This window comes from Taudactylus pleione, unplaced genomic scaffold (genome assembly GCF_031769625.1).
Source record: "Taudactylus pleione unplaced genomic scaffold, aTauple2 ptg000086l, whole genome shotgun sequence".
Lineage (NCBI taxonomy): Eukaryota > Metazoa > Chordata > Amphibia > Anura > Myobatrachidae > Taudactylus > Taudactylus pleione.
In genome coordinates this window covers 22,971,285-23,115,463 of record NW_028284488.1, presented here as the reverse complement: position 1 = coordinate 23,115,463, position 144,179 = coordinate 22,971,285, and the positions used below count along the sequence as shown (strand labels likewise).

The following is a 144,179-nucleotide window of genomic DNA, read 5'->3' as shown; positions in this document are numbered from 1 at the left end:
CTCTCATAGGTGGAGATTTCTATTATAGGAATGGGCATTGCGTGTACAGAATTTGACAGAAAATAAGCAAGTTTCATTTACTAATACTGTAGTACAGAGGTTCCCAAACACGGTCCTCAAGGCTCCCCAACAGTCCAGGTTTTAGAGATAACCAGGGTTGAGCACAGGTGGTTAAATCAAATTGACTGAGGTACTAATTAAGTCACCTGTGCTAAACCATGGATATCTCTAAAACCAAACTGTTGGGCAGCCTTGAGGACCGCGTTTGGGAACCTCTGCTGTAGTCATATTGAAATGTAATACACCACAATAGCAATATGGTTTTTATTGAATTATATACTAGAGAATACTCAATGGAGGGGCGGGAGATTTAATGGGCACCCGACAGAGCAATTCAATTGTTGCTCCAATAAGAGCGAGTGCTGTGGATGTCACATTCCTGTTCTCAGCCTTGCAATGTGGAGAGCACAAATGTGCAAAAAGTCAGTGGTTTGGGTGCCCTAATCAGGACTTTAGACGAGCTTAGCCACTTTACGCAGCTCAATAATGGGCCCACAAAAACAATTGAATTACCCCATCGGGTGACCCATTAATTATCACCACCCAAAAAACACTTCAATCATCCCCAATGGTCTCAGCGGGAGTACTTGCTAATATTGACATATTCCTTTCCTTGTTTAAGAGATTGGTGGAGGAATGTATTATACAAATTTCAATATATGTTCTTACGTTTTGTTTTCTCCCATCATACAGATGTGTTCTTGGTCATCTAGCCTCAAAACACCATGCAACGTGATATGCCTGGTATGAGTGGGCCACCAGGTCCCATACAACTGTGCTAACATTGGGAGTCTTTTTTTGGCAAAAATGCATTTAAGTCGAAATGCGACAAGGATGCACCAGGAGACTCTCACACACATATACAAGTGTTACATATCAAATTAACCTGCAGAGTCTCCTGGTGCGTCCAAGTCGCATTGCATCTTATGACATTTTGAGCAAGAAAAAAAAAAAAAAAGATGCCTGGCATGCCAAGAGGGGCTGTTTGGTGTGACTTCAGCAAAGACGAATGAGGACACATCTGTATGCCCTGCAAGTATGGAACAGACGGAAGCTACTATTAGGCAATCATTTTAAACTGTTAAGCAACTGAAACTTTATGTTCTTGGAACGGTGTACTCTGTCTGACCGAGATATTATATACCTTTTTTATTTTATGATCACAGAGATATTCCACTTCATAATTATTTAGATTTCTCCTGGTTATTCCAATACATCTGCAGATAAGGGACTCTTTCCGACACAATTCCTGAAGAGTCTCATTAGAAGCAAGGCATGGCACACACCAAGCTGTGGGGATAAAGTTTATTGTTAGCACTCTGTTTTCTATACAATGCCAACATTTTAAAATCAAGATCAAATTGCATAGGACAAGAGAAACAGCCATATTAGACACCATGTACTTGCACAATTCATTTGTAGCACAGAATGGGACCTTTTTTCCAAAATGGCAGGAATATGCAGAAAAAAAAAAAAAAGCTGTCAAGACATTTAATTTGTTAACCCAGGGAGTACATGTAAAGTGTGTGTGTGTGTGTGTGTGTGTGTGTGCGCGCGCATGTATGTTATATACTGTATAGCATTCTCACTAGGCTGTACCATACCCTGCTAGCTTTTTACGGTATGCAGTCGGGAAACAGGCTGCCTTAATACCGGCAGCCGGGTTCCCGGCTGCTTTATCCCGGTGTGGGGGGAGGGTTAGGTTTAGGACACCTGGGGCTTGGGGGGGGGGGGGGGGGGGGGGGAGGGGGGACTTAGGGTTAGGCACCCCTCCGGGAGGGTTAGGGTGTTAGGTTAGTTTATACTTACCTTAGGGACGATCGGGATTTCCAGCGCTGTCGGGCTTCCGCTGCCGGGCTCTGCTGATCTGTCGGGCCGCCGGGATTCGTACTGCCGGCCATGCGGCAGCCGGGATTCCATACAGATTCCTTTTTTACATGTTGAAATGCACCCTGCCCATTTTTAAACTGTTTTGTGCCCTGTGGAGGAACTTCCCTGGAGCAAACTGATACACACTAGTATGGGAGCAAGCGGAGCCCCAAGGAGGCGGGCTGTACACCATTAAAAAAAAAAAAAAAATGAGGACTTTGATAATCCCGCTCAATGTCACTGGTGACAGCCCGCCACCCCTCACGAGCCAGCAGCCTGTACACGGGGCTTTTCACTTACCATCATTTACATTGTTCACCGAACAAGTCACGCTGCAGACACACGCCAATCAAAACCAACTGTGAGTGTGTCTGATGCTGCCTAGCTATTATTCCGGGAAGCAGACTGCCTATATACCGGCAGCCGGCTTCCCGACTGTCTTATCCCGGCAAGGGTGAAATGCCGGGCGTGTAGATGTAGACGCCCGCATTTCCCTGACCAGCGCCCGGCATCCCGATCGTAGTGATGCCGGGCGCCGCGAGCTGACAGCCGCAGGGGTGGGGGGGGGTGGGGGAGGCTTAGGTTTAGAGCTCCCGGGGGGGACTTAGGGTTAGGCACCCCCCGGGGGACTTAGGTTTAGGCAGCAGGGAAGGGGGTGGTTAGGCACTTGGGGGGGGGAAGTTAGGGTTAGGCACCCCTAAGAAGGGTTAGGGTGGTTAGGTTAGTGGATACTTACCTATCCACGATCTGGATTTCTAGTGCTGTCGGGCTTCCGCTGTGTCGCACTCTGCTCCTGTCGGGCTGCCGCTGTCGGGAATCAAACCATGCGGCCGGCGGTATTTCATACCCATTCCATTATTCCAGTGTGCAGCCTCATATTGCTCTCTAAATTGGAACTGCCAAGCTCACTGCTCCCTGATATAGCTGGGAGCCTTTGACTGTCAGAGCACAGAGCCAACTACACAAAGCTGGCAGGAGCTAGCAGGTTCCTTGGGTGGTCCCCCTCCTCAACCACTACCTGCAGGATCATTCCATCAATAGGCGGACAGAGACCCCAGAACCCTACACCGATACCACCTAAAACAAACTGGCAGGAGGTAAACAGCTGATTAAGTGGCCTTTCACTGCAGAAGGACTTTTATACAACTACAGGAGATTGCCATGTAGGATCCTATTACTACATAATAGGATACTATGGCATACTATGAATTGGGGGCCCTGCTCTGCGGCTTACTATGAAGTGGGGGTCCTATAGTGCGGCTCACCTTGAATTGGCGGCCCTGCTGTGTGTGGCCAAGATATTGTTGTGGGGAAGGTGAGCAGTAACATCACTGCAGCCTCTGGCTCCAGGCCTGCTGTCACTGTGCGACTCTGGACCGTCATACTCCACAGCCCCCCTCACCTGAATGCAGGCATGACTCCTGTTCACTGCACAGGTGAGGAGGTGGTGGTGTTAGCGGCATGTGGGAAGTAGCCGCACTGAGCTGATAATAAATCAGCATAGTAGTAAATGGGAGATTAATTCTGTACATTATTAATTTCCATCCAAGAGTTTGTTTCATGTTTTCTCCTTGTGTGTATTTAGTATGTGAGATCACACTGGGCCAACATTATGCTGTGGCTTTGGCGTTTATGGTTCAAGTTTTTATTAATTCAACCAGTATCTGTCTCACACATATGAGGGTGAGAGGAGTGCCAGCCACGAGGCTGTTTGCCGGCTTAGCTTAAAATCTTTAAGCTGTTAGAGCTGTACCATACCTATAAATTAAACTGTGCACCTTGCCTTAATGACTGAAGGTGCATGTTTTTTAAATAGTAATCTGCTCCAGTTAGCTCTAAAACAAACAGTTAAGTTTACGGGGTTTTTTGGGTTGTTTTTTTTAGATGAAGAACTAATTTGGGTTACTTTTAATTTCAGCAGCTCGGAATTCCGCAGAGATGTTTTGCATCCAGAAATACTGCATGCATTTTATTGAACTCTAAGGCGCTGTGACTGTACTGTATGCAATCCCCATCAGTGTTCTCCCCAGGCTGTTTTAGGCGGGCGCATCGCCCGGCAGAAACAGCCTACCGCCCGGCACTTTCCCCCGCCGCATTCCCGGTCACCCTCGCTGACCCCTGCTGTGGAACGCTGGCCTATGGAGTGACCGGAGGCTAAAGAAGCCTCCGATCGCTTCAGAGGCAAGCATTCCCAGTGATGCACTGCGCGGGTGACGTCATGACGTCACCCACGACGTGAGGACCCTGCCCTGCAGGCCTGCTGGATCTATTAGATCCAGTCAGAGCGAGGCAGCGGGAGTGGGAGCGCGAGCGCCGAGCATGTTAAGGTAAGTTCTTGGCTGGGGCCGGGACCAGTCTGGGGACACTGCATAAGAAGCACTATTTAAGCCTGGGGGCACTGCATAGGGGCACTACTTCAGCCTGGGGGCACTGCATAGGGGCAAGGCAAAACTACCTTGGGCACTGCATAATGGGCACTTTTGACTGAGGGCCAGTGGGGGAGCAGCCTGAGACCTGTCGGGCTGGAATGGTAAGGGTGATACCCCTTTTCCCGGCACGCGCATAATTGCGAAGGCCCCCACCCGGCTGCTTCTTGATGCCACCCGGCTAGAAAAAATTTCTGGGGAGAACACTGCCCATTTTGTCCTAGGCTATCCATGACACCCAGGAGTGTCTGGGCCTTATTTCAAATGCAGAATGAAAAAAGGAATATAGTAATATAGGAATCAGTATGAATGGTCAGCGGTTCAAATCCCGACGCCAGAATACCGGCAGGAGTGAAGATCCCGACAGGTAATTTAGGCAAGTACAACTAACCCTGTCCCCCCCTAACCCTCCCTTAGGGGTGTCTAACCCTAAACCCCCCATCCCTGCAGCCTAAACCTAAAGGTGCATACACACTAGACGATATGCTCCCTGAGCGATATCATCTAGTGTGTCCCCGTCAGGCTGTGCTCAATGTCGTTCATGACATTGAGCACAGCCGCTGAACGATATCATTAGCGATATCGTTCAGCGCCGGGCTCTCTCACCCATTCCCTGACATGCAGCAACCTGACGTCGTCAGGTTGGCCTGCATGTCAGCGCGATGAACGATGATGACGAACGACCCGCGGGAACGCGCGTCGTCGTCATCGTTCATCTTTTTTGTGTTAAAAATGGACGATAAAGTGGACGACTGAACGATAACGATATAGTTATCGTTCAGTCGTCCACTTTAATCGCCCAGTGTGTACGCACCATAAGTCCCCCGGGGTGGGGGGGAGATACCTAACCTTAACCCCCCTTTCCCCTAACCTAACCCTCCCCCGCATCCCATAATAAGGCACTCTCCTTCCTTAGACAGTAGAAATATGATCATTAAAAAGTTAGTTTTTCACCAAATTAAAGCCTCTAGATTATTTTTGCGGTACAGAAATATAAAATTGTTTATAAGCAAGCTTCAAAAATATTAGAAGAAAAAAAAACAAAAAAACACACTTTTCTAATATTCAGCGAATTAAAAAAAAAAGAAAGAAAATTACCAGCAATCCAACACCACAAAATACATGTCCCACATAATTAAACCCATTTTTTAGATTTTTAACAAAAATCAGTTTGAAAAATTACGCATTTCTTGGCCAAATTTTATGATTTAACCCCATCACAGGGCTAGTTGCATGCACAACTGAATATCTCAAGGTCACTCTAAACGGGAGTGATAATTAAATGTCTTTAAATGAGAACCACAGACCAGATTCAGTACTTTTGAAAGCAAACCCAACATAATACAACATTTTTATGTATATGAAACAAAGAATAAAATCTGCAAGATTACAAATTTCATACTTTATTTAAGATACACACCTTGCAATGTAAAATACCTATGCAAAATGTAGAAGCAAAACCTGTAGATACACTGATATATCCAGGCTGGAAGCAAAGACTTTTTTTTTTTTTTTCAAAAACAAGAGATATGGTAAGAACTTACCTTTGTTATCGCCGTTTCTATGAAGTCCATAGGGTCCACAGGGTTGACCTTGGGGTATAGGTTGGGAACCAAATCCGGGCACCACGCAGTTATAAAGCTTTCAGCTCCCAGGATGAACTGGGTCCACTCTCCCTATAACCCCGCCCCCAAGCCAGAGGCACCTCACTTTGTAAGTAGCCAAAAGGAGGAAAGAAAGAGAGAGAAGGCTGGAACACTCAAGAACCATACTCACAGAGAAGGAGACAGGAAACCGGTCACCAGTAACACAGCCCATATGAAGCCAGGAGCGTCACGGCGGGCCCCCTGTGCACCCAATGGACTTCGTAGAAACAAAGATAACAAAAAGGTAAGTTCTTACCATATCTCTTGTTTTCTACTTCAGGGTCCATAGGGTTGACCTTGGAGATGTCCCAAAGCAGTCCTTAAAAGGGTGGGGACGCTCCTGTGCTGAGAGGAGAATCCGTCGCCCAAAGGAAGCATCCTGAGAGGCAAAGGAAACCAATGCATAGAACCTTAGAAAGGTCAGGACAGAAGACCACGTGGCCACCTTGCAAGGCAGAACAGCCGAGGTGCCACAGTGAGCCGCCCACGAGGGGCCCACAGCCCGAGTAGATTAAGCATCAACAGAAATAGAAAGGTCTTACTATGTGTAGGCCTCTGAGATAGGCATACGAAGCCATCCAGCCAATATCTGTTTATTGGCCGGCCATCCTTTCCTGTGAAATCCAGAGATCACAAATAAGGAGTCCGATTTCCTGAAGGAACTTGAACGGACCACGTAAATCCTGAGAGGCCGGACCACAGTCAGTCAATGAGGCCACCCCAGCAGATAGGACTGGAGACTGAAATGTCGGTACAATGAGTTCCTGAATAAATGGAACTCAAAAACCACTTTAGGAAGAAACACACAGCAAGTTCGACTCACAACCCTGTCTTGGTGAAATATCCAGAAGAGGGAGCCCCATGAGAACGCTCCCAATTCCGACACTCTCCTGGCAGATGCAAACGCCATAAGAAAGAGAGTAAACCATAAATCACATAAGGGCTATCAAAACTAGTGGTTCACTTGAAGGCCCCAGGAGGGCACGAAGAAACATTGCCAAATCCCAAGGAGCCCGTAGGGGGGATAAAGGGAGGTAGAAAAGGAGGATCTGGATACCAGAGAGTGGAGCAATTCCACATCCAAACCATCCTGAGAGTGCAGAGACCCGCACTTTCAGGGAGGCCAGGCTGAGGGCTAGACTCAAGCCAGCTGGAAGGAATGCCAGAACTTCTGGAAATCCTACACACCTGAGGATCGTAGCTACAGGTACGAAACCATAACAATTATGTATGCCACATTCTGTGGTAGATCCCAGCAAAAGCTGGCCTACATGCTCTAAACATCCCGATGATGACAGAGCCAGAGAAGCCTTAGGTCCGCAGTAGGGATGCAGTCAAAGACAAAGGACCCAGGTCCAGGGAAAGACAAGGACCCTGAGACAACAGGTCCGGATATTGAGGCAGCAGGAATGGATTATCGATGGAGAGACTCCGAAAATCCAAGTACCAGAGACGTCTGGGTCAATCTGGAGCCACCAGCAGGACAGTACCTTCGTCTTGATTGAACTTCCAAAGAACTCGAGGAAGAAGGGAAACCGGAGGAAACAGGTACACAAATTTGAAGGACCCCTTCACCGACAATGCGCCACCGAAGGTTGCTTCAGTACCTCTAGTTCTGCACCCTAACATTGGCAGTGTGTGATAGTCAGGCGGCCATGAGGACCACCTCTGGGAGGCCCCCTCTGCTCAATAGGAGTTGAAACCTCTCGGAGAAAAGACTAGTTCCTGGAATGCACGTCGTGACGGCTGAGGAAGTCCGCTTCCCAATGGAAAACTCCCGGAATGAACACTGCAGAGATGGCCGGGAGGAGACCCTTGGTCTGTGTCAGAATGTGTGACACTTCCGTCATTGCTGCCCAACTACGAGTGTCTCCAAGATGTAAGCCACTGTTGTGACACTGTCGGACTTACCGTGAAGCATGTGTTAGGCCAGAGCGAAGGCCCAAGACAGCTTGAAGTTCCAATAAGTTGATTGGCAGGGCGGAATCGACAGACGTCCAACTGCCCCGAAAGAAGTGCGGACCGGTCACTGCGCCCCAGAGACTGGCTTCCGTAGTAGAGATTACCCTAGTTGAGATGGCCATAGCCACCCAGATAGAGACAGACGCACCTCCCGAGAGAGCATCATCGTCTGAACAGTAATCCGATGGAGAAACCGGTTTCATCTGGAGAGGATCAGTTTTTTCAAAGGCCTGGAATGGAACTGAGCAAATTTCACCATTCCGAAGGTAGACACCCTAGATTCCAGAACCCGCATTACAGAGTGAAATGACACTTATCGACTGTGGAGACATCCGCTCACTTGTAGTTGAAGAGTGGAGATCTTGTCTGACGTCAGAAGGATTCTCTGATTCTGAGAATCCAGCAGAGCTTCCAGATGAATCATACCCTGTGAGGGATTCAGGGAGGACTTTTTCCCAGTTGATTAACCATTCGTGCTTGTGAAGGAAAGCAATGGTTAACTGGAAATGGCCTTAAAGTACATTGGTGATCCTGCTAAGAGCAAGAGGTCGTCCGGATACAGGAGAAGTCGGATACCCTGAACAGGTGGGCTGTCATATAAAAAGCCATAAATCTGGTAAACCCTGGTGGGGCTGTGGACAGTCCAAAGGGCAGATCCTGAAAATTGTTGCTGTGGCACAGAAAACCTGAGCTAACACTGATGAAAGGGCTCTATAGGTATGCGTCCTGAATATCCAGCGATACCATAAAGTCCCCAGGTTCCATAGCTCGGATGATAGAGCGTAGGGGGTTCCCTCCTGAACCTAGGCACCTTTAGGAATTGGTTCAGGGATTTGAGATAGAGGAAAGGCCAATGAGGACCATTCGGCCTCTGCCCCAGAAACAAAGTAGAATAACCGGTAACTAGCTGAGATAGCGGGGCTGGCATAATTACCCCTGCTTACCGCAAGGACTGTATAGCATTCTGGATTTGCAAGACCTTGTTCGGGTCCGAAGAAGGGCCTGTGTAGCAAAACATGTGGAGTGGCCGTCTGTGCAATGAGAGGGCGTACCCGTGAGAGACTTCAACTCTTACCCAAGCATCCGTGGTGACTGGACACCAGCACTGGGTGAAATGAAAGTGTCGGTATCTCACTCTGGGATCCCCCAGATGAAGACCTGTCCTGTCAGGCTGAAGGTTTATCCTAGGTTTATAAGCAGGGCGTCTGGATGTCTAGGCCTGCTCGGTACCGGGTATGGCGGTCCTTGTGGAGGCCGACAGCTTAGGAAAATACTGGCCTTTAGGCTGTCCCTGAGGACAAAAAGACTCAACAGATTTAGTCCAAGGCCTTGTAGTGGGAGTAGCTGAAGGCGGAAATTTGCCGAGTGATACTGCCAACGTTGCTACAATCTTCTCAAGGTCAGGACCAAACAAGATCTCCCCAAAATAGGGTATCCATTTTAAGGCCTATCTTGGAGTCCACCTCTGTCTTCCCTGAGCGCAGCCATAGGGTGTGGCGGTGGATACAGTCGCAGCCGAAACCCTGAAGGCTAGGAAACGCCAACATATGAAACTGCATTTTAAATGTGAGCAACAAAAGGCATCTGATCCCCAGATGAGGGAAAAAGCTCTACAAATGCAGCAGCCCAGCACTCAATAGCATTAGCCACCCATGCGATAGCGATGGTTGGACGGGCAACAACCCCTGAATGCGAGTATATTGATTTCAGGCAAAGTTACCACCTACAGATCCGTAGAATCAGTCCGGGCAAGGATGGGAGGCGTAGTATCGCTCTTAATCAGACTAGTAACATGAGAATCCACCCCAGGAGGGGATTCCTATTACTTGCAATGACCCTCAGGGAATGGGAAACATGAGGTAAAACGCTGTTGTGATACTTCTTATCTGGCAATTGTCAGACCCCCACCATGTGATCCACCCGCTGGTCATAGAGGGGGAAAAACAGCCGAAGACACTTTAATGATTAAACTGCAGGTGATTTGATTTAGGTGCAGGTTCAACATCCTCTATAACTATGGTGGACATGACCGCCAGCACCAAAGCAGGGATAAAAATACTTGATTTAGGCTCCCCCTCATGTGAAGGAGTCCGATACATCATCCAGTGCACCCTTGGCTGACTAACTGTGTTTGACAGCAGTGCTGACTGGGAAGTAACCACAGGGCGTTTATTACGCCATTTTAGGTTTCGTAGAAATGACATCCACCCAGGGTGACTGTTGTGGTAATCCCTGCAAGGGAAATGACAGACTATTGCAGTGTTGGCTAACCTTGACACTCCAGCTGTTATGAAACTACATAACCCAGCATGCACTGCTACAGTTTTGCTATTAGGGCATGCTGGGATATATAGTTCCACAACAGCTGGAGTGTCAAGCTTAGCCAACACTGGACTATTGTGATACCTGAGGGAATTTGAAAAACCCCACTAGGGAGCAGTAGTCTGCGTCACAGGGGTAAACCGCAAGAACTGCGAGATACCCTGACAGCTAAGGGTAGCATGTTGAAGCAACCCCACGTGGGTCACAACTATGGGGGCCGCCAGGCGATCCGCAATGGAGGCCCAGTGTCTTTAGAAACAAACAACCCAAGGGGGATCCTGTAAGGGGCCCGGGCGCCCCATACATAACCCTTACCGAGTCAAATCCTCCATACTCACACCTGCAGCACATGGCTGGCAGGATAGCAAAAATGGGTGCAGTATCGTGCTCTATTTCCTGGTTAGACATATCTGACTAACCACCATCGTGGAAATATCAAGCAGTGCTATACTGGTCCTGACTAACGCTAAGATTAGCTGCAGGGACCCATTATCAGCGTATGCAACACACAGTTCCATCTAAAATATGGCAACGTGCAGCATGCAACAGTATGTGACAAATCTCACAAATATTGACAAGTATATACATGTGAGGTCTCAGAACCACCCTAAGTACACCTGTATTAGCTCATATTGTAAAGAAAAGGGATAGATATACACTGACAGGTGAGAGAATAAAGCAGACAGTCAGCACTACCATAAGTCACATACAATGCAGAAATATATATACATAAACATTACATATAATTTACTGCAAATGTCACTACATTCAACTGCCCAGATTCAGTGTCTGGGAAGGCTATAGCGCTGTGTACACGGATCTAAATGGTGAGGTACGCAGGAGGACTGGACTCACTGTCATCCTAGGAGTTCTCTGCCGTACCATAGAGAAAATGGCCACCTGGAGACCTCAGAGGAAGCGTGGCCCACGGAGGAAGCAGCTCAGGGACGCCAGACTATGCCCTGGAAAGGCGCGCTGAGCTGTGGAGCCGCTAGACAGGGAAGGCTGCCTCCCCTGGCTACCACTTAACCCCTGGGACGCTGGTTCCCACTGCCGGCATAACTCCCCGGGGCCTTGCGGTCACACGGGGTATGCATCCGCAGAGTGGGAGCCCGCCGCTGCTAGCGCCTCCGGTCTGTCCCCAGAGACCGGAGGCAGGAGACCCGCGATCTTACTTGTCCCCGTCAATCCGGCTGCAGCCTTGGGATACCACCAGAGCCCGGCTAGTACATTCTGGGATCCTGTCGCAATCCCCAGAGCTGTACTGACGTTGCGGCGCCGGCGGGGTGTAGGAAGGGCAGCTTGGACGTCCAATGGACAGTCTGATGCTGCCGCTCTGAAGAGTTCCAAAATAAAAGTTTATCAAACTCAAATAAAAGCTTAGGGGCTGTTAGTCAGCCCCCCTGCACATAAAGGTGACTCGATTGCGGCGGGCCCCAACTAAAAACTAAGGTGCCTCTGGCTTGGGGGCAGAGTTATAGGGAGAGTGGACCCAGTGCATCCTGGGAGCTGAAAGCTTTAAACTGCATGTTGCCCAGATTTGGTTCCCAAACCTATACCCCAAGGTCAACCCTGAAGTAGAAATACTTATTAGAAGGATCGCAATAAATAACAGACCATAATAATAAAAGTCTCACTTATACAAAATATATAAAAAAAGAAAAAAGGTCTGTTCCTAGGAAAAAAAAAAAAAAAAAAAGATTGTGATCCAGTTTAACACAGATAACCTCACTTCCCACAATTTCTTTAATAATTGACGGCACAACTATCTAATCCAGAAGTGCACCATGTTGGTGTTATCCTGGACTCCTCCCTCTCCTTCAAACCACACATTCAGCACCTCTGACAGTCCTGCCGTTTCCATCTCAAAAATATTTCCAAGATTCTCACCCAGGATGCTACTAAAACCCTTATCCACTCACTAGTTATCTCCAGTATGGACTATTGTAACCTAACTGGCCTCCCTGACTCCCACCTCTCCACTCCAATCTGTCCTCAATGCTGCTGCCCAGCTGTGCATATACCAGCCAGTTAGAGTAGCAAATACATTGCAGTTTTTCCTGCATACCTCTATATGGATTGGGTACGAGATCCCGATGGGCAGAATGCAGACGCCGGCATTCCGACGGCTGTAGGTTAAGTATCCTAACCCTGCCGTCCCTGGTGCCTAAACCTTCCCCCCCCACCCATTCTTACCGCCAAAATACCAGCTGTCGGGATATTGAGCGTATCTACTCTATACCATTAGTGCAACAAGGAGGTAGCTTCACAACACTTTAAAATTATACTTCAGTCCCATTTACTCTCATACATTAGCAAACAGTTGGGTTTTTTTTAAATTAGATTGGAAGGGAATATCGCTTTACCAATTAAATTGTGTTATTGTGTATTTCTGTGGCACACTTAAAATGTTTTGATGGTTAAGTATTAATAATGTTGCTGAAAGAATAGCCCTCAAAAACCACCATTGTATTTTACTTAGTACTTCTGTACACTGTAAGCATCAAAACGAAAGCAAAGCGATTACTTTTCATAACGTGATTTGGTCCATTTATGCAGCAGCAAATCAAAACTAAACCTGCCTGATATGGGCAACAAAATTAGAACACATTGAGCAAAGATCAATGCAGTATTACCAGTACGCCGTCAGTCTGTAGTTTTTAAAATGAAAGCAAATATCTGCTGGTAGCCATAGGTTACACGGTAGATACAGGTTACTGAACCTTCTTATAAATCAGTTTTCACAGTTGTCCAGCACAGATTAGTCACACAAACAGGTCCAGTAACACTGACTGCAGTGACAACAGTACTGTCCTCACATGGGATGACCTAAAGCCACTGCACCAGGACTATACACCGCGCAGTACCTGCATAACAAGCAAGCTGTGGACTTCCAGCTACTAAACCATGCTGGGTGTTGCAGTTCCACAACAGCTGGAGTCACAGGTTGCGTGTGACCCATGTTGTGCAATGGCTACCAGCAGCTCCCAACATGTATAAGCGGCTTCTACTTCCGCTTTTCCAGGCACTTTTGTATTTTTAACAGCCGCAAACTTTAAACACCGGGCGGTGGATAAACGTGCAACGATAGTCAGCCACACAAGTGTAGCCACCCTGCAGCAGGCACGGCGCACAGGAGCCGCGGGCGGCCCGGCCACACGCACCTAGCGACTACGGCGAGGGGGAAGCAGCCGCCGCAGCATTTTGTATCCCGCGCGCCAGTGTCATCATCAGCAGCGCGAGACTCACCTCCACGCGCCGCAGCCATCTTGTGCCCCCGCCAATCAAATCTCCTTCTCGTGACGTCACGACCCCGCTCTCTTCTCTACCTCGGCCAATCTCCGAGCTCTATAACCGTCCGCAGCCGGAGCACGCCCTAACGTCACCCGGGGCGGGCGTTGTCGGCTTTGGGGCGGCTGTCTCACACAGTCAGCACTGAGCAGGGGCTTTTGCCGCCAACACGTCCAGTTTTAGTACAGAACTGTAGCGATGCTGCTTATAGTCGGTGTTACGTGGTCGAACCAAGACCAGTTCTAGTCCTAACTGGTCTCACAATTTACAAACACATGCAGTGGCTTATAGAGAGATACAATTGCTGCTATAAATACATCTAAATGTACGCTACATAACCACACAAGTGGTGTATGAGGAATTGGTTTTAATAATTTTTTTGTTGCTGCAGAAACAGTAATTATACATACTGAATAATAAAATGCAGCCTCCAAATTATATACATATCATTTATTTATATGGCACCACAAGTGTTCCGCAGCGCCTTACAATGTACATAAACAAATTGTTGACCAGTGACTTACAGAACAATACAGGACCAGGACATGGATAATATACATTGCTACATTAGTGACCATAACACCCAGATAAGCAACAGAGCATAAGCAACCAAGTGTTAAGTGCCCTAGTGGGGAGTAAGAAGTAGATGAAACTAAAGTACAAAGAAGCACAAAAAGGTAGAGGGCCCTGCTCGTAAGAGCTTACATTCTAGAAGGGAGGGGTAGACAAACGGGTGATACAGGTGGGGAGGAAGGAGCATGTAGCAGCGAGTTAGGATGATAGCTGGAAGGCTTTGATGAAGTAGTGGGTCTTGAGAGCCCATTTGAAGGATTGCAAAGAAGTGGAGAGTCTGATGGGGAGTGGGAGAGAGTTCCAATAGTGGGGAGCAGAGCAGGCAAATCTTGGAGGTGGGAGTGTATTATATACTAGCGACCCGCCCCAGTTTCACATGAGAGCAATTTTGAATTTACAGCAATAGCTTTTTTTTTTTTAACCAAGGTCTTATAAGATTGCCTTGTAGAAGACATTAGTTGTTTTTCCTCCTGACATCAACATGAAAAGTTTTAGTTTTGATGTGACACGCAAAAGGACCACGCAGGGACGGTTCTAGGGGCAGGCTAACAGGGCTGTCGTCCGGAGCGCCAGCCCCTAGAGGGCACCGCTGAGTCACTATAGAAAAAAAAAAAAAAAGACTCTCTAAAAGACATCTGTATCACAGTTTTGGCTGCAACAGAGGCGAATTGAGACGCTGGGCCGTTCCCTTTATTCTTTTTAATGGCCAGCAAATGCCATTTACACACCCCTCTGTTACGCCGGCTTCCACGATCATGTCAGTGTTACAGCCTCTGCACATGAGCAGCCAGAAGCTTACCGAGGCTATAGAAAAAAATGGCTGACGGGGGAGCTGTGGAGCCCATCAGTCACCACTGACGGCTCTGCCTCTAGACTGTCCACCCCTGCCTCCAAGACCTCCAACCATCTCCGTCTGCTCTGCAGTACACTGTGACTGCATTACACTCTGCAACAAGGTAGGAAACTAGAATATACTGGGATGTATATATACAAATACCACCAGTGCGGTAGATTGTTTTCATAAGGGTGTTTATGCCACAGACATACAAAAAAACCTGAGTATCACAATTTCCTCCAGTACTGAAGAGTTGAACATCTTTCCTGCTCTCTACCCCTACCCCTCACAGCTCCAAACACTTCCCACACCCTATCTACGGTCCGACCACGGCTCACCAACACATGCCCTCTTTCCTGCTCTATCATTACAGCTCCAAACACTTCCAAGGCACTCCCACCAAAGAGGTCCCATTTCCAGCTCTCTCCTCACAGCTCCAAACACCCCCTCCACCACACAGGTCCCCTTTCCTCTCACAGCTCCTAACAGTCCCCCCTATATTATTATCAGGGCCGGCTTCTGACACGTTCTGTCAGTGCGGCTGCACAGGGGTGCCGGGTCCGGCCGGAGATAATCCCCTCCCTCCACCTATCTATCTATCGCAGGTATTATTATAAGGGGAGGGGGCGGACACATGGAAGGAGCAGGCGGAGGGGAAACACGGAATAGCTAGCATTGGGCACAAATACAACTAGCACCAGCATTTATATACACGTGTGTGTGTGTATGTATATATATATATATATATATATATATATATATATATGAGACATACAGGGGGAGATGTATGAAGACCAGAAGCAGTATCAGCACACGTTATGAGCGCTGATACCGCTTCTCCCCGATGCATGATCGGGGATCTGGGCGGTAAATGACAAGGGCGCCATGCGCCCGTCATTATCGGCGCTGCTATCTAAAAGATTTCAGCGCCGATAGCCTGGGCCATGTACGTACGGTCATATCGTCTGACTGTTCAGCCCGCTGTAGCTGTCGGTATCGACAGCTACAGCCTGGCGCCAGCCTATCCCCACAGCAGGGACAGCACTGTCCCCTGCTGTGGTGGCTGCCGGCTCCAGGCGTCACGCAGGGATCTCGCGATATCTGCGAGATCCCGTGCATGCTCAGTGGAGCCAGCCGGGACAGAGACACATGGCATAATCACTAGGCTGATGCGCTGCGGTCTCTAGCGGGTAGCGCCGGAGGAGGGAGTTAACACTCCCCCCTCTCCGGCCGATGAGATGTTCTTACATCTCATCAGTAGTGCTTCCTGCTTCGCCTCGGTAAAGAGGCGAAGCATGAAGTGTTATGGCGGCACGTTAAGTGTCATTATCATACATCTACCCCACAAACTCTTCAACATGACCCGCACTGCCTGGTACAATCATATATTAGGTGGGAAGTCCAAGAGCAGAGCAATTTGTACTGAGTGGACTGGGTCATGTTGGAGGGTAGGGAATCTAGGGATATATATTATTGTATACCTCCCTCCCCTCAACAGACCCAAACCCATTAGGGCTACTACCAGAAATTTTCCAGGCTGATTTTCCATCCCAATCCACCCCTGCTTGATATAGACTGCCTGTCACTGATACTCAGTGACAGGCAGCCTATACCGAGCAGTGTGTGACAGTGAGAGCTCCGCTGTGATACCAATGCAGCACTCATCCCCTGCTCTCGCCTACCCTCCTCTAGGAGCCAGTTGCCTGGCTGCCAGTTTACAATGTGAGTGTGGTTTGTACAGTACAGTTATGCAATTGTAGCTATATAAGAATATATATGTACCTATGGATAATATGAGTGTATATGTGCATATAGGGCATTACAGTGAGCCATAATGTGTAAGGAGCATTACAGTGTGGCATAATGTATAAGGGGCATTACTGTGTGTGGCATAATGTATTATAAAGAGCATTACTATGTGTGGCATAATGTATTATAAAGAGCATTACTATGTGTGGCATAATGTGTTATAAAAGGCATTATTGCGTGTGGCATAATGTGTTATAAAGGGCATTACTGCGTGTGGCATAATGTGTTATAAAGGGCATTACTGCGTGTGGCATAATGTGTTATACAGGGCATTACTACATGTGGCATAATATGTTATACAGGGCATTACTGCGCACAGCAATTATTCACCGTGAGGGGAGAGCTTGTGGGAAGCCCAGCACCTCCGTGAGTGCTGGGCATGCCCCCAAAGTGTGATGAATGGCGGTGTTCTGCAAGGACACTTTGAGGAGTGGGGGGCGCAACTGGGAACTTTCAGCCCTGAACACCACAATGTCTAGAACTGACCCTGGAACCACGTAAACTGGCCCATGATCAAAACAGTCTCCACGTAGGTCAACTCCGGCCACGTTAGGAGTCTGTCCCTGTGCCTTATTTATTGTCATGCCGAAGCAGACGGGAATTGGACTAGTTTGAAACAAAAGAATTGTTTTTCACAAAAAATCAAATAGTAACAGCAAAAACAAAAGGGAAAAAATTACCTTTTGTATCAGTAAACAAAGCTCACATCAATTTTTCTCCTTCATCCACTAGGGGACACTGGAGCTTCATGACAGTGGGGTATAGACGGTGGGTTGAGTTGAGCCTGGCACTTTAAAAATCTACAAGTGTGACTGGCTCCTCCCCCTCTATGCCCCATCAACCCCAGTTTTTAGAATGTGCCCGAGTAGAGCCGGTGCACAGGGGCTGTCTCCAGCCCTTATATTAATTTTAAATAGAATCAAAATCACAAGAGGACAGGCAGACTGTTAGCTGTGACAGTCTGCCTGCATCGTGGGAGCCGCCAGAGAGGGGACCACACGGCTACTGCAGCCTGTGTCCGGTCACCCTATGGAGGGGAGGCTGCTTTAGGCAGTTAGGAGTCATCAGACTCAGCGGGGCCCGCCACAGCTACCACGGGCTTGTGTCCGGGTCCCCGCTCTCCCCTCACTGCCCAGCGCTCTGGCCGCAGCAACCCGGTGAGTAACACACCTCTCCTGACTAGCAGGAGAGGTGAAAATAACTGCTGGGTCTGAAAACAGCGCGCGGCTGTCAGCCCCCGCTGTCAGTTGCCACGCTGGTGTTGTGATAGAACACCGGCGCTGGCTGTTAGGTAGGCGCGCTCACAGCGGTCCTGCCTCTGCGTGCCGGTGCTTGTGTAAAAGGCACCGGCACGGTTATCACTGGCGGCGGTCGTGCCGCTTGCCCCCGCTGTTAGTGCGGGGACAGAACATCCCACTGTATAAGTGTATGCCGCGCGCATACAAAGCGGCGGCCATTAGGGGAGGAGCTTATGGGTCCCTCCTCCTCTTCCTCCTTCACTGCCTGGGCTAGTTTGGCGCGCTCTGAACGGGAGTGGCGCCTCAGACTGCAGGCACTGAGCGGAGGGGGAGAGGAGCAGATGAGAGCATCTACAGGGGGTCTGTAAATACAGAGGGTGGTTTTAACTACTTTCTGGTCCTATTGATTGCTCCTCCCTTATATGCCTGTCTGCCCCTGTTACTGAGTTGCATTTTCTTGAAATTCTGCTCCTCTTATACTGCTCTGCATGCAATTTGAGTAGCATTATTATTGAAATTCTGCTCCTCCCTTATTGCTCTGTCTGCTCCCATACTTGAGTAGCATTATTATTGTAATTCTGCTTCTCCCTATACTTCTTCTGCATTCCTGAATTGTATGTGGTGCTTGTCTGTGAGTACATGATGACATTCAGGACAGAAAAAACTGCATCACAAAAGCTGTTTGCCTGCACTAAGTGCAGGAAGAAGTTTACCCATGCTCGCTCCGAAGGGTCTTCCCTGTGCGAGACATGTGAAGCAGACAGTGCTAACACGCAGTCTGTCACTCCCTCCTTCATAAATAGTTTGGCCGGGGTCATGGCGGACCTTTCTTCTGAATTAGCCGCTTCCCGTAGGGAACGGGAGTCTGCCAGAGATCTACCTGGCACATCTCACCCTTCTTTTCTAGCAGAACCAGCGTGAGCTCAGAATTTAGTCCGCTCGGTGAATAGCCTTGCTCAAGTGATGGGCTCTGCGTCTAAAGCTCCTGAAGCTACGGTAAGTCGCTCATCTAAAAAGAGGGCTCTTCCGGCGGTTCTCCAGTCGGATGAGGATTCGGCAGCGGATCACTCGTCTCAGGAGGAAGGGGAGATGCTGGACGAATCAGACGTAGAGACTTGCTCACAAGAACCTGAGGCATTGCAAGGTATTGACGCACTCATTCTAGCGGTAAGGGAAGTTCTTAAGATTTCTGGCCAGGAAGCTCCAGAATCGTTAGAAGACTCCTTATTTGCCAGGTCACAGAAGATGGCCGTCACATTCCCTGTTTCTCTCCAGTTGGATGAACAGATGACGGCAGCCTGGCAGAATCCGGACCGTAAATTCCAGATTCCTAAGCGTTTCTTCTCTCTTTACCCATTTCCTGCGGAAAATAGGAAGAGGTGGGAGACCCCGCCACCTGTGGATTCTTCGGTTTCTCGGTTGTCAAAGAAGACCACGTTACCTGTTCCAGGAGCTACTACATTGAAGGAAACCTCAGAGCGGAGATTAGAAACCACTTTGAAATCCATTTATACGGCCGCAGGTGCACTTCTCCGCCCGGCCTTGGTAGGATCTTGGGTCAACAAGGCTGTGGAAAAGTGGGCGGAACAATTGACTGAGGGTCTTAGATCCAGCACTCCGCGAGCAGATCTGATTACCTTGGCAGAACATATTCAGTAGTCTGCTGTATACTTAGGAGACGCCTCCAGAGATATCGGCCAGGTAGGCGCTAGGATTTCTGCTTCGGCGGTCTCTGCTCGCCGGGCACTTTGGCTTCGTGCCTGGCAAGCGGATGCGGAGTCAAAAAGAGCAGTGGAAGCTCTTCCTTTCACAGGCGATATTTTATTTGGTCCAGAGCTGGACAAATGGATTTCGCTGGCCACTGGAGGTAAGAGTACTTTTCTACCTTCATCAGCACCTCCTCCGCGTCGCTCGTTTAGGGGACCTTCCTTTCGTTCCTTTCGAGCATCGGCAAGATTTCAGGGACGATCGCGAGGTTCGTCTTCAGCGAGGCGAGGAGGCCGTACTAGAGGACGTCAAGCAAATATTGGCCGCCGTCCAGATCCCAAGCCAGCAGACAAGCCTGTGGCATGACGGGCTCCCATCCCATCTCGGAAATCCGAAGGTGGGGGCACGCCTCCAGCGTTTCTCGGAGGTTTGGAGACGGACTTCTCCAGACACTTGGGTTCGAAATCTGGTATCTCAGGGGTACAAGATCGAGTTCACTTTCACTCCTCCTCGGCGTTATTTTACAACAGGTTTGCCCGTCGATCCCTTGAAGCAACTAATTTTGCGTCAAGCGATCGAGAAACTTTTGCTGGCCGAGGTCCTTGTGGCGGTTCCCACTGCACAAAGGCAACAAGGGTTTTACTCAAACCTTTTTGTGGTTCCGAAACCAGATGGGTCAGTCAGACCCATTCTGAATCTGAAATCATTGAACCAGTATCTTTCATTTCACAGGTTCAAGATGGAATCTCTCCATTCTGTCATTGCAGGACTAGAGGCAGAAGAGTTTCTGGTGTCGATAGATATCAAGGACGCCTATCTGCATGTCCCAATTTGGGTTCCTCACCAGGCTTTCCTCAGATTTGCCATCAGGGAAGCTCATTTCCAGTTTCAGGCCCTGCCATTCGGTCTCTCGTCAGCTCCCAGGGTATTCACCAAAGTGATGGCCGTCATGGTGTCTCACTTGCGCTCTCGGGGGGTGACGATAGTTCCGTACCTAGACGATTTACTCATCAAGGCTCCGACGGCAGAAGTCCTTTTACACCAAGTGTCCCTTACACATCAGATTCTCATTCAACATGGATGGATTGTGAACTTCCAGAAGTCTCAGTTGATGCCGTCCCAGAGACTTCAGTTCCTAGGAATGATTCTAGACACTGTTCTGCTTCGTATATTCTTGCCAAGGGACAAGGCCATAGCCATACAGGAGCTGGTTCGTCTAGTGCTCAGACCCAGGAAAGTATCTGTGCATCTTTGCATCCGTCTCCTGGGGAAAATGGTGGCTTCCTTCGAGGCCATCCAATTCGGCAGATTTCACTCCAGAATATTGCAACTGGATCTTCTGTCTCAGTGGTCCGGGTCCCACCTACAGATGCATCGGCTGGTGCGTCTGTCTCCCCGGACCCGCATATCCTTGCTCTGGTGGCTTCGGACGGAGCATCTGTTAGCGGGTCGCCGCTTCGGAATTTGGAATTGGACCTTGGTCACCACGGACGCCAGCCTCCGCGGATGAGGAGCGGTGGTTCTGGACAATCACTTCCAGGGGCTTTGGTCGCAGCAGGAGTCCCTCTTACCAATGTTCTCGAACTGCGGGCAGTCTACAGAGCTTTGATACAGGCTGCTCCTCTGTTACGAGGACTTCCGGTTCGGATACAATCAGACAACGCCACGGCAGTGGCATACATAAATCGCCAAGGGGGAACCCGCAGTCGGATGGCAATGAGAGAAGCCAGTCGCATCCTTCTGTGGGCAGAAAGACACGTAGAGGTCATTTCAGCAGTGTTTATTCCGGGGGTCGACAACTGGGAAGCGGACTACCTCAGTCGTCAGGATCTTCATCCCGGGGAGTGGTCCCTTCATCCCGAGGTCTTTCATCAACTGGTTTGCAGATGGGGGAAGCCACAGATAGACCTGATGGCATCTCGGATAAATCATCAACTACCCCTTTACTGCTCCAGGACCATGGATCCGGCAGCGGTGGGAGCGGATGCTTTACTGATCCCTTGGCCGTACAGCCTTGTGTACCTGTTCCCACCGTTTCCGCTCCTCCCTCGGATTCTCAAGCGGATCAAACGAGAGTCGTCCACCGTCATCCTAGTGGCTCCGGATTGGCCTCGTCGGGTTTGGTACTCCGATCTTTTATTCCTTCTGGCAGACGAACCTTGGCATCTTCCGCTACGATCGGACCTTCTACAACAGGGTCCATGTGTGTACCCGGATTTACGGCGGCTTCGTTTAACGGCGTGGCTATTGAGACCGCCATCCTAAGAAGCCATGGAGTTCCTAGGTCGGTCATTCCTACCATGCTTAGGGCTAGAAAACCGGTAACATCAGCGCATTATCATCGCATTTGGAGGGCTTATATCTCCTGGTGTGAAGGTCGTGGATCCTCCACTTCCTCTTTTCATTTACCACGTCTTCTTCTTTTTCTTCAAAAAGGCCTCGATGCGGGGTTACGCTTGGGATCGCTTAAAGTGCAGATTTCTGCTCTTTCTATTTTTTTCCAGCGTCGCCTAGCTCTGATTCCGGAGGTTCAGACCTTTTTTCAAGGGGTTCTTAGAATTCAGCCCCCCTTTGTGCCACCCACGGCTCCTTGGGACCTGAATCTTGTTTTATCTTTTCTTCAGTCATCCACCTTTGAGCCTTTGCAGGAGGTGGAATTGAAGTATTTGACTTGGAAGATGATCCTTTTATTGGCCCTGGCTTCGGCCAGACGTGTGTCGGAACTTGGAGCCTTGTCCTGCCGTTCCCCTTACTTGATTTTTCACGAAGATCGGGCGGAACTTCGTACCCGGCCTTCCTTTTTGCCCAAGGTGGTCTCGGGTTTTCATCTGAATCAGCCGATTGTAGTGCCAGCGTTGTCGGACTCTTCTGGGGATTCTCACTCCTTGGATGTGGTTCGGGCACTTCGCATTTATGTGTCCCGTACTGAGGGGCTACGTAAATCAGAGGCTCTATTCGTCCTTTATGATGCTAATCGGCGTGGCTGGCCGGCGTCTAAACAAACTTTGGCCAGGTGGATTCGTCTGACTATTCGTCAGGCATATGTTGCTTCTGCTCGACCACCGCCGGTATCCATTTCTGCGCATTCTACGCGCTCTGTGGGTACTTCTTGGGCGGCACGTAGAGGTGTCTCGGCTTCACAGCTTTGTAGGGCAGCGACGTGGTCTTCGGTTCATACTTTTGTACGTTTCTACAGATTTGACACTTTTGCGGCTTCTGCTTCAAATTTTGGTCGTAGTGTCTTGCAGGGCGTTCAGCACTCTCCCCCCCAGGAGGGTAGCTTTGGGACGTCCCCACTGTCATGAAGCTCCAGTGTCCCCTAGTGGATGAAGGAGAAAACAGGATTTTGGTACTTACCGTTAAATCCATTTCTCCGATTCCACAGGGGACACTGGACGCCCACCCAGTGCTTCTTGCCTGTTCTCAGTTGTTTGTTCTGCTTCAGTTCTGTTGCAGTTTTGTTTGTTTTATTGTGTGACTGTTTATCACTGCAGCCTGCTGTGTTCTTGCAGTGTGTCAGTATGTTGGATGTTTCTTTTCCTGTTCTCCTTCTCTGTTCTTCAGTCTGTTCTCCGTCTCCTCTCGGGCTCAGTTCTTTAAAACTGGGGTTGATGGGGCATAGAGGGGGAGGAGCCAGTCACACTTGTAGATTTTTAAAGTGCCAGGCTCAACTCAACCCACCGTCTATACCCCACTGTCATGAAGCTCCAGTGTCCCCTGTGGAATCGGAGAAATGGATTTAACGGTAAGTACCAAAATCCTGTTTTATAGAGAAACCAGATAATACGTATCAATCTACATGGTATAAAATGAAGTCCATCATTGTGATATATCTTTAATGGTTTAGGCAGGGTAAGCCAAGAAAGTGCTCAGACGTCCGTTTTTTTTTTTTTATTGACTTGCCTCACTAAAGTGGTCACTGCTCGGCTCCCTTTAGTCATACATTACTGTTTCCTACACCTAAACCTTCCTCGACAAATGCTCTACAGAATAGTGAGAACTGCATAAAAATCCATCCAGTGGTTCTCAAGATTAGCCTAAACAAACAGGCAGGTGTCTACCAGGGACTTTATTTTATACTATGTATAGATATATTCATCGGTTCTTCAGTCTTCAAATTTTTTTACTGCACATGTCTAATAATCAGGGCTGCCGACAGCCGGGCCTAGGTGACAGGAGGCGTGGCCACACCCCCCCTTAGGAAAAAAAAAAAAATTGCACTGCCGCACACTGGGGATGGGGGCGCTGTGTGCCCCTAAGCCCGGTGCACAGCCAATGGGGGGGGGGGGGCACGATCAGCGTGATCGCTCCCCCCATGGGCATAGGGGACTGCTCAGGCTGCTGCTTTATGCTGCTGTGTGCTGGGCTACTGTGACGTAAGAACGAGGGGGAGCGGTGCCGGATCCGGGCCCCTCCAGCAAGCCCGAACCCGGGTAATTAGTACCCGCGCCCCCCTCTCGACGCCCCTGGTAATAATACATCAAATGTAGTGCACATGTGCATACTACTAATCCACACTAAAGAAGTCTTTTGCATTTGCAAGACTTCTTATGTAGCCAGGACAGCTGTTTTTTCGCAAGAACTATAACAGCAGGTAAGGGTCCATTAATATGGCAGTGACACATCTCCCACACAAGGTAAAAAAATAAATAAATAAAAAACACTCCCACATTTTCCACACTATGGGGGCCTATGGATCAAGCTGTTTTTTTTTTTTTTTTTACATATTATGCAGAAACTGCAGTTTCTGCATAATACTGAAGTCAATGGTGAGAACCACTCATTGGCTGAGGTGGAAGGCTCGCCTCTTTCAGCCAATGAGCGCTCAGCGACGGGGTTCCCATAGTGAAATCCCGCCGCTAAGCTCTCATTTAAGAAGTAGCGTAAGTAGAGGACGGTACTGTGTCCAGGGGCTCGCGTATTTGCGTTTTTTTCTTTTTACCAAGTCCGAAAATTGCCTAGTTGGAACGAAGAGTACCCGAACTTCGCATAGGAGAAGGTGAATATGGATTTTTATTTATTTATTTTTTTACAGGTAACCTATGGATTTTCTACTGGAGAAGAGGACCGATGGGCTACAGGGGATACATAGGTGAGTGTGTGCACATGTATATTTTAATACAATTTTACTGTCTATGGTGTGTTCTGTGGTTTTTTAATATTGCTTTTGCTGGGGGACTACAGGTACTAGCGAGCCCGTTATTCCCCATATGCTGGTACTTGTGGTTCTCCAGGTACCAGCATGCGGGGGGAGGCTTGCTGGGATCTGTAGTACCACAGCAAAAGACATATTTTTACTTTTATCAAATGCATTACACTACATAACCCGGCACCCACCGACCAGGAATGCCAGGCCTGGGCTGCCCCGGAGAGCGGGACCCCTTTATTGGGGGGGTCCCCAGCTCTCCAGGGATCCCCAGCCTGGGCTGACTAGCAGTCAGAGTTAATACTTTGGCCGGGGGATCGGTGAAAGGGCTCCCCTGGCTGTGCCATTAGCCCCTCACTAGAAAAAGTCTGATGCTGGTTCTGGATAATATAGAGGAACTCTAAGCATTTTTCCCCTGTATTTCCAGGACTGGATCAGAGCCAAGTGCTGGTTGCACAAAATACGGGGGGCCACTACGTCATTTTGTCCCCCGTATTTTGTCAAGCAGGGCTGGTTTTGCTTAAATGCAGGGGACCCCTACGTCATTTGTCCCCTTAGTTTACATACACACGCAACAATGTCATTCAAATCGTGCATGATATGTCGCTGATCTTTCTGCATGCATGAAAGTGCAGCGACCACAATCCGCGGGAGCGCGCATTGGATCGCGATCACCCCCACACACTGCATTTTTTAAACAATTGGTCGTTCCAATCGGTTGGGAACGGCCAAATCGTTTAAAAAATTCTACCATTTGTGGGGGCCTTAACAATTGTAGTTTGGGGAGGGGTTGGCTATTAAAAAAAAAAAAGTGAAAGCGTCCATTAAACGTACATTTTAAAAAGGATTTGATTATATATATATATATATATATATATATATATATATACACACACATACACAGATGATTACCGCATATTTATTTGGTAACAAATACAATATTTTAAGTAGGCTTCAAATTCTGAGTAATAGGTCTAGGTGTGGGTGCACCCCAGAGTAGATCAATAGTTAATGCAAAATGGCCAGAAAAGAGGCAAAGTACTCAAATAAGGGGCACGACAAGGGTGTGAGGGTGTGCCCTTGTGCCCCTTACTAGAGTACTTTGCCTCTTTTCTGGCCATTATTTCAATAATAACTAAAGCTCCTGTCAAATGCAACAGTCATGGCAATTGTGATTATAGACATTATTCTATATGATCCTGACCATGCTGAGATGCTATGTGCCGAATTAATGCATGAGTCATACCTGTGTGGAAGCCCTCGTTTTCAAATATTAGGGTCACTCATTTACCCATGTATTTCCATTTCTTTTCCACTACCTGTATGTACTTTATTCAAATATATTTGGCAAGACAAGGGACAGGAGAAGACATGGGGAAATATGCCATTAAATGAAAACTGCAGCAGTTAAAAGCACTAGAACATCCAGTATATCCAAGTTGCAGACCTTTCAGTTTAAACCATACATTATTTTAAGCTTAAAGACTTTATTAAAAACAATAAAGAATAGTATAGCTATACTTCTGCCTTAAGGTCATATATACAAATATGAGGCTCATGGGACACATTTTAGTTTTAGATTTGTGTTAAATAACTTAAGAAATTATACAGTAACATAGAAATAAAATTAAGAAAATTGGATAAAGCACAGGTTCTCAAACTCGGTCCTCAGGACCCCAAACAGTGCATGTTTTGCAGGTCTCACAGAACCACAAGTGAAATAATTAGCTCCACCTGTGGAACTTTTAAAATGTGTCAGTGAGTAATGCATACACCTGTGCACCTACTGGGTGACCTGGAAATCATGAACTGTGTGGGGTCCTGAGGACCGAGTTTGAGAACCTCTGGGATAAAGGAATATATTGGGAGGGGGGTACCCTTCCAAAATGAACAAACAAGTACACCATATCCTTCTTGGATGCAAACTTAAAGTGGTCGTGGGCTCTCTCAAACTCAGGTGGACACAATTTTGATTTATACCGAAAAGAACGTATCAGGGTTACCTTTGCTTGACAACATGTAAGGTGTGGGATAATGTTGTAGCATTTACAGTACAAAACAAAAAACGACTTAAGATAACAGCAAGCATTATGAGGGATGTCTAAATATTTTAATTGTTTCAGGAATTATAAAGCTTATAACATTGTTGCTAAGACTTTGAAATGACTGAACTTGTCCTTTGTGTTACGTAGATGCAGCATGGTTGATCCTCGCTCAAGAATGCTATGATGCTTCTTCAACTGTGATCATTTCTGACTTCCCAGTGTCTTTGTCTGTGCAAGTTACATGTAATGAGCCATCCCTGGAGAAAACATACATGATTATAAACGGCTTACATCATTACTTCATTTGGGATTCAAGCTTTTAGTTCTAGAAACATTCAAAAACAGACTCAAAACATACCTGTTTACTCCAGCATTTCATGAATGCCCCTCTATTTTTTAAAAATATTTAATGTTCTTTTGTGTAATTTTTTTTAATCTGTAAATGAAAATTACTTTTGAGGCGATTCAAGACAGTAGTGGCTCAATCACATTGTGCCACTAGCAGAAGCGTTAGTTTTTTCCTTGTACCCCATAGGAGAACAGCAAAATGAGCGCTGTTGAGTATACTGTAATAGGCAGATGGCTGCTTATATACGAGCGATTCCAAGTCCGACGCATCTCAATAGTTTCTCTTCGTCCGTCAAATGGGCATTACTGGGCAGCAACTGGGTGTACGCACAAAAGAAAACAGTCTAGTGGGCATGTAGCCAGAGTTGCACCATATTCAGAGTCATGCATATGTACCTAGCATGGGGTAAGGTGTAAGTGCTGATAACAGGCATGACGGCTGCTCTATCAGATGGAGGGCTGAGGGTGGTCCAACTGCAGATATCTGTGTGACTCAGATACATTAGACTTCTGTGTACACAATTTCAACAAAGTTGCATGCAATTCAGAATCAGGCCCTCAAGATGGGTACGCATACAATGTACAGTACGTACCCAGCGATGCACGGTGCGACCAAGCGATTTATCGGGTGGTCTGTACACGCTACAGGATCTGGTGTACGTTCATCATTTATACTATGTCTCAAATAGTGTAGAATAGTTTATTTTAACAAGGTACCGTATATACTCGAGTATAAGCCGAGTTTTTCAGCACATTTTTTGTGCTGAAAAAGTACCCCGTCGGATTATACTTGAAGTGAAGTGTAGCGCTGACCGGACGGAGTTTGGTCAGCGCTACACAGCACAAACACACAGCCGCCGGAGCCGGCAGCTGTGTTTGCTGTAATCAGCAGCCGCTGAGAGTCTGTCAGACTCTCAGCGGCTGCTGCTGCTCCAACTGCGGGAGCCATCTTCCAGCTCCCGCAGTGGGTAATGGGGGAGACGTCATGAGTAATGACGTCTCTCCCATGCAAAGCGGCCGGAGGAGCGGTTAGCGGCGGGACCAGGAGCGGGGGTTTCAGGTAAGTGATTTTTTTATTTTTTATTCTTATTAAGTCTCTCTCTACTGGGGGGGGGGGGGACTACTGGGGGCGATTACTACAGAGGGCACTACCAGGGGGCGATTACTACTGGGGGCACTACCAGGGGGAGATTACTACTGGGGGCACTGAAAAGGGGTATTACCACTGGGGGCACTGAAAAGGGGTATTACCACTGGGGGCACTGCCAGGGGGGGGATTACTACTGGGGGCACAACCAGGGGAATTACTACTGGGGGCACTACCAGCTGCTGCATTTCCCACCCTAGGCTTATACTCGAGTCAATAAGTTTTCCCAGTTTTTTGTGGTAAAAGTAGGTACCTCGGCTTATACTCGAGTATATACGGTATCTTTATTGCTTTGTTCATACATTTCATTACTATTATTTGTCTGCTGAATATAATGTAAGCCTGCGAGTACAGTAAAGGTCATTTTCAGGAGTTAAAAACTGAAGCCAACGCCCATGGAATCTGAATTTCAAAATAGCAGCATCTGCTGCAGTAAAATATTTGATTTGGTTTTTTTAAAACCACCAATCCGTAAGAGCGAGGCAACACACTATAATGTCAATGGGATGCATTTTACATTTCCACATACAGTACATTTATACTGGAAACTTTTGTGGAATCATTATGCCTATTTGAAATATGGATATGGCAGCATTGTCTACTATTTTACCTGTAGGGCATTTTGTTATAAATAGTTTTGGTTTTCTTGTTCTTAATTTATTCTAATAAAAATTTAGGCTATTAGGACTCGATCAATGCTTTCTCTCAGGCTAGTACATATTGGATATATATATATCTCTCTATTACTATAAAAACAAGAGATATGGTAAGAACTTACCTTTGTTATCTCTGTTTCTACGAAGTCCATAGGGTCCACAGGGTGACCTTGGGTTATAGCTGGATCCTGGATCCTCGGGCACCACGGAGTTAAAGCTTTCAGCTGCTCCCAGGATGCACTTGGGTCCAACCTCCCCTATACCCCGCCCCCGAGCCACAGGCACCTCAGTTGGTAAGCAGCCCAGGCCGGAGGAGGAGATGAAACAGAGAGAAGGAAGACTGGAACACACAAGAACCATACTCACAGAAATGGGAGACGGAAAACCGGTGACCAGTCACAGAGCCCATATGAAGCCAGGTGCGTCAGGGCGGGTGCCCTGTGGACCCTATGGACTTCGTAGAAACAGAGATAACAAAGGTAAGTTCTTACCATATCTCTTGTCTTCTACTTCAGGGTCCATAGGGGTCCACAGGGTGACCTTGGGGATGTCCCAAAGCAGTCCAACTAAGGGCGGGGACACTCCTGTGCTGATAGGAGAACCCAGCGCCCAAAGGATGCATCCTGAGAGGCAAAGGTGTCAAACGCATAGAACCTCAAAAAGGTCTCAATGGAAGACCAGGTGGCCGCCTTACAGAGCTGAACAGCAGAGGCGCCACAGCTAGCAGCCCAAGAAGGGCCCACAGACAGAGTGGAATGAGCCTTAACAGAGGCTGGAATAGGTAAACCCTCCTGCATATAAGCCTCAATAATAACAGAACGAAGCCAACGGCTAGAGTCTGTTTGTTGGCAGGCCAACCCCTCTTGTGAAAACCAAAGAGGATAAACAAAGAATCCGACCTCCTCACAGAACTAGTCCGGTCCACATAAACCTGGAGTGCACGGACAACGTCTAAGGAAGCCTCCCCAGCCGAAAGATCAGGCGACTGAAAGGCTGGTACAACAATTTCCTGATTAATGTGGAACCTGGAAACCACCTTAGGCAGGAACTCAGGACGAGTGCGAAGCACCGCTCTGTCCTGATGAAAAACCAGAAAAGAGGGACGACAAGAAAGCGCCCCCAAATCTGAAACCCTCCTGGCAGAAGCAATTGCCAAGAGGAAAACAGTTTTAAAAGTTAGCCACTTGAGTTCCACTGACTCCAAGGGCTCAAAAGGCGGACCCTGTAAGGCCCGAAGAACCACCGCCAAATCCCACGGGGCCACAGGTGGCACAAAGGGAGGCTGGATTCTCAAAACTCCCTGGAAAAAGGTGTGTACGTCCGGCATAGCAGCGATCCTGCGCTGGAACCACACCGACAGAGCAGACACGTGCACCTTCAGCGAAGAAAGACGTAATCCTAAGTCCAAACCCGACTGAAGGAAAGCCAGAATACGCGAAACCCGGAACACCTGGGGATCATAGTTTCTGGCCTCGCACCACTGAAAGAAAGTGTGCCACACTCTGTGATAGATCCTCGCGGAAGCAGGCTTGCGCGCCCTCAGCATGGTGGTAATAACGGAGCTAGAAAAGCCCCGAGACCTCAGGACGGCTGTCTCAAGAGCCACGCCGTCAAAGATAGTCGACCCAGATCCGGGAGAAGACAGGGCCCCTGAGACAACAGGTCCCGCCGTTGAGGTAGGAGGTACGGAGCGTCGATGGACAGGCTCCGCAGATCGGAGTGCCACGCTGGGGCCACCAGGATCAGTGTGCCTCCGTCCTGTTTGAACTTGCGCAGGACCCGAGGCAGCAGAGATATCGGAGGGAACAAGTAAGCCAGATGAAACAGCCATTTCACCGACAGCGCGTCTATCAGACTTGCGCCTGTGTCCCTTGTCCTTGACCCGTACACAGGCAGCTTGTGATTGTGACAGGACGCCATCAGGTCCAGCTCTGGCAGCCCCCACTTGTCCACGAGTAGTTGGAATACCTCTGGATGAAGCGACCATTCCCCGGGATGCACGTCATAACGGCTGAGGAAGTCTGCCTCCCAATTGAGGACTCCTGGGATGAAAACTGCCGAGAGAGCTGGAAGATAGCTCTCCGCCCAAGCCAGGACGCGGGACACCTCCGACATCGCAGCTCGACTGCGAGTCCCTCCCTGGTGATTGATGTACGCCACCGTGGTGGCATTGTCTGACTGCACCTGAACGGCCCTTCCGTGAAGAGCGGTGCCGGACAACTGCAGGGCTCTGTATACTGCCCGCAGTTCCAGGATGTTGATGGGAAGAAGCGCTTCCTCCGCCGACCAACGACCCTGAAGTGACAAGGAGCCTGTCACCGCCCCCCAACCCCGGAGACTGGCATCTGTCGTGAGCAGAACCCATTCCGGGATCCAAAAGGGGCGCCCCTCTAGGAGATGAGCCGTCTGCAGCCACCAGGCTAGGGACAGACGCACCTCCGAGGACAACACCAGCATCTGAGAGCGGATCCTGTGTGGCAATCCGTTCCATTCCGAAAGAATCAGCCCCTGCAGGGGCCTGGAATGGAACTGGGCAAACTCCACCATGTCGAATGCTGACACCATGGACCCCAAAACTCTCATCGCTGAGTGCACCGACACTCTGCCACTGCTCAGACAACTGTGAATCCGCAGCTGTAAGGAGGAGACCTTCTCTGGAGTCAGAAAAATCCGTTGTTGACGAGAGTCCAGCAGGGCCCCCAAATGAACCATCCGCTGTGATGGGATGAGGGAGGACTTCTTCCAGTTGATCAACCAGCCGTGTGCCTGTAGACAAGCGACCGTCAGGTGGAGATGCTGGATCAGTACCTCCGGGGAGCTTGCCAGCAAGAGGAGGTCGTCTAGATACGGTAGCAACTGTATTCCCTGGCTCCGAAGATGAGCCGCCATGACCGCCATCACCTTGGTAAATACCCTTGGTGCCGTGGAGAGACCAAAGGGTAGAGCCCTGAATTGGTAGTGGTTGTGGAGAATAGCAAACCGCAGAAGCCGTTGGTGCGATGTTGCTATAGGCACATGGAGGTAGGCGTCCTGGATATCCAGGGAGACCATATAATCCCCTGGTTCCATCGCCAGAATGATGGAACGCAAAGTTTCCATCCTGAATTTGGGAACCCTGAGAAACCTGTTCAGGGACTTCAAATTGAGGATGGGGCGATGAGAGCCAATGGGTTTCTGCACCAGAAACAGCGTAGAGTAATACCCCATCCCACGTTGAGACTGTGGTACGGGTATAATGACCCCCGCCGTCAGCAAGGCCTCTATGGCTTCCTGAACCTGCAAGGCCTTGGTTTTGTCCTGAGAAGGACTTGTGCAAAAAAACTGGCCAGGCGGCCTGTGCCGAAAAGACAGGGCGTACCCCTGGGAGACCACTTCTCGCACCCAGGCATCCGTGGTGGTATTGTGCCAGCAGTGGGCGAATTGAAGTCGGCCTCCCACTCTGGGGTCCCCCAGAGGGAGGCCCGTCCCATCACGCAGAAGGCTTATCTTCTTGCTTGGAAGAAGGGCGCCTAGCACTCCAGGCTTGCTTCTTTGGCTTTGAGGCGGTCTTGGGTGCGGACTGCCTCGGGAAGGACTGACCCTTTGCCTTGCCCTGAACCCGAAAGGCCGAGCTCCGGACCTTAGCAGGTGTAGTAGCTGAAGGGAGGAAGGCTGACTTGGATTTTGCCAGGGTATGTACTATTTTGTCCAGGTCCGGACCAAATAGTAATTCTCCATTAAAAGGTAAGGCCTCCAAGCCTTTCTTTGAATCCGCGTCTGCTCTCCAAGACCGCAACCACAAGGATCTACGAGCAGACACTGCTGCCGCCGAAACCCTAGAGGTCAACAGGCTAGCATCCAACGATGCTTCTCCAATGTAGGAGGCGGCATCTCTCATCTGTCCTAACAATGCCCTCTGGACGTCCGGAGCTTCATCCGTAAACGTGTCCTCCAAGGCGTTGGCCCTCCCCTCAATGGCCTTGGCCACCCAGGAGATGGCCATGGACGGCCGGGCTACAGCCCCTGAGAGAGAATAAATAGACTTTAGACAAGTCTCCACCTTCCAGTCCGTAGGATCCTTCAGCGAGGATATAGACGGCAATGGCAAAGTAGCACTCCTGATGAGGCGTGTTACATGGGAATCGACTGCAGGCGGAGTTTCCCATTTCTTACAATGCGCTTCCGGGAATGGATAATTGGACGCCAAGCGTTTCTGTGGCAGGAAACGCTTACTGGGTGTCTGCCAGGCCACCGCCATGTGATCAGTCAACTGATCAGACAAGGGGAACGCTGCAGAAGTAACCTTAGCTTTTTTAAAACTAGGATACCTCATCCTCAATCAGAAGAATGGCCCGCACCGCCTTAACCAGAGCCCGCACATTGATGGAAGACTTAGTGTCTACCTCCTGGACTGAGGCATCTGAGGCTGAGTCATCCTGCACCTCACCATCATCCGAGGACCCCTCAGAATCCGAAAGATGAGCAGCCTGCGCCATGACTGAGCGTTTAGACGCCCTGGAGGGCACGTCACTGCGCAACATCGACTGAAAAGCCGAAGATGCTGCCGCCAAATCTTGGACAGTGTGGGAAAGCGCATCCACCCAGGGTGGAGGAGCTGCCACAGGAGCCTGAAACGGCACCACAGCCTGCTGTGCCACAGGGGTGGACTGAATAAACATTGGCAACCCCGCATAGGGACCAACAGGCTGAGACCCCGGGGGAGTCTGCAATAATTGTGGGACACCCGGGGAATGGGGGATGGCAGGCAGGTGCAACGCCCTAGTAGGGGCGGCAGTCGGGACCGACAGACGGTCCGCGATGGACACCAGCACCTGGGAAAACACCGCCCATGGTGGCTCCTGCGACATAGGAGGTTTAGACATACCAGGGAGCGCCTGGCACCGTCCGCACAGGCCGTCCTGTGACAAATCCTCCCTATCCACTCCTGCAGAACAGCGCCTGCAGGAGAACAATACCGGAGCCCCGGAGTGCTCAATCTCCTCCTCAGACATGACTTAGGAAGAAAACGTGCGCACTCACCAGTGTGCTGAACAACAGCCCACAATATGGTACTGTGTAGCACACAACTGTATGTGACGGACCTCACAAATACGTGATCTATATAGGTGAGGTCAGTAGAAACACCATTCCCCCGCACACCTGTAGGGCTTGTAGGAGAAGGAAAGGGATAGGTATAGGCTGACAGTAAGTAGAAAAAAGACACAGACAGGCAGCACTAGCAAAAGTCACATACCATGCAGGAAGATATACTCACTGCACCTTTCCACTACAATCAACCTCCCAGATTCAGTGTCTGGGAGGGCTATAGTGCTGTGTACACTGTGCTTGTCGGGGGAGAGGTACACAGGGGGACCGGTCCGCGTGCTCCCCGAGAGTATCCGCGCTGCCAGTAAGAAAATGGCCGCTGGAGACCTCAGAGGAGGAGTGGCCGAATAACTGCAGCTCAGCGACGCCAGACTCCGTGCTGAAAGGCGCGCTGAGCTGAGGGGAGGAGCCGCTAGACAGGGAAAGCTTCCTCCCCTGGCTAGCATATTTAACCCCCGGGTTGCCGGCATCCCGCTTGCCGCATAATTTACCCTGGTGGTCTAGTGGTCTGGCGGGGTATGCCTCCGCTGGAGGGGGGGCCCGCCGCCACCGCTAGCGCCCCCGGTCTGTCCCCTAGACCGGGGGCATGGGACTGCATTTACAAGGAACCCGCGCACCGCCGCTAATCAGCGGTGCGCGGCTTACCTTAATCTCCCCGGCGTCTTCCGGCAGCAGTCCCGGGGGAAGCCAGAGTCCGGCTAGTACAGACTCTGGCCTCCCCCGCCGCGATCCCCAGTTCAGTGCTGGCGTCGCGGCGCCAGCAGGGAGAAGGAGCGGCAGCGTGGGTGTCTGTACAGACAGCCCATCGCTGCCGCTCTGGAGAAAAAAACTATAGTAAAAAAATTAAACTAAGTTAAAATAAAAAGCTTTAGGGGGCTGCTCCTGCAGCCCCCCCCGCAGGGTGACCCGACTCCGGCCGGGCACCATCTTAAACTGAGGTGCCTGTGGCTCGGGGGCGGGGTATAGGGGAGGTTGGACCCAAGTGCATCCTGGGAGCAGCTGAAAGCTTTAACTTCGTGGTGCCCGAGGATCCAGGATCCAGCTATACCCCAAGGTCACCCTTTGGACCCCTATAGACCCTGAAGTAGAAATACTGGAACATCGATCATTTTAATATATTATGTTTTACTTACGTATTGTTAAACATACAATACAGCATTTTCTCACATTTCATAAAGATATATTTTTAATTAAAACTACAGCGAATGTGAAAATATTTTTACTTCAGTCCTCCATGGCAGTCATTACAATGGGTAGCTTTTATAAATCAGGTAAAGGACAGCTGGTTAAAAAATGCCCCCAGAAGATATATAAAATGCAACGCCTCCTTTCCCTGGCATATTTTTCTTGTCTAGCAATAGGTAGTTAGCTTGCTCTTCAGTCATGTCAACACATCATCTGATGTTGCAAGGTCTGAGCTGGTTACCGAAGGAACACATGTATGCTACCTCCAGGAGCAGATCTGGCTGTATAATTCAAAAGCACACTCTTAGATAGTTGCCAGCGTTCTCCACGTATGCATACTGCATTACTGAAAAGCACCAGACATGTAATAGGTAGCAGGGAAAATATTAGAAACAGCTCTAAAATACTACCTACCCCAAAAGGAACAGTGATATGAATTGCACATGGAGGAAACAGCACCCGATGGCAATAGGAAGCTCAAGTCAGACTTAAATAGACCAAAAGAAATCAGCTTGAGGTAAGCCCTTCATTATGGGTATTTGATATTGTGTGCATCTATACCAGATAGGTTTAGTGACAGTGTATGCTGCTTCAGTACTGTTGCAGAAAAGAAAAAAGAAAGCAAGTAGGTGTATCTTGTGATTAACCCTTCTCTGCTGAATAAGGTATCATTTTGTACAAAGTGCAGTTCTCAGACTAAAAGGAAAGAGTCAGCCTCCAGAACAGATTAAAGTACTTGTATGATAGAAGGTATTGTCACTAAAAATCTCTCTATGCTAAGCAAAACCATGGGTGTGAATGAGGCAATAACATCCTTGACACTGCTAAAATCCATTTTTGAAGAATGCATCTTGGGGAACGAATTGATCCATAAGGACTGGCTGTGGCTGGAAAATGATAAAAGACTAAACCGCATGTATCCATTTAATGATGCAAATTGAAATTCCTCTTTGAGAACCCATAGAAAGGCAGAGAGCTCTTCAAAAAGCTTCAAATTACTCCAGGAACTACCTTGAAATAAAGTATTGCCATAGCCTCAGTAAAGCCCTTAATTATGGGGAGAACCCATCCATATGGATCTCAACAAAAAGGTAAACAGGGGGTTCCTGTTAAGAAGTATGGGAATAATGCAAAAAGGAATAGAATTCCAATGTAAGGACTCTTTAGACACCATTGTTTCTTCAGCAAGGTCTATGGTAACATAGACCTTGCTGAAGACAGTAGAGACTAGAAGGGCCCTCTGCTTATGCCCCATGGCAGCAGAAGTTCAGTCCAAAATAGCCTTGGTAATCTATTTGGAGAAGCATTCTATGTGGACAGAAAATTAGTCTACACATTACAAAAGTCCCCAGAAGTTTGCCACAGGATCAAAAGACTAAGGGGGAGATGTACTAAGCTTTGGAGAGAGATAAAGGGGTCTATTTACTAAGCCTTGGATGGAGATAAAGTGAACGGAGATAAAGTATCAGCCAATCAGCTCCTAACTGCCATGTCATAGGCGGTGTTTGAAAAATGACAATCAGCCAACCAGCTTCTGTCATTTTTCAAACACCGCCTGTGGCATGGCAGTTAGGAGCTGATTGTTTGGTACTTTGGAGTCACTGTGTCTCCATCCAAAGCTTAGTAAATAGACTGCAAAGTACCAACCAATCAGCTCCTAACTGCCATTTTTTTAAAACAGCATGTAACGTGACAGGAGCTGATTGGTTGATACTTTATTGCTCTCCACTTTATCTCTCTCCAGTGCTTAGAATATCTCCCCCTATGTATTTTCATCCTTTATTATGTCAGCAATTCAAAAACAAGCTATAAAGGAATAAAACAAACTGCAGAACATTCCTTTTAACTCTAGACAGTCATTTCAAGATTAAAGATGAAAGGCAAAAATCAGAATCCCACAATGACTATGGTTTGAATCAGTCCCCTCTATTACCAGAAAGGGCAGCATTTCACAATACGCAGACCTGTTGACTCAATCTACCAAAGAACCATGAGTTTGTCAGGCCATAAGTAATAGATATAGAATACAGTTTCATCACTAATCCAAACAGAAATGTCTCTTTATGCTTCAAGACTCCATCAAACTCAGTAGAGGCTTTGCAAAACCGTCTACAAACCTGCAATAACATATTTGCAGAAACATTGCTAAATTATTAACAGAACAGAGAGTCAATTGTCCCCTTATAGCAAATAAAATTCTTGTCTGTCTAAATAAATATCATACTAAACATAGTAACTGTCATATGAAAGGGGATCTCCTTCCATGGCAAAGACTGAGCAAGGTACATAGTCATTGGAGGAGAGGACATTTTTAATAAATCTACTGAAAATTATAGCAATGTGTAGTAAAAAGCAAGTTAATGTTTTCATTAACAGTTACTGGGAAAGCATCTAGGAGTATTTTCAGACAACAGAGAAGTAGTCACCTTACTAAAAATCTCACGAAAAGCTATGATGGCGGTGGCAACAAAATGGTTCTCTCTGGCACAAAGAAACCTAAAGTCACTTTTCAGGTAAGGAGAATGCAGTGGTAGATTATTTTAGCCGCAGGTACACTATTCCAAGGGAATGATCTTTACATCAAGAATTTATTCAATCACAGAAAAATTTGGGCTCCTTAGAGTGGAAATTATGGCAACAAACCAGAAAGCCAGAAGAACCCAGATTCTTCACTTATCACAAAGTTCCAGGGACAGAAGGGGTAGATGCAGTGAAATTCCTACGCAAGTTTCAGATAATTTATGCCTTCCCTCCATTTTCTATAATCTTTCTCAGCATGTGAGAGGGATGAAAGAAAAAACTAGAATTGTTTAAATTTATTATAAAGTTTCCTTTATGGCCATGATATCCATGGTTCCCAGTAGTCTGTCAAATGCTTCAGGAGGAACAATGACCTCTACCTCCTTGACCAGATTTTTTGCTTCAGGGTCCAATCTTTCATCCAGACGTACAACAACTATGTGTAATGGAATAGAATCGCTCATAGAGCAAGGAGGATCAGAATCATTAAGTGACAAAAGGCAAGGAAGACAAAGAACTCTCCAATAGTATATTAGAATTTGTAAGATACTATACCAACCATTCCACATATACATGACTTTCTACAGGTACAAGTATCAGTGCTGAGTGCTTGTTGGAGACCAAATTGGAATCATAAGAATTGACCATTCACTTTTCCAAGAGGTTAAGAGAATTCACCCCCCTATAAGTGCTTTTGTGGTTCTACGGGACTGCATACTAGTGCTTAATGCTCAGACAGCTGCCCTGTTTCAATCAATAATACAGGAAGTCTCTCGGAGATGGATGGTACTGAAGGTAATGTTCCTGGTGCAGTTTCTTCTGCCAAAAGAATCAGTCACTGTGGTGCATGTAACCTTTTTAAAAATCTAAGATTAGAAAGTGTTTCTAAGATCTAATCCAACTGTCATGGGTTGATGATAAAAAAAAAACGACATTGAATTTGTTAGCTCTGAAGAGAGCAATGACTGTAAATTTATCCAGACAGAGGGCCTTAGGAACATAGAACAGAGGTTTGTAATCTTGAAAAGGACACGCTTCTTCTAAGCAAGCCATTTCCACATAGAGCAGATAAGTGAAGGCTTACAAGAAGAGTGTAATGTTACAGAGATATTAAGAGCCCACATAACACAAGCAGTGGCAACTTCTTGGGCAAAAACAGCTAACTGTTTACAGAGCTTTTAAAGCTGTCATTTTCGTGATGACAGCTTTTCGGAAGAGAGATACTTTTTCCTGCCTGCTCCTCCTTTAACACTGCTGTTGTGCATGCAGCACATGCGCTGACTACATTCACAAAAGCGGCACATGCGCAGCATGCATAACAGCAGCGGTAAGTGTTTGAAAAATAAAAAAAACCCTTTAATTTAAATATCAATGTTATCCCCGCCACTGCCTGCTGCTGTAGCGTGAAGCGTCTCTCCTCTGTCTGTTCCCCGGTACTTGTAAGTGCTTCTTCTATTTTATTAATAAACCGTTTAAAGTAAATAATCAGTTAATTAAGCACTTACAAGTGCCACCGGGGACTGGATAGAGGGGAGAGACGCTTCGCGCTGCAGCAGCATGCAGTGGCAGGGCAGGGAGCCAGCCAGGACGGAGAGCAGAAGGGGAAGAGAGGAGCGGAGTCCCGCTGCATTCCCACAGCTTCACAAGCTGCCGTGTAAACGGCAGCTTGTGAAGCCTTACGGGGGCTGTATGCCATCTAAAGATCGCGTACTGTAACACGATCAAATTCCGAAAATACCTAATTTTCAGAATTTGAGGAATGGCATAATTTCTACATCCCTGTACACAAGTATGGGATTGTGGAAATTATCATAGCAGGACTGTAACCAGGAGATATCTCCTGTCTTACTAGTTTAATGAATGGCTTCCTTACTTGAAAATTACAATATGTAGGGAAAGGTTTGTAAAACTAGTTATGTTGAATATGCTCCTTAGTTTCTTCGTACCCGCCTATTCAATTTATTGGGAACATTTTATTACAATAGGAGTCATGGAAGATTGAAGAGAAAAACAAATTATAATTACAGTAACTCTTTGTCCTTGAAATACTCTGCAACGCCCCAAATCTTCCACCCATGTTGTTTTGAGATCATATATATTTTTCCAAGACAGCTTGGGAAGTTACTCAAAAGGAACAGGGAAATAGGAGGAGCCACATTATATACTAACTGGGGATGGTTTATTATCTAACCTGTCTTTACCGAACGTAGAAGGGAACCTACCTTTTGTAATGGCTGCCATGGAGTATTTCAAGGAAAACAAAATTATTGGTAATGAAAATAATAATTAGCTAAAATCTGTTTAGTGTTATAAGATTAATAGTGTCTATACACAGCCCAATATGTCTGCTACGCCTAAGTGCTAAAAGGCTGGAATTCTAATTAGATTTGGCATACAGTTGCCAAATCTGAAAGATATCTATACAGTGCTTAAGGACAAAACTGACAAATGCAATAACTGCACCACCAGATTCCCTAACCGGGTTGGGTATGAAATACCGACCCCGGAAGCCCGACAGCTGAAGATCCAGATGGAGGCTTGTAAGTACCCTATCCCTCCCCTCCTCCGATGGTGCCTAACCCCAACCACCCCTTTCTGCACCATAAACCTAACCTTCTAGGTGAGTGTCTAAATCTAACCCCCCTCCCCACGCAGCCTAACCCTCTAAGGGGGGAGCCTAAACCTAATACACCCCCCCCCCCTGGCTCCAGTGTCTTATGATCGGGATGTCAGCTGTCGGGATTCAGACGCCGGTATCCTGATACGTAAGTGGATAGCGTCGTCTGCATTTTGCCCGGCAGTGGTATATATTGACGGCCAGCATCTCGTCCGCCGGGATATGCACTACATCTCTCTAGCCATCCTCTCTGCAGCTGACAGATCCCAAACACGTGGTATTTTTAGGCTAATACCCATGCAGCCAATTAGGTCTTGAACAGCCTAACTGACCCTCAAAATCAAAGCATGCATGATCACCTTAGGCATGGGAAAAAGGATGTAGAAAGATTACCTCTTCATTGTCAGTACAGTCACTATGTCATGAATTCCATTTTCTTTCTTTTGTAAATCCCTAAGTACAATCTGTAGAGAAACACATAGAAATTAAATTTTGAAGCAAAAAACAGCATGTCATTAGAAGATGCATTTACTATACATGGGAATTCCAGCCAAAATTTGCTATTTTGCCCCTTGGCAAAAAAGGTGTTGAGCAGAAGGTAGAGGGCACATTTAAAATATACACACAGATTTAGAGTGGAGAGGAGGCGTAACCCAGGTCAACTATAGATCAATGTAAGTCCAATATTTGCGTGCAGACAATATTTTCCCTGCATGCAAAAAAAAAAATGGTTTGTCCATGTGCAAATTTGCTCCTAACTGCAGTTCAGACCCATTATGTATTCTATACACATCTAGCCAGACTTACAGCACAACAAAAGTCAATATACAGATGTATCCACATATACATATCCTCATATTGCACCAAATAGCCTCATTTATCTTGCCACAGACTTTGTTAATTTGTCGTGCCAAAACACTAATCCCAAATAGGTTTAATTCAGAGTTGTACACTTTTGTACAGTAGCTGCATACTTGAACACAGCTGCTGTGCAAAACCATGCTGATGCCTGTAGGAGGAGTCTAAAGTAAAAAGATGCCTCCTGCTGGCATCTCAGATCTGATGCCTGCGTCTGAAGATGATAATTAAATGTAAGCTTAAGCTTTCTCAGAATGGCCATCTCCGTACAGGATAGTAAATCTGTGTCAGAAGACGCAGACACTGGCCTCGGCATTCCCAGAAAACGAGGCCGACATGCCCCCGTTTTCTGATAACATTGGCAGCGCTACCTTGTCCTCAAATGATCGCAGCATGTCAATCATGCTGCAGGTTGCTGCACGCTTTTGTTCTTACTTGTGCAGGACTCCAACCATCAGGTTTGCGTACAAGTCTGAATCAGGCCCGTAGTATACTATTTGCAAACTAATACCCCTTTTCCACCAAAATTCCTGGTCAGACCTGGAGTTGGAACAGGGTTCCTATCTGAATCAGGCCCGTAGTATACTATTTGCAAACTAATACCCCTTTTCCACCAAAATTCCTGGTCAGACCTGGAGTTGGAACAGGGTTCCTATCTGAATCAGGCCCGTAGTATACTATTTGCAAACTAATACCCCTTTTCCACCAAAATTCCTGGTCAGACCTGGAGTTGGAACAGGGTTCCTATCTGGATCAGACCCGGAATTTAGCCGGCGCCGACTCGGGATATTCCCGAGTCGGCGCTGCTCACACCGCAGTTGGGTCTGCATAGACCCGGCTGTTCCGGCGTGAAAGTGGACGCTTGGAGATGACGTCATCTCCAAGTGCCACTGAAGCCGGACCAATCGGCCGGCATGCGGCTCACTCCAGGTCACTAAGACCCGGAGTGCGCCGTACACACAGCAGGGTTTCACGGGCGTAGCCCGTGTTAAACCCTGCTATTTACCTGCGTTGGATTGCCGGGTCACACGACCCGGCGATCCAACCCACACCCCTTTTACACCAAGGAGCTGCCCGGGTTAACCCTGCAATAACCCGGGTTTTAGCTTCGGTGTAAAAGGGGTTTTAGATGAAAAATTGAGGAAAAGGACACAAGGCAGGTCTGAGCAACTCTCGCCAAGCATTATTATGCGTAACCTGTGACATACCAATTCCTTTGTGACAAAAACATCTAGTGCACCATTTGTGAACTGATATGCAAGACTGAGGAAAAGTAGCAAGGTTGAGGAAAAAGTACACAAAGCAGATCAGATATGAGTGACCCTCGCCATGCATGATTATGCTTACTCTGCAACTTTATACCAATTCCTTTGTGAAAAAAAACACAGCATGCCATTTGCTAACTACGATGCAAAATTTAGGAAAAAGTAGCACAATAAAAGGAAAAAATAGCTCAAAGAAGTAGCAATGTTGAGGAAAAAAAGTATGCATGCGAATCGTGCTTCTTGTGCCACAGGTGTGGATTGAAAACTCTACAGTAAAAAGGTAGACAATGTTTCCACTCCCTGGGTCTGGCATAGTGGCTGGCTTCATCAACCCCCCCCCTTCTCTTCTTCTCCTCTCAAATATACATCTCTTTGCCCACACCCACCTTGTTTCCAGCCTCTTTGATCTCCCCTCTCTACCCATTTTTCCTGGCTTGTATATTTGCCCATTTCCTTTTTTTATATTACAGCTTCGATTAGTAATTGTTTATGTTTGAATGAATATATATATATATATATATATATATATTTATATTTATATATGCATATATGTTTCTGCTGTTTTATTGACTGACACATTTTTGTTATTTACATGCCATCCTGTGGACAATTGCATACCTCCCAACATGACCCTCTCCAGGAGGGACACAATGCTCTGGTCTTGGACTTCCCTGGTAAGAGGTGGGGCTGCAGCGCAGTCCAAAATTTAAATAGGGGAGTCACACCAACTGTCATTTCACACACTGCCAAACATCACTGGCTGGGACTCACTGGCAGTTGGTGTGACTCACCTATTTTAATTTTGGACTGTACTGCAGCCCCGCCCCTGGAGCCTCCACCAATCATAAATTACCAGGCAAGTCCAGGACCAGAGCATTGTGTCCCTCCTGGAGAGGGTCATGTTGGGAGGTATGCAATTGTATTTCTATAAGTTCCAATTTTCAATAAAATTTTGTGACAAAAAAAAAAGGGTGGACACCAGATGTTAAACAGTCAATAGGTCAACAGGGACAAAAGGTCGACACATAAGAAGGTCAACATGTACAAATGGTCCACAGGGTCAAAAGGTTGACACAAAAATGGTTGCCACATTTTTTTTTTTTTTCCTAACCCTAATTCTTCACCCCATCCCTAACCCACCCCTTAGTGCCTAACCCTAACCCTCCCTCCTGGTGCCTATCCCTTACCGTCGGGGTAGGTGCCAGAACCCAACCATCCCTTCTAGTGCCTAACCCTAACTCCTGGTACCTAACCGTCGGGGTAAGTGCCTAACCCTAACCGTTCGGGTAAGTGCCTAATCCTTACCCTAAAAAAACAACAACATGGGTTGCTTATTTTTTTGTCAACCTTTTGTTCCTGTCGACCATTTGTACCTGTCAACCTATTGACTGTCTAACATGTGGTGTCTATCTAGAGTGATTGTCGACCTTTTTACTGTAGATCTTTAGACCGGATCCCTTGTGAAACATGGTGGAAAAGGGATAGGAATATGAGGCCACAGCTGTATCTAACTCAAAGATGATGTGGAAGGTCAAAATGGTTATTCAGGGACATACTTTTCAAAATATGGGACATGATACTACAGAGAAATTTTATTTCCCTAAACTGCTAAAACAATATACCCAACACACTAGAGCACATACTGCAGACAACAGAGAATTAACAGTGGGACAAATATATATTTATTAAAAATAAAAGCCCTAAAGATATGGCCAGTGTACAAGGCAGATCCCAATATTACTAGTGAACAAAACAGAGAATATTGGCATTAGTAGCGGAAAAACAATGGTTTAGTTTATAAAGTAGAATCCCACTGTGTGTCCGCTGCAAGAAAACCACTATATACAATAAACTACAGAAAATTTATTTATTGACTTTAAAAAGTGCCAATCAACACTAATTATAATCAATGTCTAATATAAAACAGGACACTATTGCAATCTGTTCCCGAACTTTACTGTTGATATTTACAACTGTTGCCCTTCATCGATTATTCCTTCTTTACGGTTATATCTTGCCCAATGCCATTAAATACATATGCAATAAGAGATGGAGGAAATAAATTAAGCAGCATTCTATACCTGAGGATGGTCTATGCAATTCCAGAGTTTCAAAGCTGTAGGAATAGACTTATGAGATGGTATAAGCTGGATCAAACCATGTTTTATGAATTTACGGTATAAAAAATATAAACACACTTGTTCTTACTTGTGCAAATTTAAAGTTGTCCGATACACCAGATTTACGAACAGATTCGTATAGTTCCAGACACACAGAGGTCAACTTTCCAGGTGCTTGTAATGAGTGTTGTCGACGAGCAGGAAGTGGCGTACCAGACGGGAGTAAAACAGTGAACTTCTCAGCTCCAGACTCATCAGCTTCCTGTGAGGACAAATTTAAGCTAAATACCATACCTTCTCAAAGCTCATTCATCAAATTTATGAGGAAAGATAGATATTCATTCTAGCACCTTTCAGCTGTCACAACTTGTGCAGTTCCTCTAACCTGCCTGGGGTGTCGCTCTCTGCTCTGGTGTTTCTAGCATAATCAGCGGACGCAACAAACTGCTGTGATTCAGCAGTTTGTGTGCTAGAAGAACCAGAGCAGAGGGCAACACCCCTGGCAGGAAAGAGGAGCTGCACTGGTTTTAACAGGTGCAGAGTGCTAGAATGAACATGATAGATAGATAGATAAACATATAAAGGTCATTAGCTCCCATTGCTGTAGACTTTTATTCCACATTATAAGATGCCTGTAAAACAAACCTTAACTACTATGTCACTGGCAGAACACTCAATGGCAATGGTATCTAGTTGTGTTGATAGACCGTCTTTGCCCAGTAGAATTCCAGCTTCTATGGCAGCGCCAATGGGAATGACCTCATCTGGTGGTATACTATTTAACAGTTCCACCTCTGGGAATAAGTCCATAATTAACTGCTGTAGTTTTGGGATGCGAGCTGACCCACCACATAATACGACCTACAGTACAAGAAAAGAAAAAAACAGTTATTAAACACCAACAACAATAATAAAAAACTACATAAATCTAAATAGCCACTTCATGACCCCCTAACACGACCTGTTTTATTTTCAAGTTTTTACAATGTGCCCATTTCATTCAGAATAACTGTTTTTTTCCTATTTGTTTTTACAATGTTTTAGCATACTAAAATGTATTGGTCAGTGTACAAATGAGCACCCTCAAAGTTATCTATGCATGGCAGGAGTTCCTAAACTGGGGCACTTTCAGGGGTGCCACGGGTTAGTGGTCCAGGGCCAAATCAAATTATTTATGGTATGATATGCAAATCCAGAACTGGTGGCTCCCAAATATAAAATATGTGGACAAACAGCAGTGCAACCCTATATCCACCACCACATAACTGACCACAAGGGTGACAGGTAAGCACAATTTACTTACATTTCATAATTTTTGCAGAATTTCTGAATAAGAATGTTTTTGACCTAGGGGTGCCATGAAAAAAAATACTGATACTCTAGTATGCCATGATTCAAAAAAGTTTGGGAACCCCTGAACTAGGAGTATACAGTGAATTTTGACCCTCTTTTCTGGCAGCTATTTCGTTTAATTAGGCGCAAAAAAGGAGAAATTATATATTTTAAAAATCTGTACTTTTTTATACTCAGTGGGGTAATACACCTCAACACGCATATGTATTTTGGCCATGTATTAGGATATCATGGGAAGAATTAAAATTAATTTTCGTGTCCGATCTCCCATCTAAAGTGACGGGGCAATATTAAATAGTTTGTGCCAGCGGGCTTGAGTTAATGTCGTGCCCAGACGTACCAAGGTTTAAGGTGGGGAATTTAATTTTGGGGGGGGGCGTCTTAAGCAATGGGAATCTATCAGAGAAATTCAATTGTTTGTCTGATAGACGCCCATTAGCTGCGGCAGACACTTTTTCTTTGCAACCTACTGAGGTGCGCTAAAAAATGTGTGTAAAGTCTGTAGCTTGGGCGCCCAAACTAGGAGTTTAGTTGGGTTTAGCTGTTTTGAGCATCTAAACCTGGTGCTTTTGGGCGTGTTAAACACTAATGGGCGTCTATCGGAGAAACAATTGAATTGCTCAGATAGACGCCCATTAGTTTAGACGCCAATAAAACAATTGAATTCCCCCATAAGAGTGTAAAGCGGCTAAACCCGTGCAAAGTACTGGGCACCCTGCTTTTGGAAGCCCAAAAGCACACTTTTTGCGGATTTCTGTTCGCCACCTTAGGAGGGTGCAAGCATAAATAATTAAATGGCCGCAGCACAAACAATTAAATCGATTCGGCCACTTTAGGCGGTAGCTGCAGGCAGTGCAAAAATAATTAATTCCCATCGATGTGTTTGCAATTTGCCTGCTAGCCAGACACATGGCTGAGACTAGGAATTATGAAGCACATAATACCACTCTAAAGACAATTTATGGCTCCACATGAAATGCCAGACTATAAACAAAAGAAATAGAAAATTATATCATATGAAAATAAAATAGGTCATTTTGCTTCAGGCATAGTGACCCTCTGTATTTTGCTGGTTATTTATGGTATTTTTAAGAATTTCGTAATTAATAATAATACTACATTCCTGCACCCATGTGCTTCATTTAAGCAGTATAAACGTGCCATGTTTCCAGCAGTGAGAATGATATGAAAGAAAAACACCAGACTACATCACAAGCTGAAAGATAATTACAAGAGTGCCCATGCAGCACAAAAGCCACAGCTGTCTCTAGAACCAGCAGAGGAAGGATGTTCAGTAAAGATAACTGCCAAAGAACAGTTACTCAGTGATCGCGCTGAACGAAAAAATGTGTGGGTCCCAGGGACCCCTCATTTTAAAAAATTGGGGTCCTAACCCACTGTTTCTGGGCCCCATCACATATTATCGGAGTGAGGACAAGTAGCAGTTGGGGTAGCGCTAAGGGGTAAAGGCAAGGAGAAGTTGGGGTAGAGGGGAGTACGGGCAGGCAGTGCTAAGGGTAGGGAGGGGGTAAGTGCAGAAAGCAGCTGCGACAGTGCTTGGGCCAAGGAAGGAGCTAGGGGCAGGCAGTGCTAAAGAAGGGGCAAGGGTAGATAGCTGGCACAGTACTGAGGGGCAAGGAGGGGTTAGGGGCTTTCATTGGCATTGCACCGAAGGGTCCCACCACACACTGGCAGCACTGCTCAAACGTGTTCCAGGAAACACTGGCACTGCACAGCAGGGTCCCATGGGACAGTGATGACAAGATGGTGGGGGGCATGGGGCAGTGATAACATTATGGTGGAGGGACACGGGGCAGTGATGACATTATGGTGGAGGAACATGGGGCAGTGATAACATTATGGTGGAGGGACACGGGGCAGTGATGACATTATAGTGGAGGAACATGGGGCAGTGATGACATTAGGAACATGGGGCAGTGATGACATTATGTTGGAGGGACATGAGGGCAGTGCTGACACGATGGGGTGAGGGGTGTTGGGCCCTGACATGATGATGCGTGGATGGGGGTACAGAGCTCGGACTACACTGCCTGAGAAAACAATATGTGAATGGAAAGGTTAAAAAAAAAAAAACACCATACAGAGGACAGCGACAAGATGGCGTACCAAAACAGTACTGACACAAATACACTTAACATACACACCTGACAATGCACATACATGAATCATAATGGGAACGGGCAGCAACATTGCAGAATAGCCGCTTATCTCTCTAAATTCCCGGGATTGGAGAAGTAATCCCAGAGGCTGTTACCAGCAACTGTGTGTGTCCACTTTCAGAGCAGTGCAGCAGCTGTGCTGTCACTACGTCATATAGGACCTGGGTGCAGCAGCTGGTGCTCTGTGTGCCATCCTACTGTAGAAACACGCAGGCGGCGAGCTGGGGATGGGGCAGGCGGTGAGCTGGGAACACCTCTTACTCCTCATTGGAGAAGGACACGCTGCCGCCCGGGCTGATAAGATGGGGAGGGACGAGGAGACGCTACAGCCCGCACTGTCTGGAAGGGGAGAAGCTGGGTAAGTTACTGGGTGGGCTGGCTGGCTGCTGCGGTATGCACAGAGTGCATCCTGCAGGACCTGCTCATTTTTAAAAAGTGAGTTCCACCTATAGTACGAATTTCGCGGTCACTGCAACTGTCAATCATAAGATTTCTACAATGACCGGTTCATCTTTCACATCTCCACCTTCTAACAAAAGGTAGCTGCACAGAAATCTAAGTCGCCAATGACAGTAATAAGTGTTGGCAACAGATAATTATTCTAAATTATAATAGCCACGTACTCTTTCCCCACCAAATGCTACAATTGTTAACCCATTAGCTAATGAGTCAAGCTTTTCCCACATCACTAAGGTGCAGGTTAAATTAAGCTCAGTAGCCAGTGGAGCGGGTTACGGATGCTATGCACGTTAACTCATAGAGAGAGGGTTCTGCTTGCAGTCAGTGGAGGCGCGCAAGCAGAATCAGCCTAGCGTAACGGGCTGATAAATGCGCTTAACTGAATCTGCCCTAAGACTGTAATCTCACTTGGGGCAGGGGTATCCATCTTTGATCTCGTGTTACTGTAGGTCATTTGTTTTATCATGATTCCCTCAATGTACAGCGCAGCATAATATTGCAGGTTTTTTTTTTATAAAGTATAGTAATTCTTTCTAAACTCATGAACCCCTGTTTCTTGCCAGTTCAAATATTACATACAAGAATTGTACACTGCCAATTGTAACAGGCACTTTTTCTACATATAACTTCATTTTTGAATGGTCAGGTATGACTTAAACAACTGGTGGTTAAAGTATACTGCACCCACATACTGGCTCCTATTCTTGGGTTACATTGCTTAAAAGTTAGTTGGACTGGTGACAAGTGGGCAACTGTGAGATAGAAGCCCAACAGAACATGAAGAGAGGACAGCACTTCTCTGAAATGGACATTACTGGAAATACAGCTCCATTGTTTTTGAAAAAGCCGGTTTGTTCTCTTTTCTCTGGTTTCAAGTTCCTGTTTCACAGCCATCTCCTGGAAAACTTATACAAATTTTACCTAGGGTTATCGATTCAATGTGGGGCTTTCGGTTTCTTTGTTTTCTTACTTCTGGTCACATGCAATATTATTTTATTTATACTAATTAAGTTTTGTTAATTTTTTATTTTTACTACATTTGTTATTGCTGCCAAACTGAATTTGGGAAAAAAGAACCAGGGGTATGGGAGGGTTGTTGGATTTCAGGTACATGCAAATGGAAATCCTGGTTGGTAATTTACTATAGAGCTCTGCCTCTTGTACCTCACTGCTGCCATAAACACGCTACTATTCTGTGCTGTGCTCAGCCAACTGGAGACCTTGCAGTCTATTGCTGGTATGACTTGCAGTGAGAGGGTACGGGCCATAGATAATTTTATTTCTAAAGAAAAGGTTACTAACGACTGGAGCCATCTTATTTACAAGGGTCAGAGTCATATGCTGGACAAGCAAACACTGATGCACTATGGTCAGTTGGCAAGATGTTTAATTTCTAATTAATAGAATCTTTTCAACGTGAACAAAACACAAGTAAACATAAGAAGTCTAAAGTTCACACCTGATTCACATCTGTAGCTTTAAATCCAACCTGTTCCAACAACATTTTGATCGGATCAATGCATCGACTGAAGAGAGAAGAACAGATGAGCTCAAAACGAGCCCTGCAAGAAAGGTCAGAACAAAAACACAACTTGAAAAAAATCTGTCAATAATCAAGCAATTATTAAACAGAAACATCAGGAAAATGGACAATTACAGAAATTTGAAATATGGGAGTATTGACAATTGAAGCACGGAATGTACAGAAATGGCTCTTGAGACAATGTAACTCTTACTCTAGCAGAGTAAGAGCTACATTGTCTCAAGAGCCATTTCAGTAATGGATACACATGTATCCACTATACTGATTATATCCACTTGTAGGATCGGTGGACACTAATAGAACGGACCTGTTGTGGAATAGTAATCTAATATTATTCCTTGAGATTAAGCAGTAGTATTATTGCACGGAATACATGCCCATTGACAACAGCTCCAGATATATTACTATAATATGTTGTTGAGACAATAGTGCAATGCACAATTAATTAATAAAGGTGATACAGCTATCTGTGTATTTGTATATGCTATTCATTATGCACACGCTATTCATTTGAGTAGATGTTGTAGTTATGGGAGAATAAGAGCTATATTGTCTCAAAAGCCATCTGAGAAATAGATATACATACTGTATCCACAACACTGACTATATCTATTTATGAGATTGGTGAAAATTAATAGAACTGACTTATTGTGGAACAGTAACTTAATATTACTCTTCGAGATTTAGCAATAGTATTATTGCAGGTAATGTATGTCCATCGATAATAGAGTATCAGTTCTAGATATATCATCATAAAGTGGTGTTGGGACAATAGCGTAAAGCACAATTAACTAATAAAGCTGATATAGCTATATGTGTATTTATATACGCTATTTGTTCTGCATACGCAATCATGTGAGTAGATGACCTTGTGACATCGATAAGATAGATGCTATACGATGATTAGGTGCCTACGATACATCGGATTACCTATCCCCTATTGCATACCTTTTGTGAATGGGACAGTTAGGATCCTATTATAGGATTTCTTATTAACACAGATATAGCGGAAATACATATGTCCGTGTCTGCAGACGCCCTTGTGAGACGTAATACCGAACTAATTTGGTTAGTTCAATAAATGCATATCATTTAATACGTGGTAAGGTGGTAACAATTTAATAGTTTTATTAAAATTGATAATATTTCGCGTCATCCTATTAAAAGGATTTATTAAAGGTTAAGTTTTAAATAATTGTTGTTAATTGGGTCTATGTTATGGTTTGTGATAGGTGGAATTATATTAATTCGAATATATTATATTTGATCTGGAGTGCCCTGTGATAGGAATACTTTTTTCTTTTCCTTTTGTTGTAAATTTAATAGCCTGTAATTTGCAGGCAGCTGGGAGATTTAGGCGATTTATCTACTAGATTTAAAGAAGCAATTTTTAAAAAGGTAAAATTTAACAAATTTGCTGCTTTAAATCTAGAAGCTGCCTGTAGCTTACAGCAAATTGCATTTAGTCACAAAGCAAATTTCACAAGCACATTTGTGTCGAAAATTGTAAATTGGTAGTAAAGAGATGCAAACATAACAGAGCAGCCTAGTTAATCCACAAAAAAGTGGCATTATACACAGCTAGCGTACTATCACTGTTTTCTATCCACAAGCATATCTGTAAAAGCTCAAAATGCCTTGCACCTGTATCTTATATATAATTTAAGCTCAGAGACTCTTTAAAATATTTGGACCATTTATTTAAGGTCCACAGACGCATTCTGCATAGAGATAAAACAATGAAATATCAACTCACCTGGAAACACTGCATTCAAAATCAATTCCATCATACAATGAATCAACAAAGCAATTGGCGCTTCCCAAGGTGGATAACGAATGCTTGGCAAGGTCAGCACTATTCATTAGTTTCATCATAGCACGGGCATTTCCTTTAATGTCTTGTTTGTATGTCCTAAATACAAAAAAGGTTTGAAAAAATTGTAGTGTGATGTGGCAATCCAACATGGCACGTAAACTCTGGGTGATGAGCACACATTGCTGAGAATTACAGTATAACTACATCACAGATTTTTCTCTGCACCTCTATGGACTGTAAAAGGAAAATCTGTGATGTTTGAGGTAGCGTTGTAGGGAAAAGCTCCTAATGTCGCCAAGTTACAGCCATCAAGTTTCACTGAATTGCCTCCCTGAAAGCCCAAATAAGTGTAGGTAATTCATGAGACAGTAAAAGATTTAAACAAAAGCTAATTAGCCATCAACTGTGGTTGGGCCTATATCATTAAATAACACCTCAACACACTCTCACTCATATATAGATATCAGTGTGTTAGAACAATCATGGAAGAGATGATCAGTGACTGGACAATAGGTTTGGTGGCATTCTGGGAGAGGAAGGGTCTGATGCAAGCAATTTGCGGAGCGGGAACAGACAGGGAAGGGCAAGAGGATGAATGTGGGGGGCGAAGGAGTGGTAAGAGTCAAGAACGCTTCCAGGCAGCAGAGTTGGGGAATAAAGGCCCGTATTCAATTAGGAAGCGAAAAGTCTGTGCTGGACTTTTTTTTTTTTTTTTTTTGGTTACACATTTCGTTTTAAGGGGCTAATCCCAGGGTGCAGGCTATTATTTTTTTTTTAAAGCCTGCACCCTTAAACCCCAATTCTGCACTTTTTTTCGCCATGTAAAACATGGTGAAAACTTATCCCAGGTTTTTTTCAAAGGCTTGCAGATTCCAACTTTTCGCAGCCTAACTGATTACGGACCATAGTGGTGTGGTTCACAGTGATAGAGCGGAGACTCTAGATGGAGGTAAAACAATGAGCTCAATTTTGGCCATGTTGAGTTTAAGAAAGCACTCAGACATCCAGGAGGAGATGGCCAGGAGAAGAGGGAAGGGAAGAAATCAGGAGAGGAAAGGTAGAGTTGAGTGTCGGCAGCATAGAGGTGATACTAGAGGCCAAAGGAACTGATGAGTTCACCTAGAAAAGGTGTACAGAGAATAGAGGGCCAAGGACCGAACCCTGGGGGACGCCCGCGGGAAGTTTGGTTGGTCATTTATCAACGAGTTTGATCATTCACAACGAGTGATGAAACTCGTTGCGTATGATAATGGTGCTCCAGCCAATCGGCTCCCAACTGTCATATGTTTGAAATATGACAGTTGGTAGCTGATTGGCTAGACGACCATTTATCATGCGCAACGAGTTTCATCACTCGTTGTGAATGATAAAACTCGTTGATAAATGAGGCCCAGAGTGTGATATGCAATCCTAACAGGATCGCCCACAGTCTGTGCTCACTGTGGCCCCGCCTACCCCTCTTCTAGATCCTAGTCAGCAGTGAGTCATGGGCGATTCTCACGAATGCCCACTTTATGCTGCTGACTGCTCTTCTTGTAGGGCTGTGAAGTCCTGAAAGAAGTAGAAGTAGGGAGAAGCTGTAGGATTATAGTTTTAACAGTTTAATTTAAAAATATTGTTACTGGGATAACATATACAAACACACATAACCACAGTAGAATTTTTTTTTTAACTGTATAAAACAACTTTTCCCAAAAATATCCCCAAAATTGATTTTTTTTTCATTAGCAAATAGCATGTAAATAGCTATTGAAACCTCATTCAATATAATTCTAACTAATTTGTATATACTGGATCAGAGTTTAATAGCTTTTTATGTATATTGAAAATAATGGAATAAAAATAAAATCTTGGGGACATTTTTTGAAAAAAATATTAGCCCGTTAAGTGATTAAAAGGCTGAATCCTGGGCACAAGAAAACATTAAACTTAATGCTGGGCATACACAGCCAGATAAAATGCCTGTCAGACCGACAGACATATTATCTTGGCGGCTGCCAGCCGCAGTTGTCGCTGGCATACACTGTGAGATTTCTCTCACAGTGTATTCGGCAGACATCTGCACGCCGCCCCCGGGGGAGGAGACATTTCCCTGTTCCTTCTGTAAGAAGGAACACAGGAAATGTCTGTCTGTCGGCCGCGCTGGGCATACACTGCCCGATGTGGCCGACAGTTTACCGGGTAAATATCACATCGGACGGGCATGCTGGACAATCCTGCATGCCCGACCGAGCAATATTTAACCCTCGGTCGCCCCCCCACACGCTACAATTATCGGGGCGATCCGCCGATATCAGGTGGATCGCCCCGATAATTGTAGCGTGTATGGCCAGCATAAGGATGTGCCTAATAGTACATTTATGGGCAAACGGGATGAACAGCAGGTGGGTGCAGCCCCATTCCCCTGAGGTAGAGGGTAGTGTTATGGGTCTAGGCTCTGAGGGGTACACAGGGGATATCCTGTACCGACTTCTGGCCAATCCAACACTGCATGGGACAGGTGGAGGTGTGACGTGTATCCACTGATGACAGTCTGTGTATGTGGTTCCCAGCCATCCAGACGGTGCCCTCCACCACCATTTGCATCCAGAGCACCTGTTCCAGTTGCTATGCAGAGCCTGGAGAGTCCACCAGAAGCAATGTGATGTTGCATAGGAGGGAGAGACATGTTGGTATGTTAGGTTGGCAGTTATCATCTCGACATGATAATGTCAACATGTTCACAATGTTGGCATGCAGCATGTGGACATACTTGGCATGTTGACAGTGACCAGCTTTCGGCGGCCATGTGATCATCACTTCTGGAGCAGACCTCTGGCAGAATGGCAGTTGAGGTAAGTATTTAACCCCTAAACCTACGTCTAGTGCAGTGGTTCACAAACTTTCTTGAATCACGGCAACCTAGAGTATCAACATTTTTTTCACAGCACCCCTAAGCCAAAAGTTTGTTATAGAGAAATTCTGAAAAAATTATTAATTAAATTGTGCTTACCTGTCAACCTTAGGTTCAGTTATGTGGTGGTAGACAGGGTTGCGCTTCTGTTTGCATAAAACATATTTTATGTTTTTGCCTCTTGGGTTGACCATAAATAGCTTGATTTGATACTGGACCACCAACCTGAGGCACCCCTGAGAGTGTCCCGAGGCACCCCAGGGTGCCATGGCACACAGTTTGGGAACCACTGCTCTAGTGCTTAACTTTAACCCCCTGCCCCCCCCCTTCCTGCAGCTTAACCATAACCTCTCCATGCAGCCTAACCCTAACTCTCCTGGCAGTGCCTAAGCCTAACTGCCGGCATTCTGAGAATATCAACATTTCACATGGCGGCATTCTGAGGAAGTTGACATGGTGACTGTCAACAAGTAGAATTATGTCAACATTATGAAGATCGACATGGTTACTGTCAACCATCTGAGAGATCCCGGCTTCCCTTATAGAGCTCACTAGAAACTTTGATGATTTCCAGGTTTCAGGCAGCAGGGATGTGGACTTTTTTTTTTTTTTTTATAGGTCTGCAGCACCGTACAGAGAGCAGAACAATAAAGACAGTACAGGGTAAAAACAAAACAGTACAGTACAATATACAGTAGACAAGTAACAAAGAGCACTACAAATCTCTACACAGCCTCCGAAGCAAGGGGTGCAATGGAAATATCAGCGTAAGCTGAAACCTGTAGAGCGCAGATAATGGGTCTAGGTTATCTGAAGAAACAAAAAAGGAGTGGAGTGCAGGGGCAGAAAGCCCAAGGAGAAGGTGTAGAGTGTAACCAGTGTGCAAGAGAAATAGGTAACAAACTTACACCCTAACGGGAAGGGGAGACAAACAGAAGACATAAGGAGTGAGCCAGTGTAAGGGGAGCTAAGGGCAGGAAGTCAGAGTGAGAGATTTGGAGAGTGCAAGAAGGTGAGGTTAAGTGGTGGATGGACATGCTTTTATGAACAGGTGGGTTTTCAGTGCCCGCTTGAAGCTATACAGTCTGTGGGATAGTCTGATGGAACAAGGGAGATTGTTCCAATGGTGGGGGCAGCACAGGAGAAATTTTGGATTCTGGAGTGAGATGTTGTAACCAGAAGGTAAGAAAGGTGGCGGTCATTGGCCATCTGGAGAGGGCCGGAGGGAGTATGTAAGTTAAGGAGAGGAGGTTGGAGATGTAGGGAGCAGTGGAGTTGGAGAGGGCATGGTAGATGACAGTTAGGAGTTTAATGATTCTGTAGGGGAAGTGGAGCCAGTGAATGGCTTGGTAGAGAAGGGAGGTAGATGTTGAGTGCTGGAAGTGGAATATAAGTCTAGATGCAGCATTGAGTACAGATTGGAGAGGAGCAAGATGGGAGCAGGGGAGCCCAGTGAGGAGGAGGTTGCAGTAGTCCAGAGATGATCAGTAACTGGACAATAGGTTTGGTGCATCCTGGGAAAGGAAGGGTCTGATGCAAGCAATTTTGCGGAGCTGGGACAGAAAGGAAAGGGCAAGAGGTTGAATGTGGGGGCGAAGGAGTCAAGAATGACTCCCAGACAGCAGAGTTGGGGAACAAAGGACATAGTGGTGTTGTTCACAGTGATAGAGAGATTAGGAGGGGCAGAGACTCTAAATGGAGGGAAATCAATTAGCTCAGTGTTGGGGGCAGAGCCAGATTGGAGAGTATCAAGGATAGAATTATCAGAGGGGTAGCAGGTGAGACAATTGTGGACAAGCTGCCCGAAAATTTTAGAGGCAAATAGGTAGAAGAGAAATGGGGCAGTAATTAGAGAGTAGTCAAGGTTGTGCTTTTTTAAATGGGTGAGGCCAGAGAGAGTTCGAAGGATGAGAGGAAGATGCCAGTGGGGAAGGATAGATTGAAGAGGTGAGCAAGCTATATAGGACAGACAACAGAAAAGGGATTATAAATTATCACGGTCCTTTTTAACAAAGACAATATACAGTATAATAAATATATATATATAAATCACACACACATACATACACACACACACACACACATATATATATATATATATATATATGTGTGTGTGTATGTATGTGTGTGTGTGTGATATATATATATATATAAATAAAACTCTCATTCAGAGGGCACTCACCATCGCAGAAGGTAAACAGTTCTTTTTATTTGCTACATACCACCAGTGTCAAAATATTCAGGCTATATCCGACGTTTCGATCCCATGTGGGACCTTTGTCAATGTAAATAGAATGCCACAGAATGCTCAAGCCATCAGAAAAGGTGCACCTTCTGAGATGGTGAGTGCCCTCTGAATTTGATTTTTTTTGGTATACAAGTGAACCTCATTTTTTGTGACGGTTACATCGAAGTCGCACTCCAAATGGATGAAAATGTCGCAGTGCGTGTGCGGGCTCCCTAGGACGAATATATATATATTTATATTTTAGTAAAAAAAATAAAACGGCATACCTTTGAAATTCTGATGCTAGATATTGTGCTAAAGCTTCAGTAAAACATACTCCTCCAATGTCATCATAAGTCTTTGTTGCAAGGACTCGATATATTCCACTGTTAACTTCAATCACAGTGACAGACAGTGATGTCCCTCCCAACTTGTACACTAAAACATTGCTGCAATCAATAAAGCCCTTGTTTAAATAAATGTGATACAGCAGGATGAAGCATTGCGGTTTCATATAAACAATTTAATAAAATAATCAGTTCTAAGACAAGTCCAATGCCAGTTTAGCAATTTGCAGACTACCATTAATACTAATTGTATTCTCAAAGTCTGGGTGGGAAAAAAATTAGATTCTGAAGAAGTAGTTTTAAAGCTAAAAATAATCTACAGAGAATCAACACAGCAGTGGTAGAAGTTGACAAATGCTTGGCTCCAACAACTCACTGGCCTCTGGGGATGGCACAAAACTGTAGGCGAAAATTAGGAAACCACAGATTTATTGTTTTAGCTGTGTGCAGTAACCTTTAGAAACTGGCAATTTTAAATATGTGGTATAGACACGCAAAAGAGAATACGTTTCACTATCTAATAATTAAAGACAGTTTTGGGAAGCAATATTTTCAATAAAAAAAAAATAAAGAAAAAAAAAGGATAATTGTTTACCTTTTACCAGTGGGTGAATCCTGTCCAATTCCGTAAGCCAAGAGAGCAGCAGATGGCTCGTGCACCATACGCAATATGTTAAACCCAGCAGCTGCTGCAGATTCCCTGCAAACAAAAATAAAAAATACACAGGACAGACATTAATAGTTTTATATTTAGGTGCGTTGTTGTTAAATCATCATCGATCCAAAACATATAAAATTCAAATGGAGTGAAAAAGATATAGCTCACTTAATAAACTGTGCTCCACATTATGCTTGTGTGTCTCGCTGTATTGTTAGAACAGTGAGGGTATAGTGCAAATATGAGTTGATTTACACAGTGTCAATCTTTAAAAAAAAATAAAAGTAATTATTACTACTACTATAAAATAAGACAATGGCCCATATGAAGTAGTCTGTTTTGCATGTTAAATTATTGCCAATTTAAATATATACAGACTAAACAGACAGTCGCCCTAATTTCTGCAACTTGCGGGTGCATTCATGCGGGCCATTATATTCCCTAGGTGTTATGATATGGTTAAAGGACTCTATAGATTAATTGCTCTATTCTACAATGCATTCAAGTGAGTCTCATGCTCTAAGAACAAAGTGTGAGTTTTGCATTCTTCATACTAATGCTGTCACTGGACCTGGCTGTTGTACAAAGTCTCCAACATCTATTTATTCTTAATATCAACATTTGTAGCACATTAATTTTCATTATCTTTAACATACTTAATACCTACCATCTCCAATCCCAAAAACCCTTTCAGAGACAGCAACCATTGCTGGGATCATAGATTACAACCCCAAAGTTAATCTCTGGAATGTCCCTCTGAGCTAGTAAAGGCCACAATTAACTGGGAAACCTTTAAGCACTCATGTACAGCAAGTACTTTCTAATGTGACCATGCCAGCAGCACTGGCTCTCTGCTGTCTTGATATATGTGTAAAAAAAAATTTTTCTCTCGATCTCGAGAGAGAGAGAATCTATTCAGAGGTGTCCTTACACATCTTTGCTGTAGTCGCGCTAAAAAGCCCCTCTTGGCGCTCCAGGTCCTGTGAGACTCTGGAAGTGCTGGGAATCTTTTTTGCATTCTTTTTCGCTGAGGCCACCGTGCGAGGTGACAGGGGATCCGTCGTCCCACACACGGTGCGATCGGGTGGCCACCGCCGGATATGCCGGCCCCCCCTCCCTCACCCACATAGCAATCCATGGGATCGCACATCGCATCCCCTTTTCGATTGGTCTTGCAGAAAGATCAGGGGATGCGATGTATGCCAGGCAAGTCGCGCTGCGTGGCGTATTGAGGCTAGATGTATGAGGACACATCTGTACCCACACATACACACACACAAAGTATTACAAATATAGATAAAATTAAAGGTGGGATATCATTTGCAATAGCCAGTCAAATGTGAAAACTGCTTAAGGGCTCAATCACATGTTCAAATGTATGGAGAATGGAACGTAGGCTGTCTGGTTATTTGATCATTGGGCTATGGGCCTGATTCAGCACGGATCGCAATTGCGATCACAGATGTGTAATCTCATGCAATGAAGCTGCGAAAATATGCTAACATCTGCGAACACTCGCCCACTACAGCTTTCTCACATCTGTAATACCTCACAATCCTGCAGTAACACCGGCCCCTCACGCACAATTACAGCAGGTCTGACCTGTCTCAGAAATTGAAAGTCTCGTTGCACGCAGTAAGTACTCAGGCTGCGTATGCAATTGCAGTGGCTAACTCATGCACGCCCATGCAACAACGTTCAAACGGACAGGCACGCCTGCGGTTTTCTGATCACCACCCCCAATACGCTCATGACCTGTCACTCACTCTGCGATAGATTCGTATCTGCATGTACGAAACAAACGGCCAACCTGCGTAAGCAGTTGCAATTGCGATCCATGCTTAATCAAACCCCATATGTTTAGTGCACCCTAAATGAATTCTCAGATGCAACACAAGCAGAACATGATGCCATCCAGGTGCAAGACAATTCAGTGTGCATGGAAGATGTGTTTAATAGATCAATTATCAATAAAATAACGGCTTAGAAGATATGTTCACCATGTGGTGATTGCAGCTGTGGGATACATACATCAATGTACTCAAAATGTTACATTTGTCCATGTTGTAGCCAATTTCATGTGTAGCACATGTTAAACAAACCATGAGGAGATATTTTTCAGATTTTTTTTTTTTTCTACTGCAGATAGTTTCTGAGTTCAGGGAGATTTCAGCTATAAGGACAATCTACTCAACTTAATAAATGCAATACATATGAATAAGTTGTTATACTTAGAAAATGTGCATGGCAGGATACTTTAATTAGGAGTGGCAAAATCAAATAGGTTTATAAGTTGCAACACAATTGTATTGTATTCAAACTAAAATAATTCAATCTATGGAGCTCTGAATTTGATTGTGCATACTCAACAGAGCAGAAGTCCCAATAACTAACCATGCATCTGTTATAATGCTGGAGAGAGACATCAACATCAGGAGTTGAGAGGAGGCCAAGACCACTCGGATATAAACATGAGGACAGCAATGGTTGCAAAGCTAGTCATTCCACAGGAGAACTAGGTCTGGGGAAGCAGATGCTCCTCTCTGCACTAGAGGGTTGGAAACGTCCTCTCACTACAAAGTTCAACTACAGCTTACTAGTCATCATTTCTGTGGAAACGTTACTTTTTACACTATAATGGTTAAGAATGTATTTACACACTTTAAATTGCAAAAGCTTTGGTTGTTTAGACATTTTCCATTACCTTAAAAATAAAAATTCCCAACTCTACAGCTGAAACACCACAATGTTACACCTTACTTACATAGGATACGTTCTTACCCAAGATATTTTTTCTGACTTTCACCAAAATCAAAAGGAACGGTTATAACCACATCGGTGATGTCGGACCCCAAGGCTGACTGGGCAGTTTCTAAGCAGTAATACAAAAGATTGGTCAGTATGACTAACACAGACGATCAACAGCATGAAGGTAAAACAGGTCACATGTACCTTTCATTTTACTGAAGATCAGTTTTGCTACATCTTCTGGACTCACAAATTTCACAACTTCTCCTGTATCAATTTCATACTTGGGTTTTCCTCCTTTCTCAACTACCTGAAATTACAAACTCATACTATAAAACTGTACAAGTATTTAAAAACGGATAACAAGCAACTATAAAATATACATATCAGATTTTATTGGATTACTAGCTATTCTGACTAATCCACCTTTTGTAGTTACTAGCCTTATAAAAGTATATATTTTTGTTTGATCAATAACAGAAAAAAAAACTGATTTGCAACCAACATCTTAGAGAAAAATGCACTGCCTTGTGCCTGCCATGGACTTTTGCTGTCTTGCCACATTAATCATAAGGCACGGACAATTTGAAAATATAGTTGCGTCCACCTTTTTCAATGGCATAGCTAAACTGTACAATCAAAAGGGCCACTAATATCAACCTACGGCTTAAATAACAGGGCCTAACGTGAGGTACGCACCAGAGGAAGCAGTGTTGATGTCTTTTCAACTGCTTCCTGTTGCCAGCATAAGGGTCGATTGGATGTACACACAGGCAGATGTGAACGATATATCTGCAAAATATACTGCATCTGCCGTGCTGCACAGATATATCATGTGTACTCACCTGCAGATGCACTGAGCAATATATTATACCCAGCATAAGGCTAAGCCTACAAATCTAGGAAAAAAGTGGTTGACGACAAAAAGAAGATTTATGTGCTTACCTGTTAAATACTCTTCTTCGATTCTACAGGCTCTACGTTTGGTATAGGTTGGTGAGTAGGAGTCTGAACACCACATAGTTAAAACTTCATACCCATCAGCCCAGGCTCCCTCCTCCCTATGCCCTGGCCCCCAGCCACAGGTAACTCAGTTAAGTTAGCAAGCCCAAGGCAAAGAGCAAGAAGGAGGAGTTGGAAGACTGACAAACACACAGCAGATGCAGACAGGGGAACCGGAAGCAGAGCAAAGCCCCGCAAACCAGGTGCGTCAAGCTGGGTACACTTTCTTACATTTTAACGATGTGAACCCAGCTGACCTGTCGTGCAATGGGGGTCCAGACATCGGCAAGTGCATCCACACTTGGGAGCGACATCGCAACGGCGGAGGCTATGCTGCATGCGGCGATGTCACTGACAATGTGCGGGAGCGCGCACTGTCAGTGACGTGGAGTGTAAACACTAGACTCCTGAGGAAGTTGGGTGAGAGTGCAAAGCGTATTGAGACTATTTTTTCTGGACTCCTGTGACCTATTGGACTTTTGCTAGACTTTATATCTCCCCTTGGAACAAAATTGCAGCATTGGAGGACACCTGGTGGACTTTGCCTCAACCCATAATTTGCACGTTGGATGCTAAGGACTGCTTTGGAGCCACTGGTCCACTGATCGGTTACTTCTTGCTGCTTAATATACTCCATATCGGATACAGAGGAGAGAGTCCTAATTCCAGTATAGAAATCACAGGAGCAGATTTGTGCAATATTGTACTTCCTCTAAATGGTTATTTTTATGTATTTTATATCCATTGTGAGCACCCCATGAGATGTAAATTATTTGCACAATATGCATACTTTTAAAGATTAAATAAATGTCTATTGGTTAAGTTTAAAACCGTCCATCATTTATGTTTGTGACTAGCGGTGGTATCTACTTTATTTCTTGTGATTTATATTGGGATTGACAAAACCTTTTACCAGCAGCTTTGTGACAGTGCGTCAGAATTTATTTATTTATTCTTAGGGGTAAATTTACTAAAGTGAGAGCTTTTAGAAGTGAGTTTTAAAAGTGATGTTGTCCATAGCAACCAATCAGATTCTAGCTATTATCTTCTAGAAGGTGCTAGTTAAATGTTAAGTAGAATCTGATTGGTTGCTATGGGCAACATCACTTTTAAAACTAACTTCTAAAAACGCTCACTTTAGTAAATTTACCCCTTAGTGTTTTTTCCGGGCATTGCACATAGTGTTAATGACTGACCTGGAGAAGCCTTAGCTCTCAGGACGGATTTCTCAAGAGCCACTCCGTCAAAGAGAGACAGGTCAGATCCAGATGGAAGCACAGGCCCTGAGACAGAAGATCTATCCGCAGGGGAAGATGCAGAGGAGCGGCGACGGAGAGGCCTTGAAGATCAGCGTACCAAGCCCATCGTGGCCAATCGGGAGCTACTAGGATCACTGTAGCTGCCCTCCAACTTCAACTTGCGGAGGACCCACAGAATCAAAGAGATTAGAGGGAATATGCACAACAGAGGAAAGGCGCACCGAACCACCAAGGCGACCACAAGAAAGGCACCCGGATCTCTGTTGCGTGAGCAGAACCTCGGTAGCTGGTGATTGTGCCGTGACGCCATCATGTCGATGTCCGGCAAGCCCCAGCTAAGAACCAGGAGTTGAAAGACGTCTGGATGTAGAGCTCATTCGCCCGAATTAACATCCCGGCGACTTAGGAAGTCTGCTTCCCAAGTTTGTACTTCTGGGATGTAGACTGCCGACAGGCACGGAAGATGTGGCTCCGTCCAAAGGAAAATGAGACTGACCTCCTTCATGGTGCCATGACTGAGGAGTGCCGCATGCAAGAGTATACCAACACCTGGCGGTGATGCAGAAATAAGCGAGTTTTGGCCTTTAAGTCCCATATTTTGACGGCAGGGAGGAACACCCACTGAACCCTGGAGTCCAGTAAGGCCCCCAAATGCAACATCTCCTGAGATGGAGACAGAGAGGATTTCTTCCAATTGATGACCCACCTGTAGGCCTGAAGGTGGTCCACCGTGACATGCATATGTTCCCTGAGGACCTCCGGTGACTGGGCCAGGAGAAGTAGGTCGTCCAGCTAGGATAGAATTCGGATTCCCCTGCTCTGAAGATGAGCCACCATGACTTTCGTGAAGACACAAGGAGCCGTAGAAAGTCCAAATGGCAAAGCCGAAACAGCAAACCAGAGGAACTGCTGGTGACTGAGTCAGATGGCAACATGCAAATAGACATTCTGGAAGTCTAAGGAGGCAATAAAGTCCTCCGGCTCCAGAGCTAGTATGATGGAGCGATGCAAATCCATGCGGAACTTGGGGACCCGCAATCGGCCAGAAGGAACCGTTCCGGCTTCCGAACCAGGAAGAGGCTGTGTCCCGCTGAAATCGGAACAATGACCTTGAAAAAAAAACTGGGCTGGAGGATGCTCCCGAAACGTCATCACATAGTCCTTGGAGACTATAGCTCTTACCCAGGCGTCCGTCGTGGTCGCCGTCCAAATCTCGGAAATAAAGCAGAAGTCGGCCTCCCACGCTGGGGTCGTCGGCTGGCTTGGTGGCCGGGCACCTGGTAGACCAGGGTTGTTTACCTGCTGGCTTAGAACACTTATCGGAGGAGCCATAGGCTCTATAAAACCTTGGCTTTTCCCTGCGGACAAAAGGAGCAAAATATTAAATGATCATGACCTAGAAGCTGCCGCAGAAGAGAGTAAGGCTGTCTTGGATGCCGCCACTGTGGCCACGAAATTGCCTAATTCCAGACCAAAGAGAATATCCCCTGAAAAGGGAAGAGCCTAAGGGCCTTCAAAGAGTCAGCATGCCAGTAACGAAGCCAGAGAGCTCTCCTAGCTGACACGGAAGATTCTGATACCTTGGAAGTTAGGATACCAGTGTCTATTGCCACCTCTCCAAGATAGGCAGCCGCCTCTTGGACATGCTCCACAAGAGACAAAATCTCGTTCCTCTGGGTACCTGAAGTGAGGCCATCTTCCAGGGCGTCTGCTCAGCGACCGATGGCCTTAGCAACCCAGGTGGACGCCAACCGCACCTGCATTAGAATAAATAGTTTTGTGGAAAGTTTCCAACTTCCTATCCACCAGATAGGGATGCCGTGTTAGGAAGAGGGAGGGTAGTATTCTTGACCAGGCAGGTAACGTGCGCATCAACCGGGGGAGGAGCCTCCCATTTAGCCCGATCCGCAGCAGGCAGAGGATAAAAGAAAGCAATAAGTTTAGAAACTTGGAAGTGCCTATTAGGGTGGGTTCATGCCTCCACTAAAAGGTCCTCAAGCCACGCAGAGGAAGGGAACTCTGAAACTGCCTACTTCTGACGCTTAAACACTGGTGCCCTAGACATAGGGTCCGACTCAACATCCATGATTAGCAGCAGCGATTTAACCAGTTTTATAAGAGAAACTGCATCTGCCTGAGGTTGGGAGTCTTGCGGTCTCAACATCAGAGGTTACAGATACATTTTCTTTGTGGCCTTAGAAAACCTCAGACTCTGAATCATTATCAGACAAGGGTGTAAAAATGACCCGTGCGGTCTCTGTCTAGCATCTGTTTCAATAATTATGACACCTGCGCCAAACCCTGCACTGACTGCGTGAAAGGCTGCATCCAAGGAGGCTTCACAGCAGATGACTGCAAAGGAGACGGCATCACATTGGAGATATGGGCCACGCCTGTAGGCATACCAAGAGAGTGAGTGGGCACAGGGGTTGTGAGCCTGTCAACTAACTGCAACATTACCTGGGATAGAGAGGAAGCCCAAGCAGGTTCTCGACTGACAGGTGTAGCTGAAAGAACCTCCTGCTATGAAGTTGTGAAACAGCGAACACAGAGACCATCGTAGTTTGGAACCTGTGAAGAAAATACAGTAGTACAGTGCCCCAACACAGAAGCGTCCAACTCCCTTGGAGGACATGGTACAGAAATCCAAGGGGGTCCCCACACACCAAAGCAAGCAACTGTGGTGTACCATTAAGCAATGAATGTTTATGCACCACAAATAAATAAATAAGTGGGGCTAGGCAGAGACCGTTAAATAATACCAGCAGTAGGAATCAGTGAGACTGTAACAAAGTACTCCTAAACAGACAAACACACAGAACATTCAATGCAGCAATAAAAAGGCAATAAGTGCTCAACAAACCAACCCCAAGATGGGAGGAAGGAGATATATATATATATATATATATATATATATATATATAAACTGACCGCTGAGGGAGAGGAATACAGGAAAACCAGGAGCCCGAGCCCTCTCCGGAGACAAGCGGGCACTGTGAAAATGGCTGCCCGGGGTCTGTTGAGGGAGTAGAGAGAGAGAAGTCACGCTGGGTCGAAATGCCTCTCTTGAGGGAGTAGAGGATAGCACCCAGGGGTGGGGGAGGTGCTAACTGTGAGAACTTACCTCCCCTTCTGGCATGGACCCCAAGGCAAAATGGCCGACTACACCGCGGCGAGCCGCTGCCCTGGTGGTCTAGTGGGGATGTGGAAAAGACCTAGGTCCCTACAGCCAGCACCGCCGGCGGTCTCCCTCACCGGCGCTGAAAGACGCAACAAGCATAAGTATAAAAAGCTCATTGGGATGGAGCTTGTGATGGTGGCCAGAAACCTGGCTGCAGAGAAGGAGCTTGGGTGCCCAGTAAATAGCACACCTCCTATCCAAGGGGTAGATACATCCCTGCAGGGATTGGCTGTGGCCAAGAATTGGGTGGAGAACATACAACATTCCCCTCTGTGCTGTGGAGTTCAGGCCGAAGACGCTGACCCAGTTGCCAGCGCTGCGGCCGCCGGCACTGGGGTTGGTGGAGCGGCAGTGTGGGCGCCTAGCACTGCCCACTCTGTTGAAAATAAAAATAAACAAATAAATTAAAAATATGAAATGCTTAGGCAGCTTCCAAAACTGTGCTCCTCCTGCAGGCACCAACAAAAAACTGGAGTTGCCTGTGGCTGGGACGGGGCATAAGGAGGAGGAAGCCTAGGGTGATAGAGAAGAAGTTTTAACTATGTGGTGCTTAGACTCCTACTCACCAGCCTATACCCTGCGTAGAGTCTGTGTCCCCTATGGAGGAAACACAATTTTTCTAAAGCAGCAATAGCTGAATTGCTGTGAATCCAACCACTTCGAAGAGAAATATTTTTAAAGACTAATTGATAGGCAAGGTTTTTGTAGGTTGCTTTGTGGACAAACCACGTAGCAATGCAAGGGGTGCAAATACATAGCGTTCCCGCTAGGCTGTTTCAGCGGGGCGCCGCACCCTGCCCTATTTCTGAAGGGCAGAAAGCACCCTGCCCTCCAGTGCGGCACCCCGCTGAACAGCCTGTGGGTTCTGTCCTCCACCCATGGGCCGCAGTGTCCCGCAGGTGGGGAAAACGGCAGCGCAGCTGTCACCGCCGGTGACTGGATGCCGGGCGCACAGTGACTGCGGTGCTTGAGGGCTGCCTGGCATGTCCGCAAGTGCCGGTCACGCCCCCAAAAGTGACGAAAAAGGGACGCGTCCTAAAGACATGCCCCTTTTCCATTGGCCATGCCCCCTTTTTGGGCGCGCATGCAGATTTGCCCTAACTCAGGCGCCCTGCCTGCCACCGGACCTAGAGTGAACACTAAACACATACAATATTTTTGCATGTGGGGTAAATACTGGCTGCTGTTGCATGTACAGTAGCCCACAAATACTGCACGGCTCTATTTTTACACTGCAATTTACATTTGCGTTTGGACACACTCCTCCCAAATCTAAATCTCTCTGCAAATAATTAATCTGCCTCACCAGCAATGCAGCATGGTTTTACTAAGATGCAGTTACTTGCTCTTTCTTACTCTATTCCCAATTCTGAATCAGGCCCATTGATATCAACTTTGTCTTTTAATAATTTAAAGTTTTTACCATTTAATACCAACCAAGCTGTTTTACATAGTTTCCCAATTGTGGATTTTACTATACCCACATTAGTACCATTATCCTTTTTGTTTATTTGATTTTATTCTATTTTGGAGATTGACACCTCCATTTGAACAGCTGCTTATTCAGACAACACCATCGAGGTCACCCCTGTTACTCTTTATATGTACACCACTACAGCCCACTTAGCTTCCGGAGTCCTAATAATGGCATAACTTGACATCTAGACATACTCTGCTTTATCAGTTTAGATCCCTCAAAGATGGGTAAAAAAAAGTAGAAGGAATAAAAATGGAAATGTTGCATTTTGGAACAAATGCTACTGCGATGCAAGTGCAAAATGCTAAGGCAAAAACATCTGAAGTCCACTGTGTTGACCTGGTCTTCTCCTGCTTCCACTCCATCTCTAATTCCTCTGACTTGGCTACTCACTCTCTGACAAAAATCACATCTTATCTCAGGCACCCAAATCCACATGCACACAGCGACTTCTACACACTCTTGATTTGCTTCTCATTCTCACTAAAACAACTACTTTCTCCTAGGAGTAACCTGTCCTTCACTGATCAGGATGCCTCCTTCTACAACAAAACATTCACCTTATCCCTAGACCAGTGGTTCTCAAACTCGGTCCTCAGTACCCCACACAGTTCACTTTTTGCAGGTCACCCAGCAGGTTCACAGGTGTACTCATTAGTCACTGACACGTTTTAAAAGATCCACAGGTGCAGCTACCTGTTTCACTAGTAATCATGTGAGGAGACCTGCAAAACATGCACTGTTTGGGGTCCTGAGGACAGAGTTTGAGAACCTGTGCCCTAGACAATGCAGCTCCATCCCCCATTTTATAATCTTTGATGATCCAAGGCTCAACAACGGCACACCCAACACTCCCGCTACCTGAGCACTGAACAATGCTTTGCATTCCTGAGCACTGCTGGAGGAAATCTCATCCTTTGCAGATGTCCTCCTCTATAAATTCTTCCTTTTGTCTTATATCACTGCCCTTTCTCTTGCCGATCAAACATACTTCACTAATATCCACCCTGCCGTCTAACCCCCATCATCTCTGTGTCATCTGCAACTCACTAATCTGCCCAACTCCACCTCTTCCTTCCCCTTCCCATGATTTTATCACCTGCTTTAATTATCAAAGTATTTCCTCAAGCAGAATCTTGCACACTTCATCCACCTTCCCTACACTCATCAATCCACACAGAGGCCATTCTTAAACCAGGTACAGACTTGGCAGACAGATTGGCCATCCAGCTGACTGACAGACTGATATGGTGTGTATGCAGGAGTGCATACACACTTACTGGATGACTGATATGTCTGGCCACAGGAATTGGTAGGTGGAGTCTTTTTAGGTTGCTTTGTAGAGGTTTGAGAGACTTCATTGCCGGAGATACCTGCAGCCGGCATACGAGACGGTCACTCGCCTCTGCACACAGGCAATAGTGCACAGTATATCTGAAAGATATATTGCATCTGTTGTGCTGTACAGCCGACACAACATATACAGTAGGTGTATGACGTAGTTCACAGATATACAGGCTAGGACGATATATATTGATAATCAGCTGTACGAACGATATATCGTCCAGTGTGTACTCAGCATTACTAATAACAAAAAATGAAGTCTCTAAACTTACCTCATCATCTCACTCAATGACCACAACCCCCTTGAGCACACTGCCCCCCGACTTCTATATTCCCTCGCCCTCACTGCATGCCCACAACTTCAACCCATCTCTCTTCCAGCCTTCTTTAAACATCTGCTCATCTCAACAATCCGAAGACATCCATCTATTGACCCAACTTCTCTCTCCAAATACCACCCTATTTGTCTTCTCCACTTTGCCTCCCATGTGGGGTGACTTGTGTACAAAGACCTCTCTTACTATCTCTCCTCACTCTCTATTCTTGACATTCTGCAACCAGGCTTCCACCCCCAACTTTCCAGTGAGACCTCACTTACAATAGTGATCAATGATCTACATCTAGTAGAGTCTAAAGGCCATTTCCTCCATACTAATGGGGGGATCCACTAAGCGATTTAAACAAGCGATTGCACGATAACGATGTAGTTATCGTGCGATCGCTTGTTTAAATCGCTCATGCATCGTGCATGTTTTGGACGGAAGCAACCCGCGATGTGCGTGCCCGCGGGTCGCTTCCGACATCGCCCGTACATGCAGGTCAACCTGACGATCTCGTCAGATTCTGCATGTGCGGGGATGAGGGATGTGCCGGGACTGAACGAGTGAATGTTCAGTCTAGGCACATCACTAGCTATACAAACGACAGCACGATTGCAATGTCGCAATCATGCTGTCGTTTGTATATCGCTAAGTGGATACCCCCCATAACTCTAATCTTCTCCTATACACCCTTCACTCCCCTGGCCTTCGTGACAGCTCTTTCCTGATTCACTTTCTACCCATCAAGCTGCTCCCCTCACCTCCAACTATCTTTTAGGGTCACACAAGGCTCTATTATTGGCTTATTTTATCACTGTACACATTCTCTCTTAGGGAACTAACTAGCTCCTTTCAGCCTACTGAACCACTACTATGCTGACAAAACTATTACGTGCATCCACATGGATGTCCAAACACTACCTGAAGCTTGTTGCCATAAAGATATATAGATTATAGGCGTTCAATCTTGACAAATTGAGGTCTCTATAACGATGGTATTACATGGAAAGAAAAAAAATATATATAGTGCAATATTTCAACACATTAAGTTATTGTATATTGAGAAGTATTTATGGAAGCGTCTCTTAGTACGTTGGTGGCCGCTATCCATTTTTTATTTTTTGCGCTGTTCATATCTATTCTATTATTTTGCAAAACTACCTGAAGTTCAACATTTCCAGAATAGAGCTCATCATTTTCTTTTCCCCCTGTCACCACATACCCTCAAATCTGCTTCTAAATAACACCACAGGGAGAATGCTTAGAAACTTGCCAACATAGTCAATGCAATATTTTTTATATATAGAGGTATGCAAATTCCTAACAAAATCCATCACATTTTGGTTTGAGCATTTAAATTTGTATCTAACTAAATACTAAGTAGTGCTTAGTACTGTATATCCGGAGCCTTGAATTGATGGACTGCGCCAAATATGGCTTTGAAAGTATCTTTCGCCCCAGATGCGGCTGCCCTCAAACCAATTCCCCACTCTCAGGTTCACTTTTTAGCCTAGCATTTTGAACGTTGCACTTCCAGGAAATCTTTGCCCCAAATTATAACTTGGCCGCATGTAGGTTCAGGCACATCCAGTGTCCCTTCCTGTCCGGGGTAAATCACAAGCACGGAAAGAAAAAATAAATAAATAAATCGACACGAGAGCAGCAAAGTACAGATATACAGTAATGCTGGGTACACAATGACCGATATATCAGCCTTTCAATTGAACTGCCGATATATAGCGTTCCCGCTAGGCTGTTTTAGCGTGGCGCGGCGCCCTACCCTCCTTCTGGAGGGCAAAAAGCTCCCTGCCCTCACAGCCTGCGGGGCCGTTTTAACCCGCGGGTCGCAGTGACCCGCAGGTGGGGAAATGTGCGGTGACCCCTCACCCCCGGAGAGTAGACGCCGGGCGCATGCGCCCGGCATCTGTTCTCCCTGTCTGCAGCACTTGGGGTTACCCGGCGTGTCTGTAAGTGCCGGGCACGCCCCCAAGAATAACGAAAAGGGGACGTGTCTTATAGACACGCCCCCTTTTCAATGACCACGCCCCCTTTTCGGGAGCACACCTCCAGCGCGCGCACGGACGTGCCCTCTCTAGCTCTGGCGCCCTGCCTGCCAACGGAGCTAGAGTGAACACTAGGTATATTGGGCACGATTCTATTCTATGCGATGTGAATAGCGCCAGGAGTGAGCTCCCGGAGCTATTCAATACACCGCGCTGTCAAGTCCGACTAGGATTTCTTCCTGCATCCCCCCGAGGATGAGAGCAGAAATCCGGCAAAAGTCCTGGCGCGAGGCTGTTTTCTGCCCTTAGCGCCGGGAAAACAGCATCACGCCGGGAAGTTAGGTCGGGGAATGTCCGTTATCACGCCTTAAACAGGGTGTTTAGTCGCGAGAACGGGCATTCTCCGACTAAACACCGCGCACAATTGAATAGCTCCGGGAGCTATCTCCCGGCGCTATTCACATCGCATAGGATAGAATCGTGCCCATTGTGTTTGCGCCGGCCAGTGTGTATAGACGATATGTCTGAAAACATTGTTCATTTGCAGCATATATCTGCAGATATATCAGCACATCGTGCTGTGTGTACGTTCGGTGACTGACATCACAAATGGGCGGGTATATGTAAATGCCCACCCAGTTGTAACGTCAGGCATGACACATCGGGTCGATGATTGGTAAGTGTGTATGCACTTACCAATCATCACATAGGACGGCGGATCGGCCGGACAGCCGATCAGTTGTCCTAGTGTGTACCCAGCTTAAGAGTCTCTGGGTAGATTTACTAATGGTGCGTACACACTGGGCGATTAAAGTGGACGACTGAACGATAACGATATCGTTCAGTCGTCCACTTTATCGTCCATTTTTAACACAAAAACGATGAACGATAACGACGACGCGCGTTCCCACGGGTCGTTCGTCATCATCGTTCATCGGGTTAACATGCAGGCCAACCAGACGATATCGTCAGGTTGCTGCATGTTATGGAATGGGGGAGAGAGCCCGGCGCTGAACGATATCGTTAATGATATCGTTCAGTGGGTGTGCTCAATGTCATGAACGACATTGAGCACACCATGCTGTGGACACACTAGACGATATCGCTCAGGGAGCATATTGTCTAGTGTGTACGCACCATAACTGTCTGACTTTTCAAAACCGACAAGGATTAGTGACTGCCAGTTAGTAAAGCTACCTCCTTCTAAGGCTGATTACACATCTGGCGATATAGTGGATGACATATCATTCCGATGTGGATCGGAACGATATACCGTCCATATCGCTTAGTGTGTAGCCTCAATCATGCGTTCACAAGCGTCGTCAGTGGGATTGTCCCATCTGATGTGCTGCAGGTCAGATGGGCAGACGACGGCATGCAGGTGAATGCGGTATGGAAGGGTACATCACGCTCTTGTGCACTGGATAGTGCAGTGTGTACAGCCACCCGATGGAAGGCTATATCTGGTCGGCTAGGATACACGTCATTCTGTCCTTATATGTACGTAGCCTAACTGTAATGATATGAGGTTTAGGATACTTGGGTGGAGCCAAGAGGGCGGCGCAACAATTGGGAAAGTCAAGTAGTGTTTGCAACAGAAAAACTGGTAAGGAACTTGTCCTATGCAAGGGGCTTTTTTTGTTAGTTAATTTTCTTGGTTTGCCGTTTGCCTGTACAACCATTTTTATAAATGTCACCAATTCAAATAAATGTAAACACTCAAAGTGAATTTCTATTAAATATCTACATGTAACATCAGTCCACACTGCAACAGAACCCAAAATTAACATTCGCCTCTTCAACCAGTCTCTTATTATGCAATTCCAAAATCCAAAGAACTCCCATATCTGGTAGTACCTTAGTTCTGTAATTATCATTCCTGTGTTTAATAGAGTAACCTAAAATAAGTTTGGCTACTGACAGCTGACTGTGGATCTGCTCTAATGCCAACTGTTAGGAAATAGTGACCAATGGAAATGGTTATTACTACAAAAATTGCATTGTTAAACAGGTAAATACTACAGAACTGTAATCAAACATTGGATTTTGGCCTTTGTAGCAGGTGGCAAAGTAAATGACTATTTAAACATTCAACATGTTGGCCCTGCAGCTGTGCTTCTTGCCTCTTAACCTTTAGTGTTGTTTTATAATACTGTCTAGTGAGATTGGAAAGAGATATGTCAGTATTATTACCAATATTAAAAAAGAAATATAGGCTACTTACTGAACACTTGCTTTCAGAGATGTGTTTCTGAGCCTGTGGGTCTTCAAAGCTATTATACATAAAAAAAAAAGTTATATATACACATTAGCAACATATAAACTGTTTTATTTTATCCATATTATAGATAAGACATATATAACCTATTAAAAGGAAAAGCCTGGCTGCACCAAGATTTGTTTGAACAAGAATTCCTAATGAGTATACTTAATCATAATGTTTGTTTGCAACAAAAATATATAAAATATGTAATAGCTATGTGAAAGCTGGGTCTAATCAAGCCTTTCAAAAGTAGGGCAACCTTTAATATCTAACTACATGGTTGCTTTGAGCAAGCATAAGTTAGGGAGATCAAATCTAAAATAGGATTACATTACTCCAACCAAATATCCTGGTAGGCATGGTAACACGGTGGTTAGCATTGTTGACTCATAGCATTTGTGCAATGGGTTTGATTTTTCCCAGGGAACTATCCGATTATGTTACATGGTTTAGACTGGGACCTCCAATGGGATTTGGACCCAATGTAAATGATAAAATATACTTTGTAGAGCACTGCATAATATGGTGGGCACTATACAAACATTGAAAAATGGTGAGTGGATGAAGGTGTTATGCTAAGTTTAGCAGAAACTGGGATATTTATGGGCCTATGTATTAATAATTACGGAACTGCAGCGATTATTAAGGTTTAATTTTTAATAAAAATATCCCTACTATGTACTATGGACAACTCGCAGGGACAGCAGTTGCGGTAATCAATGTCCATGCAAGTTATATCCCCAGCATTACGTAGTGGTCTTTTACATTTGAGAGAGACTTCTCCTGTGGAAGCTGACACTGCGCATGCGCACACAGTGTCATTTTCCCCCAATCCCTAGGTCAGAATACCTTCATTCATTAAAAAATTATTTTTCAGCATATTGTTACATAACACTTTCATCCACTCGCCTCTTCAATTATAATCTATAAACTAAAAGTAAGTCATAGATGGATAAATAAATTACAGTGTTCTTACCTCCTACCCAATATTTGTTTCACTTTCACAATAGTATTTGTGGCATTCCTAACTCTGCTTTGTTTTGCTGCTAGGCCAACAATCTGTATAAAAAAAAAGTAGGATTAGGCATATAAACATGTTGCACGGTGTCCATTACTGTAGGGCCAAAAAAACAATTATGGGAAAAAATCTTACCACTTCATTCTCCAAATATCCAACAATAGCAGGTGTGACTCGGTCACCTGCATCATTGGCCACCACATCAGCACGGCCATCCTAGAAAGGGATACAGGTTAATATCTTACACATTTTCTTTGTGGATCATACAAAAAAATACTTATATACAAAGGCAATTTAAGTGCAAGTAAATGGAGCATGCAACATCCAAAAAATGGCAAACCACAAGCATAAATGGTCTTCTGCATTTGAGGTTTATTTTGCTCTATTACATCGTGCCCTGTGTTGATCTAGTAACCAAAAAATGGTGTTTCAGTACATCTACACGAGAATCTTATTCAAGTTGTTGTTTAGCAGTCTGGCAGTGATCGTGCTGAGCGAAAACATGTGTGGGTCCCAGGTACTCCTCGCTTTACAAAATTGGGGTCCTACTCCACTATTTCTGGGGGTGAGGGCTGGCAGCAGTTGGGAAATTGCTGGGGGAAGGTAACAGTTGGAGTAGGGGGTTAAGGGCAAGCATCAGTTGGGGTAGAGCTGGGGGTAGAGGCAGGAAAAAGTTTGGGTAGAGGGGGTTAGGGCAGGCAGTGATGGCGGTAGTGAGGGGATAAGTGCAGACAGCAGTTGCGACAATGCTCTGGGGCAAGGATGGGGCTAGGGACAGACAGTGCTGGGGGTAGGGAGGCAAGAGTAGAAATCAGCTGGGGCAGCATTGGGGAAAGGAGGGAGTTAGGGGCACGTAGTGCTGTGGGGGTAGGGAGGGGTAGATAGCAGCTGGGGCAATACTGGGGGGCACTGGTGGGTTTAGGGGCAGGCAGTACTAGGGTAGGGAGGGAGTAAAAGTAGATAACAGCTAGAGCATTACTGGGGGCAAGGATGGGGTTAGGGGCAGGCAGAACTGGGGGTAGGGAGGGGATAAGGGTGGATAGCAGCTGGGGGCAAGAAGGGGATTAGCGGCAGGCAGTGCTGGGGTGGATAGGGAGAGGGTATGGGTAGATAGCAAGTGGGGCAGTACTGGGGGGGCAAGGATGGGGTTAGGAGAAGGCAGTACTGGGGTAGGGAGGAGGTAAGGGTAGTTAGCAGCTGGCGCTGTAATGTGGGGGAAAGGAGGGGGCAAGGGTAGATAGCGGCTGGGGCAATGAGGTGGTTACAGACAGGCAGTACTGGGGGTAGGGAGGAGGTCAGAGTAGATAGCAGCTGGCGCTGTAGTGTGGGGGAAAGGAGGGGGAAAGGGTACATAACAGCTGGGGCAAGGAGGTGGCTACAGACAGGCAGTACTGGGGGTAGGGAGGAGGTAGGAGTAGATAGCAGCTGGGGTAAAGAGGGGGTTAAGCACAGACAGTAATACTGGCAGTGCTACATTAATAATAATACTGCAGACTGATCCTCCAAGGATATACCAAGCCCAGTTTCTATATGGCCTGCAGTGCTGCACTGCAGACACATAGAAAGCACACTATTGCAGGGGGAGACACATACACACTTCTACACACAATGGAGTCACAATAATCTCAGTGGTAGGTTAGTCAACTGTGACCCATATAGGGTTACAGCCTGCATATGCGTGACCATCTCCCCGGGCACAGATGCCGGCCAGGGCAGTGTAGGCTGGCTCGCTGCTCGTACACAGAACACATATCATGGGGCAGTGACAGAGAGCGGCGCTCACCTTTGCGGAGGAAGAGGGTGGCGGCACTGTGCTGAGTGACTGGGGCCAGCCTCTGCAGCACAGGTACATGGTGCTGGCAGCGGCTCCCGAGGTCAGTGCGCCCCGCAAAGAGGATGCAGAGGCACCGCTGGAAACAGACCTAGAGGATTCATAGCAGAATGACGCACTGCACTGGTGGGCAGAGAGAAAGGGAGGGAGACACTGCAGGCAGCGATTGGCTGGGGAAACACTACAGGCAGCAAGTGATTGGCTAGTGTGCTGGCGCACAGAGCCAGATTATAGCATGTCTTGTGGGATCTGCTCATCTTCTAAAAGTGGGTCCTAGTTAGCCATTTCGGGGTAAAATATGTGCTATTGTGCGTATTTGCGATCGCTGCAGTCACACGATCAACAAGCCTGTGCAGCAGGGTATATGGGTACTAAGGTCTCTACTCAAACAGACAGACTCATCTCAAAGTTAATATCAAAGCTCAATTAAAATTACATTCAGCATGATGTGCCTACATGTGCATTACCGCTTATTACAGTAGACAAACTTCTCTAATATTCCTGCGCACACATATGTTGTGCAAGGAAAAATCTGCTAAGATATTGGTCATGGAGTACATTCAACGGATGCACTCAGTTGAACTGAATTTCCTCTATATGTACATATTAGTCCGATTAAATATCTCTTCTCACACTCTCCTGAGGGTGCAAGGAGAAATATAACTAAGGTGCTGGCCGTGAGGCCGATTTCCTGCTTAGCGCGGCACTAACAGCCTCACAGCCATCACTTTAGTCAGAGAATGCCGGTTCTCTCGACTGAACACCCAGGTTAAGTTGCGAGAACCAGCATTCTCCGACTTAACTACTTTCCGTCGGAGTAAACATTGCAGTGAATGAAATAGCTCCCTCCCGGAGCTCCTCAACTCACGTATATTTCTTAATGGAACTAGGGGTCATTTAAATTCAGTGGGATGTGCTGCTGAGCATCACCACAATGTCAGGCTGCGCACATACACACCATATACAGGGCAGGATGTATCAAGCCTTGGGGGCATATACACTTAGGTGCGAGTTCACCAAAAATCTTACATTTGCAGGGTCTTTCAGCTGTACGCAAACACTACCCTTAGTCCTGCTCCTGCTGCACGCACAGTACTTTTGTCTAAAGAAATAAGTTCCCTTGTAGGCTGAGAGCGAGAAAACAAATTCCCCTCCTGGGGGATTTTGCGCACTAAAAACCCAGCAACCAAGTGGAGAACTTTCCCAAACCAACAACCAATCAGCTTTTGTCATTGACAATAACAGAAGCGGATTGGCTGCTTTGGGCAACGTCTTTATCACTTTATCTCTCTCCAATGCTTAATTCATCTCTCTCACACTACCTGTAACATCACTAGTATTCCAGTATGGGGTGCTACAGGGTAAAAGCGATGTTATTGGTAGTCACGATGTGCATACAAATTGAATTGCCCCCTTTGGTGTCATAGGGCTCTATTTACTACAATCCACATATTGAATGCAGATTGTAGTGTGATATTACCGAGTGAATTCGTATTGCGAATTCAGGCAATATCACAGGAATTTACTACAAATCCCTTACAGGGACAGAGCTTGCGATAAAGCTCTGTCCCTGCAAATCCCCTTCGGAGCCTTATCACGGTATTTTCGCAAAAAATACCGTGATTAAGTGCCTGCGCATGTGCCGACCGATCGCCGCTGCTACCCCCCTGGCGCTAAGCCACGCCCCCGCGACCTCGGACCACCCCCGCGACCCCCCCTCCCTTAATAGCACTTACCTGCATGCTCCGGGCCTCCGGTGATGTTCTCCATTCCTATGGTCAGGTGATGTCCCATACTGCACTGGGACCCGATCACCTGATGACCGGGCAGCAGTGCACTATGGGAGACCAGCTGACCAGAGGGAGAACATCACCGGAGGCCTGATCACCTTTTACTATTTTTTTACAGTAATCAGCAACCGGTCTGTTTAGACCACACAGCTGATTACTGGGACCGACTCCTGGCTCTGCCCTCCCCGTTAGAGCAGAGCAGGAGTCCGGTAACCGGGGGAGACCCTCCAGGTGGCGTTATTATCACAGGGCTTTCCCCGGTATTTTTTCACATTTTATTTTTAGTAACTCTGGTCGGATCACATTTCCCATTACAGTTATGGGAAATGAGATCTGCTTTACTAAAAATAAGTGATACTTAGGGGTTGGAGTAGAATTTTATGAATTCTACTCCAATTGCCCTGTAATAACTATAGGTGATACTAAAATAATGTGAAAAGGGTGTGAAAACACCCTTTTTCACATTATTTTAGTAAAAATAATGTTGATTAATAGAGCCCATACAGAGATAAAGCAGACAAGGTGGAAGACTGCTAAAAGATCTGCATTGTGTGAGGTCACGTATACAAACAGCACACAGTACGCATACTCCTACCCTATATATACAAAGAATAACAAACACGAAAACAATAAACACTGACAGCCCCTCACCTTGTACACGGCCACACAGGCACACGTGCAGCCCAAGTGTACACCGATCGCCGCCATGCCGGTGTCTGGCAGGACAGAAAATGTTAGACGACGGCCAATGCGGAGACAGAATGGTGAGAATTAGCAACCAATCAGGATCAGATAGCAACAGTCACATGGCCGGTTACAAGTAACTTCCTGTGAGGGGCGGGCAGGCATGGAGAGAGAGGGGCGGGGCGTTTCCCGGCTCTGACGTCATGTTCGGAGAGTAGTGCCTGGTGGTGGTGAGGTAATACTACGTCCGGTCATAGGGGAGGAGGAGGGGACACTGGGACAGCGCAGTAGCGGCTGGGAGACGCCGAGACCGGCGTGTGGTGGTGTGGAAAAGCGAAGGGGAAATAACCTCAACCAGAGAATGCAGGACGCGGTGCGTTGGCTGGTTTTGGGCCTGATTTGGTGGCTCCCAGTGAAAGCAGCAGCACAGGCTGAGTGTGAAGGTGAGGGCACGGCGCTCCCTGCCTGCATGGACTGCTATCTGCGTGCAGTGATGGCAGCATGTGCATGGTGTATGTTACAGCTAAGGAGACATCCTTACTGTTTGACAACCCCCAGCTGTGTCCTGGCTTGGGGGAGAGCGCTGTGTGCGACCCACACCTATGTGATGTCGGACCCCCACACACGTACAGCAGATGGGTGCATTGGCTGAGCAATTTAACGTTAGCTTAAAAATCATACTTTTGTCTAAAGAAATAAGTTCCCTTAAGAAACACACTCCACAGAAGGCCTGACACTGGATACAAGTGGAGGGCAGTATACTAGCTCAGCAAGATTTCTACAAACTAACAACTAATCAATATTTATCTTTTCTACTGCAGTTATTTATTTATTTTTATATCTCTTTATAAAGGTAGATAACAAATAAAGTATAACTTGTCGAATGATGGAGTAACAGGAGGTGGCTAAAGTGACTGCGCTGGTGTAATTGAAATCCAATAAAATACTCATAAATATACCTGTTGTCAAAAACACACATATGGCTTCTCAAGAAAAAAAGATTTAATACACCAGTGGTGCAATACTATACACATACCTATAACAGACATATTTTATAAAACTGCTGTTTTCACCATCTTATTGAATGGACCACAGGTAAAACGTTAAATAAGCCTGTGCATTAATTGCTTAAATTCTTAGGTTTTGAAAGGAGCTGGATCCAAAGAATGATTAATTAGGCAGTCCCAATATGGAAGTTTTAGCATACAATAAGCATCACAATAGTTCTGTAAAATGAAAGTTACCACTTAATACTTGTATCCCCCATTTGGAACATCAATATATAGTAGCTGTAACTCACCGCTAAGGCTTATGTCTAGGGAACTGCATGCAGCGGTAGCTTTGTGTAGTAACACTGGATTGGTAAATTAACGGAGCAGCGCTGACAGCTGCTCCTGGAATAATCACAACACTGGGGAAATCGTGTAGTGGTTCCTTCATCTACATGATTCTGGAGGCAGCCGCGGATCCCATTGTGTGCAGCTCGCTCTTTTTCCCTGCTCTCTGGGCTGGCTACAGCAGTAGCACAGACATGCGTGACATGTCCTGTGCTAAACTGCTAATCAATATGTGTGCAGTGCAGCCTGCTCCTGACTCCGAGTCCCGTCCCCTGGGCTCTGCTGTCTCCACCTTCCTTCCCAGAGAGGCTCCAATTTCCAGATAAGACGAGGAGCTGTCTGTGCTCCTGGCAGCTACACACTGAATGCATCAGTGGACTCTGCATATACACTCAGGGAAATGCATGGACCGTAGGGATTTTCAGGACCTTTTGCGCATAAACAGTTGCAAATAATCAACTGCACAAATATTGGCATTGTATCCACCTTTAAATCAGGCCCAATGTCGTCCTGCACTATTTAAGTGTTCTATAGATAGGAAGGGAACTGAATGTGCTATCTCCCCTACACTGGCCTGAATATACTAAAACTAGAGATGAGCGGGTTCGGTTTCCAGGAAACCGAACCCTCATGAACTTACCTGATCCGAGCCAGGACTCTGATGTCTCCGCCATATTCGGATTCCAAAACGAGGCAAAACGTTATCTTCCCAGCTTTAGATCTCACGTGATTTGGATCCTATATAAGTCCCTTCCACGGTGATTTGGGCGCCATTTGACACAGGACAGCAGGAGAGAGAACATTGTGACAGTGCTGAGCTCAGCTGACCTAGGCTAGATGAATTGTATGTTAGGTAGTACTGGGAGGAGTGACACATCCCTTAGTGTAATACTGGCCAAGCTAGTTTTTGATGTAACAAGTTCAAACATGAAAAAATGGACAAAACATAGGAGTGCAGGCAGTTAGCAAAACATTATTGTTGTTTTTTATAGTGGAGGAACATCTATAATATAAATATTACTTACACTAACTAGTACTGCTACTTGTTATCAGTGTCACACTGGTGCTAGCCTGTAGTAATTTAACTGAGCACTGCAGCATAAGTTCCATTAACCCTTAGTGCACAACTGCACACTGGTGTTTTTTTTGTCACTGCCCACAGTGCAGGATTAACCCTTTAGTGGTTCACAATGGTGCCCACCATTACAAGTGATTCACAGCAGTGTGTAAAAAGAAATATAAAAAAAAATGTTGGAACATTTTCGCTATTCAGCAACTGCATGTAGAAGATTACAGCGGCTGCAAGAAAAGTTAAATATGCAATGCCAACAACTGAAGCAAGAGGTAGTAATAAGGTGGAATTACACCCTTTATATGCTTCAGTGAATGGAGGAACAGCAATAAGACATCCAAACCTACACAACAAGCCATGACATATGGAGAGGAGGGGGAATGTACCTTAGTCCAGTGCAGTGGATAATACGTTCTATGTTGTGCAAGGTGCTAAAAACATTCGACGTAGTCACCTGTGAAAGAAGTTCAGACTCTGCCAGCTTGAATCAGGTGATTTCCCTAATTAGACTTTTGGAAAAGCTTCAGAAACTAAAAGCAGATGAAACAAAGCAATTTCACTAAGTATGTTAGACTTGTTGTTCAAGTACTTGATTCGCTTCACCAGGATCCAAGGCTTGTCAACATCTTGAATTTGTATCACATTTTGTTGACCGTGCTTAATCCTAGGTTTAGTTCATATGTCATGTCTTTGTTTCCAACTGACACACATCTTAAGAGATGCAAAGAGCTCCTGGTGAGCAAGTTGCCAGCTCAAGTAGCACATGACACAACAACTGAGAAAAACCAAATCTGTCTAGCGCCTGAATTCCACCTGTGATCAAGCTAAAGCCTACAGCAGTATGAGAAAAGGGGAAAATTGCTAACCCCACTCGAATACTATATGAAAACTAACTGCGCTGGTAAATTGCAAATGTGATTAAACATTTTGTTTATTGTTATATGTAATTAGGTACCTCATGTAAAAAAATACTAATTAAAACACTAACACATCATAATAGTAACAATTTGAAAATGTATATATATTTGTTTCATTGAAGCTACCATGGACATATCATATAGTCAAACTAGGTCTGCTCACTCTCCAACAGCCGTTGCAACTGCCATGCCTGACTTCGCGGAATCCCCTACTGAGGGGCTGAAAGCTGTGGTCCCAGGTTGAGGGAGAAATCGGAGGTGAGGGCCAGGATGTATGTTCGCATTCACAAGTATTGGATGTTGACGAGACCTGACCAATGGTGCGTAGTCTAACCTGCCGGGAGGTGTTCACCAGTGACCCCTCCAAGCGGGATATGGGTTTTAGCTGCTCCCGGCAAACAGGTCTCAATCCTTTGGTCAGGTATCCGAAACGAGTGAGTAATGGAGAAAGGTATACCGCTATGGCCCACTGGAAGTACTTTAAGTAAAATATAAGTACTGTTTCTATATCTACAGGTACAGAGTAGGCACAAAGGGAATTGATTCCTGAAAAGGCACAATGGGAGACCAGAGGGAAGATCCACAGAGTAGGACACTCTGCCGGCAGGGTGGTGATTGCACTGACTGGGAGAGCGCTCACTGCACGGAGTTTGGATACTGGAGCACTGTTGGTACAGAAGGTGGACTCTGAGATAGCACTATGATGGAGGTGCACTGAGTATACAACGTGCAAATCCAGACACCAGAGAGTGGTTCAGTGATTGTGCTCGGGTGGTCTGTACTGAGGGCCTAATTCAGACCCACTCGTGAGCGCTGAGCGCTCGCAAGGGGGTCGATGGTGCCCTGGTGTGCATGCGCACGATGGAGGGAGCTCCGTCGTGCGCATGCGCGAAACCCGCATAGCGACAGCAAGCTGTCGCTATGGGTCTCGCACCAAAGGGAGCGTTCTGTCGATGGTGAGGACAGCACGCCCCCTTTGGTGGGCATGCTGGGGGCATTGCTGCCCAGATGGAGGCGTTCCCATGGGAACACCTATCGTCTGGGGCCGGCCCCACGACATCACTAGTGATGTCAGTGGGAGTGCTTTTGGCTCTGATAGAGCCAAAAGCACTCCTGGGCTTGCGGCAGCGAGACCGTACCGCAGGGTCTCGTCACAAGCCCGATAGTCTTGACCATCGCGACCATCTTTTTGGCCGCTCGCATAAGTTGTGGGTGGTCACCCACAGCTATGCGAGCAGCCAGGAGGCCGCTCCAATTTTAGGTAGGAGGGCCCTGATTCAGAGCGTCCGGCTCTGAATCAGGCCCAGAGTACACAGTGTGCGAATCCAGACGCACTGGATAGTGGTTCAGTAGTTGTACTCGGTTGGTGTGTACTGAGTACACGGTGTGCGAATCCAGACACATTGGATAGTGGTTCAGTAGTTGTACTCGGTTGGTGTGTACTGAGAGCACGGTGTGAATCCAGATGCAACGGAGAGTGGTTCAATATTTGTACTCGGTGTGTACTGAGTACACGGCGTGCAAATCCAGATGCATCAGAAAATGGTTCAGTAACTGTACTCGATAGTGTGTACTGAATCCAGATGCGCCGGAGAGTGGTACTGAGATGGAATATGGAAATAACTTGAGAGCAAGGAACAGGAACCGACGATGTTGCACAGGCAACTTCCTGGTGTCCAGAGCCCAGTTATATACCCTAAGGTAGCAGTTCATAGGAGATCAGTGTCAGCTGAGACCACGCTACCATTGGTTGAAGGAACAGTCAGGTGAGAAAGACTATCATGGCGGTTCCCATGACAGCAACTTCGGAAACCAAGACACAGCCGCACATGGAAGTCCAAGAGCACCTAAGAGAAAATCCTCAGCGCGTTACCCACCCCCGCACCTGACGTCTGACCGGATGAGAAGTCAGGGGAAGCTGGTGCTGGGGTGAGTAATGGCCGAACCCTGTCAGCAACGCCGAAGTAATCTATGCACTCCTTGAGCCATGCTTCACCCCAGAGCACAGAATCAGCGGATCTTACGGCACAAGTCAGCTGCAGATGGACCGAGTACCCAGATGGCTAAATAACTGACAGTTGCAAGGGGTGAGACCGACTGTTTAAAAGATTTACTAAAGCTCTTGGTTCAGCACCAATTGGATTTAATTTAAACTCGAATTTGCATGCATGGCTAACTTGGAATACAGGTAAAACACTAGTATATTGAACAGCTTTTGTTGACGGACTCTTGTTCTAAAGACTCAATTTTTATGAGAATACTGGACCTATTTGACAATACCTTTGTTTCCTATTTGATATAAGTATTATGGATTTTGGATACGGGACACTGATCTAACAAGATATACATATTTATTTATTTTATTAACAGTTTCTTATATAGCGCAACAAATTCCGTCGCGCTTTACAATTTGAATCATTATACTGGTTTGTAAAAGACATACATACATAAAAGACATACATAAGGGTAAGAGGGCCCTGCTTGCAAGCTTACAATCTATAAGGAAATAGGTGTTGATACACAAGGATAGGTGCTACATATTGCAAATTGGTCCAGCCCGATTGCAGATGTTCTTGGTGGGCTGTATAATCCAATCACACTGGAAAGTTGGCCTAGAGTTAGGAGGATGTTAAATTGAAGGAGAAGATGTGATAGGTGTTCTATGAGAAGAGAGTTAGATAGGGAGCTGTAAAAGGTTAGGTGGCCGGTCCTGGAATCTGATAAGCTTGTCTGAAGAGGTGAGTTTTCAGAGAATGTTTGAAAACTAGTGGAAAGTCTTATTGTGCGTGGGAGGGCATTCCACAGGGTGGATGCAGCCCGAAAAAAGTCCTGTAACCGTGCATGGGAACAAGTAATGCATGGGGATGAGAGACGCAGATTTTGTGCAGAGCGGAGATGTCTGGTTGGAAGATATTTTGAGATAAGTGAAGAGATGCATGTTGGCGTGGCTTATGTGTGAGTGTAAGTATTTTAAATTGAATATGGTAGAAGACTGGCAGCCAATGGAGGGACTGACAGAGTGGATCAGCAGACACTGAACGTTTGGTGAGAAAGATCAACCTCACAGCTGCATTCAAAATGGATTGTAGTGGGGAGAGCCTGTTTTTGGGAAGACCAATAAGGAGACTATTGCAATAGTCTGCGCGAAATTTTGAGTGCGTGTATTAGAGTTTTTGCAGTATCTTGCGTAAGATATGGTCGAATTTTGGCAATGTTTTTTAGATGTATGTAACAGGATTTAGAGACAGATTGAATGTGAGGAACAAAAGACAGTTCAGAGTCAAGGATGACACCTAGGCAGCGAGCTTGTGAGGTTGGGTTGATTGTCGAGTTGTCAACAGTAATAGAGATATCAGGTTGGTAACTACTATTGGCCGGTGGAAATATAATTAATTCTGTTTTAGAAATATTAAGTTTGAGGTGGCGAGATGACATCCAAGATGAAATGGCAGAGAGACATTCAGTGACACGGACCAGCACAGATGGTGACAAATCTGGGGAGGATAGGTAGATCCGCATACAGATGATATTGAAAACCAAAAGAGCTGATTAGTTTGCCAAGAGAGGTGGTATATATTGAGAAAAGCAGAGGACCTAATACTGAACCTTGTGGTACTCCAACTGCTAGAGGTAACGAAGTGGAGGTAGAATCAGAAAAGCGAACAGTGAAAGAGCGATTAGATAGGATGAGAACCAAGAAAGGGCAGTGTCTTGAAGACCTAGGGATTGTGGTGTTTGTATGAGAAGAGAGTGGTCAACAGTGTCAAAAGCAGCAGAGAGATCTAGAAGAATTAGAAGTGAATAATGTGATGTAAAAAAGATCTTGACTTTATGATATATCCATGTGAGCTTCAATGTAACAAATATATATTAATTTTCAAATTGTTACTATTATGATGTGTTAGTGTTTTAATTAGTATTTTTTACATGAGGTACCTAATTAGATATTAACATGTAACATATAACAATAAACAAAATATGTTTAATCACATATTGACTGTATTTGCAATATACCAGCGCAGTTAGTTTTCGTACATAACACAACAACGTCTCCTTCAGTTTCTCCAGCAACTGCGGCTGCCAGGAAAAAACTGAGCTTTCCAAGAGACTCACTCGTGATGTGGATGAGTCAGCACAACATTTTGACATCTGATCAGGTCTAAAAGAGTTGCACAAAATTAGTGCAACCTTTACCTTAACGCAATCTGATACGGTCACGATCCATAGAATGGTGGAGGATTATTTTCATGACATGTCAGATAGTCCCTTTGACTACTGGGAGTAAAAAAAAGGCTATTTGGAGGCCCTTGTACAAACTGGCTTTGCTTTAGCTGCACACACTCCAGTGTGTACTGGGAAAGAGTTTTCAGCAAAGCCAGGAACCTTGTCAGCAATTGGCATAGGAGTCTACTTCCTCAAAATGTGGAAAAGAAAATATTCATCAAAAAGAACTTTACCACCAAATACATCAGAGTAGAGAGACTTCTGTAAATAGTGAATTCCAGCGGGGATCAGTTAATATTGTGTGAAGATGATGTTTACACTGATGTGGATGAGGAGGAGGAAGAGAATGATGACTATTGCCACTGTAAAATAGAGATCATTAACAGCACTGTTAGCTTCCTAAAGCCCATTGGTATTTTATTTTGTGAGTGCCCAAACAGACCAACCACTTCAGCCACAAAAGTGACAGTCCGTGTCACTGAAGTGATTGGTTTGTTAAAATGGGCATTTCCTTTTTAATATACAACATAAGGGTGGGTTGGAGGGCCCAAGGACAATTACATCTTGCACATCTTTTCTTTGCATTATTCGCTGTATGGGGCATTGGTGACTGTCTTGTTGAACAGACAACAAACATTTTTAGAGTTTATTAAACTGCCATCCTGTCTTTCCACTTCTGTGTGGCAATGTGAGGGTGATTTTGTCAAAACCAAAACAGGATGATGAATTAAAACCAAAACACGGAGGTCAGCGCAAATCTGTAAAACCATACACAAAAAAATTTAACTTTAAAACGGGAGAGGAGGGATTCTAATGCCCAAATCTCCCCATTCTGTGTCAAATAAAAACAGAGGTTCCCTCATTTAATATGGTAGGTTCTAGTTAAAAGAAATGGTATGCCTTGCTGGACTACCGTGTTATTTCACCACTTTGTAAATGCATGTAATTTAAGGTGGCAGAAACAAACAAAACAATTGCATTACCATATTGAAGTGCAGTTTTTATTATGAAATCCTCTGCATAGTATCCTGATTTTTACTGTTTTGCAAAAGTGGATTAATGTCAAAGCAAGTACTGCAAATTACAAATCTACACATCTGCTTTCAATTCACTTACCTTTTTGACCATTTTGGTTACATTTTATTTGACGTGTTAGAAGGGACAAAAAAAAAATATTTTCTGAAATAGCAAAGAGACTTCTGGAAAAAAAAAAAAAGTAAAATTTGGATGGGTACTGCACATAAATATTGATGTTGGAATGTAACAAGTTCAAACATGAAAAAATGGACAAAACATAGGAGTGAGGAAACCATCAACAACGAAGGGTTTAAATAACTAGGATATTCTTGCACTAAAACCAATGCAAAATTTGTTCCAACAAATTTAAATAATTTTAATTAGGATCTATCATTTAGAAAACCATCTCACAGTTATAGTTTTTTCTTGAAATAAAAAATGTAACAAATATATTATAAAAATTTAGCAAATAAGAGTGTGTGGTATATTTACTAAAGTGCAGATTTTTAGAAGTGGAGATGTTGCCCATAGCAACCAATCAGATTCTACTTAACATTTATCTAGCACCTTCTAGAAGATAATAGCTATAATCTGATTGTTTGCTATGGGCAACATCTCCACTTCTAAAAACTCTCACTTTAGTAGTAAATATACCCCTGTGACATGTGTCCCACAGGTGGCAGTCCTACAATAAAATATAGATTGACGTCAGACTTACATGGACTGTGAGTTTCCTGTTTATTAACAAGATTTTACAACCCCAGTTTTCCATGTTGTAATGTTAAGGAATGGCTTTGCCTAACAGTTCGATTAATAAGTGCCCTATTATGAAATAGTTTGTTTGTAGTGAAGGTGAAATGTGCAAAGATAATTAGATGATTACTGGTTTGTTCTTAGTTTGGCTTCTAACCTGCCAGCAATTGTTAGACTACATTCAAGTTAGGGGGCAGTGAGCAAATGTGCCATGATATACCTTACTGTGGCAGGTTTTAAAGATGAAGGAAGTTCTCCCTGTGCTGGTGTAAACTGCATTATCTGCGTGTAATAGTATGGAATATTATGGCAGCACTATTTTCCATGCTCTAACATGATATTGAGTTTGCCTATATAGCTAGAGAAGACGTCCATGTGCATATAGGGCCTGATTTAGAAGTGGACACAGTGCTAATATTTCCGCAGTTGAGCGTTGTTTTGCTACTGCGCGAAAAGTCTAGAAGACTCTTACTGCGCACGCGCAAACCAATCTGAGCAATGGTGTCACAATTGCGTACAGAATCGCTAACACTATAGAAGGGGTTTGTGATCCCTGGGCATATCAGGGTGGAGACTGGGAGATGACCTAAAGTGATCGCAAAAAGGGGCTGTTTCATGGGGGTGTTATGGGACTGTGACAGACATGTCTGGGAACTGTGCTGCATTCCCAATCGCAAATACAATGCTTTAGAGGTCATGTTTAGTTGGATTAGAGGAGAATAGCTAGAGTAGACACTAGGCTACTGCAAATATCCATGGTGTGACCAATGTTGCGTCGATATTGATGTATTTACTGTACAAACTCCATCACAAGTGCACAGACCTCAGAGCCTGAAAGTGGGCGTCTCACCTCTCGTACACCTCAGTGCATGGTGGAGTACAAAGGGAAGGCTGAGATTAGCATTTACATATTCCCGCAACCGCTATTGAGAGAGCGACCGTGGCTGCATTACCAGCCGTCTCTGAATCAGACCCATTGTTTTATATTGCTGTACATCACCGTATTGAACAAACAAAAATGCTTGGTCATTAATGACAAAAGAGAGGACTATAAGGACAACTATAGATCCACCAGAGGACACTTGAGTGACAGATCAGCATCACAACACATATTTCTGGTACACAATTAAGCTATAGTCTGTACGAGCGTATTAAAACATGGCAGAGGCAACTAAAAAAATTTTAAATCGAAATTATTTACTGTTCATTTTTAAATAATTAAAAAACACAATTTTTGCATAGCATTCGCCCTCTACAGGTTAGGTATGGAATTAGAAAAGGATTTAGCTCACAGTTTACAAGCCAAGATCTCTCATGGTTCTACACCTAAAACACCAAAGAATAAAAGCATTGTCCTGTTTGGTTTATTGTTAGATGCAGATTTGGACACCATTCTTCTTGGGCCATCTACAAGGTCAATAATAAAAATATAAAAATTTTATTTGTTTCATTTCATAATTTGATTTTATAACATGCATTTTGCTACATACTAAGTAATTATGGAATTTTATTCTGTAGCATATAATCTAAATCTCTGAACATCATTTACTATGGCTCTCGCATGGAGTTTACCTTTTTAAATGCTGTATGAATTTATTAGGGTTGAGCAGGTTCGGTTTTCAGAGAACCGAACCCACCCGAATTTTGGGGATCCGGGGCGATCCAAGCCAAGCTTGGATCTCCCTGCCTTCCCCAGATCCCTCACCCGAGGCAAAACCTTGCGATGCCGCTGTCGGGTCGCGAGGTTTTGTATTGAGCGGGCTTAACGCTGATTGGCTGAGAGAGCCGTCTGTCACGGCTCTCAGCCAATCAACGTTAATCCCATTTAATATGCACACAGGAAGCAAAAGAAGATGGCGCTCGCCATCCCTCGCTGCCTGACACCGCCGGCAGCCCCCGCTGCCGACACCGCCGGCACCTCCACTGGCAACATCCCCTGTTGCTGACACCACTGCTGCCGGCACCCCTGCAATGCTGCCCCACATACTCAGGACACCCTTAGCGACCCCCACACTGCCGGCACTCCCTCACTGAGGACACCACCAGCACCCCTGCACTGCCGACACTGTCAGCACACATGCGCTGAGGACACCGCTGGCACCCCCACTCTGCCGACACCGCCAGCACCCTGCATTGAGAACACCCTTGCACTGCCAACACAGCAAACCTGCACTGAGGACACCGCTGGCACCCCCGCACTGCCTTCATCGCCGGCACCCTGCATTGAGAACACCCCTGCACTGCCAGCACAGCAAACCTGCACTGAGGTCATCGCCGGCACCCTGCATTGAGAACACCCCTGCACTGCTGACACAGCAATCCTGCAATGAGGAACCACTATTGATATTAAGCCAGGCTTGTTATGAGTCTGAATATAGTAAATATTGATATCTGCATCCATGAGGAGAGAGCCATCTGATTTACAGTCAGGCCCATAAAGATGGCAACTATACTGGGATGCAAAAACGCAGCTCTGCAGCACACATTTTTATTTACACTTCCACAACTAGATGGTGTCAACAGTGGTGACCAAACTTTTCGTCTACCTCCTTGGTTGCTGGACCGCACTATGGAACGCACAGAGGCTACTTCCGGTTCATTCCTTTGTCAGCCCCTGAAGGGTAAAACCAATTGGATGAATCTTATACAACGTGGAGACCCTGAATGCCGGAAACAGCTGCACAAGGAACTGGAAGTAGTTGCTGTGCATTTCATAGTGCGATCCAGCAACCAGGAAGTACACAGCCATCCTGGTATCAGAGCAACAGAAGCTCTTGGCCGTGTTTACACTGTACATCCGACATATTTTGAATGCTTCTATCTTGCTTTACACAGTTACAGGTCCTATTTCCGTCAAAGACCTTAGGACTGTGGATGGGGAAGTTTGTCACACTTTTCGTGAGACCTGGCTAAGGAGAGGTTTGTTGGAGGATGATGTGTAAACAAACATTTTTAAAATCCCGGGCAACGCCGGGTACTCCAGCTAGTAGTTATATATATATATATATATATACAAAATACAGTAATGGTGCATACACACAGTCAGATTTTCTGTCAGATCTGAATGATAACGATTTTAAAAATCGTTCATATGTGAAAGAAAATCTGACGTGTGCCTGCAACGATGAACGATGCGCGTTCCCATTTGACAGATAACGATATCTGACATCTGATGTGTTTGCAGTCAGATTTGGACAATTCCATTCATTTTAATTCAGTCTGAAATCGTTCAAATCATTGGTAAAATCGTTCATCTGACAGATCTGACCATGTGTATGCACCATTACAATATTACACTACGAGGCGCATGTCTTTTCTCCACTATTTCCAGATTTCATTAAAGTTGCACCATTGATCAACATATTGAAAGACAAGCAAACCACCCATCATTCAATTGGGGAAGCGTTTTTTTGCTGGACATTATGAACACTTTTTATATATTCATTGTTTACGATACATTTTATTTGCGCCTAATCATAATTTTATACTGTGGCTAAAACTGTATGTTACTACCACTGTATTTATTTGGGTGGTGCCATAACCTTCCCAGCTTCCTAATACATATACATACATACATGCACAGTGCAAAAAATCACAAGGTCCATTCACAAAATGGATTTGCACACAGCTCAGCCCCTGTATGTTGCATCCTCTATTCATCTGTTTTGTTGTGCAATTGTGTGCTATGATATAGTCTGTTTATTGTGCCCCTATTGCAGAACATATCTCAGCTTCCACTGAATTTGAATACATTTAAATAGGTACAGAGAGAGCTTTGCTATCTAATCCTTGGAAAATAATTGTAACAGTTAGGCTTAATGAAATCAAAAGGTGTCTAGTTTCCACATTTGTTTCAAACCTTCCCCCCCAAAAAACTAAAAACTATATATTTCCAGTTATCAGAGTGGTTGCATTAAAATGACCATGAACAAGTTTTAGGTGCAGATATAGCAACTAGTAATATTCAATTAGGAGCTGATTGGTTGGAGCACCATGTAAGATTAGTGACTAGTGATAACAATAATATCACTCGATAAATCTGGCCCAAAGTTACATACTGTAAACAGTATTACCTGTCTTAGAGGAGTCCATACTTTGCACTAACCATATCTATACATGGACTTTTTTCAGTCAAATGCGAGAATGCAAAGTGAGCACCCCAAATAATTTTTTTTTTAAATATCTTTTTATTATATCCAAAACTCAGTTAATTACATACATGCATAAAATGTTACAACAAATGTATATCTTGCATCATAGAAAACATATACATGCAATAAAGTGCATACATTCTGTGAAATATTGAGTATCTGAATTTTTTCTTTTTTACTTTTTATGGGGAGAGGGAAAGAGTCTAAAACACCCCCCCAAAAAAACATATAAACCATATTTATAGTAGTAAATACTATTAGACTCAAAATTAATAAACTAGATATACAATAAAACAAAAATAATAATATGCAATAAAACAAATAAATAAAATAAAGTAAATAATAAGTAAACAAAATGTAATGAGAATAAAATAAAAAATAGAAATAGAATGAATCGTCTTACAATCATCAAAAACATACAATGATTATGAATTTTGTTAGCTATTCCTCAGTGGGAATAAATCCTACAATGTAATATCATATACCGATTTTAACTGTCAAGATATTCGTCTCATCAAAGACCAAGTAGTGTTGTCAAAAACTTTTATAACACTATCGGATGTTGTAGTAGGTAGAAAGTCTAAATATATTTCCCATTTCAAGATAAAGGTCTTGACTCCCCTCTCAATATCAAAAAGAGCAGCGTGTCTATCAAAATATAATCTATTCAACAACTCAAATTTTAATATTTCTAAAGACGGAACTCCTTTTGATAGCCAATACTGTAAAATCAGGTTTTTTTTGCCAGGGTTATAATAGTCGTTAATAATGGCAACAATTTATTTTTAATTAGTGGATTTCGGTTCATATGACTTGCTCTTACATCATGATTTGGAGCCATAAAACAAAAATCAGCTAATATAAATGCTTCCCAAGAAAAGGGAAGATTGCTCTTTGTAATCTGTTGGACAAAATTATGAATTTTATACCAAAATTTCTTGATCTTAGAACATTGCCATATATTGTGAATAAAGGTACTAGAAGATGAGGAGCATTTTGGACAACAAGCAAACTTAGGGTCTGAGTTGGTAATTGTGCTCCATTGCGCTTGGGAAAGATAGGCTCTGTTATGAAATTTTATATGAATTTCTTGGAGTTTAGCGGATTTTAGCCACTTTAGGATCGATGGGAGTTGTTTCATGGTTCTGTTGGAAAATATAAAATCAGGAAAATCCTGTGACCAAGCGGACCATACATTATACCATAACTTATTGATATCTTGTATCGACAAATCATTATACAAATAACCTAGTTTAAATTTGTGAGTAGAGGCTAGAGTAAATATTGAGTAAATAGGGGTTAGTGAGTCATGATGTAAGAGCAAGTCATATGAACCAAAATCCACTTTACTTTGGATATAGTGCCTGACTTGCAGATACATGTAAAAATGTGAATTGGGAATATTGTACAGGTCCCTAAGCTGCTGAAAAGAATAAAGATTGCCCCCAGGATCAAATACGTTCCAAATGGCTGCCAATCCCTTTCGTTTCCACAGCAGGTAGAAAGAATTTGAGAGCGAGGGGACAAAATCAGGGTTACCCCATAGTGGTATGAATTTGGTTTTGCTGAAATTTGAACCTAGACTTTTATGTATAAAAGACCATGCCCTATATGTGTCCATAAATAATACATTTTGAAGAATCCCTTTTGGCAATTTAGAACGAGGTAAATGTAACAATGCTGCCGGAGCATAAGGTTTAAAAAGTTCCTCTTCTAGTAGTTGATTTGTAAAGTTAGCTTGACCTTGACACCAGTCTGAGGCATATCTAAAGGCAGCCGTGCAAAAGTGTGTGAAGATATGCGGAAGGCCTAGTCCCCCTTTACTTTTAGGTTGAAGTAACCTATTTCTAGCAATTCTAGGTTTCTTATGGTTCTATAGGAATCATTGAAATGCCTTTGTACATCTAGAAGTGTCATTTTTGGATAGAAACAAGGGTAGTATTTGAAGCGGATACATCAATTTAGGGAATAAAATATTTTTTATAACCGCCGCTCTCCCTAATAAGGAAAGTGGTAGTGACATCCAATGCTGTAGTTTCTGTAGGAGTTTGGTTATAATTGGATGAAAATTAGCATTATAGATTTGGCGAATTGATGACTTTATGATAATGCCTAGATATTTTAGACACAACCTGAAAAGCTTCATCTAAGGCTGTGCATTCTGCTAGCTGATCAGGTCTAGTTAACAGAATTTCTGATTTAGTTATATTTATTTTATAGCCAGCAAAAGAGCTATAGAGGTTAATTTGTTGTAAAATAGCAGGGATGGATAGACACGGACGTGAAACGAAAAGTAGCATGCCATCTGCATACAGCGATAACTTAAGCTCCAGTGTACCCACTTTAATACCTTTAAAATCCCTATTCAATCTCAAAGCTACTGCCAAGGGCTCTAGAACCAGTTCAAATAGGAGAGGGGATAAAGGGCAGCCCTGTCTAGTTCCACGTTGTATAAGAATAGGGAGTGAGACATAATTATTACTAGCTACTATTCGCGAGGATGAACAATTATTCAGTGCTTGAATAAGCATTATAAATTGAAAGGGAAAACCAAAATTGCGGAGTGTCTCATACAGGTGGTCCCATACCACCAAATCGAACGCTTTCTCAGCGTCTAATGAAATTAAAATTTGTGACTCATTTATTTGGAAGTCTTCAAGATGTTGTAATACTGATAACACTTTATGTATGTTGGATACAGCACTGCGTCCCCATTCAAAGTCTGTCTGATCCTGGTGTAGTAAGGCAGGGACCACCTCCTTGAGCCGATCCGCAACAATCTTAGTAAAAATTTTGTAGTCCACATTCAATAAGGATATGGGACGATAGGAAGCGGTCAATGTGGGATCCTTATCAGGTTTTGGGAGGACTCTAATAAAAGCATCATTGAAATAGGAGGGTGGTGTATTACCTGTTAATATGGAATTGTACAGGTTGGTTAATGGTGGAACTACAGAATTCTTAAGGCATTTGTAGAATTCCCCTGTGAAGCCGTCTGGGCCTGGTGATTTGCCCGGTTTAAGACCCTTAATAACTGAAAGCACTTCAGTTTCGGTAATAGGGATGATTATGGATATCTTTTGATCTTCCTTTAGTTTAGGAAGCGTTATGGAGTCCCAAAAGTTTTGTTTATTTTGTGCATTTATGTAGTCTTGAGAATATAATTGTGTGTAGAAATCCCGTAGGGTGTCTAGAATGGCAGGGCCCGAAGTATGTGACGTGCCTGATTCATCAGTCAACTTCAATATAGTCGAATCAGTCCTATCGCCCCGTAATAAATTAGATATAAGTTTACTGTTCTTATTCCCATAAGTATGAAATTGATATCTGTTATTATGTATTCTTTTATCTCCTATCTGCTGAATCAGGGTGTCAAATGTCAACTTACTTTCCTTGAATTTGGATTTATGGAGGGGGGGATGAAGAATACCGGAGTAATTCAAATGCATTTATCAGTTCTAGTTGTGCTGATCTTAGTTCAGACTGATGCTTTTTATTATGTGTCACAAATGAGAGGATCCTACCTCTTATTACTGCCTTTGCTGCCTGCCAATATGGAGTTGGATTCTGCTGATGTTGGGAATTAGCCATCTGATATTCATCCCATGCAGTTTGCATTACGTTCTTAAATTTAGTAGAAGAGGTCATAAAGGAGGGAAAGCGCCATTGTCTAAAATCCCCTAGTGGAACCCTTGAATTCACTTTAATTCATATGAGGGCATGGTCCGACAATCCTATCATCTCTATACCAGACTCCGGTATTCTAAAAGTTAATGTGGAAGAAGTGAGGAAATAGTCAATTCTAGTGAACGTAGAATGGGGAGCTGTATAAAAAGAGTATTCCTTATCTATTGGGTGATGATATCGCCAAATGTCAACTAATTGGAGATGCCTAAGGAGATAATGAATACCTATTCGGCGTGTTGTAACAGGATTAGAAGCCGCAGTTTGACGGTCCATATAACTAGAGGCTACAATATTTAAATCACCTCCCAAGATTACATTGGAGTCAAGGTATGGACTCAATAAATTAGCCAGGGCTATAAAGAAATGTTTATCATAGATTGTAGGGGCATAGATGTTGCACAGTGTATAAGTTAACTCAAATATCTTAATTACTAAAAGTACAAATCGGCCCTCAGAGTCTGATTGCTGGTGTAGAATGGTAAATGGCAGATTTCTCCTTATTAGAATTGCAACGCCTCAGGATTTAGAATTGTAAGACGCATAAATCACTACTTTTTGTCCCAGCATTGCTAATTTCTCATGTTCTAGGGCTGTCAAATGTGTTTCCTGCAAAAAGGAAATATCAGCTTTTTGTGTATTTAGATAAGAAATAATTTTGCGTCGTTTGGCTGGAGAATTGATGCCATTTACATTCCAAGAGCAAATTTTGAGATCACACATAAGTAATAGATGGTAATGGAATAGGTGGTAAAGTTTTGCCTGACTCATGTCTAGTGTATTCCGTGTATTTAAAACCAAAAGATCATACATAATAATCACAGGGATAACTTGTCCCTGTTCCCAATGGTACTGTGTGTAGAGTGCTTATTAAGTAACACATTTTTGCAAGACAATTCTTGAAAATAAAGAAACTAAAAAAGAAAGAAAAGTTCAAAGAAAAACATATAGAAAACAGTTGAGAACCAAAATTAGAAAGTAGCAAGTGGCTCTTAGTGAGTCCAACAAATGTAAATATAGTAATTTGGAAAACTGTAAATAAACCACCTAAAGTGATTAACATAATGGAATACTGAGAAGTATTCCCCGCATAATAAAACCTTATATAGTGACATCATTGTCTAATGTCATAAAAATTAACTTTTAAGAAACAATGTCAATCTTTCCAGAATATAGGCCCTCATTCAGAGTCGATCGCAAGAAAAGGTTACTCACTCTGAATGAGGGCGGGCACTTCTTGTTTTGAAGTGCTGCCTCCTGGTGGCAAGCTAAGCTGTGGGTTACCACCCACAGCTTAGCTTGCGATCAGGGTGATGGTCACGATGGTCATCACCATCGCGACCATCGAGGCTTACGACCAGACCCTAAGGTTGGGTCTGGGCACTCGTAAGCCCCAGGTAACTTCCTGCTCTGTTTGAGCAGGAAGTTCCCAACTGGCAAGCGTTCCGACTGGAACGCCTCCGTTTGGCCAGGCACGCCCCTGGCCCGCCCAGCAAACGGGGCGAGCTGTCACTCAACATCGAAAGCTCGCCCCGTCTGCTACGAGACCCCTAGCGACGGAGCGCCCGTCGCTATCCGGGTCTCGCACATGCGCACGACGGAGGCGGCTCTGTCGTGCGCAAGCTCTGTGGGGACCATCGACCCGGTTGCGAGCGCATCGGCGCTTGCGACCGGGTCTGAATGAGACCCATAATTTTCTAGACATTAATTTCCATAGTTTGTGATAGAACTAACTATATGAAGTATTCTGCTTAAAAAAGGGTAAGAGAATATCGGACATATATTTAAATGCATTTAAATAAATTGTAACTGTAATGGTTAATCAATAACCAAGCAAACAGATATTTGACTGGGCATAAAGTTGTAATAATACACATCATCTAAACAATTGTATATGTTGCCCGTTCAGGTAGACGAAGCTGCGGATTCAGCCTCTTCCAGATAAGCCATCGCATCTGCAGCATTTGTAAAGTCCTTCGGACCCGAATCCTGAAATAGGCATTTTTTATGAGCTGCAGTCCATATTGTTGACTTATGGTCCGAATTAAGACATCTGAAAATAACCGTGCGAGGGCGTTTGGTCTCACGAAAAGGACCCAACCTATGTGCCCTTTCGACTGCAAAGTCAGGTAATTCTGAGGATAGTTCCAATAATTGTAATAAATCTTTATGCAAAAAAGAGAGAATCTCCGGGCCCTTTATTTGTTCTGGGAGGCCTACTATACGGAGATTATTCCTCCGAGAATGATTTTCCAAGTCGTCTACTTTATTTAAGAGATGAAGTGTAGTTTTCCGCTCCTGGTCCAATTGTTGTAATTCAAAAATAGCTTGTTCATGCTCTTCAATTTTATGCTGGTTAGTAACTACTTGGAGGTCTGTAGAGTTTAGATGTTCTCTCGGATCTTTAATTGCGGCGGGAAATGTATTAGTCTGCGACTCCATTATGGGGGTAATAGTGTCTTTTATGGCTCCAACCACATCTTCATAGGTAAGTGATTTATTAGTATCCATAGCAGACATAGTTTTAGCTTGGTGTACAGATCCGGAAGAACTTGGAAGTAAATCAGTAGAGATAAGAGATGTAGTGTCGACCACTTTTTTCCCTGCACGTGTACGTGGAGTTTGAGCAGGTGTAGAAGTTTGTGATTTTTTTCATTACCACTAGATGGTGGTAGATCACAGCAAGTGGTCTAGGTATCAGTAGTGGTTTTTGCAGTTACTTAAGACTTTAGGATATCACTGTCTAGCCAATAATATAGAACACTTTACGGTTTAAGTCATCCAAATAATCCGATATCTTGTGATGTTTGTCACATGAAATAATGTGTCATCATTGATGATCTAAGAAATTGAAAGCAGGGAACCTTCCCATTTAAAATTACATCAGCAATCCAGCCATTAATGACAGATTCCTAGTTAGAAAACTCTGACCCAGAGATTAGATGATCCCAAAGGGGGGTAATGGTATCTCAGGGAGTGCTGTGGGGAGTCTCTGCTACCTTTACTCTTGTTTTGTGATACGTGTAGAAGGGGGAGTAGAAGTGGGGAATAATTATTTAGAGATGCTTGCCTTGGTAGCTGGAGCAGGCAAGCTGTATTACTTCAGGTCCATTGTGTGCTCTCCAAGATGGCCGCTGGTGTCTCCTGTGACGGGCTGAAGACAAAATGTGCCCCTTCAGCACAGAGCCTTCCACCCGGCAAGGAGGGAGAACTCAGCAGCTTGTAGGGTGAGTAGCCCGGTGTTATAGCGTGCAAGTGGTCCAGCGCTTCAAGCTTATGCAGGGACACTTGTGCTTGGGAGCAATGGCGGCTGGGAGCCCGGGAGAGGTCCGATCGTCAGGACACTTCCCGGAGGCCGTTGTGTAGGCAGCCGGTGGTTCACAATGGATCAGGGGCCGCGAGGTGTTCAATGCAGGCAGGAGCAGCATGTAAGGGCAGCGGTAACGGCAATTGAGAGGGTCCGTGCACGGAGCTCCGGGATCTTGCTGTCTCAGTATGGCGTCCAAGCCCCGCCCCCCACCCCAAATTATTTTAACCACTTAACCAATGTGTTTTTCCAGCAAAACCGATCAGAAATTGCCGGGTCAGCAGGAGAGTCCGGGGAGCCAGAGGAGATCCGTTCTGCACATGTCTAGAACAAATTTGCTCTTCAAAAACACAGCAGGGCAGTGCAGTCGCAACTTGTCATTTGGAGCACAGCTGGCTGCGTTCACATACCATACAACCACGCCAGTTAAGTGGTTAATAAAGTTGTATCCTGTAGTCACAGCTGGCATCTGTGCTTATAATGTATGCTTGTCATGTGACAGTAGACACACAGCTTCTCCAGAAGGTGGATAAAACCATGTGGACCTTAAACTTCTAATACTTCTACAAGTCCTTTTATGCAGGATGCTGTTGGGCGGGTGACACACAGGTGTATTATAAGGCATTGCCTACCCAGCCAGAAAAACTGCATTGTGAAGCTCCTGCCTTTAATACAGTAGTGAACAGGAAGAACTTTTATCAACTGTGAGAAAGCTTTATGCATGGAGGACTCTGCAGAGCTTCCAGCTGTAACAGAGGAAACAGATTTGCCATTTACTAATTATAACTGCATGTGACACTGACCTATATGTGCACCTAGGAATACATATGTTACACCACCGGCCGCATGGTCGTTCAAATCCCGTCAGCGCCAGCCCGATGTGGAACTAAATCCCGATCGTGCGAAAGGTAAGTATTATCTAATCTAAACTACCCCCTAACCCTTCTTTAGGGTGCCTAACCCTAACCTCCCCCCCTGTGCCTAACCCTAATCCCCCCTCTAAGTGCCTAAACCTAACTCCCCCTTTCCCCGCCATCGAAACCTAAGTCCCCCGGGGGGGTGCCTAACCCTAAGTCCCCCCCGGAACCCTAAACCTAACCCTCCCCCCCAACACGCGGCTATCCACGCTCGGAATCCCTTCGATCGGGATGCCGGGCACCGGTCTCCCAGTATAGGTTAATTAACCCTCGCCGGGATTCTGTAGTGGAGATGCCGGCGGTCGCATAGTGACCGCCGGCATCATAAATGCATACCGTGCACCCATCCTGCTCCTGCCCCAGCTAATCTGAATCCCCAGTGTCAGGCTTCATAGCACTGCGCCCCGGATGTGAACCCATTAGTGTTAAGGACTGCTAGTGACAGAGAAGCCGTGACGTGGCCTAGCAGCTTCCCATGTATTTGCAAATGCATGCAACCAATATCTCTGAAGTTCTATTACCATAATGTTCATATATTGTTGCAAGTATAATTCAGTGTGCTGAGGAACAAAAGGGGGTTAAACCCCCCTGCCTTTTCTACTTCATAGATAAAACACCCATTAATTATTTTCTTTATAATTTAAAGATATTTAATCCATTTTAGCAAATTGTATACAAAAGTAAAAACACAAACTACTGTGTTTCAATATAGTAGTGAGGCATAACAGGGTGCACAAGTTAAATAACTTACACATAATAATGTGTGTAGTAAATAAAAACAACATACAGTGTACATACAGTAGTGACACAAAAGAAGTAGGGTTAGATGCAGCCCCTCCCCCCTCCCTCCCAATGGAGGCCCATCTCTCAAACCTAGAGTTATGCCAAAGGGACTATATATTATGATATTTATAAGGAGCTTTTTCCATTTGCTTTTTTTTTACTAATGTTACATGCCTCTAAACTCTCTGTTTTTACATTGCATAGTAATGGCATTCATTTATTAAATGTGATAACCATCATTGTGTAACTATGTAAAGCAAGGTGTCTTGTAATAAATAATAATGCAGTAATTCAATTAGGAATTTTGGTGGAAATACTCTAGTTAGTGTAAGAATATTGCTCCAAAAATATGAATTTCTTAAAATGAATACATTTCTTTTGTCCCTATTTTTTCAGTCTGTAAGGAATATCTGCACAGATTTTACCAATCTTTAGTAGAAAGAAATATTGACTTTACTCCAGCTGCCATAGAGAGAGAATTAATCGACACATGCAGAGATGCTACAGGAAAGGAAAATCGCCTGGTAAGAATCAACAAGTTTGTATTTGAAACAGAAATATGTGGAAGATTGCAGATCAAAGAACACATGGCCAATGGACGAAACTCCTGTACAAAGCATATTGATCAGTAGTGGAATATGCAAACTTTGCATTCTGCTATGAAAAAAAACAGATTGCTAAATAATGGAAACAAAATCTGCAAATACGGAAGATAAACTAACAAGACATATTGTACTACAAAATACAATAAAGGGACAATAAAAAGTTCTTAGCATTTAAGTTAGAAAAAGGAAATACAATTATATATAGACATATTACCTGATAGTATAACAATATTCAGTAAAGCAAAAAATGATTAGGAGCTTTTATTTGAAAAGTACATTAAAATTATATACATAACACACTTCAAAAGCAGTAATGGACTTCATAACATTTAGAAACTAGATTCATATTTATGAGATAAGCTCTTATAACATATTATTTATTTTATAAAAAATTTTCCAGTTCCTTAACACTTCCTCTCTTACCACCCAGTGCTGATACAATTGTATTATTATCTGGACCGCTATCAGGGGGGGGGAGACTGCCGGGACTGGAGGCCCGGGCACTTGGCAGAAACTTTAAGTGAAAGGGGTGCCCGCTCTGACCCAGCATGCCGCTCTGAGCCTCTTACTACCTGATTGACAGTCACAGAGGACCCACCTGCCCCCATTCCTGCCCCCGCTTGCCCACCCACTTGTTCAATAAAGTTTTCTGTTTGAGTTGGTACATGCGACGTCACTCCGCGCTGCTAGACTGGAGAGGAGCTACGGCACGTGAGGAGCAGCGCCAATAAGCCAGACCAGGAAGCCAGAAGGAGCCTTCTTCAAGAAGGTAAAACGTAAGCCATGAGTCAGCGGGACCAGGAAGCTGGTGTAACTTGCACAAGTGGCCGGCCAGCAGTGGGGACTGTATAAAGCACACTGGCAGGTTTGATCATTTTTGCCCCCCAATTTTTCCTTGTATGAATAAGGTAGCGGTGGAAGGGGGGGCTGCCAATTTTGTCAGTCCCAGGCCCTACAATTTCTGATGGCAGCCCTGCCATTGCTTTGGATACATCCTGCACCCTGTACCTGTGCTTGAATTGTGTGTTGTGTCATGACCAATTGGATAAGAGCAGGTTGGCCACAAAGAAAATTGCACACTAACCTGGTAATTTAACACCAATGCAATGTGTGTGGCAATATAACCCATCTCTTTCTACAGTGTATTTTTAATTTATGAACAGTTAGTTATATAGTGTATTTGCAGTGCTTTTACAGACAATATTTGGGCATCCACATATACACACACATACACTCTAGGGTTAATTTTTTGTCAGGAGCAAATTAACCTACAAGTATATTTTTGAAGACAAAAAAAACAAAACCAGTTGGCGCTTTTACCACTGTATATAGCTTGGAGAAAAATTACTAACCACGATCGGTTCAGCAGCTGTTCAATTAAGGAACTCTGAAGTTCCAAAAACTTTAAGGGTAATGAAATAAAAATGTTATGAACTGTGCTAGATCAATCTGATTAGCCAAAAGAAAAATTGTACAGATATATAGTAAATTTAATTTATTAAAACATATCCATTGATAGCACAACTCTGTTATATAGATTCCAATATATGAGACATCCTCAACATGAGACAATTGGACAATAAATATCACATGTATAAAAAAAATATATATATATTAATAATGAGAAATAATGAAAAACATATATCTTTTATCCAATAATAGAAAAAAGGAAAGGAGACAAAAAGAGGGGGCACATTTTCAATGTCCCATGAATAGTGAAAAAAATTGTTGTGTATATTTATGTCTCCCATAAATCTTCTTAAAAAGTCTGTTTCACAGTCCTATTAAATAAAAGTTCTATAAAAAATCCACTGAGTGAACTGAATAATTCCTCAAGGTGGTAACAGTATCTCTGCAACGAATAAATGTTTGCTCCACGTAGTTAGAAAGATGCCACTTGTAGCTGTATTTGTATAAAGCTGCTTACCCTTGCAGCATGTATGTGGGTGTCCCTGATCCGTTCTCCACTGTGGCTAGCTCCAGAATTTGTAGTGATCCCCGGCGTCTCCGGGCATGCACCTTTGATGAGACCGCCGTCTCTACCCTTGTGGAAAGTGGTGTTGCAGGGTAGTCACATATATAGAATCAGAGCTCCCGCTGTTACGGGGTGTCTCTTGGTTGGTAGTATGATGCTAAGTTTAGAGGTTAATCCCTCTTGCCGCTTGAGGTGAAGAAGGTAAGCGGAATAGATGCACTTCCTTTGCTGGGTCCCTTCAATAAGTGGCAGCACAATAGTGGGGAATCACAGCAGGCTACTAAATATCTGTACAATTTTCTTTTGGCTAATCAGATTGATCTAGCGCAGTTCATAATATTTTTATTTCAAGTATATGTTTGGATTGTGTGAGGTAATCGGAGCATCCAGAGGAGCCCCTGCAAGCTTGGGGAGAGTATACAAACTCCACAAAGTTAGGGCCATGGTTGGAAATGAACCCAAGAGTTCAATGCTGTGAAGCAATAATGCTAACCTTTACATCAACTGTGCCTAAGGTATGAGCAACATGTACCTGACTGAAGTAAAAAAAAGCTTGAATATGTGAAGCATTTGTTGCAGAATGTTGGAGGTATAAATTTGATTTTTAATGGGGGTATAAACCATTGACCACATCGATCTGAATTACAGGTGGCCAGTCCTCACCTGGCTATCAAAATTATTAATATACCATAATGAACGATTTACTGATTTCATTGACGGTTTTTCATAATAAAAGTTCTGTATCTTTAATACAAACCTGTATTTTGCAAGTGTTATTATTTAGGGGCCACAAGTGATGCAGCTACCAAAATTATAAGTGAAGTTACTCGTCCCATGAGTGCACATGTTCCAGCATACAAAATCTGTGAGAAATTAAAGAGGATAGACCTGCAGATCTGTGAACTGAGATATGGTATGTATTGTATAAGAAGGGCATTATTGCAGTACAAGCTATTATAAGAATGTATGTTCCCAAACTGCACAGTACTCTCCCTTACCCTACTGCATTCCTGAAAATTCATAGCAAAATTATTTTCTATGATCAGATTGCCTTATAGTCAAACACACAGTGGTGACATTTATAAACCAGTTACAGATTTAAAACAAATATATTGAAAAATGCAGACATGCCAGCTTGAAATCATTGTTCACAATGTTATTAGTGACCAGTCTGGTGTGGAATCATATCATACATACTGTACCTGAAGGAGACTCCAAATCTTTCAAGAAATGCCCCAGGCTCCCAGAAGAGTAGGCAGTCCTCCCTCATTCTGCCCACTGGGGGGGACAATACCGGTAATCACGGTTTGTAAAGAGAGGCCAAAATGATGCAATTTTATTATACTTGCCTCACCCCCTTTTCAAGGAGCCGTTATTGTCTGCAGGAGAGGGCGATGCCTAATGATGCAATTAGTCTATCCCCGCCTCCAAAGTTGACACCTGCTTCTCCTGGAAAGAAGTTTCTTAAAGTAGGCAAATATGAATCATATGCACCATACAAGTGTGTAGTATCCACTTAAATTATATACTTGACACGGATAGCGACGGCCAAGCTCGCTACAAAGGGGGCGTGCTGTCGTTGGTGAGTGACAGCACGCGCCCTTTGGTGGGCGTGCCGTGGCCGTTGCTGCCCAGATGGAGGCGTTCCCATGGGAACGCCTACCGTCTGGGGCCGGCCCCACTGACATCACAAGTGATGTCAGTGGGAGTGCTTTTGGCTCTGATAGAACCAAAAGCACTCCAGGGCTTGCGGCAACGAGACCCTACCACAAGGGTCTCGTCGCAAGCCCGATGGTCTTGACCATCGCGACCATCTTTTTGGCTGCTCGCTATAGCTGCGGGTGGTCACCCACAGCTATGCGAGCGGCCAGGAGGCCGCTCTAAAAAAAGGAGGAGGGCACTGATTCAGAGCGAGCGCTCTGAAAGAGCTTCCGGCTCTGAATCAGGCCTTCAGTTCCTGAACCTCTCATTAACTATGACATAATGTCCTTGGCAAAAAATTATTTTCCATAAGATAAGTTCCCTTTTGAGTGCCTTCTTTTCTACATACTGTATATATGTATATATAATATATATAATGTTTTTTTTTCTAGCTCCACCCACACAGTTCCTGAACCTATTTTTCCAGAAAAATAGCCCTGGGTATATGTAAAAAGCAAAAGCTCAGCAGATTTGACCTTGAAATATAAAACGGCAATAATATTAAGTGCAAAGCCCGGTGTGAAAAGTGCCGCTGTAAATTTTGAGGTATACCCCTAAATGTTTACACACATAAAACATAAAACGAAGAAGAAAGTTACTTAGTATTGTCATTGGTTATATACAATCTTCCATGTGAGCTCAGATTGTTTTCCAGCCAGCTGTGCTTGTTGTGTGGCCATGTGACTTGCAGTTATGAAATACATATTACTGATATACTGAACACCGTATGAAATCATATACAGGATATGGATCTTTCTGAAAATGAGATTATATACTGTTTATAACCAGGTATTATTAGCCTTGTCTTTACTTTGTTCTGTACATCCTGAAATAAAGGGGGTGCATGCAGTACTTTACAAATGGATTTATAAAGAGTACCATTTGACACCATAGAACAGAACCCTGCTCTTTCCATTATCTATCTCACAGCCTGTGACTTAGTGTTTGCCTCCACTCCCCTCCTCACAACATGACATTGCCTCTATACAGCACCTAGAGACAAACAGTCGCTGCGGTACCACTTGTAGTCAAAAGGTGGTGATAGAGGGTCAAGTAATTTTGCCAGCACTTATTTATTAGCAGCTCACATATAAAATGGCACATTTCAGTACATTTTTATGTAATACCTACCATGATTAAGAAGTATGTTGCAAAAGTGTTTTATAAATACCGTCTTTGCTTTAAGGATTTTTTCTTTTTAAACCTTCTCCTAAAATATTTTCCAGTTCCAATTTTAAAGCCATTGAAGTACATAGCACAGGTAACTCCTAAATACATTAGTCATATGAAATGCACAGCCAGGGCCGGTGCTGGTGTGTGTAGCCCCCCTCCCCAAAATATAAACCTGAAATGTTACCTGTTACATTGATCCATGCGGTAGCTAGGTAAGTAGATTGACCCGGATCTCCTATTGAGCAGCTTTGAGTCCATGCGGAAGATGGAGCTGCAATCCTTGTTTGGGTTTGTCTATAAAGGTCCAGCGAGAGTATAGAGTGGTATTGCCTGAGGGTCTTCTCCTTGAACCTAGACCATGGCCCACAAACCCATTCATCACTTACTGGATCTCGTCTGTAGATAAAAACACATGCCACGCTAGCTGGTCCTATGATCCTCCAGAAATCCGACTACTCCAGTTAAATATCATGAGACATGAACTTTAATGGGCAGTTGCTGCAACAGATCCTGGACAGGACTGGATTACCACCGGACTCCAGAGTCCAGACAGATTTTTAAATTACCGCCTGATTGGCCAGAACAGTATGCTTCCCTACGCTTGTTAATATGAGAGTGCGCTACTGCGCAGACTCTATGGTTAGGTTCCTACAGGAAGACTTCAAATCCCTAATTAAGATGGCCACCGGCCCTAGTACTGCACATGCGCGGCACCATGTTGTTACTGTGAGAGTGACACAGTGGGAGATGGACGTCTCCTACTTAGCTCTAAGACACCCGATGTTATTACCCAAATTACAGCATCCTGCACCGCTACCCCCAAGCTATAAACAGTCACCTGCTGGGGAGCTCTATTACACGCTACTCTGCTCAAGCTTCATTCCATCCTAATCAGTGTATCACAGTGAGTGCAGCTGTACATCACATATCTGCCAGTAAACCATCTTACTGGTTAAGCAAATGGGCTGTCTGTAGTAATAAGGCATTCTGCTGGTGTGTAAATAGCTCTGCTATACCACCGCACCTGTACACACGCATTTCCAACACTTCTGAGGGGGGCCTTGCTTACCACACTTACAGAGTTCTGCCGGCCCGGCTCGGCCCATGGTTTGGGAACTTATATGTATTTGTGACTAGGGCAATCAAATAAAATCAATTTGTGTATTAACAATATTTGTTATGCTAATTTATCCAGTGTGTGTCATACATGTACCATGTATTTTTGTATCCATTACGCTAAAGTCTGTTTTTCTGCACTCTTACAATTTGTCACACAGAGAAGGAATTTGATGTAAATTCCATGGACCTGGCAAAGATGAAGGTGGCAGACCTGAGGAAGATACTGGATAAATGGGGAGAAGCATGCATCGCATGTATAGAGAAAACCGACTATGTGCAGCTTATTAAGGAGCTGGCTCCAAAATACTCTGTGAAAAGCCAAAGGGACGATCTTTGAAACTACCATAAATATACTTAAATAATAACATGTATTGCACAAGTTCTGGTATGTGAATAATTCAATGTACAAAATCAAATAAAATAACCATCACCCTCCAGCAATTATATGTATAATATTTTTTTTTGTCAGTCAGTACGAAGAGTCCTGGGGAAGGGAGCGAGCGCAAGCTTTTATTCATGGGATTCAGAGTGGAGATTCCAGCTTCATACAGTAATGTCACGTATTGATTATACTGTACATACAAACATACACAGTGGCGTCCATCCCCGCAGTGTCACCTGGTCCTGGGAGGGATGCTGTGTGCGCAGCGTTGTCGCGCACACAGCATCCAAACCCACGTAGTCCCATTATTACTGGCCGACACATGGGTACGGCCCGCACCCCCTTGTGACGCCACTGTACAAACATACATAAACATTTTCATAGCAATATCCTTGCAGTGAATGAAGATGGTTGATTCCTGATACAGAGAAAAAACATGACAACCAGTGTAAAAGTAGAACGATATATCTAATATTGTTTTAATTATCCTCCCTCTATGTTGTTGCTGCAATTTTTTCATTCAATCTAATAATGCACTTACAGTACATTAAGATCATCCAACCTGAAAATTATCCCAAGGATATTGTTTCATTGATAATATGCACAGTATCTTTTATATATATATAGTATAAATTGGAAATCTATGAAGTTAAAAATCATTTGGTACATTCACTGGTCGGGGTATTAAGACCATGTAGGAGATACTGTAGCTTAGGGCAAGGAAAAGAACATTGTATAACATGTACCAGAAGAGGGGAAATTGACAAGGTTAACAGGGCCATCTGAGAGTTCAGCCCAGTTGGGGTCATCTGAGACTGACTCAGCCGGGGCCATCTTAGATTCCGTCCAAGCCGAGGCCATCTAGGACCCATAGTGATCCCCCAGGTCTGGACATCTTTAGGGGGGTCCTACAATTATTTCCCCAAATTTCTCGTATTTTTTCGCAGATCCAAGTTTCGCCTGTTCCCGTTTTCGCCTACTTTGGAATTGAATACGGGGAATAGCGGGCTCAAGCGCGATACTTTTCCGCCTGGAAAACGGGTGAAGGAGGCGAAAAGTCCAGCAGGCGAAAAGTCTGGACTTTTCCCCTCAAATTGAATACGGGCCTTAGAGAGTAAACGTTTGGAAGTTATTTTATTGGGGTCTCATATCCATGCAGCGTTTTCATCTAGGAGGGAGTCCAAGTGCCTTCTGAGATGTCTAATGTCTCCAAAAAGAAAGACAAAATGAAAAAGAGAAGGAGGAGATAGTAATTTTTGAGAGCATCTGGGATCCGTTGTTTAGGGATGGGGTACTGTCACGATTCGCTGCAGTACAGCTGTCTCACCAGTGGTGCTGCTTTCCCCAGATATGCTACTCTGCTATGTTTCAGCCAGTCTGGTCCCATATTCTGTTTGGTATCCTGCAAGCCTGTGTTAATTATCTGATCCAGCAGCTATGTGCTGCACCTGTGACTACCCTATTTCTACCTGCTCCATAGTTCCATCTGGGCCAGATCATTGTTTCAGATTCCGGTGCTTTTTCTAGTGTACTTTTGGTTACACTGAACATCCTGCAAACTCTAAAAACCTGCACCAGTGCTCACACACTGGGCATTCTGAAAACAGCACCTGTCCTATGCATACATACAGGCAATCCATTAACTTTACACCTATTTCTGGAGTTATTTTGTTTATATATCTGTTCCAGTGCCTCTCACCTCACTGCTTCCAAGCAGCACAGCATATCATTATCACCATCTGAGAAATAACCTGCGCGGTCCAACAAATGCTAATAAAAAACTGGATGTATTGGGTGTTAAAAAGTAACAAAACTTTTTATGACACATAATATTTACATAAAAGCAACAAATGTAATAGGCAAAGACAATAAGTATTATTGAATAAAACCTTTTCTGCATTGCATATGTGTGATAAAATGTATAAAATCTCTGTTATATAAATTCCAATCCACACTGTAAACAAGAGGCTGAAACATGTAGTAAAAGAATTCTTTCCCACAAGTATATAATAGATAGTAGAACTTGCACTCATGTGAATCACAGTATATTGCACATAGATGGTTGTCAGTAGGAATATAGAGAAAACAGAGAGCCCAATTTTGTAATATGCTTTGTGGAAGGTGATTGTACAGACCACTACAGTGCTAGATTAGAGCTCTATAGATGCTGGGCGACTTGTGGAAATATAAACAGTACCTTTGAAGATGAGACCACTGTTGGTAACAGGTCCTGTAATGTACTCCAGTAGGACTGGATATTGATACTGCTAACAGCGCAGTGTGTGGGGAGCTGAATACAGCTATCGCCCCCAGTATGGTGTGTGGGGAGCTGGCACACTGTGCAGTGTGCACCGTGTGCTGGCTCTGTGTGCTGCTGCCACTGCCATCCGCTTGGAAGGGAGTAGCGGTGCAGGTGTAGCGGTGATGAGATTGTAACAAGTCCGCCGCTGTTACTAATGGTAATGCTCCCAATGTAGCTCTGCAATCTCAGTCTGTATTGCAACTGCTTCCTCTGATAGTATAGTTGGTATATGGATCAGGCTCAGCCGGGAGTTGCGATACTTGCGGACTGTATGGGATCTGGTATAGCCTTAATGCCAATATAATGTGGGTTGAATTACTTAGGTCCTGATTCAGCTTCAGATGGAATAGCTAAGATGCTTGCAAGCAGCTTAGCTATTTCGTCTGTGCTGATATGGTAATGTAGTAGGAGGCATCACACCTCCTGCTGCATTACGTATCCGAGCTGCGTTGTCCAACGCAGTATCAGATACTCTGCGGACCATCGGCTGGCTAAGGTGACACACGCAGCCGGCCGTCGCAGCTGTGAGGAACAGGCCAGGAAATCTCCGTCAGCCGACGGAGATCCTGGCCTCTTCCCTACCCCCCAACGGTGGCAACATGCCTCCATTTCGGTGACGGAGGCTGTCGTTGCCCCCTCCCCGGCCCAAACGGCAGCAGACTGTCAATCACTGACAGTCTGCTGCCAGTTTAAGTGCGGGCTCCCGATCATCGGGAATCTGCTTTCAGCAGTGCACTAGCATGCACTGCTGAATTAGGCCCTTAGTCATCTGTGATGGAAAGAAAGCTCAATGCGTTTCCGTGCTCATGCCATCTTCGTCATCATTATCACCACCTATTTCTGGACTCACACCTGCAATAGTAGGTTACTTTATTTATAAATCTGTGCTGTTATTATCCATTGCCAGGTATCATGTGTGTTATTGTCTTAGAGCTTTCCTGTACATTCTTGTATTAATCCACACTGCATTCTGAGTTATCCATTCCTAGACTATGGGCCTGATTCAGAGCCGCTCGTAAGCGGCCGCTCGTTCGTTCCGAGCAATGTTTGCCCAACTGCGCATGCGTACGTATTGTAATACGCATGCGCAAACCAGTCAGTGCAGCCGAAAATCGTTTGTTCACTAAATAGCGAATGCCTGCTATTTTGAGTGACAGGAGGAGGCGTATGTGGGTGGTAACGGGGGAAGGTGCTTGAAAACGGGGAGTGGAGATCCGAACGCAGGCGTGCTTAAAGCTCAAAATGGGCGTTTTAAGGGTGTGCATAATTAATACAGCAGCGTCATTGACCACGCCACCACGTCACTGGGTTATTTTATAGTCAGAACTGCTCGCATGATTGCGGTAGGAAAAACCAACCACAAGAATAGCGAGCAGTTCATACGCTGGTCGATGTACTCGATTAATCTAATAAATAGCGGACATGACGTAGGCTGTGAGCGGCCAGGGGGCGTAGTTTCCAAAAAAACGGCCGCAAGTTTTGTTCGCTCATCAGACATAGAGGCGTGAACAGACCACAAAGAGCGAACAGTTCATTTGAATAGCCACCCCTTTTTTCAGAACGAACGACCGCAAATAGCGTCCGGCTCTGAATCAGGGCCCATGTTCATTGCTGGCTCATTTGAATCCTGTGTAATCAGCCTGCTTCCTTCCTGCTTAAGTATCAGCTTATTCACTGCATTAAAGTCTCTGTGTTAATAAACATAATTGTTTCACCTACAACTTCAGTACCAGCATACACACAAGGGAATTCCTAGTTACCTGACATATATTTGGTCACTGACATAATTTTCATAATTTGGCTCTACACACCACCACAATGGATTTGAAATTAAACAATGGAGATTCAGTTGAAGTGCAGACTTTAAGGTTAAATCCAAGGGGTTGAACAAAAATAATGTATGAAACTTTTAATAATTGCAACCATTTTCATACACAGTCCCCTATTTTCAGGGGCTCAATTATAATTGAGCAACTTAACATGATCATAAATAAAATGTAAGTTTTTAATATTTTGTCAAGAATCCTTTGCAGGCAATGAATGCCTGAAGTCTGGAACCCAAGGACCTCACAAAATGCTAGGTTACCTCCTTTGTTATGTTTTTCCAGGCCTTTACCAAGTTGTCTTCAGTTGTTTGTTCCTAAGCCTTTCTGCCTTTAGTTTTGTCTTCAGCAAGAGAAATACACGCTTGTTTGGGTTAAGATCAGGTAATTGATTCAGCCATTCCAGGATATTCCACTTCTTTGTCATAAAAACTCCTGGGGAGCTATGTTTTGGATCATTGTCCATCTGTCCTTTGAAGTGCCATCCAATCAACTTTGCTGAATTTGGATGAGTCTGAGCAGACAGTATATCCCTATACACTTACGAATTAATTCGACTGCTTCTGTCTTCTATCACATTATCAATAAACACTAGTGACCCAGTACCATTGGAAGCCATGCATGCCCATGCCATCACACTGCATCCACTGTGTTATACAAAAGATGTGGTATGCTTTGGATCATGAGCCATTCCAAGCCTTAACCATACTTTTTCTTTCCAGCATTCTGGTACAGGTTAATGTTCGTTTTATCTGTCCAGAACTGAGCTGGCTATTTAGATGTTTTTTTTTGTCATAGTCTAATTTGATCTTTCTATTCTTGAGGCTTATGAATGGTTTGCACTTTGTGGTGAACTGTATCAGCAGCTCCTACCAGTGGCGTAACTAGGGTATTTGGAGCCCAGGGCAAATCTAATAATGCAGTGCCCCCCCCCATGTGTCTACACCGAAAAATGGGCGTGGTCAAAAGGGGCATGGCCACTTAGAAATGGGGCGTGTCAACATGACACACATACCCCTTTCTCGTCACTCTGAACATTCCTTTCCATTCCATATGCACCTTAACTCCAGTAGTGCCCCTTATACAGTCCCCCCTATGCAGTGCCCCTAGTGGTCCCTCTTATGCAGGCTCCCAGTAGTGCCCTTATACAGTACCCCCAGTATGCAATGTCCCCAGTAGTGGTCCCTCTTATGCAGGCCCCCTGTAGTGCCCCTTATACAATGTCCCCAATAGTAATCCCCCTTATGCAGTGCTCCATGTAGTGGTCCGCCCTATGCAGTGCCCCCAGTAGGGCCCCTTATACAGTGCCCCCAGTAGTGGTCCCCCTTATGCAGGCCCCAAGTAGTGGTCCCCCATATCCAGTGCCCCCTGTAGTGGTCCTCCTATGCAGTCCCCCCTATGCAGCGCTCCCCAGTAGTAGGCCCCTCATGCAGTGCCCCCAGTAGTCGTCCCCGATGGAGTGTCCCCAGTAGTGGTCCCCCCCAGTGGTGCCCCCAGTAGTAGTACCCCCCATTAGTGCCTCTGGTAGAGGTCCCCCCATTAGTGCCCCCCATAGAGGTTCCCCCCATTAGTGCCCCCAGTAGAGGTCCCCTCCATTAGTGCCCCCAGTATAGGTCCCCTCCATTAGTGCCAGCAGTATAGGTCCCCTCCATTAGTGCCCCAGTATAGGTCCCCTCCATTAGTGCCCCCAGTATAGGTCCCCTCCATTAGTGCCCCCAGTATAAGTGCTCCCAGTATAAGTGCCCCCAGTATAGGTCCCCTCCATTAGTGCCCCCAGCAGTGGCGTAACTAGGGTATTTGGAGCCCAGAGCAAATTTGAAAAGGGACCCCCCCAACATCCCGCGATGTGCGCGCGTGGCGAAAAAAAAATGGGCGTGGTCATTTAAAAATGGGGCGTGTCAACATGACACACCCCTTTATTTTCACGCTGAACATTCCTATCCATATGCACCTTAACCCCAGTTGTACCCCTTATACAGTACCCCCAGTATGCAGTTGTGGTCCCTCTTATGCAGGCCCATAGTAGTGCCCCTTATACAGTATCCCCAGTAGTGGTCCCCCTTATACAGCCCCCAATTACTTCCCCTTACTCAGTACCCCCAGTAGTAGCCCCCCCAAATGCAGTGCCCCACGTAGTGTTCCCCCTTATGCAGTGCCCCCAGTAGCAGTCCCCACAATGCAGTGCACCCAGTAGCGGTATCCCCTTATGCAGTGCCCTTTATATGGTGCCCCCAGTAGTAGTCCCCCCCCTATGCAGTGCCCTTTATATAGTGCCCCCAGCAGTAGTCCCCCCCCATGCAGTTTTCCCAGTAGTGGTCCCCTTATGCAGGCACCCTGTAGTGATCCCCGCTATCCAGTGCCCCCTGTAGTGGCACTTCCTATTATTGCCCCCAGTAGTGGTCCCCCGAGTGCAGTGCCTCTTGTAGTAGGCCCCTTTTATAATGCCCCCAGTGGTAGTTACCCCAAGTAGTAGTCCCCAGTAGAGTAGCCCCCCCAGTAGAGGTCCTCCCAATGGCGCCCCCAGTAGTAGCCACCCCTCCCCCAAAAGAGGTCCCCCCAGTAGTAGCCACCCCCCTCCCCCGTTGTGCAGATAGGTTAAAAAAAATAAATATATATATATATATATACATAAAAATATACTTACCTGAATCTCTGCTCCTGGTCCTGCTCGCGATGCCGCTCCCGCCCGGGCTGGCGCGCTCAGCATTATGGGACAGATGTCATGACGTCAGTCCCATTACCCACTGCAGGAGCCGGACGGAAGTCCGGCTCTTGCAGTGGGTGCTGCAGCAATCAATGAGAGTCTATCTGACTCTCATTGGCTGCTGTTTAACACACGCATCGCTGGCGGCGATGCGTGTGTTATGCACAGCCTGAGCCCGCCTCCTAGCACTATCGGGCAAGCGCTCAAGGGGAGGGAACGCGCTCAGGTGTGAAGCTCAGGACCGGCGCTGGAAGCCTAGCGCCGGTCCTGTGTAAATGTGTAGCGCTGACCGCACTCATTGCGGTTGGCGCTACACTGGCTAACTAGGGCGGGCCGGTACCGTGGCCGGCGGCGCGCCGCTGGTCCAACGGCGCCCAGGGCACGCACCCCGCTCACCCTGCCCTAGTTACACCACTGGCCCCCAGTATAGGTCCCCTCCATTAGTGCCCCCAGTATAAGTGACCCCAGTAAAAGTGCCCCAAGTATAGGCCCACTCCATTAGTGCCCCCAATATAGGTCCCCTCTATTAGTGCCCCCAGTATAGATCCCTTCCATTAGTACCCCCAATATAGGTCCCCTCCATTAGTGCCCCCAGTATAAGTCCCCTTCATTAGTGTCCCCAGTATAAGTGCCCCCATTAGTGCCCCAGTATAAGTGCCGACAGTATAAGTTCCCGATTAGTTTCCCCAGTATAGAAACTCCCCCGACAAATACACTGAAAATAAAACAATAAAAGAAAAATACCTGAACCCACGCTCCTGCCGCCGTCCGCACGTCAGTCCTCCCGGGCTGGCGCGCTCTGCATTATGGGAGAGACGTCATGACGTCTCTCCCATTACCCACTGCAGGAGCTGGAAGGGAGCCGGCTCTTACAATGGGCGCTGCAGCAGTCAATGAGAGTCTGTCTAACTCTCATTGGCTGCTGATTAACACACACATCGCCGCTGCGCTGGTGGCAATGTACGTGTTAGAATGCACAGCATGAGCCCGACTGCCACCCTCCTCCTGGCGCTTTTGGGCAAGTGCTCAGGGGGAGGGAAGGGGCTCGGCTGTGCAGCACAGGACTGGCACTGGGAAGCCTAGCGCCGGTCCTGTGTAAATGTGTAGTGCTATCCGCACTCACTGCGGTCGGCACTACACTGGCTAACTAGGACGGGCCGATACCGTGGCCGGCGTCGACACAATCCCCCCACCCCCACCCCGCTGGTCCCACGGCACCCAGGGCATGTGCCCCGCTCGCCCTGCCCTAGTTACGCCACTGGCTCCTATCATCTTGAAAGAGGGGTGCTGCCTGTGCTGCAATCCACAGAGGGGACAATCCTGGGTCCCGGCACCTGTGCAATAAATCTGGCAAGTGCTAGGACTGGCTCATGCTAACAAGCAGCGGTGGGACTGGTGCATCGCACAAACACTGGCTTCAGGGATTGCATTGGCTGCAACCTCTAGAGGCCGGGTTGGATTGTTGAAGGGCACTACATATTAAACAGCTGTAATTCCAAAACCCTTCCTCTAATTTGGATGTGAATACCCACAAATTAAAGCTAAAAGTATGCACATTAAAACCATATTCATTCTATAACTGTAACTTGAATATGTTTTGGTAAACAGCTAAAATAAAAAAATTGTGTCAGTGTCCAAATACACATGAATCTAATGCTGGCCATACACGCTACAATTATCGGGGCGATCCGCCTGATATCGGCGGATCGCCCCGATAATTGTAGCGTGTGTGCGGGCGACCGAGGGTTAAATATTGCTCAGTCGAGCATGCAGGATTGTCCAGCATGCCCGTCCGATGCGATATTTACCCGGTAACTGTCGGCCGCATCGGGCAGTGTATGCCCAGCGCGGCCGACAGACAGACATTTCCTGTGTTCCTTCCTACGGAAGGAACAGGGAAATGTCTCCTCCCCCGGGGGCGGAGCGCGGATGTCGGGCTATACACTGTGAGATCTCTCTCACAGTGTATGCCGGCAACATCTGCGGCTGGCAGCCGGCCAGATAAAATGTCTGTTGGTCTGACAGACATTTTATCTGGCTGTGTATGCCCAGCATTACTGTATGTAGTCTGTAATTTTATCCGGGTTTATTTCTGAGGGAACAAAACAGTTTTGAGGTTCCTGCTGCTTAAAAGGGAGGGTAAATTATTGAGCCAGTGCTATTAATTTCTTTAAATTCAGTTACATAAAGAGTCAAGTCGGAATCATCTCCTGTTGCTCTGGGTTATACTCTCCCTCACATGTAGCATTCCGCGCCTATCAGTATAGATATAGAGAGAGAGGAACTCCAGACTATAATAAATTTACTTGCTGTAATGAAGGCTGATGTTATGTATGTCTCAAAGGGGAGCTTAATAGGAATTAGATTTCTTTCCTTTTTATATTATTACGTCTCAGCTGCCTCTAATAAAAGTCTGTGAAGTGATAACTGTTTCTGAGTCCAGGCTATGCTGTCTGTGAGGCACAAAGCTCTATAATACTTATTGGTAACGTCTCTCTCTGTACTACTGTAGACTGTGGGGATGGTAGGAGTGCTGATAAGTAGCTATCAATTAGAGGGGGTTCCTGTACCCCTCCTGCCGATCAGCACCTGGACAGCTCTACTGCCTCTCACTTGGCTGGCATTGCGCCAGTGGCCGACAGCTGCTACTCTGCACAGCTCCCCTGGCTGTCTATCAGCGACACTGTATCTCTCCGAACCTGGCCTCTTTTTCCCAGCAGCGACAGCTTTTCCAAGCTCTCTAAGGTCTCTCTCTTCTAGGGATCGTCTAACGGGTGCCTTCAGCGCAGGACTACTCCCCCTAACCGCTACCTCAGAAGTGTCCAATGGTTAGTTAGGTCCAGCTTTTATAGTTTTTTTTTCTTTCTCACATGCCAGCTCATATTCCCACCAGCCACACCCGCCACTAATTTCAGTGGCTCCCTCAATATATGTGGTTGTCATTCAATAAAACTTTGAGCATGTGACTTACCCTTCCTCACCCTTTCACCCTTATCCCCCTCCACACCACTTGGGATGTAGTTTTAATCCTGGCTGTCGGGATGCTGGTGCTCAGAATGCCGGCACCAGAATCCCAACACCAGTCAGAATTCCGGCACCGTCATCTCGACCGCTGGCATCCCGATGGTAAGTAGTGGGGTTAAGGTTAGGCACTAAGGGGTGGGTTAGGGTTAGGCACCAGGGGGGGAGGGTTAGGTTGAGGCTGTGGGGGGGGGGGTTAGGTTTAGGCTGCGGTGAGGGTGGGGTAGTATTGTGTATTAGCTGTGATACAACACAGTGCACTTGAATGCACACAATACCCCATAATGACAACATGTAAAACGTTTTTTTGAGATTTTTGCAAATTTAATAAAAAAAAAAAAATGAAGAAATCACTGTACATAAGTATTCACAGCCTTTGCCATGAAGCTCAAAATTTAGCTCAGGTGCATCCTGTTTCCACTGATCATCCTTGAGATGTTCCTACAGCTTAATTGGAGTCTACCTGTGGTAAATTCAATTGTTTGGATATGATTTTGAAAGGCATACACCTGTCTATATAAGTTCCCACACTTGACAGTGCATGTCAGAGCACAAACCAAGCATGAAGTCCAAGGAATTGTCTGTAGACCTCCGACACAGGATTGTCTCGAGGCACAAATCTGGGGAAGGGTACAGAAAAATATCTGCTGCTTTGAAGGTCCCAATTAGCACAGTGGCCTCCATCATCCTTAAATGGGAGAAGTTCGGAACCACCAGGACTCTTCCTAGAGTTGGCCGGCCGTCTAAACTGAGCGATCATGGGAGAAGGGCCCTAGTCAGGGAGGTGACCAAGAACCCGATGGTCACTCTGTCAGAGCTACAGTATTCCTCTGTGGAGAGAGGAGAACCTTCCAGAACTACAACCATCTCTGCAGCAATCCACCAATCAGGCCTGTATAGTAGAGTGGCCAGACGGAAGCCACTCCTTAGTAAAAAGCACATGGCAGCCCACCTGGAGTTTGCCAAAATGCACCTGAAGGACTCTCAGACCATGAGAAACAAAAGATTGAACTCTTTGGCGTGAATGCCAGGCGTTATGTTTGGAGGAAACCAGGCACCTCTCATCACCAGGCCAATACCATCCCTACAGTGATGCATGGTGGTGGCAGCATCCTTCTGTGGGGATGTTTTTCAGTGGCAGGAACTGGGAGACAAGTCAGGATAGAGGGAAAGATGAATGCAGCAATGTAAAGAGACATCCTGGATGAAAACCTGCTCCAGAGCGCTCTTGACCTCAGACTGGGGCGACGGTTCATCTTTCAGCAGGACAACGACCCTAAGCACACAGCCAAGATATCAAAGGAGTGGCTTCAGGACAACTCTGTGAATGTCCTTGAGTGGCCCAGCCAGAGCCCAGACTTGAATCCGATTGAACATCTCTGGAGAGATCTGAAAATGGCTGTGCACCGATGCTTCCCATCCAACCTGATGGAGCTTGAGAGGTGCTGCAAAGAGGAATGGGCAAAACTGCCCAAAAATAGGTGTGCCAAGCTTGTGGCATCATATTCAAAAAGACTTGAGGCTGTAATTGCTGCCAAAGGTGCATCAACAAAGTACTGAGCAAAAGCTGTGAATACTTATGTACTGTCAGAACACGAACTGTATCTCTGTTTAAAGATAAACTACACTTGCCAAGTTTCCGTTGTGGTCGCTGGAGTATCCTTCCGGGCTGCCGGCGTTTGTCGCATGGAGTATGCAGAGAGTTAAAGTGATCTTCTGTTCCTTGGGCGTCGTCTGCTTGCTGGGGGTCTGTGATTACTTGGTTTTCCAAACCTGGTTCTTTCTGGGTCACATGTTACAAACTTCCAATGGATTTCATGCACCTGGTATAAAAGTCTGTTACTAACTGAGCATTGTTTTGCAATGTTTACAGGATCTTTCTTCTCGTTTGGATAAGCTCCAAATTCCTGCTACAAATGCATTGGAATTACCCTTTTGGGTTCCGCTTCTCATCTGCGACTTCCCACTCCATTTCGATCTTAATCCCAAAACTTGTAGAGGATTTCTCAATCAATGTGAGATCCATTTTGAGTTATTGCCACAAAACTTTTCTACGCCTCATACTAAGGTGGCTTATATTATTTCACTGTTGTCTGGTACTGCTCTTAAATGGGTCTCCCCATTGTCGGAGAGAAATTATGCTTTAATGTCTGATTATCAAGCCTTTGTTTGTACCTTTAAAAGGATATTTGATGAAGCCAGAAGATTGGTGGCCGCATCTGTGGACATTTTGCAGGTTAAACAAGGGACATCTCTGGTTGGTCAGTATGTGGTACGTTTTCAGACTATAGCTGCAGAACTTAAGTGGAATAATGAGGCATTAAGAGCAGCGTATTGGAATGGTCTTTCTGAGAGACTAAAAGATGAGTTGGTGACTGGGGACCTTCCTGAGAAACTTGATGAGTTGATTTCTCTAACTATTAAAATTGACTTGTGGATGCGTGAATGAGGGGTTCAAAGAGGTCGTAGTGATCATTCTAAAATTTTTCTTCCACAGACCCGCCCATCTCATGGCATAACTAATGAACCTATGCAAATTAATAAGTCCAGGTTATCCAAGATAGAGAAACAACGTAGGAGACGTTCCAATTTATGTTTGTACTGTGCGTCTCCTGAACACTTTCTGGTTAAATGTCCAGTAAGGCCGGGAAACGGTCACCCTTAGTTGATGGAGGGGAAGTCAAACTAGGGGTGCTCTCTGAAATTTCCCCAAAAAAAGATTGTTTAATTTCTGTTCTTATTTGTGATTTTGGTTCGCCGTGTCAAGTGTTTTCTGCTTTAATAGATTCTGGAGCAGCTGGCAACTTTATTTCATCATTCTTAGTTCAGCAATTGAAGATTCCTGTTACTAAATTGCCTCGTTCTCTATCCCTCTCTGCAGTGAATGGGACTAAAATCACTAATGGAAGTGTTACACATCAAACTAAGGCCCTCATTCAGAGCCGTACGCTCTGAGCAGAGCGCACGCTCTGCATGAGGGCCGGGCTCCTTTTTCATGGAGCGTCCTCCTGGACGCTCGTATAGCTGTGGGTCACCACCCACAGGCTATACGAGCGTGCATTTTGATGGCCGCGATGGTCGTGACCATCGCGACCATCGAAATTGCGAGCCGGAGCCTGCGGTTGAGGTTTTCAACCGCAAGCTCCGGAGTGATTTTGGCTCTATCAGAGCCAAAATCACTCCCACTGACATCACTAGTGATGTCAGTGGGCCGGCTTCTGACGGGAGGCGTTCCCGTGGGAACGCCCCCGTCAGGGAGGCACGCCCCCGGCACGCCCACCAAAGGGGGCGTGCTGTCAATCAACATTGACAGCACGCCCCCTTTGATCGGACACAACGAGCGAAGGAAATTCCTTCGCTCGTCGTGTCTGGCGCATGCGCACGACGGAGCTCCCTCCGTCGTGCGCATGCTCAGTGCAGACCATCGACCCACTTGCGAGCGTACAGCCGCTCGCGAGTGGGTCTGAATCAGGCCCTAAGTCGTTAAAGTTGAGATTTGGAGTTCTTCATGAGGAGACTCTAGAGCTGTTGGTACTCCCTGCTTCTGCGTATGATGTAGTTCTTGGGTTACCGTGGTTAACTCTTCATAACCCTCATATTGATTGGACTTGTTCTCAAATTCTTTCCTGGGATCTGAAATGTAAATCAAATTGTTTCACTCCTGTTGTCCAACTAGCTGAAGTTAAAATTTATATTCCACCTTCTCTTCCACAGCCCTATCACGAGTTTGCTGATGTTTTTGCTGAACAGGCTGCAGATGTACTCCTGCCACATCGTCCCTGGGATTGTCCTGTTGAATTGATTCCTGGTAAAACACCACCCAGAGGCCGAGTATATCCTCTCTCCGTCCCGGAGACTCAGGCTATGACGGAGTATGTACAAGAGAATCTGCGTAAGGGGTTTATCAGACCCTCTTCATCTCCTGCTGGAGCAGGATTCTTCTTTGTAATAAAAAAGATGGAGGACACCGTTCATGTATCTACTTTCGATGACTAAATGAGATCACGGTAAAAAACAAATATCCTTTACCCTTTATCTCTGAGCTTTTTGATAGGGTCAGGGAATCACGACTGTTTACCAAGCTTGACTTAAGGGGGAGGCCTATAATTTGATCAGGATAAAAGAAGGTGATGAGTGGAAAACTGCGTTTAATATGCGAGATGGTCATTATGAAAACCTTGTTATGCCTTTCGGATTATGCAATGCCTACGCAGTGTTTCAGGAATTTGTGAACAAGATTTTCTGGGATATACTTTATCAATTTGTTATTGTCTATCTTGATAACATTTTAATATTTTCTAGGAATCTCTCTGATCATCGTATTCATGTTAAGGAAGTGCTAAGTCGTCTTCGGGCCAATAAACTTTATGATAAGATCTCTAAGTGTGTTTTTGAGGTACCGGTCATACCCTTTTTGTGGTATATTATCTGTGGCACCAAACTTCAAATGGACCCTGAGATGCTCAAGGCCATACAAGATTGGGTCTTGCCTACTTCCTTAAAGTCTATTTAGAGATTTTTAGGCTAACTATTATAGGAAGTTTATTAGGGCATTTTCAACGATTGTGGCCCCAATTACCGCCATGACTGAGAAAGGGGTTAATCCTGCAGTGTGGTCCCCAGAGGCTCTTAATGCCTTTCAGATTCTCAAAGATGCATTTTCAGCGGCTCCTATTTTGGTTCAACCAGATGTTGAGAAACCATTTATCTTGGAAGTGGATGCATCTGCTTATGGAGTAGGAGCTATATTGTCCCAAGTGACTGCTGATGGGAAAACAGTAGCCTGCGTTTTTTTTTCACAAAAATTTTCTAGTGCAGAGAGCAATTATTCCATTGGGGATCAGGAGTTACTAGCCTTTAAATTGGCTTTAGAGGAATAGAGATATTTGCTGGAAGGTGCAAAACATCCACTCACCATTTTCACGGACCATAAAAACCTGTTATATTTAAAAACAGCTCATCGTTTAAACCCATGACAAGCTCGTTGGGCACTTTTTTTCTCTCGTTTTGATTTTGTTCTCAGGTACCGTCCTGGCTCGCTGAATAAGAAAGCAGATGCTCTTTCTTGCTCAATATTGGAGGAAAAAGACCAAATCAAAGATCAAAGGTATCCTATAATAAATCCTCTGGCCTTTTCTTCAACTTCCATTTCTCTGGATCCACCTCCCGGGGGGACATTGGTTGCACCTGAGTTACGAGGTAAACTTTTTTCTTGGGCTCATAATTCACGTTTCTCAGGACATCCAGGGGTCCATAAAATGTACACTTTCCTTCAACGGTCATATTGGTGGCCTTCTATGAAAAAGGATATTCAAGAGTTTATACATTCTTGCTCCAAGCGTGTACAACATAAGTCTCCCCGTCACTCTCCAGTGGACCCTCTCCATCCATTACCCAGTCCTACTCAACCATGGACCCATCTCTCGATGGATTTTATTACAGACCTTCCCGAATCCAGGGGATGTACAGTTATCTGGGTAGTGGTGGATCGGTTTACCAAAATGGCCCATTTTTGTCCTTTGGCACGAATTCCATCAGCCACTAAGTTGGCACAAATCTTTGTCAAAGAAATATTCCGTCTTCACGGACTTCCCTCTGAAATAGTTTCTGACCGGGGTGTTCAGTTTTTCGCTCGTTTTTGGAAGGATCTGTGTTCAGCGTTACAGATTAAACTTCAATTTTCATCTGCATATAATCCTCAGTCAAATGGACAAACCGAAAGGGTGAACCAGGATTTGGAGACTTTCTTAAGGATGTACCTTTCTTCATCTCAAGATGACTGGATAGATCACTTACACTGGGCAGAGTTTGCTCATAATTTTCATTATTCTTCTGCTAAAGGTATAAGCCCTTTCTATGCCAACTATGGTTTGCACCCTCGGATTCCTGAGCTTCCATCTGTTCCCACTGTGGATGTTCCAGCAGCTAAAGCTACTCTCCAGCACTTTTCTGGAATCTGGAAACAGGTACATAAGTCACTTAGAAAAGCGTCTCATAGATACAAAATTTTTGCTGACAGCAGACGTTCAGCCATTCCTAAATATTCTGTTGGTGATTATGTCTGGTTGTCTACTAGAAATTTGCGACTTAAAGTGTCTACCATGAAGTTTGCTCCCCGTTATATTGGGTCTTTTCGTATTGACAAAATTATCAATCCAGTGGCATGTAAATGACAGTTACCACCTACCATGCGTGTACCTAATTCCTTTCATGTTTCTTTGCTTAGACCATTGATCCTTAATCGATTTCATGACAGCTTGCCTAAAATACCTCCTTAATCGACTTCTCAAGGAGGGGATTTTGAAATTGATAAAATTCTGGATTCACGTAAGCATCAAAGTCAATTGCAATATCTTGTAGACTGGAAGGGTTATGGTCCAGAGGAGAGGTCATGACATCCATGCTCCTAGACTGATATGTAATTTCATTTTAAATTTCCTCTTAAGCCTGGTGGGTGTTCGGAGACCACCCAAAAAGGGGGGGTACTGTCCGAACCCGAACTGTATCTCTGTATAAAGATAAAGTACACTTGCCAAGTTTCCGTTGTGGTCGCTGGAGTATCCTTCCGGGCTGCCGGCGTTTGTCGCATGGAGTATGCAGAGAGTTAAAGTGATCTTCTGTTCCTTGGGCGGCGTCTACTTGCTGGGGTCTGTGATTACTTGGTTTTCCAAACCTGGTTCTTTCTGGGTCACATGTTACGAATTTCCAATGGATTTCATGCACCTGGTATAAAAGAATGTTACTGAGCATTGTTGTATGTGCAACGTTACCTTCAGGTTTTTCCTTGGACTCCTGTCAGATCCTCGCTGTACCTGATATATGATGTGGACTTGCCTTGCCCGGTTCTGCTACAGATTCTCAGCTGCACTACAGAGCCCAGCGCTGCTACTGGCTCTCTGCTGCAATACAAAGCCTAAGTCTGCTATTAGTCTCCGCTGTACTATTAGCCCAGCTTAACTACTGATTCATGGCCTCACCGTGTTCACCTTAAACAACAGTTGTCAACTGCATCATAAAAGCTACTTCATTCCGGATCTCAGTTACTGCATAGGGCTCAACCCCCACACCTCTTCATACCGGATCTCCCCACATCTTGGGGCTCAACCCCATACCTGATTTCAGTCACATCACGGGGCTCAACCCCACACCTCTTCATACCGGATCTCCACCACATCTTTGGGCTCAACCCCATACCAGATTTCAGTCACGTCTCTGGGCTCAATCACGCACCGCTTCATACCGGATTTTAGTCACGTCACAGGGCTCAACCCCGCACCTCCTCATACCGGATCCCCATCACGTCTTGGGGCTCAACCCCATACCAGATCTCTGCCACATCACAGGGCTTAACCCCACTCCTCCTATTGGATTTCGGTTACGTCTCAGGGTTCAACCCTGTACCTACTCGTTTGTATATTATGAACTTTGTGTTAGTTGAACTTTAGTTCTTTCGGGGCTAATCTTGGTACCTGCTTGTAGTGATATTGCAAACTCTGCTTTGTATGGACTTTATGTTTGTATATCTAGAACTTTACAGCACAGTCTTGTCCTTGAATAAATCCTGTTTACTTTTAACATTGCGTGCCGGTGCTATTTCATGAGAAGGTCATTCCTCAAACCACCTCAGTTTGTACTACCTGTTAAGCTTGCTTCTCCTCAGGAGTCCCAAGAGTCTGTAGCCGTGACATGTACATGTGATTTTTTTTTTTATTATTAAATTAGCAAAAATCCCAAAAAAACTTTTTACACGTTGTCAGTATGGGGTATTGTGTGTAGAATTTTGAGGACAAAAATTTATTTATTCCATTTTGGAATAAGGCTGTAACATAACAAAATGTGGAAAAAGTGAAGCGTTGTGAATACTTTCCGGATGCACTGTGTGTATATATATATATATATATATATATATATATATATAAAATCACAAACTGTGAGGGCACTCACCATTGCAAAAAAATATCCTTTTAATTACATACCACCAGTGTTATATGAAAGGCTATATCCGACGTTTCGGTCCCATGAGAGACCTTTGTCAAGGTTCAAAATTGTCACATAATGTTCAAGCCATCAAGACTCCTGAACACCGCTGCAGAGGTCAGTAAATCTGCATCGGAAGCATTCTCAGAAAACGGAGAAGACATGCCCCCCAAACGGCTGCAGATTGTCACTTATCTGATGTCTGCAGCCGCACTGCAAGCGAGGACACAGGACCCTAACCGCATATGTGCAGGACAGGTCCTGGGCATGCACAGTTTTCCCGCAATTGAACTTTTATGCAAACCATCAGGTTTGCGTACAAGTCTGAACCCAACTAGTCCTAGTCCAGTTGACACCAGGGCTGAATTCCCTAGAGTCATCAGGCAAGTCTAGTGCTTGTGTCGGTTTTCTTCCTGATTTGGGGGTAACCAGCACTAGGCTGAAAGGGGGGTCTCTATGTTGTTTTTTCAATTATTATTTTTTTATTCCTACTTTGTACTAGAACAGATATTTAAACATGTCCGTCCACAAATGTGACAGTTTATCGGGAACCATTCTGTATTACCATACACTTTGTACAATTATACAATTTTTAAGATGCTCTGTGGATTAGACATCAAGAGATCGCAACCTTTTTTTTACAATTTTTCAGCATTGGCCGATTATCAGTCTGCACTTGCATTCCTGTTAAAAAACAAATGTTTGTAACAGAAGAACGTAAAACAATTAAAAAATAAGCTGGCAATATAGTGATACAAAAATGTTATATACAGTCAGGTCCACATATTGAAACTGTTGTAATTCCTACACCGTTCACCCGATTTGGATGTAATTACCCTCAAATTAAATCTGAAAGTCTGCAGTTAACGCACATCTTGTTTGTTTCATTTCAAAACCATTGTGGTGGTGAATAGAGGCCAAAATCTGAAAATTCTGTAAATTTCCCAATATTTATGGACCTGACTGTATATATATATATAAAATATATCTCCTATTGTGAAAAGGGCAATTCAGTTACTCATTGTTTATGACAGGCAGAGCTATTAAAGCAGACCATAGTGATGCATAACACTGTAAATAACCTACGTGATCAGATGGATTTATACATGCCAACTTTTAATGTCACCTCTCCGGGAGAAGCCCAGATGAGAGATGTTGTCATCCACTTTGGGGGCTGGAGCTCATTTTAGCCCCACCCCATTCCTATTGACGCAGATTCTTAGTATTATCTCCGCATCCTGCCCACTTCACTGGGAAGTGGGCAGGATGTGGGAGATCCGGCCACTCTTCCAGGGGTGCGGAGACTACCCGAAAAAACTTCCAGGAGATTAGGCAAGTATGCCTGGATTGCTGATTGCTGCAGACTTCACCCATTAAATTTGACTCCAAACAGAGATAAGTGTGACTAACTGTCCTGTAGAAGCAGTGTCGGATTGGAGCATGAAGGGCCCACCAGGAGAGGGCAATGCTAGGAGCCTACAGATACTGTAAGTGTATGTGCTGCTGCAAAGTGGCATCGCTTTGCTGAAGTTACATCTCCACATACAGGTGTATCCTCATATATAGTTGCTCAAGTCACGCCACGTCCTGGGCGACTTGGCCAAGTCTTTCTCTCTAAAAAGTTGCATCTTATTTGCATAAATAAACTGGGAGCGACAAAACTACACTGCTAGATTACACTGATCAAGTTAGTGTGAAACATGTATGTCTGTGTGCGACTGAGTCTAAATCTGTGTAAGAAGGGCTCCAATACAGCGGCCGATGCTATTTCTCACACCAAGTGCCATTGTGCTTCATCTGTAACTTTGTATGTGTTTAAAACCAATACCTGTGCGGTTAATGTTGCAGCCCAGCATCTCTAGTACACTGTGAGTGGTGTTTCGCTGCATCTGTAATGTGAATAAGATGCAACATTGAAATAAAATTACAGTATGCTACTCCCCATTGAGCGTCTCAGTCAGTCGGGTATCTCATGCTATATGGCGTATAGATGCTAGATGTATAAGGACATATCTGTACCAATAACAGTTATAGGTGCACTATCCACTTTAGGTAGACAGACATTTATTTGTTTTTAACTGAGCAAAAAGGTTTTGGTATTATTTATAGAAAAATAATAATATAATACTCATTTCACTGTTAATTCCTTAGGGGAGATTCAATTAGGCGTGGGGCTTAACCCACAGCTAAACGAACATGCTGCCCGATTCAATTATCTGTGGGAACCCCGTGTGCGAAGCCCCAAAGGGTGGACTTTTTCTTGCAGACTCAGGAACTGTGAGGAATAATCTGCGATAAAATGCAGACTCTGCATTTTAATGTTTGGTGAAACCCATAGATTCCAGTACTTTGTGCGGAATCTATGGGTTAGCCCGCATTACCTCGTGGTTTACCGTAGTGGGAAAATGCTGATTAATTGAATAGTTCCTAGTGTGAAACATGGTGCTTTTTCCCGCGTGGAAAACCCTGCACCTAAATGAATTCCCCCTTAATGTTTCAGATGTTCCTATATTTCTTTAAATGTCTATCGTGTTTATTCATCTCTCCCTTATGTCCTCCGCGTGTCCCTATCCACCCTCTGCATATGTCACTGTGCTCTTCTCTGTGCCTCATCACAAGCTTGCAAGTTATATCAATAATTTCTTTTGTCCAGACCAAATCTTTATAGAGTTCACAGCTGAAATACCTGATCATATAACATGTTAAAGCTGTAATCGGTGTGCCCACCTACAGTTTTTGAAAGAGGATAATTGCACATAAAATGATAGGGGTGAAAGTGTGACTCTCTTACGATTGAGACAATTTTATTCCCAATAGCTTTGCTATAAAATGGGGCAATATGCATCAGGATTAAAATGTACCAGTTAACTATGGGCCTGGGGTAAGATGGCTGCCGATGTGTGTCGATGTTACCGATATTTGTGCTGGTAAGCGACAACGTACGCAGGTAATATCCTCGGGAGATCTTTTGAACCATTAATATATTTTCGCAGCTGCATTCCTAACGAAATCGTAGCTGTGAACACATTAGCGTCCATCTCTGAATCAGGCCCTATGCACAGTGGAGATCAGGTGGAAGTAGACTAAATTTATCCTCATGGCTCAGAGAAGTCACATGGGAAGTCACAAGGTCTGAATGGATAGGCTGAATAATGTATATATGTGACAGGGTCATCTTAAGAAGGGAAGCACTCACAACCTGCCCACTGGACAATGCTTTCTCAATATTGCAAGACTAAATATTTCAGCACTAAGGGAGCATTCACTACATACTGTTCATCAGGAGATAAAAGCTTAAATATTACAGATCTATACAATTATGTCTACTATCCAAGAAATACTAAGCAACATATTCAGTGTCACGACCAGAGTTGTTGTACCTGGTGAGTCGCGGTCTCTGCCTGTGCGGGTGCTTTGTTGCGGTCCTAACGGTAGGGGTGCTGGTGTCTGGAGGTTGGCGCAAGGTGCGCGTGGATGTCTGAATGGTACAGGCCATGCGATGACAGGTGAGACTGGTAGCGCTGCCGCGCAGGGGATTGCTGGGCACCGCCATCTTGGTTTTGGGCATGTGACCTGAATGGGCCAATCAGGTTGGAGCATCTTGTGTGTACTCTCAGCAGCCTATCATGCACCGTCCCATGGTACTTAAGGGTGTTCAGCACGCCCTCTAGTTGCCAGTGCAACGTATACACAGCGCAAGCTGTGTGAGAGTTCTCTGTGCTCCTTAGCTCGGTGTGATTATTGCAGTCCCAGCAGTGCTCTGTTTCTTGCTCTGTCTCCATCACAGGCTTTTCCTGGATACTTGCATCTACCCTGCTATGCCCCGTTACTCACCCCACTGTTTGTGAACCCTCCAGTACTCCGGACTCAGAACTCACTCCAGTACTTCAGACCTCTGTTCCTCAGTCACACCTCTATTGGACTTTTGTTTTTTCTACCTGACACCTGTTTCTAGCCTCACTAATTGGACTTTGTTTTCCTGCCAGACATTTGTTTTCAGCCTCACTTCACTTGGACTTGTTTATTTTCTGCCAGTTTATATATTAATTACCACTTCATGAATAATAATACTCCTATTAAACCTGCTGCATTCCAATACTACAAACCCATTCCTGTTTCTTCTCCTGCATTCACCCCGGGTTCAAAAAATAATCCAGACCTGACATTCAGCAACTGCTTAATTTATATGGACTGTTGTGTGCCTTATTTATTAAATGGAAGAAAGGCACACTATGTCCCTCATATTCCATCACACCCCTCTAGATTCCCCTCATGCTATCAGACCCCTATAGAAGCCCCTCATATGCCATCATACTCCACGTGCCCCTCATATGCCATTAGACCTCTCAAGATGTCTCTTATATGTCATTAGAACCCTGCACATACTCTTTGTATGTCATCAGACTAATCCACATGCCCTTTTGCTGCTCTTAAAGCACAACTGTTTAAACTAAATGATAAACTTTTAGCAATTTAATAAGCATTACAGACATGGAGCACTCCTAGATTATTTAAAATCTAGCATCCAGCTCAGTAGTAAATATACCTTTACTAAATGAATATGTAATACATCCAAAACAGGGCATCACTTAACAGATCTGGCACAGGGAGAGAGCTGGGGATCAGAAGGGGCACATGCCTCTTTATAACAACTGTGGGAAATATATAGTGAAACTATATTGGATGACTCCAGTGATTTGCCATGTCAGAGAAAGAGGGGTGGGGAGAGACACAGGGAGAGCTGTGGTGATTACGACCAGTGAAGCAAAGCAGCGGTCTGAGTAGGAGAGCTGGCGTCATTGAGGATAGACTGTGGAAGCAGCAGCCAGCCCAGGAGAACATCCCCGAGGTGGCGCCTGGGTTGGAGGAGTAGCAAAAGGCTGAATTACCTAATCACATCCCTGGCTTTGACAGCTGGGAATGGGATGAGCTTCCAGATGTGGAGGAGAATGGAGACTTCTATGAATAAGAGCGGGTTCTGATTGATTATCGGAAGAGCAGGTCTGTTATTACTATCAGTGCACTGCAACACTTACTCCGATTACACAGATATTAAGATAGCCACTGAGGAGAGGACAATCTATAGCAATGATTTTCAACCTTTTTAAGCCTGTGGCGAACAGAAAAGATTTTTAAATTGCTAAGGCACACCATCAGTTGCTCACGGGAAAACAACAGATACATTGTGCCCAACAGGAAAAAACACTCACAAATTGACCTTACACAGGAAAAATAACAGACATTGCCCCCCAAAGAAAAAAATAAAAATACAATGGCCCCCATAGAACAAAAACATACAGATTGAGCCCCACAGAAAAAAACAATAAAACACAATGGCCCCACAGAAAAAAAAAGTAAAACAAAATGGTCCCTACAGATAGAGAAAACAAACACACACACATTGGCCCCCACAGAAAAAAACAATCACATTGATTGGGCCCTACAGAAAAAAAACAATTACATTGTTTCCCAAAGAAAAAAACAAAGCACATTGCTCCCCACAGAAAAAAAAATCACATTAGCCTCCACAAAAATAATAAAATAACCAGCTGAGAAGGCTCACTGTCGTCCCTGTCCTGTCCCTCATCGGCTGGTGACTCAGTGACTGAGCACACAGCGCAGAACTTGGAGCAGTGTGCATGACCTATGTCATGCTGCCGCATCTCCATAGGTCACGGCCTGGGCATGCCTGAGCCTCCCAGAAGAGCCCAGAACTGTCCCAGGCCAGCAGTGCAAGTAAAGTCAGCTCTGACCTCACGGGACACTCAGCAACCACTTGGCACAGTGGTTGAAAAACGATGGTCTATAGGCTAAATTGAGTTAACCTTGAAACCATGTGGAATGGCATACCCAACTTCTACTTGCTGGGGAGAGCTATCCTAATGCCACAATAATAATCACAAGACTCCATTGACATCTGAGAAAAAGAGAATAAAATGTTTCCAGACTCTGTGCCCATACCAGCAAGCTCAGAGGTTCATGCAAGTAGAAATTTATAGCAATGTGTAAAGGTGCGTATCCACTACACGAGAGTGGAACGACTGCACAATTACAACATTGTAATCGTGCAGTCGTTCTACATCTTGTGCAGTGGATAATGTGCCCACACTGACCGATATGTCGTTCAATGGAGGCACCCTCTCTCATACCCGAACATGCCCAACCTGTCGTTATCAGCAGGTTGGCCTGCATGTTCAGGCGATGATAGATGTCAAAAACGACCAGCGGAAGCGCGCATCACTGGTCGTTTTTGACATTTTAATGCACGATTTATGAACGATTAATGAGCAATTGAACGATACCGATGTCATACTTGTTCAATCGCTAATTTTAATCGCCTATTGGATACTCCCCTTTAGAGTACAGGTGATGAGAAATTACACCTTAAAAATTTATAACTACTGCTTGTCACCAAAGGATCAATTGTTGCCAATGGAGTAAAAAACTCAGAGGAGATCTTTAAGTAGAGAAAGAATTACATTAAAATTACCTGACTACACATTGAACTCTGGATTTTAAGACAGGTTTTAAACTACACCATGTGCACCTCTGACAAAATGGCCATGGGGAGGGAATATTTAAGGGCTCTGGGCCTGATTCATTATGGATCGCAACTGCGAATGCAGTAGCGATTACGCACGCAGTCATTGAGAACGCTATGCTGGCACAGCACAAGGATGTCGACTTTACCCTACACACATTCGTAATCCTTAGCAAGATTGCAAAACCATCGACTAACATCGCAGCCTCAAGCACACTTGCACAAGCTCCGACCTTACTCAGGAATTGCTAACTTCCTCGCACGCTATGAGTACTCAGGCTGCGTAAGGCATCGCAGTGAATAATTTATGCACGCCCATGCAACGGCGGTCAAATGCACTGACATGCCTGCGTTTCGCCGACCACCCCCTAGTCACCTCCCACAAATGGCACTTCCTGTCAATCACTCTGCGATGGTACTGCGTAGTCACTGCGACCGCAGTCCCAATTGCAGTGACCGGTTCGCACACTCGCACTATGATGCATACACATGCGCAGTACGCAACAATCGGCCAATTGCGTGCGAATTAGCAGTTGCGATCCTTGCTGTATCAGGCCATCTGTTCTAAATAACAGTGTGTAAATATGTAGTGGTTATAAACTATCACTGTGTATTACCGTGTTTCCCCGATAATAAGACCTACCCCGAAAATAAGTCCTACCCTTACTTTTGTAACCCGGTCCAAAATAAGCCCTACCCTGAAAATAAGACCTACCAAAATCCCCATTTTGAGCTGGGAACGCTTCAGAGGCCAGCGTTCCCAGTCATGCAGTGCGCGCTGAGGATCCTGTGCTGGATCATGTTAGATCCAGTCAGCGCGCAAGTGAGAGGGACAGCCCGGACGGCGGCAAGTCAGGTAAGTACCGTACTGTACTGGTGGGTGGGGGATCAATTACAGGGGGGCTTGCACTGCAATAAGGGAGGCTGCATAAGGGACACTGCTACAGGGGGGGCCTGCATAAGCGACACTGCTACCGTACAAGGGAGGCTGCATAAGGGACGCTGCTACAAGGCGGGGCCTGCATAAGCGGCACTTCTACAAGGGGGCCTGCATAAGGGGCACTGCTGTCAATGTTAATTAAAATAAGACATACCCCGAAAATAAGCCCTATGGTATTTTTTTGACCCAAAAAAAAAAATGAGATCTGGTAAGAACTTACCCTTGTTATCTCTATTTCTACGAAGTCCATAGGGTTCCACAGGATACCTTGGGGGGGGGGGTATAGGTGATGACGTCAGGCACGGACACCACAGAGTTTAATTTTCAGCCTCCCAGGATGCACCAGGGTCCCTCTCCTATACCCCACCCCCAGGCCAAGGCAATTCAGTTTCATAACAAGCCATAGGCCGGAGGAGGAGAACAAAGAGAGAGAAGAAAGCCTGGAACACACAAGAATCACATTCTCACCAGAAGGAGACGGAGAAACCGGTGACCAGATCAAAGCCCATCTGCAGTACAGGTGCGACAGGGCGGGAGTCCTGTGGAACCCTATGGACTTCTACTTCAGGGTCCATAGGGAATCCACAGGATATCTTGGGGATGTCCCAAAGCAGTATCCTTTAAGGGTGGGGACGCTCCTGTGCTGTAAGGAGAATCCGCCGCCCGAAGGAAGCATCCTGAGAGGCGAAGGTATCAAAAGCATAATACCTTACAAAAATATGGACAAATGACCACGTGGCTGCAAATCACCGCTGAGGCGCCACGTCGAGCTGCCCATGAAGGACCCACAGAACTAGTGGAAGAGCTTTAATAGAGGATGGAACAGGAAGACCTGTTAATCCATCCTGCCAAAGTTAGCGTAGTGGCAGGCCAACCCTTTTTATGGAAACCAGAAAGGACAAATCCGAGAGTCTGATTTCCTAAATGGACTGGTACGGTCAACTTAAATTCGTAGAGCCCGTACCACATCCAAGGAGGCCTCACCAGCAGACAGGACTGGGGAAGTAAAGGCCGGTACTATAATTTCCTCATTGATGTGGAAACTAGACACCACTGTAGGTAAAAAACCAGGGCAAGTGCGAAGCACTGCCCTGTTCCTAGGAAAGATGAGAAAAAGGGAGGTCTACATGACAGAGCCCCCCATTCTGCGATCCTACTGGCAAATCAATGGCCAGAAGGAATACAGTCCTAGCTGTAAGTCATTTGAAATCCACTGAGACCAGTGGATCAAATGGCGGTCCTTGGAGAGCCCTAAGGAGCCAAATCTCAAGGAGCCACCGGTGGAACAAAGGGATGCTGAATATAACATACACCTTGCACAAAGGTGCGGACCTCAGGAAGAGTAGCAATTCTACAATGAAACCATACTAACAGGGCAGAAACCTGCACCCTCAGGTAAGCAAGGCAAAGACCGTTATCTAAGCCTACCTGTAGGAAAGTCAACACTCTGGATATCCGGAATACCCGAGGAGCATAGCCTCTAGGGCGACACAACTGAAAGAAAGTATGCCATACCTGATGGTAAATTCTTGCAGATAAAAGCTTCCGAGCTCTTAGCATGGACAGAGCCCCTGTTAACTATAGAGCTGGAAAACCCCTAGACCTTAAAAGGGCAGTCTCCACCGACTCACCGTCAAGGACAGACAACCCAGGTCTGGGTATCCGCCAGGATCCTGAGACAACAGGTCTGGGCGTAGAGGCAACAGCTTCGGAGTGTTAACTGAGAGGCTCTGAAGATCTGAGTAATAGTGCCGTTTGGCCCACGCTGGAGCTATCAGCAGGAGCATGCCTTCTTCTTGCTATTACTGGAGGAAGAAGGGATAATGGAGGGATGAGGTACACAACTTGGAAGGTCCACTGGACCTACATACGTCTACCAGAAGAGTCTCATCTCTGAAAGGCTCCACTTGTTCACCAGAAGATTGAACACCTCCTGATGAAGCGGACATTTCCCTGAATGCACGTCTTGACAGCTAAGAAAGCCTGCTTTCCATCTGAGGATTCCTGAATGAACACTGCCGATGATGGCAGGGATATAGCCTTCTACCCAAGCCAGAATTCGGGAACCTCCTAGGTGGTTTACATAAGCCATCATGATGGAGTTGTCAGACTGTACCTGCACGGTATTTCCGTGGAGGACCTGTCCTGCATGCTGGAGAACCTTGAATACTGCTCAGAGTTCTCAGATGTTTATGGGAAGCGCATAATCTGCTGGTGTCCACCTGCCCTGGAACAAGTGTGGACCCGTCACTGCTTCCCAGCCACGGATACTGGCGTCCGTCGTCAGAAGGACCCTGTCTACAGTCCCAAAGGGGGTGCCCCTTGTTTAGGTGAGCTTTCCGCAGCCACCAGGCCAGAGAGAGACAAACCTCCAGGGAAAGCACTATTGACTTTATCCAGTGGCGATACTAGGGCAGGGCGAGCGGGGTACGTGCCCTGGGCGCCGTGGCAGGCCCAGCAGAGGGGGGCGCCGCCGGCCAGGACATCGTACCTGCACCCCCCCGCCACCATTGCACCAGGTCCCGGACGACATTATTACTGTGAAGAGCACTGCCTGTTGTTGCTGCTGGGAACTGTAGGGGGGAGCTGCAGCAGAAGTGTGCAGCCCCTCCCAGGCAGTGTTGCTATTCAGAGCTGACGCCGGAGGCCAGGATGAATCTCCTTCCCCAGCGCTGTCTCTGCTCCGGACCAGCCACTGCAGCCAGGTAAGTATTATTATTTTTTTTGCTGGTGGGGGTCGGGCTGCCAGTGGGGGGAGGGGTAACTTTCAATTGATGTCAGCCTTGTTTTTACTTGGCTGGCTGCATCTATTCTGTGTGAAAGGTGTGTGTGTGTCACTGTGTGTGTGTGTATCAGTGTCAGTGTGTCAGCATGTGTGTGTGTGTGTCACTGTGTATGTGTCAGCATGTGTGTGTCAGTGTGTGTGTGTCAGTGTGTCAGCATGTGTGTGTGTGTGTGTATCACTGTCAGTGTATGTGTGTCACTATGTGTGTCAGCATGTGTGTGTCACTGTGTCAGCATGTGTGTGTGTGTGTCACTGTGTCAGTGTATGTGTGTCACTATGTGTGTCAGCATGTGTGTGTGTATGTGTGTCACTGTGTGTTTGTATCTGTGTCACTGTATGTGTGTATCTGTGTGCAGGGCTGCCATCAGAAAGTGTGAGGCCGGGACTGATGTAAAAGACAGCGCCCCCCCCTCCTCAGGGCAAATTTCTGAAAGCAGCCCTAATATGGGGGTGGGTGTGTTGAGGGGTGGTGTCTGAGGAGGGGAAGGGAAACTCCCTAATTGAGCCCGGCAACCGCAGTGTGGTTAATCGTGTGTGTGTGTGTGTGTGTATATATATATATATATATATATATATATACACACACACGCACACACACACACACACACACACACACACACACACACAGACCAGGCAGTGAGAGACAGCCTGTGTCTGTTGTAGCATGGCAGACAACTGAGGGGCCCGGCACAGAGGGGAGGTGTAGAAGCGGACGGCGGGTCCTTCCTCACTGTCTGAGTGTATGTGTGTCAGTGTGCGTGTCACTGTGTGTGTATCTGTCAGTGTATGTGTGTCTGTGTCAGAGTGTGTGTCTGTGTATGTGTATCTGTGTCAGTGTGTGTCTGTCAGTGTGTGTGTGTATCTGTGATGATGTGCTGAGAGACGACACGGAGGGGAAGGATGGTGTGGCTGAGAGATGACAGTGGGAGGAGGTGATGGTGTGGCTGTGAGATGATGCAGGGGGGGAGATGGTGTGCTGAGAGATGATGCAGGGGGGTAGGAGGTGGTGTTGCTGAGAGATGATGCAGGGGGGTAGGAGGTGGTGTTGCTGAGAGACGATGCAGGGAGGGAGGTGATGGTGTGGCTGAGAGACGATGCAGGGAGGGAGGTGATGGTGTGGCTGAGAGACGATGCAGGGAGGGAGGTGATGGTGTGGCTGAGAGACGATGCAGGGAGGGAGGTGATGGTGTGGCTGAGAGACGATGCAGGGAGGGAGGTGATGGTGTGGCTGAGAGACGACACAAGGGGGAGATTGTGTGGCTGGGAGATGCAGGGGGAAGGAAGATACACAGGGGGAAGGAGTCTCGTTGAACCGCTGTTGTATGATGATGACCTTGTTAATATTCTTACACAAACAGGCATCTTCCAGACGATGTGACCTACAGTACATGAATATTGAATACCGACTGAAGACGCCGTCGTCCCAGGGAGGATACATTTCTTCAGAGGTACCACATTGTGAGAAACCACCGCATAGGTAAGGTGCATATGGAATGGAAAGGAATGTTCCCAGAGTGACTAGAAATGGGTGGTGTGTCATGTCGGCACACCACATTCGGCATGTGGCCACGCCCATTCGGTATGTGACCACGCCACTTTGGCATGTCACCACACCCATTTTTTTCCTGCGCGCCTTAGGCGCGCACACTTCTTTTGGGTGTTTATTTGTGTGTGTGTGTGTGTGTGTGTGGGGGGCGCCATTCTTAAACTTGCCCTGGGCTCCAAAAACCGTAGTTACGCCACTGACTTTATCCTATGGAGCAACCCATCCCATCCGGAGAGGATCAATTTTTCTAGAGGTTCAGAGTGAAACTGGGTACTCTCCACCATGTCGAACAGTGACACCCTGGAACCCAGGAACCACATTGCCGAATAGACACTCGGCGACTCTGCAGGCAACTGCGTACCTTTGCCTGTAATGCAGAGATCTTTTCCTCAATCACAAAGATCCTCAGATGTTGGGATATGGAGCATCCTCTGTGAGGAATCAGAGAGGACCATTTCCAGTTTATCAGTCAGCCGTAACGTAGCAACACAGATATTGTCCGTTGCAGATGGCACTGAAGTATCTCTGGAGACCCTGGTAACAACAGGAGGTCACCCGGATAGGGTAACAAGCAGACCCCCTGCATCCATGTTATGGCAGGTGGGCTGCCATAACTGCCATGATCCTGGTAAACCATGAGGCGTGGAGGCCAGACCAAGGGGCAATGCCAGAAACTGGAAATGCTTATCGACCACTGCAAACCTGAGGAAAACACTGGTGTGCTAAGAAAATAGGGATATTCAGGTAGTCACCCTGAATATATCCAACAACACCACAAAATTCCCAGGCTCCATTGAATGATGGAATGCAGGGTCCCCCTCCTGAACTGAGGAACCCTTAAGAATTTGTGAAGGATTCGAGGTTGAGGATGTCCTGGTAAGACCCATTGGGTTTCTGTACCAGAAAGAGGATGGAGTAATACCCCGTTCCCCTTTGGGGCAATGGAATAGGTACTATAACTCCTGCCTGGAGCATAGAGTGTAACACCCTCAAAAATTACAGGGCCTTGTCTTGAATTGACAGAAGACCTGTAACGAAAAACTGTCTGGGAGGCCTTTACCGGGAGGAGAGGACATACCTTCAAGAAAATACTTCTCTTACCCCAATGTCCGTGGTGGTCAGACACCAGCACTGGGCGAACTGGAGAAGCCGGCCTCCAACTCTGGGGTCCCCCGAGAGGAGGCCCGTCCCGTGAGGCTGAAGGCTTATAGTCCAACTTGGGAGTAGGACGTCTTGTACTCCAAACCTGTTCTTATGGCTGAGCAGATTTCCTGGCTACTGACTGTCTTGTAAAGCTGTATTTTAGACTTACCCTGGCCTAACAGGGCTGAAAAGACGAAGCCCCAGACCCCGATGGGACTGTAGCCGATGGCAGACACGCAGACGTAGCTGCTGCCTGCGGGGCCACAATTGTGTCCAGATGAGGGCCAAACAGGACCTGTCCCATAAAAGGTAAAGCATTCCAAATGGAATCTGCATCCGCTTTCCAAGAGCGCAACCACAGGGCTGCCGAGGAGATTCTGGAAAGGAGCAGGCTATATGTAAGACTGTTTCATTATGAACGTGGCTAAGTCTCTGAGAATTTGCTACTATCCACCTGCTCTGCTGGAGAGTCAGTGTGCAGAGATCCAGTTACCTACCCAGCTACAATTGCTACAAATGAATTAAATAAATAAGCTTGCATGATGTATAACTCATCATAGCCTGAAAAGGCCTACAGTTCAACCATGAATGTATTTACTGAAGCTACTAAAATGTATACCAAGCTGATCCGCAGCGCCTGTGGTCTCGTCCTTGTACAACTTCCAATAGAACAGAAAAATGTTGCAATATATTTGGCATGGCAGTATTTATACTGTATGTAAACCTGCATAGGGGTGACTTCTACTGTCCTGGAACATTTGCTGTGTCAATTTGTAGGATACAGAGGCCCTCATTTACCAAAGAAGCATAAACCTTTAGCACTCGCTAAAGGGGTTATGTCCTTGTTTCTGCAATCTAAGATTACGCTGTTTGTCACAACATCACTATCGCTATCTTTTAGATGGCTAGAGTGATGCGGTCCCCATAGCCGGCAATGGAGTCCCGGCGGTGCCTTTCCGGCTTCAGCAAAGCCTTCCAGGCACTGCCGGGTCCCCATATGATGCATATGCACAGATGGACCATCGCGCATGACCATAACACTGGAGACCCGTCATTGGCAGCATTAGGCTGCCATCAGCCCAGGGGAGGACCTCACAGAGGATTAGGACTTCATAGGACCTCTCCAGAGGGGTATGATTTGGTAAATACCAGTGAATTTTTCGTTAGTATCAAAGTGATACTAAACAAAAAATTCCGTTGGTATTTGCCTTCGTTGATAAATGGCTGCCAGAATCATACAGACTACATTTTAAGCATCACTTAGCATAGTATTTTAAGTATAGTACACAGGAGCTCGTAAAATAATCCCGGCTTGCCATGCAGCCAGGAGTGAGGAATGAAATGGAGAAATGTCCAAATGACCGGTGGGAGTAGCACATGAAATATTACTGTGAAGTTTATAATTTTTATCCAGTCTTGCTAATAAGATCAGGGTGCGACTCTGATAGTAAAGTTGGAAAGGGGCTATTCACCTTGTAGAGACGTAAGTGTATAGCTTTTACAAATGCGTAAGGCTATCCAAATATCTCATTTTGTCCTTAATTCCTTACCCAAGTGTGGTCTCAGCATACCCTATCAAGGGGATTATGTATCAAGCAGTGAAAAACATGGATAAGTGGACCAGTGGAGAAGTTGCCCATGGCAACCAATCAGTTTTGAAGTATCATTTATCAAGTACAGTATATAAAATAATAGGTAGGAGCTGATTGGTTGCTCTGGGCAATCTCTCCACTGGTCCACTTCTCCATGCTTTTCACTGCTTGATACATAGGCCCCAAAGCGATTATATGATACCCTGCTTCACTGATTTAATTTTCTGCACCATGTGGCTGGTAGCAGACAGATAAGAAAACAGGCTGACTCTTCACTTGTACCTTTAGTTAGAGGTCCCAGCTTACTTGGCTGGCCAATTGGGGGTTTTCATTAATTAGTGTCCACACTTGCCTGCATCTCTGTTTAAAGTGTCAGTAGTTTGGCTGCTAAAGCCTTGGCTGGGTGCAGCTTTTCAAAGTGCAGTGTTTTAAGTGCATAACTAGCGTTAGACCTGCGTTAAACCGAGGAGAAACAGAAGGAGAAAAGGTCCATCAAGCAACAAACCTCAACAATCTAAAGACTCAGACTACAACTGGACTCCCTGTACAATCACGGCAAGAACACTTCTATTGCTATTCATAATGCTGGCCTTCTGATTCTCGCATACAATTCAATGCTTATCGTACTTTTTGCCATGTCAGTTTACATCTATCTTCTTTGAAACACTGTCCTTTATCTCAGCTCTCTTGCATAGCCTCACATCCTCTATCTGCTTACATTCTGCATTATTTTTCATATTCTGCACACATTTGAACCCCACTTTTAATCCTCCCTATAACAATCTTGTTAATCTGCATACATATTGATACACTGTTTTTCGATACATCACTGTTTTTTTTTTTTCACTTGCATTCCTACAAATCTCTTGCACTCATACCTCATTTACATTTCCAAATTTAATTCCTCTTGTTTACCTATAAACACCATGACAAGGTTTTCGTCAACTCCCTCCTTCACTCAGTCTCTACCTAATCCTCTATTCTGCCCCCTGCTTCCACCTTTATCCTTTCCTCCTTATCTCTTCCACCTCCTCCTCCCCTTCTCCCCCCTCCTCTGTCTGCCTACTCTTCACTCCTCTCCCTTTACTCCACTTTCTTCCTGTTCTACCCCCCCTCTGTCCTACTACCCCACCACCAAACCCTCCTCCTACACTCCTCTCCCTGTCACTTCACCCCACTGCCATCCACATCTCTCTCCCTACCCACCTCCTACATATTCCCTTTCTAGCTCAGGTGCCCGCACCATCACTAAACTCGCTTCATATCGATCCTCCAAATTAAGCTTACCTCCACGTTACAGCAACCCGGATAATCTTATTCACATCTCCCCCACAAATGCTATCTCTCTATCCTGTGCCCTCTGGAATGCCAGGTCAGTCTGTAATAAACTGGTCCCCACCATGACCTTTTTATCTCCAACTCTCTGAATCTCCTAGCCATTACTGAAACTTGGATCTCACCCTCTGACACCACTTCTCCTGCTGCTCTATCCTCTGGGGGCCTCGCCTTCTCCCACACCCCCCGGCCTGGGGGTCGCCATGGTGGTGGTGTTGGGGTCCTTCTAGCCACCAGTTACTCCTACCAGCTAATACCCTCTGAACCATCCCTTACATTCCCCACATTTGAGGTTCATGCTATACGCCTCTTCCAACCAGTAAACCTCAGAGTAGCTGTCATTTACCATCCCCCTGGCTCTCCCTCCAAATTCCTTGACAACTTCGCTTCCTGGCTCCCTCACTTTCTCTCCTCAGACCTTCCCTCCATTATCCTAGGTGATTTTAATATTCCTATTGACATTCCCACAGAATCCTCTGCAGCTAAACTCCTTACCCTCACCTCTTCATTTGGTCTCGCCCAATGGACCTCCTCACCCTCCCATTTGAGTGGGCACTCACTTGACCTGGTCTTTACGCACCGTTGTGATATTTCTGATTACTCCAATTGCCCATTCCCCCTCTCTGACCATCACCTTCTCTCTTTTAACCTATCCCTCTCTCCTTCCCCTCCTCTAACTCCTAAAGCTACAATTACTAAGCGTAATATTGAGGCTATTGACACTGTTGCCTTTTCCTCCCTGCTGGACTCTCTTCTCTCCCCTATCATTTCTCTCTCCTGTCCTGAACAAGCTACTTCCCTGTACAATTCCGCCCTTACTTCTGCTCTTGATTCTGTTGCTCCAGCAATAACCACTCACCCTCGCAGATCCACACCACAACCCTGGCATTCCAAATGCACCAGATACCTACAAAAGTGTTCAAGAATTGCAGAGCGTCAGTGGAGAAATTCACGCTCTAAGGCTGACTTCCTCCATTTCAAATTTATTCTCTCTTCCTACAGTGCTGCTTTGTCTCTCTCCAAACAAACATATTTCAAGAACCTCATCTCCTCCCAGTCCTCAAACCCCCGGCATCTCTTTGCCACTTTCAATTCCCTACTCTGCCCTTCCCCTCCTTGCCTTCCCTCCTCGCTCTCTGCCCTCGACTTTGCCACCTACTTTACATCTAAAATTGACTCCATACGTGAGGACATCATATGCCATCAGACCCTCAGCACTCCTCCCCCTCCTTGCCCTTACCACCCCTCCCCTTCTGTCTCACCAACTCTGACATCCTTCTCCCCTGCTTCTGGAGAGGAAGTCATGGCCCTCATCCGGTCCTCCCCCCCTTCCACCTCCACTCTTGACCCTATCCCTTCCCGTCTCCTCTCCCACCTGTCTCCTTCTGCCTGTTCCCATCTGGCTCACCTCCTTAATCTCTCCCTATCATCTGGCACTGTCCCTTCTGCATTCAAACATGCTCTTGTCTCCCCCATTCTTAAAAAACCTACCCTTGATCCTAACATACTTTCCAACTATCGACCCATCTCACTTCTCCCTTTTGCTTCCAAACTCCTTGAGCGTATTGTCTACAACCGCCTTACCACCTTTCTTTCTTCCCACTCCCTCCTTGACTCATTTCAATCTGGCTTCCAATCTCTCCACTCCACTGAAACTGCCCTCACGAAAGTCAGCAACGACCTCCTTGCTGCCAAATCCAAGGGCCACTACTCTCTGCTCATTCTCCTTGACCTCTCTGCTAAATTTGACACTGTAGACCACCCTCTCCTCCTGCAAATCCTTTACTCTCTCGGTCTACGTGACACTGCCCTCTCCTGGCTTTCCTCCTACCTCTCTGATCGTTCCTTCACTGTGTCCTCTCATGACTCCTCTTCCCCTCCACTTCCACTAAAGGTAGGAGTTCCCCAAGGTTCTGTTCTTGGACCTCTCCTTTTCTCCCTCTTTGGGTGAACTCATTAACTCCTTTGACCTCCAATATCATCTCTATGCAGATGATACTCAAATTTACCTTTCCACCCCTGAGCTCACCCCTGAGCTCCTTAACCGTATCTCCAACTGTCTCTCTGCTGTCTCTTTGTGGATGTCCCAGCGCTTTCTTAAACTTAACATGTCTAAGACTGAGCTGATCATCTTCCCACCCTCGTCCACTACATCACTTTCCACAATTTCATTATCTATTGATGGCACAACTATCTCCTCTAGCCCCAAAGTGCGCTGTCTTGGAGT

General features: G+C 45.3%; 3 protein-coding genes across 3 annotated transcripts in view; 1 reads left to right on the top strand and 2 right to left on the bottom strand.

The window, feature by feature from the left end:
- SUV39H2 (SUV39H2 histone lysine methyltransferase) overlaps positions 1–13,716 on the bottom strand; it is a 21,254-nt gene extending 7,538 nt beyond the window's left edge. Inside the window, exons 1-2 of the mRNA XM_088468925.1 lie at positions 13,535–13,716; positions 1,205–1,350 (exon numbers count right to left, since the gene is read on the bottom strand). Coding sequence (XP_088325051.1) covers positions 1,205–1,350; positions 13,535–13,553 — 165 coding nt within the window. The 5' untranslated portion in view covers positions 13,554–13,716. The remainder of the gene's footprint in view (positions 1–1,204; positions 1,351–13,534) is intronic.
- Positions 13,717–25,804: 12,088 nt separating this feature from the next.
- Positions 25,805–79,208, bottom strand: HSPA14 (heat shock protein family A (Hsp70) member 14). The gene is made up of 14 exons (XM_088468782.1): positions 79,094–79,208; positions 74,957–75,037; positions 74,780–74,862; positions 73,765–73,813; positions 61,159–61,264; positions 60,988–61,078; positions 58,144–58,248; positions 57,489–57,650; positions 52,022–52,177; positions 50,182–50,284; positions 45,376–45,591; positions 44,819–44,992; positions 40,881–40,951; positions 25,805–27,186 (listed from the first exon to the last, which is right to left on the bottom strand). The coding sequence occupies exons 1-14, from the start codon at positions 79,148–79,150 to the stop codon at positions 27,108–27,110; spliced, it is 1,533 nt and encodes a 510-aa protein (XP_088324908.1). The 5' UTR covers positions 79,151–79,208; the 3' UTR covers positions 25,805–27,107.
- A 163-nt stretch (positions 79,209–79,371) lies between these two features.
- On the top strand, positions 79,372–108,290 carry CDNF (cerebral dopamine neurotrophic factor). The gene is made up of 4 exons (XM_088468783.1): positions 79,372–79,569; positions 101,685–101,812; positions 104,640–104,781; positions 108,020–108,290. The coding sequence occupies exons 1-4, from the start codon at positions 79,488–79,490 to the stop codon at positions 108,196–108,198; spliced, it is 531 nt and encodes a 176-aa protein (XP_088324909.1). The 5' UTR covers positions 79,372–79,487; the 3' UTR covers positions 108,199–108,290.
- Positions 108,291–144,179: the final 35,889 nt, after the last annotated feature.

Excerpts from the sequence above, each read along its gene's own strand:
- HSPA14 (XM_088468782.1), bottom strand. The coding sequence starts at position 79,150 with ATGGCGGCGATCGGTGTACACTTGGGCTGCACGTGTGCCTGTGTGGCC. Across the intron at positions 57,651-58,143 it reads GATTCACCCACTGGTAAAAG|CAATGTTTTAGTGTACAAGT; the intron begins GTAAACAATTAT and ends TATTGATTGCAG. Across the intron at positions 52,178-57,488 it reads CTAGCATCAGAATTTCAAAG|GACATACAAACAAGACATTA; the intron begins GTATGCCGTTTT and ends TTTTGTATTTAG.
- CDNF (XM_088468783.1), top strand. The coding sequence starts at position 79,488 with ATGCAGGACGCGGTGCGTTGGCTGGTTTTGGGCCTGATTTGGTGGCTC. Across the intron at positions 79,570-101,684 it reads AGCACAGGCTGAGTGTGAAG|TCTGTAAGGAATATCTGCAC; the intron begins GTGAGGGCACGG and ends CTATTTTTTCAG. Across the intron at positions 104,782-108,019 it reads GATCTGTGAACTGAGATATG|AGAAGGAATTTGATGTAAAT; the intron begins GTATGTATTGTA and ends TTTGTCACACAG.